This window comes from Polypterus senegalus, chromosome 6 (assembly GCF_016835505.1).
Source record: "Polypterus senegalus isolate Bchr_013 chromosome 6, ASM1683550v1, whole genome shotgun sequence".
NCBI lineage: Eukaryota > Metazoa > Chordata > Cladistia > Polypteriformes > Polypteridae > Polypterus > Polypterus senegalus.
Genome location: NC_053159.1, coordinates 126,098,122 through 126,199,096, shown reverse-complemented (window position 1 = coordinate 126,199,096; position 100,975 = coordinate 126,098,122). Strand labels below are relative to the sequence as shown.

Here is a 100,975-nt window from a genome sequence, read left to right as displayed (position 1 = left end):
TCCCCCAAAAGAAGGCCATAACCTGCCTAGCTGATATAAAGCAGGTCTGGAGGACTAATATGTGGCTATTTATGATTGGCCATTCTGTTCTATTGGTCCAGTCATACCAAAAAAAAAAAAAAAAGACGATTGGAAGATCTAAGTAAGATGTCCACACCCATTGGTCCGGGATTTATGATTGTAATGGTACAAGTTGATTGCTTAGCTCTTCTCTGTCTCTCTCTCACCATCTTGAGAGAAGACCACCTCTCTTTTTTGCTATTCCTCCAACAGCCATATTGAGATAGACAGACTGCCTGGGCCTGTGCAGATGATTAGCTAACTAGGAAGAATCAAATGCAACTATAAGTTATTGAGCCACCTGAAATTACATATCTAGCATTATTAGGCTATATAATATTGGTTTGTAAAGCCACATTCTATCTGATTGTATGACACAAGTAGGCTATAATAAAATGTATTACCTAAAATACATAGTTGGAAGTATAGCTCTTTCTCTTGTCTGTTCCTTTACTCTAATTGCCCGAGGTTATAGATGTTGAGGGGAAGGGGGAAAGAAGTACTAAACTGCTGTGCCTGACAAAGAGCGAAAAGTGTATGGGAGGAGATTTAAGGTATTCTGTTAAAGTTCCCGTAAGAGAGTATAAAAGTGAAAATAGGTTCACATCTCTATACAACCAAAAAATACAACCAAAAAATGTCGAGCCAAAAAGTTTAAAATGAATTTCAAAGAAATTAACACACAAATTACAACACCCTAGTACTAAAGAAATTCAATACATAGAAAAACTATATATACAACACTGTAAACATACACACAGTCTGCAATGTCCTAAAGGAGTCCAAGCTTTTATTACTAGTGCATCCTTCATGCGAGAATTTGCCTAAAATTGACAACAAACTGGTTAGTGCTTTGAATTCTGCAATAATGTTGATCACATTACCTATGGAATGATAACTTCTTAAAGTTAAAGTTTGTAATGCATCAAGATTTCTTGGCGGTCTCCAAGTGGCAGTGACATACAAATCTCCTATGTAAAATGTCTTCCCCCTGCACAGAGAGAACAACTCAAAACCTCTCTGTATAAACCGAGTTTCTTTTATGTGCGAAAGTAACATTACAGACATCAAAAACAGAAATGTTGCACCATTGACAGTGGGAGGGTATACTCATTAACAGCACAAAGACTCACAATTTGTTGCACCAAGAGTAAGCATGTATTACCAATCTAAACAGAAGCAAAATGTTAAGCATTATCTTAAAACATGACATATTATCCAATAAATTACTTGTCAGCATACAGAGGATTCCATTCAAGAATTTGGTCTAATTGTCTGAAAATCCAATTGTGTCAATCACGTTCCTCTCACTTCAAAAAGTCTCTCAGTTTGTATCAGTTTGGTATCAACTGCAAAGTTAATCTGAGACAAAAATAGCAAATGACCATTGTACAATTTCCATGAAACTTACAAAATTACCTTTAACATAAACTGCCCACAACTTATTAATATTAGGCATTTACTATGGCATAGCATGCTTCAAGTACATACCATTTTCTCCTACATGGGGCGCAACATAAATCCCCAAGACATTCTGCTTGCTTTCACATTATGAAATAAAATTGTGTTTTTGTGGATAGGAAGAGTTCAGGGGCAACAGTAAACCAACCCAAAACGAATTTGGCAAATTGTATTCGATTAGCATTGTAGGCTTAGAAATGTCTAAATTTGTATCAAAGCCAGCCATCTTTCAGTGGAGTGGCAGAGGCAAGCAAGCTAAAGCTAGGAAATGGAAACCTGTAGTGCAAGTAGAGAAAACAGAAGCTGAGCCAAGCATGCTACAAAATGGAAGGGAGCTGGAAGGATTAAAAATAGGACAGTGGAGATCAGGTATAAATAAGACAGCTGCTGTTGTAAGAGGTTTACAATCTTGTATTATTGGTAATAAGGAAGAACAGTATGAGGAGGAAAATATCAAAGTGGTTGAAAGTGAAAATGGAATGATGTATTAATGATTAAATTCTGGGAGATGTAACAGTTGGCATTAAAAATGTGAGGTGCTAACATGAATACCCACTGCTAAAGCGGAGAACACAGAAAGCAATGAAAAAAAGGAATGTAAACCTCCCATGTTAAAAGTTAGGGCAGTAGTAACAGGATCTGACTGGAACCCTAAAGCATGGGCGGGTGACTTACCTGAGACGGATTATAGCTCAGATAAAGAGTGGGAATGTGAGTGCGAGCAAAATGAGATGGATGAAAAGAAGGAAAGACAGCAAGGGGGTTTCCTTCCATCATTCTTCAACTCACCGCATTTTCCATGTAATTCTAAGGTCCGTCCTGTATTTAAAGAATATGCTACATGGATAGCTATTTCACCACTCTTAGAAAAGGTACCCAGCGCTGCACTGAAATTTGATTTAGGAAAAAGAAATCAGGCAGAGAAGCTGGTGAGTCTGAATGGCCATTGTTGATTGCAGGGCATGAACTGGATAACGGAATATGGGAACTGAGTGAAGAAAGCGTGGAATTAAAACAAGGGACAGTGGAAATAAAAGAAATTCAAGTACTTGTGTTTGAAAGGTCTGAAAATGCTAGTGCAAGAATGACTGAGCTGGAAAGAAAGTGTACCGTTTAGCAGTCAGTCTGAATGGAACAGAACAAGAGGGGAAAAAGGAAGAAGAAAAGGGGAAGAAAGTTTGACCTGGGCCTCTATGTCAGAGAAACAGCAGCTTGTGAATGCCACTCCAGCTAAAAGGAAGAGAAGTGTGATGACTCCAAACAAAGAAGAAAGGTCTGTTTTACGAAAGATACTGAATTTGGCACTCGGATTTTGGAGACGTTTTAGCCCAATTTTTCAGGTAGCAGTTGTAATAAAAAAAGAAAACAACACAAAGGCTCTGAAGGTGAAGCAGCAGGATGCATGTTGTCTCCCAGCTATTTGCAAAGAGGCACTTGTACTCATTTTGACATTTAGTCAGGGCTGGCTATAGTCTCTGAGTATATGAAGAAATGTGGCTGTGGAAATCAAACAAAAATAATATGTAATACTAATTTGACAGAAAGCGATATTGTGCTTTCATAAATATCTAGCTAACTTAACTCTCCAACTTTAGAAAAGTCAAGTTAAATAACATATCTAACAAATGTTAATGATGATGATGATAAACCTAAATATCTTTCATACTGTACATTAACATTGCAGATACACTACATAACATCACATAAATAAATTAAAAATTTAATATACTGTAGCTGAAATAAGCCAAAAATATTAAAAAGAAATAAAAGATAGGAAAAAGAATTAATTATAATGATATATTTAAAAATAGGACATCTATCCATCCATCCATCCATTACCTAACCCGCTGAATCCAAATAGGGTCACGGGGGTCTGCTGGAGCCAATCCCAGCCAACACAGGGCACAAGGCAGGAACCAATCCTGGGCAGGGTGCCAACCCACCGCAGGACATAGGACATCTAGCCAATGCCAATAATGATGATGATGAACAAAATACACTTGGATTTGTATGCTATATATAATCATACATCTCATTAGTTTATTTTAGTTTAATGGCTCTAAAATTTCTTTAAATATACTGAGCTTTTTATTCTGCAAGTCCGTACCCGATTCCATTGTGCCATTGTTCCATAACGGAAAACGTTTTATAGCTCCTTTTCTTAATCAAACTCGATAAAATGTACATTTGCTCTTCTCCTTCTCTTTCTGCAGATGATGGAAGGCCCGAGGTGTGAAAGGCCAAGTCTACAACCTGCAGCCAGACCCTTCTCAAATCCAATCTCCAATATATTGTGCTCCAGAGACAATGGTATCCTCCCCATCCTAGCTCTTGTTGAAGTCATATGGCCTTGATGATGTTACTACCATTATCAGATACAACTAGTGACACTTTTTTTGAGAGGGGATTCCCCCATGTTACCAATGTATTGTAATGCAACGGGCATTTGGTTCGCTGGTATTAGATGAGGATGCTCCAGTTGATGCTGGTTTAGTAGCGTGCTATGTGGCTTGCCGGTAGGCGGATGATAACCTGCCGATACCTCCATTAATGATGCAGTTAGTCCTCACTTACTCCAGCCAGCCACGCACAGTCTTTATAACCTTGTGGCCTCACTGACAATCTGCTTATGTTTCATCTTTGCCCCAATTAGCCCATCGACTCTGGCAGATCCTGGCCATTTCATGTTTGTAGTGTTCTTAGGAGTTCACTGACCAGAAGTCGTCTTTTGGGTTTGTCATCCATGTGCAGACTGTGCCTTTGGACTGATGTCCTGCTCTGAACTGTTCGGGCTAGGCATAATCTTGTGATTCCTCGCTTTTCTTGAAAGCCTTAGTTAGCTTCATTGCTGGTCAGATACCCTTTCAAATTTGTGGGGTTCTTCCACTTTAGCATTGCCATCAACCCCCACCAAAACACAAATGCTTTAGACTGAATTAGGATTATACTCAAAGAAGATCCAAAATGGTTTCTGATTTTTGCTTCCAATTTGTTTTGCTATTTCATCAGTTTCCTGTCCTTTCACTACATCTGCTTTTTTTTTGCCAACAACACACATCTCCACCTCAAACAGTCCTGCCCGAAACAAACTTACGGCACACAGTATTGTAAAACCGAGTTGCTAGCTTTCAATGTTTACTTTTCACATTGCCATCTCAAGTGCATTTAAATTTTTCAGCAAAAAGGAATCATCTGCAATATGATGAACATTAAAAATCCCCCAATCGGCTAGTCATCATCTGTCAATTTTCCCTTCCCAATTTTCCCTGTCACTAGCGACATTCCCTATTCTGCACGACAGGCTGATCAGCACTCTATGAAAACTGGGTTAAAAAAACAAACAATGACACATAAAGTAAGCATTAAAGCAATACAAATATACAAAAGTCACAATTAGCATAGGGTGCCCTAATTTGAGGTGTTCATAAGAAATGCAATGGTTTACTTCATGAGGTAGAAGTACATAATAAACAAGAATAGTTGTGTCGGGTATTTGAAATATTAAAATGTGTCCCTGTAATTAGGATATAGCGGATTGGATAATGGATGGATGGATGGATGTGATTCAGTTTAAGTGTTTAAAGTCTAAATATTCTCAATCGCAATAGACATTTCTCATTTTTCCCCCTCTGACAAAGCTCAGTTGAGGGCTACACCCCTAGTGAAGGATCAAAAATAAAAAATTCATAATTACTGATCCTGAAATGGTCTAAAATGATGGGGGTGGCTCCTAGAGGGCTAGGACCACTAGAAAAGAATCAAATATAAAAAATGGTAACATACTCATGAAGAGCAACCTTGAAATTGCATAAAACGACACTTCACCTGCTTATATTACCGATCCCTACTTTTTGAAATTCTATAAAAATGAGTTACTTTGAACCCTCATATCCCATTAGGGGGTGAACCTCTGGCATCAGTTGATGTGGTATACAAGTCCTTCTGACCATTTTTGCTCATGATAAGGTGGTTTGCTCTTCATCATAAGGATGTAATATCCTGCACAAATTACGTTCCCAAAATGGTCTAATATGAGTTTTTTTTTTGGCTCAACATCTCACATAGTCAGACATCAAAATGAGTCTAATGGTATATCATATGTGGGGATTTTCTCATCAGGACAAACACAACTGAGACACTTAACTGCAGTCTGAAAGTAGCAGCGTCAGTAGGCTGTAGAGTCAAGCATAGCCGGTATGAATTTTCAATGTCATTTTTACTCTTGATAATTTTTTTTTATCATTGCTCCAGGATTACACACACACACACACACCCTGACATGGCACTAAGGGCAATATTTAAAAATCAAGAAAAGGCCAATACTATGTAGTGAAAAGTGGTTCAGAAATGCACACAGATCGTTTAGATTCTCCCATGTTCACAGTGTGCTGAGGTGTTGGTAACTGCATTATGCACAATTTTTAACTTTTAAGGTGAAAATATATCTTACAATTTTTATAGGTAGTTCTGTACAACAATATGAAATTGGATGGGTGCATAATTATTAAGGTTCACGTTTAACTTTTTACGTATTGAGATTTCATAAATGTTTAAAACAAAAACAAGGTGCATGAATATGCCATCTTTACCAAAGTGCCTCCTCACCTGTGCTGATTGCTTTGTTGCATGAGCCTTTAAGTCCATCTATTGGCAGCGAGGTAAATGATACTGTACATGAGTCAAAGACTCAGGCAGACAGGCAGTCTGGGATAGTGATTAAAACATGGGACCTAAACTCGTCAGTTAGCCTGTGCCACATGGTGTGACCCTGTCCAAGTCACTTGACCTGCCTGTGCACCTACTGGAAAGGATAAGCTGTACACCGCTGATCTTGTAAGTCACTGTGGACAAACACATCAGCCAAAATATACAACCACAAGCATACAAAGCTACTAAGAGATTAGTTGTGTTGAAATTTACAGCTACTGCAGTCCTCAGGAACTGGGACTGAGCAATACTGCTCTTGTCCAATGAGAAAGGCATAGACCACCAAAGAGAAATAATAATGACAGCAAACAAGACTTTGTAAAACTACACTCAACCCTGAAAAGTGGCCAATTGATGTATGAAAAAAATAAAACACAAGGCATTTTATTTTTGTACAGCCCAAAAATCACACAAGGAGTGCCACAATGGGCTTTACCAGGCCCTGTTTTTTGACAGCACCCCAGCCTTGACTGTCTTTGAAGACAAGAAAGCACTCCCAAAAAACTTATAGGGAAAAAAATGGTACAAATCTTGGGAAAGGCAATTCAGAGAGAAACCCCTTTCCAGGTAGGTAGGGTCTGCAAATGGGGTAAATACAATACACATAATAGAACACAACTAATCCTCATTACAGTACAACAGTAATAGTACAAGAACAGAGCAACATGCAAGAGTACATTATATCAAACAAGAGGATTTCGAATTGTTCAGAGTCCTGGACACCTTGGCCATCATGCTGCCTCCGCCCACTGGCCATTCCACAGCTAAGTCAGTGCAGAGCCCACCAACCTGATGACACTTCTACCAGATGATTCCAGTGCTCCTCTGTCACAGATGATTTTTCCATAGGCAGACAAACAACTTTGCATTAGGGCCGTGGCACCAAGTGACACATTTGAGTACTGAGAAGTGAAACAGAGTAGGTGAGGGGTAGTAACAAATTATAATTATCAGATTACTGATGTTTTAGTGCTAATGACTAACAACAGAGGTGTGGTATGCACAGTTAATCATCAGCTCTAGTCAGGATATGCTAAACTGAAGTAGCGAGTCTTCAGCTGGGATTTACAGTGGGTACGGAAAGTATTCAGACCCCCTTCAATTTTTCACTCTTTGTTATATTGCAGCCATTTGCTAAAATCATTTCAATTAATTTTTTCCCTCATTAATGTACACACAGCACCCCATATTGACAGACAAAAAAAAAGAATTTTTGAAATTGTTACAGATTTATTAAAAAAGAAAAGCTGAAATATCACATGGTCCTAAGTATTCAGACCCTTTGCTCAGTATTTAGTAGAAGCACCCTTTTGAGCTAATACAGCCATGAGTCTTCTTGGGAAAGATGCAACAAGTTTTTCACACCTGGATTTGGGGATCCTCTGCCATTCCTCCTTGTAGATCCTCTCCAGTTCTGTCAGGTTGGATGGTAAACGTTGGTGGACATCCATTTTTAGGTCTCTCCAGAGATGCTCAATTGGGTTTAAGTCAGGGCTCGGGCTGGGCCATTCAAGAACACTCACAGAGTTGTTGTGAAGCCACTCCTTCGTTATTTTAGCTGTGTGCTTAGGGTCATTGTCTTGTTGGAAGGTAAACCTTCGGCCCAGTCTGAGGTCCTTAGCACTCTGGAGAAGGTTTTTGTCCAGGATATCCCTGTACTTGGCCGCATTCATCTTTCCCTCGATTGCAACCAGTCGTCCTGTCCCTGCAGCTGAAAAACATCCCCACAGCATGATGCTGCCACCGTCATGCTTCACTGTGGGGACTGTATTGGACAAGTGATGAGCAGTGCCTGGTTGTCTCCACACATACCGCTTAGAATTAAGGCCAAAAAGTTCTATCTTGGTCTCATCAGACCAGAGAATCTTATTTCTCATCATCTCAGAGTCCTTCAGGTGTCTTTTAGCAAACTCCAAGATAGAACTTTTTGAACTTAGGACCATGTGATATTTCAGTTTTTCTTTTTTAATAAATCTGCAACAATTTCAAAAATTATTTTTTTGTCTGTCAATATGGGGTGCTGTGTGTACATTAATAAGGGAAAAAATTAATTGAAATGATTTTAGCAAATGGCTGCAATATAACAAAGAATGAAAAATTGAAGGGGGTCTGAATACTTTCCGTACCCACTGTAAAAACTGAGACTGAAGGGGTATCTCTTATAGTAGCAGGCAGACCATTCCACAGTTTAGGGGCCCTGTAACTAAAGGCTCGACCTCCCACTGTTATTTTATTAAATCATAAGCAGACCGGCATCTTGAGATCTTAATGTGCTCTGTAGTTTGTAAGTAATGATAAGCAAGTACAACCTTGGTCATTTAAAGCATTATTATTTTAAAAGGAGGATTTTGAAATCTGCCCTAAAGTCAGTCAAGAGCCAGTGTAAGGATTTAAGAACTGGAGTTATGTGTTTGTATTTTCTTGTTCTTGTAATAATTCTTGCAGCAGTATTTTGGATTAAAAATCACAAACAGTCCCTCCTTGTGTCAACATCAGTCAGGAAGTGGCATGATATACCTGGAAAGCAGTCCACCAATGCATTTGTATTTTTTATGGAGCCCTTCCTTATTGAACTCCACCCAAGCTACTTTATACAATCAAGTCATTGATTTCCATATTTCCACAATTGGAACACAGGCATGATGAGCCATTAGATCAGGGACGGTTGGGACTAAGGCAGTCTTGTTATGTTTGCTGCATGGACCCACTGACTGTCAGAGCTGCAGCACAGAGACAGAAATAAAGAGATACGTACAGATCTGAAAGGAGAGAAGGTGGGAAGCCTGGTTTTGTGTCACTCATTTGTATAAATAGCACAATATATGAAAAAAGTATTTTTCTGATTTTCTGCATTCTTGTATATTTTAGATAGTCAATGTTATTAAATCCTCAACAAAACAACTAATAGGGAGTAAAAAGGACCCCAACTAACCATTAATTTATCCATCTATTTTTGAACCTGCTTAATCCCTCTGAGGTTTGTGAGGGATGAATCATCTCCCGAGAACAGCAGTTAACACAACGTAAGAACAAGGAATAAAACATGCTTCTTTATTTAAAAAAATTGTGCAATACCCAATCATTAGGCATAAAGGTGGAAGACACATGTATCCTGAAAACTCCAAAAGGAGATGAAAATGTAAAACAAAGAATTGTAATAAACAAAGCCAAAGTGTAAGACAAAAATATTCAAAAATGATCAGAAACCAAAAAAAAATCAACAGCCAAATACCTTAGACAAAGAAACAGAGCAAACAATATGAGCAAGTCAAGTATCAAATGAAGGACAAGTAGTGCCAGTTTTTACGTATCCCAAAACAATGATGCCAACAGTACTGTGCAGCCACCTTTTATAAGCAAGAGAAGCTGATGCCATGCACCATGTGCCCCTCAGGTCACATGTCTGGTAGCAGCCATAGCAATGGTAAAACAATATGCCCACACCTAGGTCAATATTCACAAAATAGTAGCAAAACTAGAGAAATTCAAAATGGCTTCAAGAAAACATGAATCACAACATAGATCGGTGTCTGCATTTATGAAGTGTCTCAGAATTGTTACCAGGAAAAAGTCTGACTAGGATGAGAATTCGTCCTGTTTCAGAGTAGGATATGAGTAGTAGTTATAAAGTGTCCTATGCCTACTCTCAGTGAGGAGTGGGAGTTCACATTTGCAAATGGCTGATGTCATGATTTTGTGGCAATCCAAGCCAGACTGGTACTCATGATGCTTTGTAGGTTCATTGGAAATCATGATGATGTTTTGTAGCTTTCTGATACCAACACCAAGGCTTCACCACAAAGATGATAATGATAATAGCAACAACATCCAAGTAGTAGTAGTAGAAGAAGGAAAACATAATAAGGTAGGATATTGCACTAAGATGAATGTAATTGTTACCACTTCACAACAACATTAAAAATAGCACTGTAACAAGTACCGAGATGGGAAGACCACTACACACATCAAATAAGAGTTAAGCCTAATAATGGCCACATTTATTTAACAATGAATGATCCACAGCCATATTTTCAGACTAATCCTCATCTTGCTCTTATGGCCACGGAAACCACCTTGTAAAGTAACAGTTACTGAAGATAGCCAAGGCGATTCTTGTACTGTTCCTGAACTCACCTTCACTTTCCTACTGATCTTGATCATCTACCAGATTTATGTGCTACGCCTCTCTCCAGGATTCCCCCAGTATCTTCTAGCTTTCTAATACCATGGGAGTCTGCACTTGCCTTTGTGAACCTTCCCAGGCTTGGAAAATGTAATGCAAATGTTCCAGGGGTTCACAGAATGCAGAGTTCAGTGTAGCTAAGTAACATTTCACTGTCAATCACCCATCCAGTCTCGCTTACCTTCATAGTAATATGCTGGCCACTACGGTGCAGTTTGAATCCATGACAACCAATGTGTTGATACTGTGGAATCACTTGAGATTCATATGAGTGCTCATCCACACTTAGAGCATTGATCTATATATGCGTGCCGATTTGCCTGAATGAAGATTCTTTTAACATTAACTGTTAAGTCGTGGGGAAATGTATAAATTTGTGCATTACCTCACACGTTGCAAGGGCATTCAAAGATTTAGGAAATAATTGATTGTGGCAAATCATTGTTATTGCAAAGCTGCATTTTACACGTTCCAACACTTTCTTTTCGGCTGACAGCATATGGCTTCCACTCATAGATGTAGAGATTACGTGACATACAAGATTTGTTGTGAATATTATTCCATCTCCGTCAAATTGATATCTTTTTATGCGTTCAATGTTGCCCAGCATTTTCGAAACATTCAGCTTTTTGTGGGACAAGTGTACCGATTTCTGCCTAAATGCCATCCTCTGGCAGCTCCTAAATAGCTAATAAGCTCTCCTAAATCCTGGTGAAGTTAGGAGTAGTTTCCTAAATTAGGAAAATTGAAAAAATGCTTTTACTCTTCATCCTATGAGAAGAGCCCAACTTGTGTCACTCTGAGATTGTTGAGACAGTTTGGACAGTTTTCCTATTCTGAGATGCTTGACAAATATGGGGAGAGTTACAAACAGAAAAATCGGGAGTGTGCTCCCCTTGACTTTCTCGTATACTGAGATAAAGGAAAAGGTCATCAAAATCACTTATATTTCTTAAATATCATATGTCTTTTGTTTCTTATCATAACTAATTAATAATATCGATACACAATCATTTATCTATATTTATAATCAAACTTTATATTAAATGGATATATTCACTCTTAGGAAGCCCGAAAATAGTGGTTACAGGCAAAGTAAAAAGAGGTATAGTCACCTAAAAACATAGAAAATGTTTCACTGTTATATAATATTTGTTGCTATAAATTGCTATAGGTAAAAAAGGATTTAGCTACATTTAATTATGATAATGATGGCAGAAATATACAAAAAAATTTATTAAATGGATTACCAGAAGGCAAAAAGGAGTTGCTTGAAAGGCAGAGTCCCAATTGAAAATCCAAAAACAGAATCCTTAAACAAATCCAGAGAACCATATGCTGGAAAAATGTATTAACAATACTCATAGCTTCAAATGCTTGGCTGCTGTTTCCTGCTTCTTAATCGAATATAAAGCCAGGAAGAAGACCCAGCAGCTATGACATCAGGGTGGTCCCACCTCCTAGAAAACCACACACAAAGCACAGGGAACACATACAAAAAATACATAATTAACCAATATAAAACAAAAATAACATAAAACAAGGAAAATAATGAATGAAAGTGAACAAAATGTAAAACAAAAATATACATACATTACACAACACCGTCCCCTTCAGCAGTGGGTGAAGATCGCAGTGCCTCTCAGCCCCATTCTGACCAACGGCATGTCTTGAGCATGTTATATTCCTGATATTGACTTTGTCTTTCTTTATTTCAGATGACTGTGGCAACATTTAAGGGAGCAAATGCTGCTGGATGTTTTGTATGTCTTCACTGGCTTGCACCGTATAGCCATGACTGGGAAAAGCTTGAAAAGAAAGTTCAAACATACAATAAAATGATATACTTTATGTATATTATACATTGGGGGGTGGGTCCAAAAACTCCTGCAATCATTAAAAAAAATTAATAAATAAAACCTTTATTATTATTGTTGCAGTCTAAAAAAACTCCACATGAGATAATACAATTATCCCAGCGCTTAGTTCTTCCATTCTTGTACTCGTCTCTTGTTATCATGTCTACAGCCTCCTGCGATTTTTTTTCCTGGACTTCTTTCACAGTAGCAAATCATCTATCCCCTTTGGTCTCAATTTTAAGTTAAGAAACAAAAATAAGTCACAGAGAGGGAGATCTGTCACATTTGGGAGTTGTAAAGCAACAGCCACCTTGTTTTTGGTCAGAGCTTGTGAACTGTTCTAACTTGCTAGGAGCTGCCAGAAGATGGCGTTCAGGTGGAGATCAGGTGCAGCTCGGCACACATACCCCTGGAATGGTTGAATGTTTTGGAAATGCTGGACAGCAATAAAGTTGTAAAAAGATATTGATATGACAAAAATAGAATAATATTCATAACCGATCTTGTATGGATTGATCCATCTACATATAGAAGCCATGCATGGTCAGCCGAAATGAGAAGCATTGGAAAGGTTACATTTCTTAACGGGAAAAATGTAGCTCTGGAACAGTAATAATTTGGGTAGGTTACAACCAAGCATTTCTCAAATTCTGCATGAAAACTTCAATGCCCTTACAATATGCAGATTCATTTATTTCACAATGACTCCACAAGTGGAGGTCTTGGATGCAAACTGTTGTAGTAGCCAGCATATTACCTTGTCAGACAGGCCAGGCTGCAGGGTTGACTGACAATGAAAGGTCACAAAGGAATGATAAGCTCTCCATTCAACAAACCCTAGTAATATTCACGTTACACTTTACAGGCTCAGTAAGGTTTACGAAAGCAGGAAGAGGGCATTGAATAAATACAGTCTCGTAAACAATAAGGAGGAATCATGGAGAGAGGCATGGCATACAAATCTGGAAGACTATCAGGAACAGTGCAAAAGTGAATATGAGTTCAGAAGCAGCTCTACCGATGGATAGTTTCAGTATAATTGTTACCTTATAACATATTTCCCATGGAAATAACAGTGTGAAATTGATTCTTCTGAACTGCTGTTGCTGTGAATCATTAATTTTTGACTAAATGTGCCTTCATTATGGGGCTTTACCATCATTTGGTGTGTGTGTCTCATTTTTTCCATCTTGGTGCTTGTTACAGTGTTATTCTTGATGTTGCTGTGAAGTGGCAACAATTACAAGCAGCTTAGTGCAAAATCCTACCTTATTATGTTTTCCTTTTTCTTCTCCTACTACTTGGATTATTATTATTATCTTTGTGGTGAAGCCACAAGTGTTGGTATCAGAAAATTACTAAACATCATCACAAGTGGCAATTTGCAGCAAGGGGTGCAGCAAAATTGTGATGCCATTCATTCTCAGATGTGGTCTCCTACTCCTTGATAGGACTGGGAGTAGGACAATTCATAAAGACTTCTCGGATCCTACTCTTGGGTAGGACAAATTCTTATCCTTATGAGACTTTAAATTCAGTTTCAAAGAGTAATTATAAATACTGGTCCTAATCTAAAAATGTTAATAATCATCAATATACTATTTAAATGTGTACATCACCTACTGTATATCTTGTGCACCATTAAAGCTACAATCTGGTATTTGGCCAATAACCCATGCCCCACATCTGTTCTTTGAAGACCCTCTCTCTTTTTTGATCTGTCCCACAGTCTAGTTCTCTCAAATCCTTGTAATGTTTCTTTCAGACTGTGTACCTTTCTTTTCCCCCTCTATTCTCACTTCTGTGTACTTAGTGGATGATTAATTAGGAAGCCAAATAACTCCAGCTGAACCAGTGAAACATGAGGCGTAATAAGATGATCTTTTGGGAATTAAGGAGCATTACCTGTGATCAGGCAGACACTTGTAACATCATTACTGAGAGTGTCAAGATCAACAGGAAGGGGGCATCAAACAGACCTCACCCAGCTTGTCAATCACACTACTACAATAAGAGTTTGACATCATTCAAGTTTTCATGCAAGTCATCTTCAACACTGACACTATGCTGTAGAAAGTTAACAGGGTTGATGTAGTTTGAAATTTCCAAAATGCCACTGTCATAGTGTACTCATCAGCTTCCATAATGTGTAAAAAGTGATTATACGCACAGAGAGAAAGCTGGTTACTGCATGTACCACAATAGGCAGCGTGAGGAAGGACTGGCGATAGAACTGGCACCCAAGTTACCCAACCAGACTCATTTCCTGCTGTGCTCACCAAACACTTGACGGGATTCAGGCTGTTTGTAAATGTTACTGCATGTGTAGCAAAGGTATGGTTTTAGAAAATTTCAGACCAATTAAAACATTTTTTTGCAATTTAGTTACTAACTAGTTATGCTCACCTATCAAATACAGGTAATTGAATACATTTTAACAAATTTGATATCTCTTGCCCTACTTGTACCCTCTCAGTATTCCTCCTATGCCTTTCTTTCGCATGCTTGCATGTGTGAACGCGACTTGCTCGGTGCTCCCTCACTCATTCTAATTTCCATAAAGCCTGCTTCTCAGACTTGCTCACCTCCTCTCCACTTTATGAGTACTACCAATGGTAGATGGGCTCCCAAAAAAATCAAGTAATCAATTTATAGAGTTAAATTTGAAAATCTATTTTTGAAAAAGGTCCCATAAGCCCAACATAACACTGCTTAACAGTAGACTATGCAGATCCAAGATGAAAACCAGTTGCCTACTAATACCAAAATGTCAACTTGGAATTATTTTCAAAATTGTAGGACATTAGAAATGATGTGCTGTGCTAGACTGGATTGTTTGAATATTTTTTTTACTGCTACTTCTGATATATAATTATATTCCTGAGAATAGCTGTTAAAGCAGGTTCTTGTCATGCCACAGAAATAATGACACAAAGCCGCACACTCCCAGGTTTGTCTAGTTTATTATATATACAATGAGAGCAGACATAACCCAAGCTGCTCCTTAAAAAGTTTTGAGTAATTTCTATTTTGGATTTTGCCTGCCCAGCACAACATGCAGTTACAAACCAGAGAGGCAGAAACCTAACAGTACAAACATTTTATAAATAATACATATCTCTATTTTTTTGCAAATACCTCACTGTTAAATATACATTACACTTTTGCTCAGTATTTTACACTGTAATAGGAAAACAGGGAAGGGAAGACTGACAAAAAAGGAAACTCCATTGTTTTTTTTAACACTTTATGCCATCAAGCTACAGTAAGATGTGTGCTACATTGGAAGAGTCCGATAGCTCTGAAGTCAACATTTTATGATGTTACTCAGCATTTTACAATAGAGCCATTCAAGTATCTGAATGCAGGAAAACCTTCAAAAAATACAATGCAATGCTATTTACATGCTTGGAAACTATCATTTATAAAACAACCATTACAAATGTACTGACTTTGAAATGATGAGTCAAAAATAAAGCTGCAAAGCCCAAGCATTTAAACGATACAAAAACGGTAAAACAAATATATGAGAATTTCAAATGCCACAGACTCAGTGCATAATGGGTAAATTCAGATACAAATCGACTGCAACAGCAAGCTTATGATGATTTTTTGAGGGAAAATTTAAACACCCTGCAGTTAAGCTAATGAAGTGACGTACAGTATTAATTTCTGGATGATACAAATGATTTTTTTTTTAAACAGATTTTTAAAATGGAGATAAATGAACTCCCATACACTGTGTGCCTTTCCTCAGATAACCTTTTCTGTATAATAAATGAAGAATTACTATTTTTGGGATCTTTTCATTTTGATATACTGCAGCTTACCTTGCTAACCTGTTAATCCAAGATATTTTTTTAGACCTGTGGAGTCCATCCTAGCAATGACAAGCTTAAGGCTGGATTAACCCCTAAGTACTTCCTCTTCTCTGCTTATTGGGTCCCCCTTAGAAAACAACATTGTACACTTGGGATTAGATATGAAAAGTAAAGAATTGGGGAGAAACCCCCCACAAATACAGGTACAGTATGGAGACTACACATGGCATTGGGAGGGAAGCTGTTATGTAAATTTTAGGCCCACGCACTGGGAAGCAAATAATCTCTCACTATGCTGCCAATATACAAAGAAATTAAGAAATATGGAAATTCTGTATAAATGGTTTGAACCTTGTCTCTTAGAAAGCAGTAATATGTTAAAGAAAAAAACTTTAGTTGGCAGGCCTTGACTAACACAAAGGATGCCAAAAAACAGTTGAACTGCTAGCCGTGTAGTTCAAGTCTGCTAAATTGTGAAGTAAACAAGTTGACTTGCTGGTATTTACAGCAAACCTTTAAAGTCTCTCTACTTAATATATATATATATATATATATATATATATATATATATATATATATATATTAGATGTCTAGAAAAGGAAACAATCTTTAAAATATTATTAAATTTCATATACCATATAAGACATTTTTCACATGCCTCCTGATTAGTCATGGAGATGAATCAAAGGAAAGCTTAATATTCCCAGCTAGTGGAAAACTGAAACAAAAATTAGGGCACAAGTAAAAGAATGAAGAATCAGGAAGTAACTCCTCGTTAGGGCCTGCTTTTCACCAGAGAGAACTTTCAATTATCTTTTTTTTTTTAACCTTTTAGTTTATCCCTGGATGTTCATCCTGTCTGCTACTTAGAATGGCATCACCTATAACTGACCATATGTAATTCCCATTACTGCCAGTGAAATCACTTCATCCAAAGTGGCTGGTGTGTATATTACAAAAATAAGAGTATCTATTTGCAGAATGATGGACCCTTATAACTCTTTGACAATGATGATTTTATAAGCCTAAAGAAGTTGGCTTAAGCTGCGTCAAGTGACCATACTGATCATATTAAGACAATTAGGGAACTCTAACAATGGCTTTAATCCTTACCTTTTACACTCTGTTGCAGAGAAAAGTTCAAAGGATTGACAGGAAGTTTATAAATCGAGCTTATAAATTACTTAGAACAAAACACATTTGATTCAAGTGGGTAAAGTTTTCAGATAAAAGCTATTTGGTGCCAACTCTCTTCTAATCTTACTCTTCATAAATCCTCATAAATTTGAAATTAAGAATGTATACAACCCAACAGAATCTTATCTTTTCTATGCTCTAACGGAGCTGAGGTGGACCTTGTGTAGTTAATAAAGCTCTTCTATTGGCAATCTTTATTTAAGTAGAAGTGATAACCGCTCTATTTAATTAAATAATGCACAGAACAATTCACCCAGCGCAGCAGACTACAACTACCTCATTTAGGGAAGCTTTCAGATTTCTCTGTTCTACCAGAAGAATGGAAAGTGCAAAAACACATAGATACAGGTTTTTCACATTCTGAAAATACAGTACAGAGTTCTATTGTAGTGTTGAGCATAAGATTTTTACATTTAAAAAGATTTAGCTGAAGTTTAGAAAAAAACACCTACTGGCTATACCTCATAGGTGAAAAAGACCACAAAGGCCTTCCTGCTATGTGTCATCCAGCCTGTCTATTAAGGAAAGGAGGACTAAACATCTTTACTTACATCACAGGCAGGTGTCTTCTTCTAGGGGAAATTCAGTATTTAAGAGTTTCAACACTGTTAAAGGTCTTCTTTTTGGACGACCTTGCATTTCAATAAAAATATCCCTGTTAGATTTAGAGCTTTGGCAATACTTACTGTAAAAACTTTACAACTAAGTGAAAACTACAGGATCATAAAATGATTACACTGTATTTTATACAGCATGAAAATTACATTATTTACTGTAAAATAGGCTAAATGGTGTATTCCTTTCAGGGAGAAGGTAAATAAGCGTTATTCTTGAACATACAGTATATAAAATGATTATAACGCACAGAAATGTTGCTACCAACCAGTTAAGTACCCATTAATTAAGTATCCATTAATTCATTAGTCAGGGTTTTAAACCCATCTTTCATGGAAATATAATTTTTTTCCAATTGTTTTCTCATAGATTAGTGCTCAACACTGTTAAAATGAATATATGCATAAAACTTTTGACAGTTATACTAAAAATATCAGCCAAATCGAAAAAAAGTGCATTTAGCAAAGCAGTATAGAATGAAATAAACTCTGCAAACAATCAGCATCTTCCATTATATAAAACTGAAGAAAAAACAGATTGTTATGAAACTGACAGATTACAAGAACTATCTACTCTAGTAGTTCCAACAGGTAAGAAATGCACAGAAAGACTTGCTAACACACCCCTCACACGGCAACCACGTATCTGTGCTCCATATCAAGAGGGCTGGGATTTACAGTTTAATTTTGCCATCTTTAATTGGATTTTTATTTTTAATTTGTAATCTCCGTGGCTCAGCGTCATTGTTAATCCAGTAAATCAGGCAATCAGTATTACAGTACAAAGTCTGCACAGGTGGCAGTAGTGCAATCCATAGGAATATGTAGCTGGTTGAAGATTGAGCTGCATGGGGGACACTTTCTCATGGGTGGAAGTGGATGTAGTCATGTTTAGCACCCTGCCAGCAGCTCAGTTCATCATGTGTTAGTTTTTCTTCCATGTGCCATTTTGTCATTTCACAACAGATGGGTTTGAAGGCTAAACATTTAAATGTTAAAGTGCTTTTGTTAAATGAGGAAAAAAAAATGATGAAAGATCAACTACAGTCCAGCTAGCTTTGCTGTTGTCTGTTCCAGAGTACACCTGACAAAGTTAACTTTTCATGATGCTGCTCTTTTTAAGACAGGCAATTAAAAATAAAATTAAAAAAAAAAAAAGCACACGAAAAATTGTGTGCTAGTTACATTTGAAAATTAGATTAGAAACAGTCACTTTATTTCAATGAATAAATTAATAATTAAAAAAAAAAACTTTAAATGTCAAACATTTGTACATATTTTATGTTTTTTTGGTGTCCATAATCATGGTCCTTAAAATTACATGCCTCACATCCATTCAAAAGTTTCTTTTAATGCAGTTCCAGCATTAAGTTCCTTCTCACTGCACTGAGAGAGAGCACTTCTGTACAATTCTTTGGTACCAACTTTAAACCCATCCTCTCTTTTTCTCTCTCTCTCTCACTTTCTCTCCATCCTTTCCAGTCATTGCTGGGATTGCAAAATACAGAGGGATTTACTTTTATTATATATCTTTCAGGTCCATTCTCCGTATAAAAAGTGCTAAACTAGAAAAAAGCAATTTCCTGAATTACTGTTTTTTTTCTTCCCCCTCAGATGGACGTGGTCCCCAGGTTACCGAAAGTGTTGGTCCAGTCATTGGACAGTCTACTCAAACAATGTAACTGCGCACTGGCAAAGGGCGGCAAGCCGGCGCTCCACACTGGCCTTGTCTGCAATGGAAGCACAAATGAGGAAGGAATGAGTGGTCATTTTACTTAATTCACCATTTAGGATCCTATCTAAATCAAGCTCATTCACAAGGAAAATGTGTTCATACTGTATTTTAATCCTTAAAAACAGAAAAAAATATCCAAACTCTTTTGGCCCTGACAAAATGGCAAAGTCACAGCGAGTTAATCCTTGCTTAAGAGAAAAAAAGGACTTCCTCAAAATTTTACTCTTTTTCCTGTCCCTTTTTTGTTCTTTATTTCACCTTATATAACTTCTTGTATTAGGCATTTGTTAGTTATCACATAACCCTTGGGGTATTGACCCTTAACTAAAGGACTAGCCTAACCAGTCAGAAACTGAACATAATGTTCAGAGAAATCACAATTATTTAATGATTCATTGCTTACAACTTGTTTTCCTATTCATAAAAATCAACACTCACCTTTCTGAATTACACAATATTTTTCACTAAACATTTTAGGAGTAATTCCTAAAAAACTGCTTAATAACAATCTATTCTACAATATACAATTGAACTTGTAATAAACTTGTAAAATTGCCCTAAACTTTGACAAATTGCAAAAAAAATATTATTTTTTGCATTTAACACTGCACACTATCAGCATCTTAGCAGCAAACTAGTATTACCAGCCTCATGCCTTCAGAAGGTATACCACTGTGCTAATTACGGTATATACTAAATACACAGAAGGCAATCACCAAAAGAGAAAAATCCTGAATCCGTATTTTATTACACATTAGAAAACTTTGTTCTTGCTTGTATCATGTACAAAAAGCCATGGAAATTTTAATTTGTCCCGCCAGCACATGTACAATGTACCTGCAGCAAAGGTGAAAGTCAATGCATGCTCCCTCTGCTTTTATAATTTTCTATAATAAAAATAAGTATATATATAGGTTTCTGTTTAGTTTACTCAAAACAATACTTTGCAATAAATATGTTATCTGCTATTAATATGGTACCTTTGTTGTACCATTTCTCACTATGATTATTTTCTTTCACTCTCCACAAATGTGCACATGAAAACCTTTCATGATTAACCCTGCATTTTATCATTAGTGCCAAGCTCAATTGTTTGATAGCTTTCCTTTGAAACCCTTTGGATTTCTGATCAAATTTCTTGAGGTAATGATAGTTATGTATAATTTCCCAATGATTTCTTAATTCAATGCCATTTTTTAATTACCAGGATGAGAAAACAGTTACAACAGCCTGAACTATGTCAACATGGAAAAATTCATTCTTAATCACTCTGCATCTGTAAGGCACAACAAATACTGTTTGTATTGTTTTCATCTTTCTTCAATGTAAAGACATTTTTTGTTGCTCCTTGGTATATGGAAAAAATTATTTTACAGAGAAAAAGAAAAAATTACGTACACTTAGTAACATTCTCAATATCAGCTGGGTCCTGCAACACCTTTGCCAACCCTTCCAGTAGCATGGCGGCTTTGTTGTAACGAAAGGCAATGTCCTCCGTCTGCTGGAACATTTCATCCAAGGCAGCAGACTGTACCTGTGAAAAGAAAAGTGAGGTTAAAAACCTAGGCAAAAACAAAAGAGGAAACACTGGAGGCATGTAGAACAGTGAAGGCAGTTTCAGTTTGATTTAATATAGTAAATCTTTAAAGTATATATCTCAGTAGACATATTTATTATTACTTTAGAAAGGTCCCTTTAGGAATCATGTGTCTGCTGGCAAGCAAGTGTTTAACTAATGCAGAATGATCAGACTACTAAATCGAGTCTGCTAACTTTATTCCAGCTTTTAAAAGATTACTAGAACAGCAGTTCCCAAACTGTGGTACGTGGAGCCTTTTCAGGTGGTACACATCGCGGTCCCTGAAATGTAATTTGTCTGTGCAAAACCCTTTATGACAAGCCTGTTGTGAGCAAAAACCAATTAAACTGTTTAAATACAATAATACGTGGATTCCCAAATTTAGTGTGGTGTGAAATTTCGTCATCTGAATAAATAAAACCTATTATTCGAATCAGTATTTAGTTCATTTAACGCTACCATAATTACATTTTGCCGAAGTCAACTTCTACTTCTTCACTGTTTAAGCTTTTGGTCACTAGATGAAAGCAGAACGCCGACACTATTTAGTCTTCGATAACTCTGCCTCACAGAAACCACTCGCGTTTGTTGTTATACGTGCACTGCCACTGTATCGCATCGTAGTCACTAGATTTAAGCACAAAGCCGATACTATTTTGTCTTCGGTAACTGCGTCACATACAAGCCGAAGGCAGGATTTAGTTTCGGGGCGGAATTTATCAATTTATGTACATGCACAAATTTTTTCATTAACTTTATGCATGATTTCTTCCAATTCTTTAACTTTTATTCAGATTTCGGGGCGGTTTAGACTCGAACACCCCCCCTTACAGCTCTCCCATCCTTTCAACAAGGTGCGGGTGGTACGCAACACAACTCACTTAACGTCCAAAAGTTTGGGAACCCCTGTACTAGAAATCAATTAATTTAAAGTCCTGCTGGTAGGATAAGACAAGTCTGGCCTGTCCATAACTGGTGTGAAACTACATTTTCTTCTTCTTCCTTCGGCTGCTCCCGTTAGGGGTGGACACAGCGGATCATCTTCTTCCATATCTTCCTCTCCTCTGCATATTGTTCTGTTATACCCATCACCAGCATGTCCTCTCTCACCACATCCATAAACCTTCTCTTAGGCCTTCCTCTTTTTATATTGCCTGGCAACTCTATCTTTAGCATCCTTCTCCCAATATACTCAGCATATCTCCTCTGCACATGTCCAAACCAACACAATCTCGCCTCTGACTCTGTCTCTCAACTGTCCAACTTGAGCTGACCCTCTAATGTACTCATTTCTAAAGCTATCCATCCTTGTCACACCCAGTGCAAATCTTAGCATCTTTAACTCGGCTACCTCCAAGCTCTGTCTCCTGCTTTCTGGTCAGTGCCACCGTCTCCAACCCATATAACGCAGCTGGTCTCAATACCGTCCTGTAGACCTTTCCTTTCACTTTTGCTGATATCCGTCTGTCACAAATCACTCCTGACACTTCTCCACCCATTCCACCCTGCCTGCACTCTCTTTTTCACCTCTCTTCCACAATCCCCATTACTCTGTACTGTTGATCCCAAGTATTTAAACTCATCCACCTTTGCCAACTCTACTCTTTGCATCCTCACCATTCCACTGACCTCCCTCTCATTTACACACATGTACTCTGTCTTGTTCCTACTGACCTTCATTTCTCTCCTCTCTAGAGCATATCTCCACCTCTCCAGGGTCTCCTCGACCTGCTCCCTACTATTGCGACAGATCACAATGTCATCAGCAAACATCACAGTCCACGGGGACTCCTCTCTAATCTCATCTGTCAACCTGTCTATTACCACTGCAAATAAGAAAGGGCTCAGAGCCGATGATATAATCCCAACACCACCTTGAATGCATCCGTCACTCCTACTGCAGACCTCACCACAGTCACACTTCCCTCGTACATATCCTGTACAACTCTTACATACTTCTCTGCCACTCCCAGCTTCCTCATACAATACCACAATTCCTCTCGAGGCACCCTGTCATATGCTTTCTCCAGGTCCACAAAGACGCAATACAACTCCTTCTGGCCTTCTCTATACTTCTCCATCAACACCGTCAGAACAAACATCGCATCTGTGGTGCTCTTTCTTGGCATAAAACTATACTGCTGCTCACTAATCATCACCTCACTTCTTAACCTAGTTTCCACTACTCTTTCCCATAACTTCATGCTGTGGCTCATGAATTTTATTCCCCTGTAGTTACTACAGTCCTGCACACCTAAGGACTCATTTTTACTTTACACTCAGAACGCGTACGTGCCCGCATCATGGCTGCCACACATTCCCAGCGTTCATTTGATGTGTCCTGTGAGTAGGTCCTCTTATTCTTAAATATAATCGGCACCAGTACACCACTTCTCCACTCCTCAGGCATCCTCTCACTTTCTAAGATTCCATTAAACAATCTGGTTAAAAACTCCACTGCCATCTCTCCTAAACACCTCCAAGCTTCCACAGGTATGTCATCTGGACCAACAGCTTTTCCATTCTTCATCTTCATAGCTGTCCTTACTTCCTCCTTGCTAATCCATTGCACTTCCTGATTCACTATGTCCACATCATCCAACTTCTTCTCTCTCTCATTCTCTTCATTCATAAGCCTCTCAAAGTACTTTTTCCATCTGCTCAACACAGTCTCCATGCTTGTTTGTACATTTCCATCTTTTAAATATCTTTATATATATATTTAAAATATCTTTTATTACCCGAACCTGCTACACATCTTTCCCAGCTCAATCCCTCTGTCTAGCCAGGTCCTTTTCTCCCTCCTTAGTGTCCAACCTCTCATACAACTCATCATACTCCTTTTCTTTAGAATTTGCCACCTCTCTCTTCACCTTGCACCTTATCTCCTTGTACTCTTGTCTAATTTCTGCATCTCTCGGACTATCCCATTTTTTCTTTGCCATCCTCTTCCTCTGTATACTCTCCTGTACTTCTCCATTCCACCACCAGGTTTCCTTCTCCTCCTTCCTCTGTCCAGATGTCTCACCAAGCACCCTTCTTGCTGTCACCCTTACTACATCTGCTGTAGTTTCCCAACTGTCTGGTAATTCTTCACTACCACCCAGTGCCTGTCTCACCTTCTCCCTAAACTCAACCTTGAAGTCATCCTTTTTCAGATTCCACCATTTTATCCTTGGCTCTGCCCTCTCTCTCTTCCTCTTCTTGATCTCCAACGTCATCCTACAGACCACCATCCTATGCTGCTTAACTACACTTTCTCCTGCCACCACTTTGCAGTCTTCAATCTCCTTCAGATTGACTCTTCTGCATAGGATGTAATCTACCTGTGTGCATCTTCCTCCACTCCTGTACGTCACCCTATTTTCCTCCCTCTTCTTAAAATACTTTTTCACTACAGCCATGTCCATCCTTTTGACAAAATCCACTATCCTCTGATCTTCTTCATTCCTCTCCCATCCCCACCTTGTCTCCTCTGTTCCCTTCACCAACACCACTGAAATCCCACTCCAATCACCACTTTCTGTCCCTTGGATACACTGTTCATCACTTCATCCAACTCACTCCAAAAATGTTCTCTCTCATCCATTGCACACCGAACTTGTAGGGCATATGCACTAACAACATTCATCATCACACCTCCAATTTCCAGCTTCATAATCATTACTTTTGTCTGACACTCTTTTCACCTCCAAAACACTCTTGACATACTGTTTCTTCAGAATAACCCCTACTCCATTTCTCCTCCTATCCACACCATAGTAGAACAATTTGAATCCACCTCCGATTCACCTGCCCTTACTCCCCTTCCATTTAGTCTCTTGCATGCACAATATATCAACCTTCCTTCTCTCCATCATATCAGCTAACTCTCTTCTCTTACCAGTCATACTGCCAACATTCAAAGTTCCTACCCTCAGTTCCACTCTCTTTACCTTCCTCCTCTCCTCCTGCCTCCGGACACGTCTCCCCCCTTCTTATCCTTCATCTTCTTCGGCAGCAGTAGCCCAATTTCCGCCAGCACCCTGTTGACTAACAGTATAGGTGGCAGTCGTTGTTAACTATGGGGTCGACTGATCTGGTATGGAAATTTGTACTGTTGTCTGCATATTGACTTGGCAGAATTTTACACCGGATGCCCTTCCTGACGTAACCCTCCCCCCATTTATCTGGGCTTGGGACCGGCACAAAGAAACACACTGGTTTGTGCATCCCCTGTGGCTGGGTTGTGAAATTACATTTTCTTGAACTCTGGAAATGAGTATAGCTGGTTTAACCATGTATAATAATGTTACAGATTAAGCATTAGTGTTAACACTCACCATTTCAACCGCATAGTTATAAATTAGCTTTTCAGCAGTCACACTGTTGATCTCATCCACAAAGCGTTGTTTGTCTGAAAAGAATCTGTTCAGTTTTTCTGTCAAACGTCGACAAAGTGAGATGCAGCTCTTGTAACGTTCATTCAAGCTCTTCACTACTGCTTAAGACAATGGAGAAAGTTATTAATTGCAGACATCCAAAGGTTTCAAAAAAGCCACTTGTTTTAAACTTAACTTTTCAATCTTTTAGACTTCAAGCTCGAATCTTTTGATAAATTAAAAATGAATAACAGAAGCTAGCCATTCATAAGGAAATAAGAGATTACTTGCATGATTATTCAATATGATAAATAACTATATCTCTAAAAAATACGTCAGGTATGATCATCCTTCTGCCAACATGGTTCTTTGAATGGAAAACAAAAAACACAGTGTATAATATTTCACATTCTATATTATTACTATCTCTCTCTCATTCAGGAATGATTCACTAAGTCCTCAGGTAATAACTCTATTGGTATAAGGAACAAGGAACCAGGAACCTTAGGTCTCAGTTTCTCTATATTTCATACCCTTGTTCTCTACCATAAATAAATTTTGTTCAGAAAAACATTTTAACACTGTGCTGATAAATTAAAGATTTACTGTTCTTGTGCTTTAGTCACTTGTTAATATAAACTGTGATCACCTCTCACAAATTTACATACCTTGCTTGACAGCACTGGAGGGATTCAGTTTGCATGACTTGATCTGAGCCTTGGCCAGGTGCAGGGAGCCAGCAAGCAGCTGAGCAGCCTTCATGTAAAGGACCAGCTGTTCAACTTGCCTATAAAAGGAGAAAAGTTTACTTGCTTGATGCACATATTCTGCAAATTATATACTTTAAAAATCTGGACTAAATATGGTGTTTGGGTTTCTTTTTTTACTTACCCCCACTCCTTGCTGAGCTGACTGATCTGATCTACAATCCCGCTGTCTTGTGAGGGGCAAACAGAAGTGGAAGTAGAAGCATCAAGTTCTGTGCTGCATTCCCGCACTGATGCAATTTCTAGTATACAGTCACTGAAGGACAACATCATGCGAAGGTGAAGCAAAGTATCTGTGTGTTCCCGCTGTTAAAAGTCAAGTTAACATGTTGCAAATTTTGAGAGGTAGCATGAATGAAGCATGCATCCCTAATTTTAAACGTTCACGAAGAAATATCAAACTATATAAAGCAAAAGTATCTCATAATGTTACCTTTGAATGCTTTGAGCGAAAAAAGTAACAAAAATAAAATAATTTGGATTTGGTCTGCTGTCAGAGATGGACAAATGGCACAAACACACCATGTTTTACCTGGATACCACACCAAAATAAAATAAAAAGTGAAGCTTAGCTTTAGAATGTGAAACATATGATTACTACCTGCATTGAAAAACTAGAACAAATGGTGACCATTGCCTATACAAAAATAACTTCTTTAGAAACTAAATTTAAAACAATCTGAAAAAGTTGTGGAGTTTAAAAACAGTGGGACTACTGGAAAAACAGGAATCCAGTAAGTCAATTAATTTTGCAGTAGAATTCTTTTCTAAAATCCAGGGTGATGACTTCAAACCAATCACCAAAACTATAAGCGCTCACAGCTAGCTTGGAAAACGGTACCCTTGAAGCTTTATGGTTAAATTTAGTAAACAAAGGGATGAAGAAAATACTTTCAATTTACATTACACCAAAGCTTTGGTTTGAAAACAGTCACATCGATATACTTCTGGATTATTCTGCTATGAGCATGAGAAAGAGAGCTGCATTTTATAGCTTTAAGAAGCATTTGTGTATCAGACATTACCTTTTATTGCTAGCCAAGCTCAAAATATTTATGAAAGGCCATATCAAAAATTCTCCAGACAAAGGTGAAGTTAAAAGGATTAATTCACACAGATTTTAAAACATTACACTTTACTAACGATTGGGGTAAAACTAAGGAATGTGTTGTCTAAAGTCAATATTTACCACTTTTTGTGTGTATACATGTGTAGATATACATACACACACACACACAGCACTCTATATCCTGATTACTTCTGCTGTTTTAATTGACATAGTAGTGAATACATACACACACACTATTAAATATAATGTTTGACCTAAGATCAGCTCTTCCTGCTTTAAATTAGCAAACCCAATCTCAGAAAATTAACCTTACTTCAAAAAGATCACACTACACACAAGGACAAAAGTACCATGGGGTAAACAAAAGTAAACGCAAATCGATCACAACAAAACCACTCCACTTAAACCCAAAGCAAACACAATGCTTGCTCATCTCAGTCAAGATATTAAAACTTTGAATAGTTAAGAAATTATATTTTGGCTGATTATTTGCTGACTTTGAGTGTAAGAAGCTCATGAACTGTTAGGTAAACTTCTGCTTTTAACATGTCTGTAAGTGCCTTGAGCATGGGAAAGGCGCTATATAAATAAAATGTATTATTATTATTATTATTATGTCTTATACACATAAATACATCCATTATCCAACCCGCTATATCCTAACTACAGGGTCACGGGAGTCTGCTGGAGCCAATCCCAGCCAAGGCAGGAAACAAACCCTGGGCAGGGCATCAGCCCACCGCAGGGCACACACACACCAAGACAAATTAGATACATTATAAAAAAATATTATTATTTATTTATTTATTTTTTTTAAATCACATGCATGGGCATAAGACACAGCTAAAAGGCTCTAGTGTCTGTAATTTCTCTGCCACACCATTGGCTGGTGCTGTGTCTTAGCATTTTTCTCTCTCTCTCTCCCTCCCTCCCTCCAAACCTGACGTCCACCTGGACCCGCCTCATCCTGCCAGGAGGAGTGAAAGCTGGAGGATCTTTGGCATTGCATCTTTGGCAGTTCTGTTTGAACTTACATTTGCAAAGAAGTCAAGTCAAGTTGGGGAGTATGCACTGATACAGTGCGTTGCTCCACCCACTACACAATGAAACAACTCGGGATCCCGGTTTGCACCAAAGACAGACATGCGGTGCACTCCCACCATCCAGAAATGAACCTCTATCTGTTGCAGCCACGTGTTACGTGGGCGACCCCTTGGCCTGGTCCAGCTACTCAGGTCCCCAACAATGAGGATCTTACAAGCTGGATCACCCTCGCAGAAACGCGCCACGTGGCCATAATGCTGTAACTGACGCTTCCTCACAATGCAGGTAATGTGCCTCATTCGGGACTCCATAAGCAACCGCTCATTCGACACAAAATCAAACCAACGGTACCCAAGGATTTTCCGGAGAGACACATTACCAAAGGAGTCCAGTCTTCATCTCAGGTTACTGGATAGCGTCCATGTCTCGCAACCATATAGCAAGACAGAATGCACCAGGACTTTAAAGACTTGGACCTTCGTCCTTTTACATAGGTATCGGGAGTGCCACACACCCCTTTCCAACAACCTCACGATCCCACATGCTCTCCCAATCCGTCTACTGACTTCATAGGAAGAGTCACTAGAAACATGAATGTCACTGCCAAGGTAAGTAAACCCTCGACAATGTTGACACTCTCTCCGCAGACAGACACACTGCTAATGGCTGTGCCGAAGAGGTCATTAAAGGCCTGGATCTTGGTTTTTATCCAGGACACTCGCAAGCCCAGACACTCAAACTCCTCATTCAGTCTCTCGAGCGCCCCAATCAGAGCCTCCATTGACTCCGCGCGAAGATCACAGCATCGTCAGAAAAGTCACAATCTATGAATCTTTCTTCACCAACAGATGCCCAATAAATGCATTTTTTTTAAACTATTGGTACCTCAATTCTTTATCATTAAGACGAGGTATGTGGAGGGTTCTATTTAAGAAGTTAACCTATGAGTTATTTAACACAGCTAGAACCACACAGACCAAGTGTATATATTTAGAGTAAGAATCTAGTCCCTGAACCTGAAGATTTTGCAAATCCAATTGGTAAGCAGGACTTTTTTCAGTTAATTCATTGCATCTTAAACTGTTATCTTTAGAATGGTGCTGTACAGCTTTCTGTAGTTAATGTCACTGCATGTAATTGACTGGTCTCCTTCATGTCCCTAAAGTACAGAATTTCCATGCACTTCAGAAGTTTGATTTAATTTGATGTCAGACTGGCATAGTTGCCTCACTTCCTCTATCTGTATCAAACGCTACATAGTATGTTATATTGTATTATGTGTATCAAGAGTGTGTAGAGGATATAAAAATCATTACGGATGAACAAAAGGCCACCAGCCAGACTAGCAGCTCCAGCAGAACAGGTTGCTATGTGTACTGCTAAAATTGCTTCCAACTTGTTAAGGTGAACTTTCGGCCTTAGAATGTAATGTTAAATATGAATGGCTAAGTCGAATGGTTCCTTTCTTCAGTTCTGTTCAGTTCTATTTGTTCTTTTTCAAGTTACTGTAGCAATGTGTGATCTTTATTATAAAAGCATTTGGTAAATGGAAGTATGCAAAGAACTCTCTAATTCAACAAAGTCACATCATAAGATATCCACATTTTTACAATTAGGAAGACTTGTGGGAAAAAAAATGAAGAATTTCATGTTTGCAGACTATTCTTACCTCCATCAGCGTCTCCTCAGGTAGTTCTGGGGCCTCAAATGTGATAAAGCCCTCCAAACTTGGGGGGGAGGTTCCATATGGGACATATCTGAGACTACTTGGCGCTGCCTCAGCAGTTGGAGGGGAGGAACCCATACCACCAGGTGGAGAACCCACATAGACACGACCAGTTGTAGAGCACAAGGAGCCTGCTGAGCTATTTGATCCTACTGTAAACAGGAATGACAGGGGACAATTAGAATTGGGCAGAAAAAAGTAAACCTGTCAAGTAAATCAACTTACAAAAAACTCTCATGCAACATGTATGTCTCTTCATTGAGGCAGTCAGTTTAAAATGTATAGTAAATGTTACTCTTTTAAAACAGGGATATACAATGTATACCCTCATGCACAGAACAGCCACATATTTTCAAAGGTAGAGTTTAGGGTACATTTTCTTCAGTTTCTCACCTGACGTTGTTCTAGGCCTAGCACCCGTGTGGCTGCATGTGGGGGGTGTAATACTGTTGGGAGGTGATCCTACAGTGAACAGTACAGTCCGAGGGCTTGCTCCTGTCAAGTTGGGCATTCCACAGGCACTGGCAGGTGCTGTAAAGAAATAATCAATGCTGTCATTAAGATTACAGTTTTAAATGGTAAACAAACACATTAATCAATGCCTGTATCATATATTATCATAAGTACTGAAGATATAGCTATCCCTTAATTACACATTATATGAAATATTCAATATACAAGTAGCTGGTCATCCTACCTGTATCCATAGGTCTTTCTGTATTTAAGCTGTCTGTGCTGCCTTGGTAAGGCTGTCCTCCTAATGTGATCCTGACTGGCTGCTCAGAAAGCCTTCCTGTACTGACAGATCTGCAGGCAGAGAAACCGAGATCTTCATGGTAATCTGATCACAGCACCGGGTAACAAGGGTGGTGATTGTGGAGTGGTGTAATGGCTACTGAAGGAATTAAGAGAATCTGCGTTGTCAGGTCATGACAGCAAGGCTGTGAAGCCAGGCAAGGCAAGGAAAGCAAACAGTGAAAACAAACACTTCAACTGTTTTCCAAGAAAGCTCAAGAGGAAAGCACAGGCAGAGAGAGAGAGAGAGAGAGAAATGAGAAAAAGAAAGGGCTAACATTTTAGGCTTTGCTAGTTTTGGAATGCACTGGAATAAACCCTTATTCAAAGATGCAGTGCTAAGTGTAACACTAATTAAATTACCAAAAGTCAAAAATATGTACAGGCAGACGGTAAGAAAGTAAAAAGGGTCACGATTATCTAAATGGTTGTATGCAACACACTGACCAATACAATTTACCTGCCAAAGGTGGTCTTGCTGTGCTCAAAGTTCTGCTGTCGTCCTCCAGAATAGGCACTGAAATCCCGAGTTTCCATCAGCACTTTATTTGGAGTTGTACTGTCAACCAGTCCCTGCTGTGCAACCAGGGCAAGCAGATTGCAAGAAGCTTGAGTTTTAGGGATCTTGAAAGGCGCACTTGTCTACACAGCACAAAGGCAACATAGATGACACATTGTCATTGGAACCCAAAACACAGACAACAGCATTACCAAGACAAGGGGAATGAAAATGGACAAACTGCAACAAACATCCAGCTTCTTGATCTACAGTAATGTATTATAACAGAATATAGCAGCACAAAGATACAGCTAATAGGAATCAGTATAATGGACATATAGCATTTGAGATATGCAAATGAAAACCTCTAATCAAAACACTGACAGCAAAAAAGCAAGGACAGATTCCAAGTAACATAAAGAGACACACTTTTATAATGGCACTGATTGGGTGATCTAAACTACAGATTTTGGAAAAATACACTTTGAACTTCACAGTTACATATACTCAAGCTGGCAGTCTTAAGTGGGCATTCTCTAGGGATATACAAGATCACTGAAGAGCAGATGTGTGTGAGTGCGATTTTATGTAATGGCCTCTCTACTAATTTATTTTATAGGTTTTCTAGTGGGTTAAACTATGAAAATGGGTTTTAACTGGGGAAAAATACAGAAATTCATAGATTCAAAGTTCTTTTTTTACCTTTGTTGGTGATCCAATTATGGTGGGCAGGGGAGTTTTCTGCAACCAATCAGATGAGCGGGGAGAGGAGCCAAGATGCTTAGTCGGTGAGGTACCCAAACTGACTGGCCGACACATTTGTGATGCATGACTCCCAGGATACAGAACTGCACTAGGATACACTGGGTCTGAGTGCTGCTTCCGCAATTTCTGTTTGTTCTGGTAGACATCAGTCAGTGTGGGAGCACTCTGGAGTCGAGCACCAAGAAGCTGGGAAGGAGGAATTGGGGAGCCTGATTTAAAAAAAAAAAAAAAAAGTAGATATTTCATACTCAGAAGGTCTCTGACATTAATCTGAGCATCTCTGCTACAAACATCTATTGCAGAGTGTGATTTGCAAGAGCAATTTTTAGCAAACTACTGAAGATAGGCAATATTTATTCAATGGCATCAAAAATGTGGAGTAAGAAGAATTAAACAGTTATGAACTTCAGTTCAGGAAGTTTTTTCTTCTATGTAGTTGGTGAAAACAGCAGCCAAAGTTCTGTTGATTGACTAAAACTACAATAGCGAAGAGCAAAGAATGTTTAAGTTACCACCAGATGAGCTCCTGCTTCGGGATTCATGGCCCTGGGGATGTCCACAGCAGCAGTGGCCAAGTTGTTCTGGAATAGTTCCAACTAAGAAGAGAAGAGTATCTCTCTTAAAATATTGCAATATCCACTACCATTGTTTAAAAGACCCCAAATTTCATTCTTACATACCAAGTGGTGAGGGAGAATAAGGCCTGGAAGAACCTGTTGACAACCTTCGACCCACAGGCTGTGCCACTTCATTAGTGGATGGAGAGGCAGAGGAAGTTTTAGTAAATCCCAGGGGGCTTGTGTTGGATCTGCGAACCATCCCTGCCCTAGGGAGATTAACCAGATGAAGAATTATACCTATTAATAAACAATGTAACTTTTTTTTTTTAATTATTTCTTATTTTTAAAAAAGGGATTTTGTAACTCCCCATCCATCCCAACACTACAGTGGCTGTGCTAGGGGTTCAGGTTATTTAAAACCTGTATTTGAATTATTTTTGTCTTTTATTTATTAATTTTTTCATTTACAAGTACTTCAGTGCGTTGACACTATCTAATCAAAGAAATACTTTGAAATTGGATAAAAAATTCTAAAACGAAGTTAACATATGGCACTGAAAATGAAAACACACTCTTTGGAAAAGAAAAAATAATTATTAATTTTATTAGTGGTGCATCTTTAAAAATTGATTTATTTCTGGTTAAAATAATCTAAATATGTGTTCATCCTGAAACTCAAAGTCAACACAATCCTGTTATGTGAATTCTGGAAACCAATACACATGTACCCCATTTCTCAGTACAGACATGTTTACTCTCCCAAATATAACCAAATACAAAAATAACTAAAGCAGCAGTCTAATTGAGCAAGGAGTTTATTTATAGACATGACTTTGGACAAGCAATAATTAAATGCTACATCTACAGTGACTCTCTATGATATATTTGTCCTCAGCTAACTGAGGAAGAGTCATGACTTCAAAAGTACTGTGAATATTCTACAAAAAGACCATACAATATTATGGAAGGTTAAAAAATATAAACTCTCCAGACAACTGTATGATATGATGTGGTTGTAATTTAACTTTTTAATTCTGAGGAATTGGAGGGCATATAAAATATTTCCCAGAGTCACTATACTATAAACATTCTAATCAATCTAAACCAGAAGCTCAGATAATACCAAATATTCCAAGACTTCTATAGACTATGTTAATATTCCTCTAAAATCCCACTCCAGTCCAGATATGTTTGTTCTGCTTTCCCAGCACACGAATCAATCAATTTACTAAATGACAATTTTGAATTTGCACCTAAGTCTACCCAGTGGTTTATGGACAACAACCACACAAATGTTCTGTTGATGAAATCTATTCCTACGTTTTATTTTAAGCTGTGAAATTAGTTTAATTGCTTATAATCATTAGACAACGTGAAGTTAAGATGGAGTGTAGGAGTGGAAGCCAGATGTGACTATCTCTGTTGCATTGATACAAAGCTTTAACATTCCACCTTCATAGAATTTAATGATTTTTACTGCTTCCTCTCACTTCTGGCACGTGACAGACCTTGTAAACAACCTCATGCATAAAATGGACAGCTATGTTGTATAACCTACCCCGAAACTTGCTACAAACTACTAATGATATTATAACAACAGACCAGAACTATTAAATGGGCTAATGTACCATCCATTTATAAATGAGACAGACTGGCTCAATAGAAATGTATACTTATAAAATACAGTAGAGCTCCTATTATCTCCACCCTGATTAACTGAGGTTCTACATTATCTGTGGGAAACCTATACATGTAATACACTTCTTTTCTAATAATTCATAAAAGCTTTGCTGTGAATATTGTATGTAGCACATAAATACTATACATTTAAACCTCAACTGTACCGAGTGAGCGGTCGAGGACTGCACCCCTCAGTGACCGTCAGTGTGTCACCAGTACTAACTGAGAACACATGCTTTACTGTTTTGTTTACTTTTTATCACTTTATTTTTAACTTCAATGTGAGAATAACCACTTATATTTAAATGTAACTACAACATTATACATTTTTTATTTTTAAAACTATTGTACCTATTAGCTATATAATAACTGATGTATGCAAAATGTTGTATTTATGTAACAGTAAATTCACCAAGTTATTAAAGGAGGTTTAAAAGTTAAACTGTGCCATATAAATTAGCAAAATCTTTTATATTCTTAATTTTTAATCCAAAATGACCACAGCCATTTTACCAGAGTTTTCAGCTGTTAAAGACAACATCAGTCCACATTACTTCCAATAACTGGGGTTCTACTATCAAATTTACTGCAAATGGTTCCCCCAGCGGCTCCAGAGCAAGAGTGAAAAGCAATGCTTGTGTGAGACAGCGAAAACGTTTTTTGGCTTTGTAAAAACCCATGTGCATACATTCTCTTTGAAGAGTGCTATATAAAGACTGACTTTAGCACAGTATTGCCTTTTTTGCATTTAAATTATTGTTCCCTTACCTACATGTAAGCATGCTGCATTTGTGTACAATAATTTGCATTTTCTAAGCTCCTGCCCTGCTTTGAAAATTGTACAGGGAAAAAAAGGAAAGTGCTAAATGCTCGTAAAAAAAATATTAAATACTTTTATGAATTTTACAATAAGGCTTATCACATCATATGACATGTTATACTTCATACATGCAATGTATAGTACTCTATTTTAACATCAGATGTAACTCAATCTGTGTGTTTCTTTCTGTCCCATATCTCTTTATAAACATTTGTCTGCAAATGCTACCAAATGAACGAATAAAATCCAACTGTTTAAACTGTAATGTCATTAATGGCTATTTAATGCAAATGACAATGAGAAGTCAAGCAAAATTACATTTTTTTCCCTTCAGCCAGGAACAGGCCTGAGCTGCCTTCAAATCTTGCATATTGCAGTCTTTTTAGTTAGCCAATTAAAGGTGTCATTTTGCTGGACTTCTCATTGTATCCATAATGCCTAACATGGTACAACACCCTACTAATACAAATGGCAAGACAATTTCCTTGCAATACTTCATTTAAAATTAAGACATTTTTCTTTATAGTAAAAAATATATTCAATATTTGTTTCTTCTTGCTATGATAAAAATGTCCTAAACACAAATTTAAAACTGTCATTCATTAACGTATTGCTCTCATGCCTGAGTACCAGAAATTGGGTAAATGGCTACAAATGGCAGCAGCAACTTGCACCCTAGATATTTCATGACAGAATCCATGTTTGTAGTTCTAATGTAGGCCGCAGTGCCATTAACCAACATATAGATGATGGATAAAGAAAAAGCTATTTTGTGAGAATGGGGAGTTGGGTGGCATTATGTAGGTTTTGGGAAAGGAAACACAGCAAAAACTGAGGCTGTGACACCATTGCTAACACATTTCATTTCAGTCCTTAGGGAGGAGGAGAATTTGGATAAATTGGGATGTCACTGCAGCTGCAACAATTCACGCCTCACCCTTTCCAGCCCTGCCAGCATTTAGGGCCTCATCCACCCAGGTCAGTGTTCGCTATCGTGCCAGCTTCTGTGCAGAATGGAGTACCACCATAAGGTGTTTCTTTTACATGTGGTTACTGTGACCTTATTTCTTGACTGCACATTTTTTTTCCTTTGTCCTTTGGATGCTTACATTAAACAAGGCCTTGTCTGGGACCCCAAACCTCATTCTGACCTTGTCTTATAAATTTTTATTTATAAATAAAATATTTTATAAATATTTACATGATCCATTTATAACTGAACTTGCCTCATCTAGCTCATGGTTGCTTAGGACCAGAACCCCCTTCCAGCAGCATCTGGCACAAGCCAGGAACCAGCCATGAAATGAATGCTATCACAAGGCATATTAATGCACACTCCCAAATCCACTCATACTGAGCCAATTTCCAGAGGTTAACCAACCTTACCTGAACATCCTTTATATAAACTATGAATCACATAGAAATTATTTAAATCGTATTTTATTTTTAGTTAATTGATCTAGGAGCGATTATAATCTCGCAGCATAAACTTTCTCTTAGTGCTGTAATTTTGCAGCATTTCCTGTCAAAGATCTATGTTGATATCACCTCTGAAACAAATGTTCATGAATCATTTGCAAGAAGAGCTGTCTTGGTTTCCAACATCCACGCAAACATCCATACATTCATTTTCCAACCCACTGAATCCGAACACAGGGTCTGCTGGAGCCAATCCCAGCCAACACAGGGCACAAGGCAGGAACCAATCCCGGGCAGGGTGCCAACCCACCGCAGGACACACACACACAAACACACCCACACACCAAGCACACACTAGGGCCAATTTAGAATTGCCAATCCACCTAACCTTTGGACTGTGGGAGGAAACTGGAGTGCCCGGAGGAAACCCATGCAGACAATGGGAGAACATGCAAACCTCCATGCAGGGAGGACGCGGGAAGCGAACCTGAGTCTCCTAACTGCGAGGCAGCAGCGCTACCACTGTGCCACCATGCCGCCCTCCACGCAAACATACTCCAGCTAAAACGCCTGTGGTCAGTATTCTTTTTTTGGTCTCTCTTGTATCTTTGAAACCAATAAGATGTAACTCACTAAATGAAACCAAATAAAATAGATGAAAAACAAAGGCTGAAATAACATTTACCAGGTCAAATTCTACATTTGACCTAGTCTTTCTAAATTTCATAAGATTTGCAAATGATAATTGGGGACAAAAACAATCAAGCAATAAAGTCCTGAAGTGTGTATTTTAGCATTACTTTTACATAAAGCCTAATCTAAACAGTTGCTGTCACAAGTAAACAATCCAACTGTTTAAATTCAGAGTAAAAATGAAATTGCATCCACTTTAGACATTAAAATCTTTTTTACATTTAAATACTAAATGATTTAAAGATTTAATGTAATTTATTTAATGATTTTAACAGTTAGAGTATTTTGATTAAATATTTTCCAATTTCTTATTCTTTGAAGTTTGTACAATAATCCTTAAGAGAAAATAAACAAATGGTACATACCTGGGAGAACCATACTGGAGAGTGTTGGGACTGGAGGACAGATTCTGTTCAATACGTTGGTAGTTCCTGATTTGGGTTGGTACAGGTATTGGAGTGGTCTCGCTACGTGGGGACACCATGGGCAGTGGATTGTGCTGTTGCCTGGTTTAACGGAAAAAATACTAACCATTTCAGGGGTGGAAACAACAAGGTCAGTGCATATATGTTAGCAAATGAAAGATAAGTTTATAGAATTAAAAGAAAAAGGACAAACCTTGGTGTCTAGCAGGCACTACTTTAAAAAAAAAAAGCAGTTAAACATAAATCTATTTTTTTCTAAAATAAAAAGGAACCTTCTTTGTCTAAACTCAGCAAGTACAGTGTTCTTTGTTCTTGTAGGAGGAAACTCAATGTGAACTGAAATTTGATCCACAGTCTACCCAGCAGTTCAGCTGTTGCAGACTTGCCCAAAAGTTAAAGCTAACCAATGGTAACACTGTATCCGCCCCCTTCAAGGTGGAGTTAAATACAAGTAATGGCCCTGTCAGTTCTGAAAAGCTCTGTCTCAGCAAATGGAAAAGCAGATCTACTAGGTTAAAGTGGAGGCAGCACCAGTGTGTATCAGATCCCACCCACTCACGTGGTTGAGCAGCAAAACAAAAACAAAGGCTTTTCTAAGAAAAACTCTTTCTGCCTGGGAACAGCATGTCCAGGGAAGCAGTTAATTACCACACAGAGATTGACATTCGAGTGAGTTGTGTTTAGACGTCTCCATATGCCTGAAAGGGTAGGGAATGGGGTCAACAGTTTGTTTAAAAAAACATACAAACAAAGCAGAATTACACAACTGTCCAAGGAAGGAACAGGGTGACTGAAGACTGGACTGCCTTTGATTCACCTGCGCTTCTTCTATTTTTCTTGTGAGTCATGCAATGTTTTTCAGATTAGGACCATAGTCTAACAATAACAGAACAATATTTTTTTTTACTCTGTGACTTGGCAAACCATAACACAATGACTTTTTACTGAATTTAGAGGTCAGGGCTCCTTTTAAAGCAAATGTCTTTTCTAGCACAAAAAGGTAAGCAAAACATCTTTATCATAACAATCTGTGTGCAAGTTCAAATCAGTCCTATGAAACATAAATCTACTGCCATGACATACATAAAGGTTTTCAGGAAAAGTGTTTCAGTACATAACTTGGCCGTATAATAGCACCTTTGCTGCTAAGCACCACTTCACGTGGGAGAGAAATCAATCTGTATTTTAACAAGAAATTCTGAAAGTTCAAAACAATACAGAGACTCAGTTTAATTCCTGAGCTGAACAATGTCTTCTGTACAGCAACTTAAAAGGGAATATGAGTGGCTTGCATTTTTACCTCTACCACCCAGATCATGTTTTCACTTTTCTTTATTCACAGCCTTACATACTGCCCATTAAAGGATAGTTCCATATCCTGTTATTTGCCTTAATTGTGTTCATTTTAAATACTGCATATTTACCTCTGCACTAAATAACGCATAAAAGTGGGATGTTTCCGCTATATTGTTATTTAGATATAATTAGAAAGATTTAGAGGGAATTTTAATTTGATTGCTAAATGTTTTTTAGTCTTTAAGGGACTTTATATTATATTAACAGGAAATAGTCTTTTTAGCAGTTCCACTGAAACAAACTTAATTTAACAACTGTAACTTACCCGCCACAGAGCAGAAACTCACTTGAAGCTCGTCTTCCTGTCGGTACAATGGGTATGTCATCTATAATATAAACAAAAAAAAAAAAGACTATGTAAAAAAAAAAAAATCTTGACTTTTCAAAAGCAACACCCTGTTTGTATTTAATTTAATTCAGGCACTCAAAAATGTTTCTCACAGGACTGGTCAGAGGTGATATGTGGAACTAGAACAAAATCATCTGTGTCACACGAGGAGTTCTTGCTGCTAGCACTGCCACCTGATTCCTTAGAGAGCTGTAGATAATTAGGAGGTCCAAGTGGAGGAGATGAGAGGCCATCTTCAGGTAGCGTTTGCATATCTGGTAGGGACTGTGGAGGTGAAATGGAAAGTGGTTACTGGTTTGATCGAAGCAAACATTGTTATGAAGAAGTCTTGATATTAATCCAGTAGGAGCTATAAATAATGGTTTAAATGCTGCTTATTGTGAAGAATACCTTGCTTAAATTAGACATTCCCAAGCTCTGTCATTAGGTACAACTAGGTTGGTCAGTATTTGATACAATCAAATGTTTTAATTAAGAGAACAAAACTCATTTCCTGAAGCAGCAATTTCTTACGTTTTGTCCACTAATTTGACAATATAGTGTGTAATTTGCCTTTTTTAGGGGGATTATGATTACTTTTTGCATAAAAATCACTTATTTTCTTTATTTTGATTTTATTCAAAATTATTTTTCTCAACATTGCTAAATTCCAGTATAAACCCAAAGAAAACAGTTTAATTTTTCTTAACAAAACTCAAGTTGAAAGTAAGAAACATATGTAAGAGTTAATGCAGAAAATAAGGTGATTAATAAATTAGGAAGCCATTTAAAAAGAACAGTAGCCAAAGCAGCCCTATGGAAAAATGTATGAGCTTTGAATTTAAACAAAGGCTCCAAATTTTAATAATTATTTATAGCGCAGAATATTTTCATACCTCCTATACAGTTCTCTAAATTTTGTATGTATTCAGTTACGTACATTATTATTCTATTATAGAACAATTACTTCTAAACTACGCATCAACAGCTATGAATAGTAACAAGTGAAATAACTAAAGGCTGTTTAAGTTACAATTAAATATGGAATTGAATTATACCATTCATTGGTTGACCTAAATCCAAGCTGTCCTAAACCAATTTGAGACTGAGCTATCAAATATTAAATAAGAAGATATTGAGAAAAAAGACAAATAAAGAAAAAAAAAATGTAGGTAAAACGATAGCAATTGATCAAGAAATATTAATGAAATATTTTGGATCTTACAGGTGGAGAAGCGAAACGACAAGAAGGTGAGCTCCCGCAGGTGCTGTCATACACTGAACCAGGGTAGTTTGGAGCAGGCATGGGCACTGGTACAGGACAAGCTAGAAGAATATGAAAAAAAATATCAATTTCCAAACCATAGGTTTGCTGACTAGTTGCCTGTCTTAATTGCTACTACTTATTCATTGTGTGCACCCAGGAAAGTCCCCTTAATGAAACAATGTTTTAACTATACAAGCCTATTAGTAATTGCTGTATATACAGCAATCTTTAAGCTACTCAGGATGGCGCAGACTGTAAAAAAAAAAAAAAAGTTACATAAATTAAATAATGTTTGATTTCCATAAAATAAATGACATACAGGAAAAAAGAACTCCAAAAAATTATATTCCTAAAAATAATTTACACACAAATCATCCATATGTTTCCATTTACCTAGGACAGTAACCCACCAAATCAATTTACATAATATTACCATTGTCTAAGAGCAGACAATTTTTTTCATCTATTCTAATTCAGTTCAACAAATTGTGTGTCTTAGGAATGTTTTTGGATTATTTTGAATTAATCGTAAGATGCAACGCATTCCTTCAGTATGGCTATAAAACTGTCCAGGGTTCAATGCCTGCATCAAGATCCATTCTGCATTACTAAAGTACTTACACTTTTTGATGGTTGAAAATGGCTCGAGGAAAGGATGGCTGAAAAATGCATCTGAAAAACATCAAATTTACTAACTCAGAACAAAAAGGTCATTAAACATATAAAACCATTATAAGTGTTAATACTAGAAACATAGACACTGAATGAGTTTAAAGATTAAACATTTCAGAACAAAATTAAAGCATAATAATGCACTAACGAGTATTTTGCCTGGCAAAGGACATTTACAGGACATACATCCAATGTATTAAATTAACTGTTCTGCTTACAGTATTTTTCAGACCATAAGGCACAATTAAAATCCTTTAATTTTATCAAAAATCAACAGTTCGCCTTATAATCCGGTGCGCCTTATATATTAATTCTGGTTGTGCTTACTGACCTTGAACCAATTTTATGTGGTACACGGTGCTCAAAAATCTGTCAAAATATTTTAGAATGACTTTGGTAAGCTACGAAGCCGCACCGCTTGATGGATTGTTGGAGCATTACGGCTACCGTAGTCAGGGGCCTCACAGAGTAATACGTACTGTACTTCAACATAATATTACAGTGTGTTTATTAGGACCCAAAAATGGCACCGGTTAAGAGACATGCTTACGAAGTGGATTTCAAACTCAAGGCTATCAGGCACGTAGTACAACATGGGAATAGAGTAGCTGCGAGAGAATTCAACATTAATGAATCAATGGTGCGGAAGACTTTGCCAAAAGAAAAGTTTCCAGCCGGCGTCATCATTAAAGTTAACCCAAAGGGCTGGATGGATGAGGATAAAGATGAGTGAGTGGCTGAGAGAAGTTTACATCAAGGGAAACCGGAAGGCTTTTTCCACAAATCTCCGTCTCTATTGATCTGCGACTCCATGCGTGCCCATCTCACCGATACTGTCAAAATCCAAGTGAAGCAAACTAATTCGGAGCTTGCCATCATTCCGGGTGGATTAACCAAAGAACTCCAACTGTTAGATATTGGTGTCAACAGGTCGTTCAAAGTTAAATTGTGAGCTGCGTGGGAGCATTGGAGGACGGAAGGCGAACACACATTCACCAAGACAGGAAGGCAACGCCAGGCGAGTTACGCCACTATCTGCCAATGGATCGCGGATGCCTGGGCTAAGGTATGAGTCTCAAGTATCGTTCGAGCTTTCCCGAAGGGCGGAATCATCACTAAACAGCTAAGTAACAGCAATGAGACTGACTCAGATAATGATGAGAGAGATCCGGGCCTGCTTGATGCTGAAATCGGCCAACTGTTTACCTCAGACACGGAGGATGAAGAATTTGATGGATTTGTGGAAGAGGAATGAACTGAAAAAGTGAGTGTATTGTTTTTTATTTTATATTACAACTGAACAATGTTGAGAGTTATTGTGAATGAGTTGAATAAAGTTTGACTTATCTGACTGTTTTGTTTCGCTGAATGCGCTTTATAATCCGATGTGCTTTATGTATGAAAGTAGACCCATTCATTGATATTGCACTTTATAATCCGGTGTGCCTTATGGTTCGAAAAATACTGCAATTAAGCTGCCAATGTTACTGGACCTCTCCTACCAGCCAAATAATTAAAACCAACTGGTGTGGAGGGCATGGGGTGATGAGAACACAATTCAAGAAGAGCAGTAACAATACAAATATTGAATGTGAAATCCATTCTGAATGACTCAAAAATCTTATTGCACATCTTTATTTTAAACTGAAATAATATTTTTCTGTAGCAAATTATGATACAAAATCCCTCCCTATTATATTACACAAATATACACACAAAACATGCAAACACGCCCACTAGTTGGGGTACTGGCACTATGTGGGGTTGTATCACCAACTGAATCTTATATATAAAAACTCCCTGAAAGCTCACTTAAATAAAGTTGACCTTTTGGTCTGTGACCTGCATGCAGATAGTGAGATTTCCAGACCAGAAATTGCTGCTACTGCTCTGCTCGGCCTCTAACAGTCCTCACCATCTTTCCATACTTTTTTTGCCAATTGTCAAGGAGGAAACTAAATTACTGACAGATGGGATGTGACCTTATTAATTTGGTGAAAGTAGAGCTCACAAAACATCACATACCAAAGTCCATGCGGTCCTTCTGATTTCTCTGAAGGAGTCCTGTTAGAAGATCTCCCAGCTGTGGTGATGTCTCCCGTGGGATGCTACTCAAATCAAAGCAACACAGGATTTAAATAAAACTATTAATTATACAAATATAAAAAATACCGATTACATCACTGTTGATTTAAGAAAAATGTTCATGAGAAGTTATTAATATTATAATTGCATTTGCATGTTCAGGGTAATTACGGACCAATAATTCATGTCAAGACTGTTTACGAAAAATAAAGTTGTGGCCAAAGTGCAGAAAAACTTGGATGTCCAGTTCTCTTAGAAGAGGCAGGAAGCTAGAGTGGAGGAGTGGAAGATGCTTCAGTATGTTTCTTCACCCTTGACCTTAAGAATCTTGATAGAAGTAAGACTTTAGCTAAACTTTTTCTTCTGTTTTTCTTTGTCATTGCATTGTTTTTATTAATCAGCTGTCAAGTTCCTGCCTATTTATCAATCATGACTTCCATGCTGTTAACTGGGTGACTAAAATGTTTATGGATAAAACTGGGGAAAAGTTAACAATATCATCATGTACAACAGACTGTCTTCCTCTTTTTGGATGTGTATGGTCTCTTTTACCAATTTTTCTATATAAAATGATGTAAAAGAAATTATCCATTTAGACTCAATTTGTAGAAGGCTTAGTGACCGTCAGTTTACAGCAAACACAAGAACTACAGTGTTAACAAATTGGTGTGAGGGGCCATTTTTGAAGGTATGTTTATTTTTTGAATGACAATTCATTTTTGGAAATAAACTCTCAATCTCTGAATCTTTGGAAATGGTAGATAATTATGTACTTTAGGACTGCTGCAGATTGTAAATTAAACATTCTACAGTAAACAGTGATTCTGTCTTCACATGGAACACTCTATTATTTAAAGAAGCTTAATCACTTTGAGATAGATAATGCTAATATCATGCTTTACTTGGATTTCATTTAATCTATAATAATCTTTACTTTGATTTTTTGGAAATCTGCATCACCAGAGTTAAACCAAACTCTGGCAGTAAAATTAATGTAAAAAAAAAAAAAATGCTTTCAAACATCTATTCAATATGTATTAGCTCTGCCTAACGGCACATTTATAGTTTATCTGGAGGCAAACTTCATCTCTTTGCACAAAGCCATGTTTTCAGGTTAGAAGTCTTAATTGATCACATGTGTGAACAGTTCAGTTCAGTTCTGCTCATGCTGCTGAGTAAAAAAAGTTGTTAGCGTAAAAGTAATTTCCTAAAGCTCTTAAATTACATTAGAATATATTTAAATAAATACTTATTTTAACATTAATATCCAAAACATGAAGCTTTGGCTAATTTGAGAGCCCAAGTGTGAGTGTGTGAATGACAATGTCCTTTAATCTAGCAGCACCTAATTTATAGTGGTTTCCTTCACTGTATCCCAAAACAGCAACTTGGGAAAACTGGGTACAGAAGATGAACGACTTTCAGTGAGGAGACTAATGAAAATAAATAACAAACTAAAAATGAATTATAGCCAACTACTTCAAAATTGAAGGATTTTACTGTGTGCATTAAGCAGCAATTATATATTCTGTAGATGAAATGACTGACTGCTTTGAAATGACTGACTGAATTGTTGAACATACTTTGCTGATTTCCACATTTACAAATTATACTTATTTAAATATAGCTCATAATCGTTCTTACTTATCTAAATGGTTTTTATTTTGTTTCTCTAGGCTATCACCTTTGTTATGCATTTTCCCCATAGTATTTGTTTTTAAACCCACACCACTATGCATATGTAAATATTAAAAAAAAAATGCATTCAGTGGCTATTTTACTAGGTAGGAGCCCTTTTGCCACATGAAAAATTAAAATTCTTCAGGACATGGTTTTAACAAGATGGTGTGAACTCCCAGTACATCTCATTCGAAAAGTGCTGTATTATACCAAGATCTGGGAACTCTTAAGGCCATTTCAGCAAACAGAAGTCATCATCAGTGGAAACGGTTTTAAAATGATTGCTGCATTATTACATGGTGCATTATCCTGCTGCCAAAGCAGATTATGACCATAGAAGAATGTACAAGGTCAGCATGCAACTTTACTTGGGTACACTGTGGCATTAAAATAATGCTAATTTGGTACTAAAAGACCTAAAATTCACAAAAAAAAAATTCCACATAAAATTACACTGCCCCTGCAAGCCTGTACTACTGACAAAAACCAGAGTGAATGGATGGATTCATGTTGTTTACATGAAATTATAATCCAACCATCTGCATGTCACAAAAGAAATTGAAATTCAATGACTGGAGAACATTCTTATAATTTTCTGTTGTTCATTTTTGGTGACCAAATACCTACTGTTCTCGTTCTTAGTTGGAAGTAGTGGAACCAAGAATACTTTTTTGCTGCTTTAGCTCAGCCAATTTAAAGTCAAATCTGTTAGGAATCCAAGGATGCCAGTTTAAAAACTTCTGTTGTAAACAGCATTGTCAGAACATTTGTGGCACTTCTGTTAAACTGAACAAGTATGGGGAATCTTAACAAGCTGTTTTCTCACAAAGAACTGCCAACACACTATGGACATGTTTATCGCACCATTTAGGGACTAATATGTGAAAAATGCTGAAATGATGCTGGAATCACCACATCTGGTACCAACCATCATACCACAGTTATAGTTGCTTCTTTTATGTCTTTCCCATTGCAATGTTTGGTTGAACAACAGCTAAGGCTCTTTGGCCATGTTTGCAAATTACATACTGTATTTTGAGATGTAGTAACCATTTAAGTGAAAATAGTTCTAGACAATAGATCTTAATCACTGTTTACTCTTAAATATCTCCTTTAAAAATCATTCATTAGTGACCAAAGATACCATCTTCAGTGGAAACAAACTAAATAATAACATCATCCAGGTTGACATGTCAGTTTTATAAATTCCACAACTACTATAGCACACAGAGCAGATTTTTGTCCAGAAATGGAAACGAGAGAGAGGTAGTAAAAACTTGACAGTGAATTAAAGGTTCTGAATAATGAGTAATACTTACATAGGCACCAGTGTCCTGTTCTTCTCATAAAAAAGTCTCAAGTCTTGTGGACTATTTGCCTATGGATAAAAATACCCTGAAGTCAGCAATACACTCCTAGAATCTGAGCAAGAACAGAAACTGTACTGGATCCCTTTTGTGATGCCTCTGACCAAGTTTCCATGTGCTTTGTTGTAACTGGTAGTCTCTATAAATCAGCCAACCTGACACTGAATGTCACCCAATAACTAAAGACATCAGTGAAGTGGGAGGGAGATAGACTCACCATAATACAAAACTCATGAGGAGGGAAGATTCTTTGGGTTTCCACATGTTGACAGACAGAGATAACATGCACAACATGAACTTGGTCCCTGTCATTATTCATTGTTGTTGAGCAGTCAGGAGCACATTTCACTTGATACACTGGAGTGACTCTGAAAGTTCACTGGTTTCTTAATAGTGAATCACAACGCTACAGTTCATATCTGGCTGCGCCTGCATCCTAAGCCATACTTCTAATGGTGCTCTGGTAAATAATGTAAAGACTGGCTCATAATTTCTCACAGATCCTTGTGAATAATGTGACAATCTTCACTACCCACAACAACTGCCTGATACTGAACAACTGCTGCGCACAAAGCACATTTTAATTCGTTACTGTCATGACTCTTTTGAAAATGTTTTCTTGGTGAAATTTATGTTGTGGAAGGTATTGTTACATATGGCAATAAAGCAATTAGTCAACTAAAAATGGATCTCTGTTATTCATTCCTTGAACTCAGAAAGGAGCATGCCTTTGGAGTGCAACTCTGTACAATTTGTGTGATCTTATTTTTGTAGTTAAAAAAAAAAAAAAAAGTTAAAAGGCAGTGCGTCAAATTCAATTTTATTCTTGCAATGTATAGTTCAAGTTCTATCTTCCATTATTCATACAATCTATAGTGGAACATTTTTTGATGTTTGTAACAGTCCCCGTCCCCTGCACTCCCCCAATAATTCTTCGCATTTATATAGCACTTTTCTCACTACTCAAAGTGCTCTCTACACAGGGAGAACATAGGAAGTGAACCCACAATCTCCTTACTGCAAAGCAGCAGTGCTATGACAATGTTGTGCCAATGTGAACATATAAATCAATGCAATATTTTTTTATCCCCCCCGATAGTTAGGTATCTCCTAATTCTAATTTGAAATTAGTACAGTATTCTAGTTACATTCTGGTGTATTTTCAGAAAACCCAAGTCAAAAGGAGTAAAATATGTTTAGTTGGGGAAATTCACAAATAGCAAATACATAACTTTGTACTAGGAATGTTACAAAAACAATTATTTCACTACTAATTTGGTACTGAGGTTCAGAGAACATAATAGTACAGTTGAAGTACTGGTAATAATGAGAAAGTCAGTACTGCACTCATGCCTGACTTCAGGTAGACAATCCACTCCAAAAAGCACAATAATACATAAGGAAAGCTTAGTAGAAACTGCATATAAAAATGTCTTGCTGTGGTAATGGTAGATCACTAAATCAACACATGTTAAAAAGAAAAACAGCTGGAAATGCTTTTGTGTCCATGAATGAAAATTTCAGCAGGGAGTGCATGAATCAAACTATATAAAAGATAAAAACACACACGATATCAAGTTATTGCCACTTTTATCCTATTACGGTATTAATTCAGAAACAGATTTGTCCCTGCTTATAAAGAGAAAACCATCCATCAATCAAATCAGGTGTAATTGTTTAACTTGTATTGTCACGTATTTGTAAGAGCAGATGTAAAGATAAGGAGATTAATTACTTTTAAATAGTGTTCTGCACAACCAATACTTTGCATTCATTTTCTCATTATAATAAGCACTTCTACAAATGTCCATCGGTTCAAGCATCTGTCCATTTTCTAACTGGTGTAAACAGTTTAGGGTTGCACTGGAGAGCAACTCGCACACATCCACAGTTACACGCATAGAACTGCGGGATGGTTGCCAGCACTAACAACAGTTATAGCAAGAAACATGAATGCAAGTTTCAAACAAAGTGGCTACTTGGCTTGTCTAGACCATTAATGACATGAGCAGCTCCATCAGTTAATACCAAAAAAATGCATTTAGTATTTCAAGGAGGACAAAGTATATCTCCCTATTAACATGACGAGTACTGTGTTAACAGAGATGCATATTTGGCCAAAACATCATCACTAAATACAAATCTGCAAACACTGAATTTATGTCATTTGTTGTGCTTTTGAAGTCAAACTACTGTTCATTATTATAGCCTGTAACTAAAAGTACACCCCATATATGTGTACGGTGCATTGAAAAATGTAATGCCACAGTTATAAATTGGAATACAGGTAATGACAGCCCAAGAAATTTTAAAATTCTACATTTGTACAAAGGCAAAAGAAATAAAAGTCTGATCACTCACTCAAAAAACCTTGAAAACAGCAAAACAAAAGCTGTTTGACAGGAGTTCTGAAATAAAGGATTAACGTAAAACTGAGGAGTTTGATTTAACATAGGAAGCTTTAAAGTTGGGAAAAATGTAAAAATAAATAAATAAATAAATAAAGGAGAGACCAATTTGGAAAATTAAAACAATGAGTTTCTGACACTAAAATTTTTATTTACTATTTTTATTAATAACTACTTCATTAAATATTACTTTTTAGTAATATTTTTAACCAACTAATTATTCAAATATACATTTTACAATCACAAATATTATATACCTAACTGACTGGTTCACTGACAAACCAGACTTTAAAAACTTGTTACAAAAACAGCTTTAAAGAGTTGGTTTAAACAGAAATATATGGAATCATCTTGGAATTAACTAATTCAACAGTACACATACAATAATGTTTACATTTTAGTATTTACCATAGATTTTAAGCAGCAGCTTTCAATTACTGGACAGAAAATGTCAAAGAATAAATTTATCATGTGCGCATGCGAAGATAAATCAGGTAATTTATGATGATATCATTCTTTATAAACCCTACTGTATATTTAAATCTACCCCTAAGATTATAAACTCCCCATTTGTTGTTACACTGTGGGGATCCCCATCTCTGCTACACATTAAAATTCAAGCCTTCCATTTTGATATTTAGGAATGCCAATACTAGTTTACTTAAGTTATTGTTGAACAACAACTTGATGGATATACCCGTATTTTAAAGCTGTTGCTACAGTTAGTATTTATAAACTGCTCAAAAAAATTAACGGAACATTTTGAAAACACATTAGATATCAATGGGGGAAAAAAAACATGCTGGATAGCTATGCTGATATGGACTGGGTAATGTGTTAGTAACGAAAGGATGCCACATCGTTTGATAGAAATGAAAATTATAACCTACAGATGGCCAAATTCAAAAATCCCCTGAAAATCAAAGTGAAAAAAATGATGCAACAGGTTAATCCATTTTGTCAATATTTCATTGCAGCAACTCAAAATCGTAATCAATAGTTTGTATGGCCCTCCACGTGCTTGTATACATGCCCGACGTTGGGGCATGCTCCTAAATGAGACGACAGGTGGTGTCCTGGGGGATCTCCTCCTAGATTTGGACCTGGGCATTACTGAGCTCCTGGACAGTCTGGGGTGCAACCTGGCGGTGTCGATGGACCGAAACATAACGTCACAGATTTGTTCTATTAGATTTAGGTCAGGCGAGCGTGGAGGCTAGTCAAAGGTATCAATTCCTTCATCCTCCAGAAACTGCCTCTGCAGACTCTCGTCACATGAGGCCGTGCATTGTCATGCACCAGGAGGAACCCAAGACCCACGGCACCAGTATAGGGTCTGACATTGAGTCCAAGGATTTCATCCCGATACCCAATGGCAGTGAGTGCTATTGTCTAGCCTACAGAGGTCTGTGCATCCCTCCATGGATATGCCTCCTCAGACCATCACTGACCCACCACCAAACTGGTCATGCTGAATGATGTTACAGGCAGCATAATGTTCTTCACAGCTCCTCCGGACCCTTTCATGTCTGTCACATGTGCACAAGGTGAACGTGCTCTCATTTGTGAAAAGCACAGGGTGCTAGTGGTGGAGCTGCCAGTTCTAGTATTCTATGGCAAATGCCAATCAAGTTCCACAGTGTCAGGCAGTGAGCACAGGGCCCACTAGAGAATGTCAGGTCCTCAGGCCACCCTCATGAAGTCTGTTTCCGATTGTTTGGTCAGAGACATTCACATCAGTGACCTGCTGGAGGTCATTTTGTAGGGTTCTGGCAGTGTGCATCCTGTTCCTGCTTGCCTAAAGGTGCAGATACTGGTCCTGCTAATGGGTTAAGGACTTTCTATGGCCCTCTCCAGCTCTCCTAAAGTAACTGCCTGTCTCCTGGAATCTCCTCCATGCCCTTCCAACTGTACTGGGAGAAACAGCACACCTTATGGCAATGGCACATATTAATGTGCCATCCTGGAGAAGTTGGACTACCTGTGCAACCTCTGCAGGGTCCAGATATCGCCTTATGCTACCAGTAGTGACACTGACCGTAGCCAAATGCAAAACGAGAAAAAAAAAAAAAACATTTAGAAAAGATGAGAAGGGAAAAATGTCAGTGGCCTCCACCTGTTAAACCATTCATGTTTTGGGGGTTGTCTCATTCTTGCTCCTCTAGTGTACCTGTTGTTAATTTCATTAACACCAGAGCAGCTGAAACTAATTAACAACCCCCTCTGCAATCAACATCTCAGAGGTTTCATTAGCTTGCTGCCATACTCTGATTAAAAAGTGTTCCTTTAATTTTGTTGAGCAGTATAAAATTCATGCTGCTTTACAGAAAAGGCTCAGTACTGTTCACATCAACAAATGGCAGTACTTACATAAAAAGCCATTAAATAGGATTTCTTTATTTGTAGTATCAAAATATATTGAGTATCATAAATATTCACCGGTACTGGTATCATAAACAAAAATTCTGGTATTATGACAACCCTACTTGGAGTAATTGTGGCAGATAGCATAACACTAACCTTTTAAACACACAGTTTTGGTTTGAAATGTTAAAGTAAAAACTGCTTCTTGTAATCAGTTTGAATATGAATGGTGCTTACATGTATAGATTTAAGAAATAATGGAATCTTAAATAAAGTAATCTAAACCAATTACTTGCTAAATAAGACAATGACAAGTGTTCCTAATTTTATTCAACAATTGATTTGCTGAACACAACATTACATAAGCAATCTACATCTGACCAGCCAAGTTTACCTGGAAAGGTGGCTTTCCAACAAGACACTGGTAAATGACTGTCCCAATACTCCACAAGTCAGCTTTGGCATCATAGTTCTGTGACATGATCACCTCTGGAGCCTGTCATAATAAAATGACACATTGAATATTTCTAAAAGAGGCAAGGTCCCAAGAAGACCAGCTGAAATATTTCACATTATAGTGGAAAAAATAAAATAAAGAACTGTGTTCAGTTACTCACCATGTACATGGGAGATCCACATAGGGTAGCTGCCATCATGTTACTCTGTAGATATCGAGCAAAACCAAAGTCCGCTAAAAAAAACCAAAGGTAAAAAAAATTACTGGTGACTCATTATACTCCTGATTACTACTGAACTTTAATAGATCCATCTCTCTTCCTGTACAAAGGCTAAATGTAGTATATCTCAAAAGAAGAACGGGTTTCAACTACCTATTTTGATTCGGATGCCATTGATGCTTGACTTCCTTTTTCCGATATAAGACAGCAGAATGTTTTGAGGCTTGAGGTCACGGTGGATGATGCCCTTACTGTTGAGCACTCTCATGGCTGCGGCAATCTGCTGCAGGAAGATACGAAGTGTGTCCTCACGAAGAGTGCCTTTCGCTGAATAGAAAATCCCAATACATAGTTTTTACAATTGCAGTAATGAATATCCTACCCACCTATAATTACTAAAAATGTAATACTCTGACTTTATTGGTCTATAGTACTTTCCCAATATAAATCTTTAATGTAGTACCCCTCTCCAACAATGTATTATAAATTCTTACTACTGTAATTTTCACTCAAGGGCTAAGTCAGTCATTAATTGTGGTTGATAAACTACTGTCTCACATATAATTGTGATAAACTTTTTTTTTAATTTAACGTGCTGTTATTGTAGTTAAGGTCAAATACACCACACAAATATACATAAGGTAGTTTATTGACAGTTAAATAAATACATTGCAACTACCAGTAATTACATATTAGGGCTTTACAAAATTAACAACAAATAGACTAACCTGAAATTAAAAGTTTACAAAAATCTAAAAATACCAAGTGCAGTAGCTAAAAAAAAAGGCATTGACCTAGATTTTCATAGCAATAAAATTATTTCCTAGCTACATCTTGGATGAGAAAACTGACCAGATCTGGTTTAAAGCAAACTCTCACTGAGATATAAAATTCCCAACTGTAATGAATACTATGAAACAGAGCTGTCTGCACACATTTACAAATAGTTGTATAAAATGATATACACATAGGATGCATAAGCCACCCTTTTCCTCAATGCCAACAAAGATATTTTATTTTTAATTTATGTTGGATTGATCGTTTGTCCTTTTCCTTTTGATATATTATACTTTGGAATTTGACAGTATTGTATATGTCTACCGTTATGTTTTTCACGGTTGCTTATGAATTGTTACCTCATTATTATAAAAAAATGTAAAAAAAGATTTTTAAATGACACAATTATAAAAAAAAAAAAAACTATAAATTAAACAGTTTTCTTGTACTAAGATTTTGTTGATCATATGTGACAAAAAAATAAAATCATGGGGCACCCATAAAAGAATTAATTTAAAAGCTGGTTAGAAATTTTACTTTAACGAATCTATGGATTTTAATTGATTTAAATTAACTCCATTATGGGCACCCCAAATTTAAAATTTTAAGTCATAAATGATGAAAAAATTTGTCTTTAACTGTTTGATCAAAAGTCCAACACGCTAGCCACTTTACCAACTCTTCTTATTTTTCTTATATGTGTAATCGCTAAAAGTATAATATGAGGAAATGAGAAATTTAAATTTGAAGTAATTAACGTACAAATCCCAGGTCAAAATATTGCATTGTCACCAGAGATCAGCATGCACGAAGATTTTGAAAGAAATCAATTTGCTAAAAGTGGGTAAAAACTGATTGCAAAATTTGACCCAGACAAAGTTGAATAAAATTGTGTAATTATGATAAAAAGACATGAAGTGGAAGTACACACAAATGAAGTTACATCATTATTTTTTATTCATTAAGCTGCTTGTTGTCTGCTTCTAGTATTGTTAAGGAAATGGCCATATCAGGATTCATTTAAAAAATTAGGCACATCCAAAAGCACAACTGATTAAAAATCTTTTCTCCACTTGCAAGTTAAGCTTACCTTGTAAATAATCGGCCAAATCTCCCCCATTGCAGTACTGGAGAAAATAAAAAATGAAAAAATAATTTAAAAAATTGTAATTAAAAAAATGTAAATTTCAGGATTTCTCCTATCCTTTTTCCACAACTTTGGCTAAATGTAGCATTATGTTCATGGGTGGGACCCCAACTGAACAGCCTTTAGCGTTAAAAGTAAAAAGATCTAGATATTTTTTTTATAGAAAATTCTCAAGAAAATAGGATGGATAAAAAGTACTATGGCTTTTGAAAACAGTATATATGAACAGTCAACAAGAGACTCAAGGACATTGTGGGCATGTGCTTTGAAATTGAACACTAACAGCTAGTACAAACTGCTAATTTTGCTAATTTTCTCTTTCCATAAATAGGACGAATCTTACCTCCATCACCAAAAAGACAAAGTTTGGAGTTTCCTGAAAAAAAAAAAAGAAGATATTTAAATAAAACGAATGAGCCAAGCCAGGTATATTTCTGCTTCTCCATCTACAACTAAGATTTCTCAGGGGAAAAAACCCATGATGCATAGATAATACTTTACATTGCATATTAGGTTTTACAAGACATTATTTGCTATCACTGCCTGCAAGAAGAAGATAGAAACAACAAATGTCCCTGAGCCCAGCACTTGTACAAAGAGAGCTGAGCATGCGCCTGACCTGCTACTAATGGCTGGATGGCTCAGCTGCTCCAGTTGCTAGGCAACAAAAGTGTGACTGCCTGCTAAGGAGCTTAGCTTGCAAGAAAACTTATTCTAGCAAAGGGAGAGAGGGAGAGAGAGAGAGAGAGAGAGAAGAAAAAATCAATTTCTTCTTTATTAGACAGCAAGACTCTTGAAAGGTTTTCAAGCCATTTCACACCCGTATTCCTTTGATGACTGGTGTGACTGTGGTGAGGTCTGCGGTAGGAGTGATGGATGCATTCAAGGTGGAGGTTGGATTACATCAGGGATCGGCTCCGAGCCCTTTCTTATTTGCAATGGTAATGGACAGATTGACAGACGAGATCAGACAGGAGTCCTTGTGGACTATGATGTTTGCTGAGAACACTGTGATCTGTAGCGATAGTAGGTAGTAGGTAGCAGGTCAAGGAGACCCTGGAGAGGTGGAGATATGCTCTAGAGAGGAGAGAAATGAAGGTCAGTAGGAACAAGACAGAATACATGTGTGTAAATGAGAGGGAGGTCAGTGGAATGGTAAGGATGCAAAGAGTAAGTTGGCAAAGGTGGATGAGTTTAAATACTTGGGATCAACAGTACAGAGTAATGGGGATTGTGAAAGAGAGGTGAAAAAGAGAGTGCAGGCAGGGTGGAATGGGTGGTGAAGTGTGTCAGGAGTGATTTGTGAAAGACGGATATTAGCAAAAGTGAAAGGGAAGGTCTACAGGACAATAGTGAGACCAGCTATGTTATATGGGTTGTAGTGGGTGGCACTGACCAAAAAGCAGGAGACGGAGCTGGAAGTAGCAGAGTTACAGATGCTAAGATTTGCACTGGGTGTGACAAGGATGGATAGGATTAGAAATGAGTACATTAGAGGGTCAGCTAGAGTTGGACAGTTGGGAGACAAAGTCATAGAGGCAAGATTTTGTTGGTCTGGACTATGTGTAGAGGAGATATGCCGAGTATACTGGGAGAAAGATGCTAAGGATAGAGCTCCCAGGGAAGAGGAAAAGAGGAAGGCCTACGAGAAGGTTTATGGATATGGTGAGAGAGGACATGCAGGTGATAGGTGTAACAGAACAAGATGCAGAGGACAGAAAGATATGGAAGAAGATGATCCGCTGTGGTGACCCCTAACGGGAGCAGAAAGAAGAAGATTCCTTTGATAGCTATATTGACAGAGACAACCCAGCTCTTTCTTGTTAAAAAATAAAATTGCCAAAGAAAATACCACCTTTCAGTCCAAAGTCTGAATTGTAAAACAAAGTTCTAGGAATATGAAAGGGAATTAAATACACAGACTGTACAATCTTTGATAATTTCTTGATATACAAACATGTTTATCATTACTCATGTAACAAATCAATGGTTTTGAACAGTAAACCGCAACTGCTATAATGCACTGTAAAGTGTATATGCCGCCAGAAGCATGTTAGGCATCTTATAAAGATGATCTTTGAAATAAGATGTTATAAAATAATATGTATAGAAGGACAGTTTTTCCATTGATTAGGACTTTCAGGATGTTTTGAACATAAGCAAAACAAATTATTGTAATTTTCTTATCTAACCTAAGAGACCAAAACAAATGAGCCATGATTAAAAAGTCACAAGGATGTTCAATAGAGAAACATCTATCAGATGAAATATATTGCACTGACATGATACAATTTACAAGGTATGTTTTCCCAAGGTATAGTCTATCAGTTGAAATGCGCTTCTCAGTATTTGCAAAATATGTTGAATAATCTGGATTCAACTTTTTTATATTCTGGACTCAATAATAACAAATCACCTCTGAGACACAAAGACTTAAAAGGCATTATCATCTCCTAGTAACATATTAGCCTTTATTTTTGGTCTCAAATATCAGCAGTAAGGCAGAATCCTGTATTCTAATCCATAATTTCTTTCTGGATCACAAACACCTATGATGTAAAAGTGATTTCTTTTTAAAGAAGTCAGTGGCAATAAAATCCAGACTGTAGCCTGCATTTTTTTAAATCTAGGTTTATACTGTGAAAGCATACAAGAGGACAGCAAGACTGTTCATTATGCACTGCAAAAAGCAGTATAGGTGCACGTAAAAAGAGAAAATGTTTACATTTTTGCCCAGCTCCCTTGTAAAATCTAAATGCCCAAATTTCACTAAAGAATAATGGATTATGCTTTAGATTTTCCGATTAATCTCCTGCCAAAATCAGAACACACAGAGCCCTTGCACTCAAACTGTTTATAAACAATGGTTAAATAATGCATTTTCCTAGTCTTTCTCTCCAGACAAAAATGTTATTGTCAATACAGATAGTTCAGAATGAGCGTATATCATTAAAATAAATGTAAGGTAAAACTGTTTTAGATTAAACATAGAACATACGCTACTCTAAAGCCCTGAAGCTGAAAAAAATTACAAGAGATGAGTGCTACTCTCCCACTCAGATTGCTAAGCATACATTCTCACTCTTCTCACACACATTTAGAAAATGAAGAAACAATATCACTCTGCACGTACACAATGTTGCATGTGTAATTGCCTCCTACAACATTCCCGATATGTTCTTGGAAAGACACTGGTTTATCCTTTTGAAAATATAATGTTATGATCAAAAGTATACCTAGAAAGAGGTTTTTATTACAACTGTAGAATTTAAGTCTTTTCAAAACTGATTAATACAGTTTGTACTTGTGTCACTTTCTTTCATCATATGAAAGTTAATTTATTCCCCTTCATGGTTAACAACATCCCTATTGGTCACAGGGGCCAGACCCTCGGCACCTGTGCCACACACACAGAGCAATGCTGTCTGGAGATCAGTCAACTAAAATCCACATTACTGCAACTGTTCCAGTTTCTGCAACTGGGCATATGGTTAATCAACAGGATGCATTTTCCCTGCCTTTTATATTTCTGTCTTAACTCAGGAAGATAAGACAACTATATTAACATGAAGGAATAGGAGGGATAAATTAAAAAAGTAGCATACTCTTTTGGTAACTAAAAGTGTACAACATGTCATTCTTTGAATGCCCATGCCTCAGCAAGTCTGCTGTGAACTTGCATTTTACTGCTGCATCTTTTTTCATTAAAAAGGGAAATGACTGAACACAACGCTCAATTGAATTCCAATTAGACAAGGCAAATGAAATATGGGAGCATGCAGTTAATGTAGTGGTTAGGAGAATGGACTTTAAAAAGCAATGTTGACTGTAACTCATTGTGTGCTCATGAGCCAGTCACTATACTCTCCTTTACTATTGGTCACAAATTTCTGATATACTTGACCTTGTCTCTCTGGATGAAGGCATTGCTTAAATATAAAATAAAACTAACTAAAAGGCATTTCAAGTATAAATTGCACTGTATTATATATGTATTTACTAGAGGTGCATCTTTTTACAGTTTTTTTTTTTTTTTTAAATAGATTTACCTCCTCAAATTTCTTGCTGAAGTAGAAGCATATTTAATACCTGATATAAAACACTCAACAGCAAAGTGTTCTGCTTTGAACTTGCCCCAGTTCGACAGTGATGTAAGTAGAAACAAGCACCCCCCAGTGTTATTGGCTTCAAAAACACACTTTATAGGCCCAGGCATTGGCGGCTCAAAGCTGATGGACTTGGCAGTAAGACAATCTGTGCCTCACATGGCCTTCTTTTCCTAGAAGTTCATTTAGAATTCCTGAAAAATTTAGCACAGTGCCCTTCCCCCTCTCCCCACAGTGCTTTACTGCAGCTGACCTGAAGCAAACAAGCTGTTCATTTGTGAGACTCATTGAGAGCACTCACGTTAAAGTAGTCAGTTTTCTATTTCTAGCTGAAGTTCGTTTTGTAAGTTAAACAAGTTTTTAAAATGTTAATGGCACAAGACACCACTTTGAAGGCTGTCCCATAATATGCTATTATTCTGCTTCTAACAATTTCTCACCTACCTCCCCTATGAATTCTTAAAAAAAAATGTAAACTTTATGGAGTTCTTAGAAAAAACTGACATGAATCTATATTCTTAACACTGACAGGAACTGCACAAAAAAATGTAATTAATGTCTGTGGGGCTGTAAGGCAGTAGCCATAATCATTATGCTACTCCTGTATAGGAGCAGATAAGGAACAAAAATGATATAGGTAATCTTGTAAGAATCATATGTTGTAGAGAGGAGATTTGCCTATGCTGCAATTGGTAGCTGTCAGTTAACACTAAGACTGCCTAAAAGTAAGCATCAACGGTCTGCTTGTACTATGATCAATTGCCAGTGTCAAAAGACTGATAGGGCTCCTGAAACAGAAACACCACATCTCCCAACTCTCCAACTCTTAAAGGGTCCAACAAGTTGTACAGTCGTTGTAGAGACTTACTTGCCCAGAAAAGGGCAAACTGTCATTAGCTAAACCATCCCTGTAACCACCTTTATCCCCTCTCACACCATCACTAAAAGACTGCATTAAACTCCTGACACTTTTACAGACAATTGTTTGTATACTTTTTGTTTAGTTAATCTTTAGACAGTGGCTTTAAAAATTAATAAACATCTTACTCAAGTAGAAGTAATGTCAAAGCTGATAAGCTTACAGTGATCTGTTATTTAGCAGTAATAAACTTAATTAAAAAGTTTAACAAACAGACTGATTGTTCCATGGAACATGTGCAAAACATGCTGAAAATCCATTAAAAATGCATGATTTGGTGAAAAACTAAAATGCCATAACTCTGGGTCATTTCTTAATAATTAGGAAAGAAATCACATGACCCAGGCACAAGGTTTATGGAGGTGCATCAGCCATGTCATCTGTGCCCTCCATTACATTGTCAACAGCTGCTAATTCTAATTATAACTCTTGTCTATTCACATGTGATGAACATCTGAGATTGCCGGTTGCATTGCTTACAGATGGATGCTCACAAATAAGTATGGAGGAAGGATACAATTAATTTGAGGGAAAAAAGAAAGAAATTACACAAACAATGATACACAACCAATTCTCACCTGGCTAAACTGTGATAACTATATGGCAGGAATCCAGAAAGGTATGAGATCAACAAAACGTGCATGATTCAGGCAAAGAGACCCACACATCAGTTTAATGACCAGAGTATACTGGCAAACCTACATGAGTAACAAAACTAGATTCAATATACAGTAAGGTGTAAGGTGAAAGTTTGGAGTGAGGTGGAATGTTAGGTGACTTTCTGCAACAAAGAAAGAACAAACAATGGAAGCAGATACAGAAGTGGAAATCAAGACTATAAAACATAAGAAAGGTTTGAGGACATATAGTCTTGTACTAATCTCCTGTTAGCTGCTAACCCAGCAACAGTAACCTTTTTTTAATTATTTGTAAGGATGATGAAAGCATAAAAAAGTCGTAGCATTTAACAGAATAAACAGTAAGTCTGAATATAAATGCATTATATAAACACCTATTTCAGATGAAATATTCTGGAACAGGTGTTTCACAATAAGAACCACCTTAGGAGGAAAAAAAAAAAAAAAACTAAACTGATATTGCAAATGTTCACCCAGGATTAGTTACCATGACATACTGCATGATATGGTTGCCTGCACTACTCACGTCGTAAATTAAATGTCTTTGGTTTACATGATTACATAACCAACAATATTGTAAATAAAGTGTTACTTGTTCACAAATTCTAAATTAATGTTTTGTAATAATTTGATTCAGTATAATACTATAAAAAGTGTGAAAATAACCACCACCAGTGGTGAAATTTAATAATACTGGACAATGACAAGAAGAAACAAGTAAAATATATAATCTGGAAAGAACTAAAAAAAAAAAAAAAAAAAAAAAAAATCATGGTTTTGTCAGTAACTGAAATAAGTATATATATGGTTTATTCAACTAACACAGTAACAATCTTAAATGCCTGCTATTAGACATTTAAACACACCTGATCAAACTTTACTTCAAGTAAATAATTATTCATTTCATACAAAATGCTGGTTAATCCAAGAGGTTTGCTTGTGTTCACTTCTTACTACATTAGGATTATGATATAAGTGAATGACTCAAAATTGTCCATTCAACATCCATTAAATACATGCTAAAGGAGCAAAGCATAAATGCCAAATTTCTTAAAAACTGATTTTGGTACCCTTCATTTTTACACTTTTATCAGAATAATCTAATACATTAAATAAAACTACATACTTGAGAAAAAAATGAAAATGTCACATTAAGTAACAAAGAAAATGTCAACACTGCAAGTACTCTTAATTCAGGGGGATTCATTCTTATGATTCTTCTAGGTGTTTTGATCAAATGGCACAGTGATGTTCTGGCTCTCTGATATCTTTCTAACTGCAAATAATGCTACGCATGTTTTATTTGGCACTGATCTCCAAAATATAATGTAAGGCTGGAAACAAAAAATTTGGGAAAAGTAAATACTGTATATCTCATTCATGGCTATACTGTTATTAATCTGGCAGGCTTGCTCTGCTTACAGTGAGTTGTTGACAACACGTGGGAGGTTGATGCAGCACTCCATTTTCTTCCAATTTCATGTGCTGGAATTAGTCAGCAGGGTATCATTGTGAAACTCTACTTGAATCACAGATCAATAATACAGTGCATCACATGCTGACAGGCAGTAGAAAGAGCTGAATCCAAATGAAAACATATCTGACACAGATCATAGAATACTTCAAAACTTGGCATGCGGATCAATTAAGTCCAAAAATTTCACAAACACTAACAGTTGTTTTCTTTCCCATGGCCTAAAAACGGCTTACTCTGTCCTTGCCCTTTGATCTCTTTGAAACTTCTAAAGAAAATCTGATCCCAAGGTGTACTAAAAGACTATTGGGATATACTGATGGCTGCATTTGAATGCTGTGGTTACAGATTTACTGCCACATGGTTTAGATGTGAAGCAGTATTTAATGTCTTCACACAGACTAACGCTGCATGCTAAAAATTATTGCATGGCATTTTATATTTTACCAGTAACAGAGCACTGCACGAAAACACTTAACTTGAGCATTCCTAGTTTTCACCCTCTTTCTCTGTACGTTTAGCATTCATTTGAGGTTGATGTGCTTCTTTTCTACACCCTTGCAGCCCACTTCTTTTCTTTCATTGGCATCTTTTCGCATTAAAACTGATTAAGTCAGTGTTTATGTTGCAATTAGTGAGTTTCCCTTAATTTTTCACTTAAGCTGGCACTTAAGTCTTTAATAAGCCTCAAGAATGATTTAAGATATGAAGAGGCAGGGGAAATGACAGCAAAGGTGATAGGGATGAGAACGCTGCCCGTACACATGCGTCGCATGGCCACCCTGCTGGCCACTGCAGAGAGTTTATTCTACAATAAAATAAAATAAAAATAAAAAGAGGAATAACCTTGGAGGTCAATCAACACCCTGAAAGCGGATAGTATACATCACATAGTATAAGTGTACCAAATTTCAGGTCAATAGGTCAAACGGTTTGCGAGCTATAGGTGATTTAAAATCCTGGACAAACGGACAGCCATGGTAGCATATTATATATAAAGATTGCTTTTCATGTACTGTATAATGAAATGAGTTGATTTTATTTGCTCACCATTTTTCACCATACTGCTTCATTAATAAGGTTGAATAAAAATATTAGTTTTAATCCATCAAATACAACACCTAGTACAACATATATTAAATAAGAATAATGTAAACAACTGGATACAGAAAAAAAGTTATTTAGCTTTCAGAGCTTTCAGAGTGCTTTTGGATACTATGAGCTCAGGATTTTATTTTGTATCTCCTAATTATTTTTATTTGCTTTGGCCATGATTTCTTGCTTAGGAGAAGAGACTCTTGTTATCTCTATATCTGCCCATCTATGCTTTATCTCTTTTTCTGGTTTGCACATAGGAAATCATCTAGTTTAGCACATACATATTACTTTTAATTAATGAGTACATTATTCATTTAATTTTACCATTCAAATGTTCAAGTACTATAGGCATATCAAAAAACACAGACACACTAAGGCCCAAACCCAAGAATTATCAGGTGACTAAAACTGTCCACTCTGAGGGCCATAATTAACTCTTTGAAAAGGTTTAAACCAACTGTATGGTTCAAGTTGTTGGCTTACAAGTTATGCATGGCTTTTAATGTCACACCAAACTTTTGCTTGACACTGTGGCATTTGTCAAATTCTTTTCTAAGGCACTCATTATTTATGAAAAAAGGTAATGAAAATAATGATAAGTATATACACATAGTGCTATGTGAAAAATAGGAATTATTACTCTAGATGTGTGACTGTGATAAGCAAAGCTATAAATTTACCAGTTGCTAAACAAGGAAAATTAGTTTTAAGAAAATATAAAATGAGCATGGAAGTGCATTGTTGTTTTATTTAAACTAGCACAAACAGATCAGTGTAGAGTTTTACTACTTAATAAAAATTGTATGAAAAAAAAAAGGATGCTCCTAAAATATTTTCTGAAGACTAATTAATGAGCATTACTACACTACTCTTCTGTGTTTAAAGATGGGAGGAGACCATAAACTAGCCAGCTATATTCCCAGTTTTACACAAGCAATCTGTAGGCCCTTCATGCTCTCATATTCCAGGATATTAATAATTTAGTGCAATCTCTCATAATGCAGCATTTGCAGCAGTGCTTCATCAGCAGATAAACTGATGATATTAAAAGGCTTGATAATTTTCTTTACATTGCCCACAGGAAAAAAAAAAAAAACAACTTTCAATAAAACACACATTCTTACAACCTCATCTGAAAGGCATATCTTAAAAAACTGAGGCAAATTTGCTGAAGATCTTCCTGTTTATACTGTCAGGAAATTGAATAAAATAGACAAAAATGTGTATCTTAAATCTGTTTAACACTGGGGTAGCATATAATCTTTTGCAAAATTATTTGCACATTTTTACATTTAATAAGCATTAAAGGTATAAAACAAAAGTCACTTCATCTATGTCTCATAATTATGGTGTATACAAAATGACAGAAACCAATGAAACTGGGGAAACGAGGCACAAAATATAAAAGTTAATGAGATACTGAGAAATCCAAGGACAAACCCAGAAATCTAAAGGTTTTATTGTTTCCAACAGTTTTGTTATAAGTCTTCATATATAACATCATAGATGGTACTATCAAGGAACCCAAGAAATATCTACAATGCATTGTTCCTCAGTTTGACTTCTCTTTAACCACATCATAAGGACTTTGAATCCCAGGTTCTACAACTTCCTCAATAAATACAGAAAACTCAATTTCCTATTGAAAAACATGCCAGAGAAGGAAACTTCCTCTTTTTATCACAACAGTAATCTTGTAGAAACTATACCCTCCGACCTCCCTCTTTCACAGGATGAATAATCACTACTTAGCAAAAGTCTGTCTTTTATTGGCAGTGCCAAAAAAGTTTGACAATCTCCAAGTCCATGTTGACTTTAACCGCTTTTACGATTGGGATTTGTCTCAAAGCACTCCTTGAAGAAGAAACCAGCACTGTGAAAGAAAGTTATCCAGTCTTTGAAACCATCTACTTCATTAATCCCAAACAGAGATTCAGGACCCCAATGGCTGGACATTTTGAACTTGTTGATTATTTTATCAATCAGTGTGCTAACCAAATTCCTAGTAAACTTTCTTGTCTCAACGAATACAGAACAAGCCTTACCAAAGCTCAACTCCAAGCACTATTTCTTCTACATTGAGATGATACTGTCAAATCTGCTGACAGGGTAGTGTTGGTAGTCTGGAGAAGTAGCTCTATATTCCAGAAGTTTCAAAACAACTTCAACAAAGCCATTTGTCATCCCATCAAACAAGACCCAACAGATGATTACCAGCAGGAGTTAAGTTCTACCATTTCTCTTCTCATCAGCAACAAGGAGTTATCTCCCAATGCTAGTTGCCTCATTACTGAAAACCCACAGATATCCTAGTTTGACCTTCTCCCAAAAACCCATAGCCCTACTGTTTCTGCGTTCAACTGTCCCACTACTCGTACTTCAGAAAAAAAAGGGCTTCTTCCTGAACACACTCCTCCAATTCTTCCAGACTTGAAGTTTAAACCGAATTCAGAGAGAGGGCAAAAGAAACTGAACAAAAGATTTGACGCTGAGAGAAAATAAAGATAACTTTGCTGTTAAGTTCAGGAGCTCAGTAGCACAAGATAACTAAAGCTTAATGGTGAGTTTGTACATTTTAATGAGTGCTGTGACAGAAGAGACAGTGCTTCTGTCTGCTATATCTTTCTGTTATTCTGACTATTGCATCACTATATGTCATAACAGTGAAAAGAATGTACATAAGCATTGCAGTCCATGAATATATTATGTATTGAAACACTGCATCTATTCTGACATGCCATGTTTGAATTTCCAATTAGTAATGTTAACTTGTTTTTTCATTCATTCTTTCAGATGTGTTATAAGATGGTGAAGGCTGTGTAGCCTTCTGTGTGTTTCTACTGAAGTTGTTTTGCAAATTTGTTGATTGGGTGTGTTGAGTAGTGAAATCTGCATCTCCTTTGGCTCTTCATTATTAACAAGTCCTTTTCACCTTCTTTTGATAGGGTGTAATATATTGTTTCCATTGGATGCATATTTTACAATTCATATTTTCATGAACACAGCAGTTCAGTAATCAGAAGCTTGCTCTCTGTCAGATAAAATTAAAGACTTATCTTTATCTCCGCACTTTGCAGTTCACAATCACTACCCCTACTTTGACCGTCACCTTCATAAGACATTGAATCGATTTAGAAATGTGATACTCAGTAAGCCGTCAAATTATTTTCACCTAGCTTTAAGTAAAATTCACTCATAGTTGTCTCCAAACATGTCTAACACAGCTTGCATACATGCAGCCTAATAGGACAGATTACGGCATATGAGCATTGCAACTGCATGCAATGTGCTAGTATAGGTGTGCATGGTCACCGTTTAATTTAAGCTAGTTAAAAATGAGTGAATGTACAGTGCAAGGAGACAAATCAGGACAGTATCAGTCTCACAATCTACGGGAGGTATTTTCTGAAAAAAGAAAATGAAAATTATAAAATGAAAATGCAACCTCTCTTTTGCAATTTCATTTTCAAAGTCTGTGCACAAGAATGCTGAAAAACTTAAATCTAAAAAAAAATAAAATTAAATAACCGCATTTGCGATTACATTTTCAAGTGCACACAAGAATGCTGCAAAAAATTAAAAATAAAATGAAATAATCCTGTTTGCCATTTCATTTTCAGTCTGAACAGCAATGAAGCTGCACAACTGAAAAGTAAAACGTATTTCCACTTTGCATTTTCATTTTTAAGTTCTCAACAAGGAAATACTGTAGTACGGGTCAACGAATTTACCCACAATTCTTTGTGTTTCGTAGCTGTAGAGCCAATTTGATCAATAGAAGGTCATTTATTTTCTTCCTACCTATGGTTTGTACCAGACCTGTACAAAATATATATCAATGATTGCATTAGTGCTGCCTCTTGCTCCAGAAACCAGCTACAGAAACACAATGATTTTAATAGTTTCTATATATCTCTCAGGTTTTCTGTTGATGTTTCTACAACAACTCTACCATTTTTAGATATCAGTCTTCTATCAGTTTTCCTGGACTTCAGTTCTGTCAATTACAAGCCAGTTTACTCACAGACATAGCTTCTTTTCAGCCCCTTCCATCTCTAGCATACTAAACTATCTTGTTTTTCAGGCCCTCGGACTCTGCAGTGATGAGGTTAACTTCTGAAATGAAGCACTCAGAATAAGGAATTTCTTCAATGACAGAGGATTATCCTGCTCATATTGAGGACATGGTTATCAATCAATCCAGGAACAGATCTTATAACATTCACTCTAAAAGGAGCCCCAATTATAAAAATCAGCATCCCCACAGAAGAGTAAACAAAATTTCCCATTTTGCAGATATGCATATATTCTCTAAAGGACAGCTTTTTCACACCTACTATAACATTTTCTCCATTCAACTACTCTACCTTTGTTCCCTCCCTCCCCACCTTGCACACCTGATGAAGGCCATACAACCAAAATGTTTGGTCTTTAATCTTCTTTCATGTTCAGTGTGGAAATAACCTTAAGTCTTTTTTTCCCTACTAGTTTTTCATATTATTATGGTGATATTGTCTTTCAAAGTCTGTTCAATTGAAAGGAAGCACAAACAAACCTGAACAGCACATGGTACTATTAAACTAACCGATTATTGTACTAATATACAGTACCAATATAATTTGACATGTTTAGTTTATAATCCTGGTTACATAATCAAAACATTAACAAAATGGTGAAATAGAGAAATATGCCTTGCACACACAAAAAAGTGCAAATGGTTTCCCTTTCAACATTACAAAATAAAACATACCTGCACATCATATAAAGCCACAATATTTTCATGCTGCAGCTCCTAGTGAAAGAGAGAGGGGGGGGATAATGATTAGGCTGGTACCCTAGAAATACTGAAGCAACTTAGCTGTGAGAAGTTAAGTAGGAATGGAATTGCAATTTTAGTTTACTTTTTGCTTTGTCCATAGGCAGTAATATCATTGCTACACTTAATGGTGAGGGTGCCAAACTCATCGCCAAGAGGGCCATAGTGACTGCAGATTTTCATTTTAGCCACTTTCTTCATTAGTAATCAATTAATAACTCTAATGGAACACATTTTTACTATAGTTTTAATTAACTTGCTTTGTTGGAACCCCTGATTCTTTTCTCTTTAAGGAACAGACAAACAATGAGATGCACAGTAAAAAGATGGTGAAATAACTCAAGGTTCTGAAACTTAGTTCATGAAGGGCCTCCATTGTCACTACAGATAACTTCTCAAATTCATGACTAATTATTGCGGTTAAGGAAGTACATTAGGTATAACTTCTTAGTGCTCTCATTCCACCACACTAGGCACCTCCAAAACTGAGAGTACCGTCAAGATGTTGTGGGGAACAGACCAAACTAAAATTTCTCAGACTTTTAGTTTTTTGTTTTCAAATTCTTTTTGAAACATATACAGTATGACAGACACACAGGGATCAAAGTAACTGGTCACCTATTGGATCATTTTGCATCTCATTATTGTTTGTTCTGTTGGAGATAACTGTAGCTATTCAAGATCTGAGTTTGACACCCCTGACTTAGATAATGTTCTACAAAAGGATGATGTTGTTCCATTTTATGACAGAAGCAATTTAACTCAATTAACAAAAAGTCTTGAAAACACCTACAAGCAGGGATTGGGAACATTTGATTCCAGGCCTACAAAGCTGCACTTTGACATAAAGCACAGATCTCTTTAAAAGCATGACACACATTTACATTAATGTATGGTATTAACATGTGCAGAATATTACTTAACTCATCACATGAATGAGGCTGCACAAAAACATTACACTTGCAGCAAAAAGTGTTGTGCTTCAGAAAAACTCAAATTTGTGTTTGGCAAAGACAAAGATGCTACAGTATATAGATATCAGTGTAGGTGTTATCAGAAGGAAGAAAGAAAACAAACAATTATACTATTTTTTAATCAAAATAAATATAAGAAAACTTACATTTGTAAAATAACCTAATATATACCCCTCCCATTCAAATGCATCTCAAGAGTATTCTTGTCTTTTGTGCAATTTAGCATAAAGCCTGCATTACCAAAGTGTGCTGTATGAGTAAGTAAACATCTGTGATGATTAACCAGATGGTGTTGACCTCACAGCATGGAAATCTTTTAAACACTTCAGATCATGAAGTACATTAGCACCACAAACTTAACCATTAAATACTTATCAGGTTGTTTTTGTTAAAATTCCAATCATTTTACCAATTTCTGCAGCAAGGCTTCTAGATCATTAATGTAGAAAAAGAAAGCACAGAAAGTCACATCCATAAATTGGCTTTAATAACATCATTAACAGTAATTCTAGGACTGGGATACTATCCACTCATCTACCACTTGTTCTGCATTGTTTGCATGCTATTTCCTCTATGTGTATAGTTCAAAGATCAGTAGAAGTTAAGTATATTTACTATCAATCAATGATGCTAGAGAATGTTTAGCTTGGAATTTCACACTAGAAAGTGTCAATTAATTAAGCTAAGTAACACTGACAAGAGAATGAATACTTCACTCATCATGGCAGTGCATGGAACCAGAGTCCATTCATTGTCTGTCAGGAGTTTGCTCACCACCTCTATATCCATGTGTGTTTTCTTTCACCCCCAACTACCCACACTAAATCCCCGAAGATGTACAGGTTACAGTAAATGGCAATTCTAAAATGACCCATTGTGAGTTTGAGTATGGTTAGGTGGTGGTAGGTCCTGTGATGGACTGATGCTCCATTCATGGAAGTTTCCAGTTTCATTCCCATGGCATATTACAAAAGCTTCATGACCCCCCAACTGTGACAATGAACTGATTTTGGTGGCTTGGAGAATGTAATGTTACGTAAATTAAGTTTTTAAATTATCCTTTGAAAGTAAAGGGATTAGGATTTATTGTGCAAATGTGACTGATACATATGACTGTCTCAATGCTATATTTATTTATCAAACCAGAAGTCCTCTGAATGAGTATTTCTTTAAAAAAAAATCCATTCTTCTTACTGCTTGACTCACAGAATTTTTAATTTTACTATGCTTCTAAGGTAATGCTGAAGTTTTAAATGACTGAATAAATTAGTTATGTAGCCCTACGTCAAAAGACAGCTTAGATTTTCCAGTTGAAGCACAAATAGAAGGATTAAACCAGACTGATCAGTCTAATACTTACCTTCAAAATTTTAATTTCTTTGCCCAAAAGAATCTGTGACTTTGATAGATTTTTCTTGTTGATGCTTTTGATTGCCACTTCCCAATCAGTTTTCTGAAAGGTTAAAACGGTATACTTCTTAAAAGATAACATTTAATCTCTTAACAAAAGTGTCACCTCTTCAGGGATCAAAGCAGATACCATAATAATGTAAATAATATCAAAAATGCAGTCTTCTGGTCATTAACATAATACAAACAACTAACAGTTAATTTAAAGATTGTAAAATAGCCAAATCTTCAAGATTATCACTGTCAGTATGCAAAACAGGAAAAAGAATCCGATTTTTTTTCTATTGTTTCATGCTATGCAAGACAAGAAAATATTTACAGTACATCACCATGAACTATGATCCTAGCATCAAATGCACTCAGATTTCTGAAATGAATAACATAACATTCAGCAATAGATATGAGCCCAGATGTACAAAAACACTGTAAATGCTACATGAAGAGAAAAAAAAATAAATCTGAATGCCAAGCACTTACTACTTTCACCAACACCTTTAGTTTTAGGACCGTTTGCTCTTGTATTATCAATTTCAGGGCCATGGGATGGATGTAACTCTCTTAGTTTGTACTAAATAAAGTTTAGATTATTGAGTGTAAATGTGTGTCATGGCCTTTTTAAAAAGTATTTGTAGAGAAAACATATCCATAAACAGCAGACTAAGCAGGTATAAATATCTATTGTCACATGATAGATATTTCTGAGTCATATGGTGCCGTCACATATCTATCAGCACTGTAGCTCAAGTTGGAAACAGATACCAGTCACAAGTGATTTCCCAACTCCTTACACTAGTAATGGAGAAATCTCAAAATGATCATGCAGAAAGGATACAAAAATATATACAAAACAACATTTTTTACCTCTGACTGTCTCACAAGATCATTCCACTTACTGTACAGCAAAGACTTGCAGCTTTCATTTTAACAGTACATCTGCCACCTGCCTGCAAGAATCACACTTCCCAGGCACAGACTTTGGATACAAATTCAAGATGCAATCACATACTGTTCCTGCTAAATTGCCCCAGCAAGTGGACAGAACACAGAAGGCAGCAGTCTAGTCAAAATACTTAATCAAAATCACTAATGTGCATATAAGCAAGAGTATCAACACAAATACAAAACCAGAAGCACAGCCAACCAGGTCACTTAGACTGTCTTAAAACCTAGTCAAATCAGTAGCCTCCTTAGTGGTATAGCATGACAACATTCACTTTGTTTTTATATGAAACTGGAAGAAGAGGCAAGATGAGACCAAGAGGATTAAGTGAATTATGAGGTGAGGAGGCAGCATAGCCAGGATTTAATAAATGAAAAAATAACTCATGAACTTTCAGGAACACACATTAAAAACCAACATATACAGCAGATGACTTTTTGGAATTTATTTCAGAAATTTAATTTGAATATGACTAATTGATAATGTAAAGAAAGTACTGATTAAGAGGACAATAAGCAATCTGGGAGAAAGTCAGAGGTGTTGTCCTAGAATCTACAAAATCAGTTATAAACATTCTCATATACCCAAGACCAAAGCTATTCAAAGGGCCAAAAATGGATACTATAAAAAAAATAAGTTGAATATAAAGTAAATAGGAGAATTACCATACTCAAACTCTATACAGCACAACTGAGACTGCACTTAAACTTTTGTCTCTAGCTTTGGTGAGCTTACTCCAAAATAAACACTGTATCACCAAAATGTAAAAAATACAAGAATAACTAAGGGGCATCAAATGAATTATTATGATGGGCTTGTTTCAAATTCAGGACTGATTCCTTCTTTATGCTGCAGTGTCAAAATCATCTCCACTCTTACATGGCCATGAAATGGATTAAAGCAAGGAGACAATGTTATCTCTAGCATTATAACAATGACCTACTTGGAAGGACTAAAAGGAACTGAACCCATTCATCCTTGAACAGAACAGGCTACACAGCAACCAATTCAGTTACAAATTTTTAAGTCATCAAATTAGTTCAGAACGACAATTCTGCGGTAACTGTTATCCACACAATTTCAAATATTAAATAAGCATTGCTAAAATTTGTAAAATTACTATTGAATTGAACAAAAACCTCATGCATATAAACTAGAAACACAATTTACCTCAACAAATTAGAAATAAAAATATTTACCTTTCTGTGTCTCCCTTTGAACACCACTGCAAAAGCTCCATGGCCCACAAGATCTTTTCTACTATATTCAAAATCTCCAACAATCTCCATTTTTTTCAAAATGATTAGATGTTCACTGAAGGCTCTTGCAAAGTGTGAAAAACGATATTATCCACGGATTTAGTTCAATTAAACAGAGCTTGCTTTCAAAAAGTAAGAAAAATAATTAAAAAACAGGATGTCTAAAAACAAAAATTACAAAAAAAGCTGTCAAAGACAGATTTCCTTCTTTTGTTTCCATGTAAGCTCTTCCACTGCTCATTAAGTGCAATATGAATGAAATAACTGGTCAGACTAAAATGGGAACTGAATTGTAAAATGCTAAGTCTTTATACATACTTTAAATGTATTTCATGTTAAGAAAAGTGTATAAACTTTAAATGTCACCAACAACTTCTTTCTTCATAAAAATGTAAAAGTAACAACTTTGTGATACCTGTTTTACATTTTATTTTTGACTTTTTGAATAACGTTAATCACATTCCACAATTAAAGGTTCCTCAAAAATTATGGCTGAGAAACAAACTTGCCCATTACAAGCATGTTCTGAGGAAAAATTTGCTATTGAACTGTACTGTAAATATCAGATGACAATGATAAGAACCTGGGTGGTGAAATCGGTTATCACGAAGTTAATCACCATTTATGAAAAGCTTGTATTTTTTTCCTTTGGACAAATGTGCTTTTAAACCTTAAAATACGAAAACCTTGTGTAAATTCACTGACAGTCTTTTCACATACAGCAAAGTAATGAATCAAAAGAAGTTCGCCCTTTTGGAATTCAAATTAAAAATAATGTGCCTTTTGACGATAGTTATTAATTAACTAAAATGCAACTTGTGTTAACAGTACATCGTTCATCTAACAGACTGAATGAAATTTGGCAAGTTATTCAATTTATTCGCAATGTCGACTTTGGATAATTAATGCAGCATCATCTTAATAGTGGATAGTATTCAGGAAGAAGTAAATCCTTCTTTGCATATTCAATATCTGGGGGAGAATCCAACAATCCTGCTAAAAAGTCGGGTAATGTCCGATTTTTATTCCTGTAGATGAAACATGAAAGTGCACCAGTAGCTCCATCATCTTTCCATGTGTTCACTTTTTATTAGAAAAATAAATAATTAATCTGCAAACGTCTTCTGCAAAAACACCAATTAAAGATCTATGCTTGTCATTCACAATGAACAAGGATAATCCAAGGTGAAATATCTTGGAATATAAACTGAGGATCCCAATGCAGGTTACGAAGATTTTTGTAAATACAAAAGTAGTGACGTGCAGGACTCTGCCTTAGACGGTGTCTTCATTTACATGTATTATAGACTATATTTTGTTAAAATGACCAGTCTTGCATAAGACCGAAATTACATAATTTTTAGAAAGTCACTTTACTGAAATGTTTGACGCGATGCACCTTTTACAAAACCGAACACAAAATTAAATGCATTAAACACAGTCATTGTCGTTCCTGATTTGATGTCCACTGCTGAAACACCAGAAGGCAAGAACATCACGAGTGAAATGTAAACTGGAAAAAAACGCAGAATACCTCTAATGTAGGTATGACAACGTCCTTGTTCTCCTCACATGGTTAAGCTATACTTGTATAAAAACGCCTGTCATCCTCAGTAAACAAATCTGTCTCCATAGGGAAAAAAGACAAGTTTTAATTTTCGCTTGTAAATAAAATGATGCTGTATTTTGTTTTAAATCCACAGCTACCGGTAAGACAGTAGCGGATGCACGTGTCCTCTTCAGTGTGTGACTCTCCTGCGAAGTGCTCCTTGCCCTCTTCTCACCCACTCTCCTTGTTGATGGGTTGTTTAGAGCACGTGTGGAAACCCCCGCCCCTACTGGGCGCACGTGACCTCGCGCCCCAAATCCCTCAAGTACCGGGACGAAGGCTTCAGCAGGTATAATGGTGTTCAGATGTAAACAATGCGCACAAGGTGTTGGCGTGGATTCCTGGAGCGTGGGTGGCTCAGCGAACTCCCCTCGACATGCTTCAAGTCCGTTAGGCTTGTACAGTCAGGCGGCCGCGTTCAGGGGAGGCCTCGGTGCCAGTAAAGCCGTCCGTAGCTGGTGCTTCCCTCCCGATTATATCCGCAGCCCCAGTGGCTGGTTGCACCCATCCCCGGGCGACAGCCGTAAACATCACACAGTTTACTCCACTGCAGGCCGTCCCCTCGGCAGCTTTTCTCTTCCTGCTACTTGTCACCGACTGCTGAGATGCCTCGAAAAGCCGCAGGCGAGATTTACGCCTGGTGTCCACTAGCAAGTTCAAGCAACTGCTGTTTCTTTTCTAAATCCTATCACTGAGAGGCTGGTACTCCCTTTTTTGACATTACGAGGAAGTCAGTCCTTCGCGAGCGACAAAAACAAACCAGCACGGGAATGGGATAAATCATCCAACCTAAAAAATATAAAAATAAATTTAAAACATCTTTAGTTCCTCAGCATAGTAAAGAAACTTGGCAATAACGTTGCTATGGTTATTAAGTTTATGTTCCTTTCACATTTTTTCATTAAAACCACGTCTCTTTCAAAAACCCAACATATCTGTCACATTCACAAAGCACTGACAGCGCAGTCGCCACTGTGCTTATTTTATAGTGCGGCAGCACAGCCGCCATAACCTTCCGCCTTGCCAAATAGTTCCTCATCTTTGTTTTCATTGAATTATTTTCTTCGATAGAAGACGGTAAATACATTTTAGTTATGCACAGGGTCGTAAATAGTAAGCATGTGTGCTTAGCACACATAATTGGCAGAAACATACCTCTATAATAAACGTAACGTGGTGAACAAAGCATGACGTTATGTTTGAAATGTAACGCGCAATGAAGAAGAAAATTACTGAATCATTTTTTGGTGTAAAGGAACAACAAATAAACGAACCCGAAGCGGTCAGTAGCACAGCCGCTTGCAGAAGGCATCTTAGCAAAGAGATGTGAAGGTCAGGGTTTGCATCTGAAAGAAATCTTATCCAGTGCCTTATAACAACAGCACTTACCTTCTGGCCACTAGTCTCGTTCCATTGACAACCACGGGGAGGGGTGAGAGGGAGAGTTTTCATCGTAGCCAATGTCCTCCTTTGAGTATAGTTTCATTTTATTCTTTCAGGATGGTATCACGGAAAGTATGTCAGGATCCAGCCTTGCATAAGGTATGTACCAGGACAGGCCAGCACAATACACACTATAAACAAATTAAATCACACTGGTGAATTTGCAGGCACCATTCAGCTTTTCCTGCATGTTTTTAAATTTGGAAAATTGAGCACCTCCACATGTGAACAAAGGGAAAACAAACAATCAGAAGGCAAATTTAAAGTATACTGTATGTCTTATTAAAGTAGTTTAGACCGAAGATTCTTATTGAGCTCGTATTGTGGGCTTTTTTTCCCTACACCTTTACATAAACCCCTGATTTATATGTTTTCTCTTTTATTTGCCTATACTGTATCCTCATGGTCTTAGCCGTTTTCTAACAAGCCAGCAAAAAAGGTGCATATTTATTAGTAATCAATCCTGAGTTTGTTTGTTGTGTTTTGCCTTTGGATTAATTAAAGAATAATCACAAAATTCTATTGTACCCTATAGGGAGTTTCAACCAAATAATCAGAAAATTAATGCACAGCTTTGCAACAGATAGAATGTCACTTTACATTTTTAAATTTTACTCTTCACAATTGTCCCACAATTGCTGTGTTTGCTAACTCTGATTATTTCTAAATTTGTGTATTGTGTGTGGAAAGAGAGAATTAAAAAGTCAAACTATGAACTTCAATCAAGAATTAGCCTCATATTTAAAGACTGCAGGCTAAAATGAAATCCTGAATTTGCTGTTGCCCACCGTGAACCTAAAATGAGTGGCCCTGGTTTAATACGTAAGGGACTTAAAATGAGTCATTTAGCTAAGGGTTCGATAATTGCTAAATTAGTGCTGTATAATGAATTTTAGGATGTGTGCCTATATTTATATATCTATACTTTTATACAGTGTATATATATATATATATAACAGAGGTTGGGAGCATGCACTGATACAGAGTGTTGCCCCACCCACCAATTGACAAACCACCTCAAGATCCCAAATTAGGACCCGAGTGCAGCCATGCAATGAGTGACACCTCAGTACTACAGTAGTTCAGATGAAATGGAACAGTATGAGTTTTTTTTTTTACAGTGGCTGGAGTGGCAATTCTGCCACTAACCTCCAAGATTCCCTGCAAGTTGGAGGATCTGCTTGTAGGACAGGATACAGGTTAACATCATACCCCGGATCCAGCAGCATCCCTCTGGGAAAGGTAGCAATAACCAACCCAGCTAGGGTGCATATCCATCGACATACTTACATAATGTAATCCCATCCAACCAAGGAAACGCCATCCATATATAGATGCACACACACATATAGTTCATGGCAACAACAACAACATTTATTTATATAGCAGGTTTTCATATAAAAGATGTAGCACAAAGTGGTTTACAAGAAGAAGAAAGAAAAAAGAACAAGTGTAAAAATTAGGCAGTACTAATTAACAAAGAATAAAGTAAGGTTTGATGGCCAGGGAGGAGAGAAAACACAAAAAAAACTCCAGAGGGCTGGAGAAAAAACAAAATCTTCAGGGGTTCCAAGACCATGAGACTGCCTAGCCCCCTAGGCATTCTACCTAATATAAATAATCTAAATCAGTCCTCATGGTTTTCAGGCTTCAAGTGGAAGAATTAGACAATGATGGTCATGTGGACCTCTGTCCTTCAATCCATCAATGTAGGGACTGCATGGTGCTTTGATCAGGTGGTGGTGGAGCAGAGTGCCACCCCAGAAAACCAGAAAAAGAACAGTAGAGATAGTAGGGGTTAGTATGGATTTCCAAGCCATGAAAAAAGTGATAATTAAATGCATATACAGCATATCAGGGTTACACTAAAATGAAACTATGAAAAAGCCATGTTAAAGTAATGGGTTTTGAGCAGTTTTTTGAAGTGCTCCACTGTATTAGCCTGGCGAATTTCTATCGGTAAAATATTCCAGATTTGAGGTGCATAACAGCAGAAGGCTGCCTCACCACTTCTTTTAAGTTTAGCTCTTGGAATTATAAGCAGGCACTCATTTGAAGATCTAAGGTTACGATTTGGAGTGTAAGGTGAAAGGCATTCCAAGATATAGGATGGAGAGAGATTATTTAAGGCTTTGTAAACCATAAGCACTAAGCAACATATTGCTGGAGTAGTTAGAGTTCCTTAGATCTACTGATGGCTGAATTTGACTTCTAGCAGTGTGGAGTCTGCATGTTCTCCTTCAGTGTAAGTGGGTTTTTCTTCCCAAATCACAAATGTGGAGATATACTTTATTTAATCACTTTAAAATTAGTCTCCTGTGAGTGAGTATGTGGGTAAGTGAGTGTGGTTCCCCCATCATGATTTAGTTCAGGCCTTGCTCTCATTGATGCTTGACTAGTTTTCTGGCAAAAGGTAAATACTTCATGAGTGTCTTAGCACTTAAACTACCATGGGATTTCAGATCCTTTCCATGATCCAATTTTTCATCATGCCTGCATAATTCTCAGAAAATAGCTTTTTTGTGGAAGAAATTAAGGTAGAGAGAATGTGTCCTTCTTGTTAATAATGAAAGATCAAAAAGAGAAATCCGACAGGCAGGGATTCTCTAGAGAGCAAGAAACAAAGCCAAGCCAAGATGTTATAAAAAATAATCATTCAAATACTGTAGATTATAAACCAACATGCAAAATAAACTGATTAATAATGAGCCTTAACTTTGGAAGAGCAAGCAAAAAGTAATGGAAAATGATCCATCAGCCAACCTTATATAATATGACCACAGTGACAGCCATGCCCTTAGGACACATGGCACCCCCTTGACAGGTACAAAAAATTATGCAGAGATGACATTGCCAACAAGATAGTAAAAAAAAAAAACATAAAACAAAATGACTTGCACTGCGACATCCTCAGAGTGGCTTTGCACTTAACAGGTGTTAGAGCACATCGCCTCAGGGCATGACAATGCTTCACTTATCATTGTATCTCAGCGTGACTTAGTTCTCCACAAGCATGCTACCATATACTCGTAGAACTGCAATTTTCCATAACACGTTCAAACTAAAACACAGCACTGTTGTTTAACACTCATAAAACTTAATAGTCTTCATCAAGACCTTGGCTTTGGTTATGTCTGCATTCTTTATTCTTTTAATACCAGAATCATCTATACTTAGCAATGCAGATGGTAATATGAAATTATTCACCTTGCTCAGGGGTCTCTTAGTTTTGTGTGCTACCACCATCATAGCAACTCTGTCATACAGCAGGTGTACATGCTCTTTGCCCTGCAATTAGATGGTGAAAGGATCCTTGGAAACAAAATCATTTAGACTCATAAGGTTTTGCTTAGAAGAACATATTTCTGTAAACCAAGTGAAAATACCATATTTTTATATGCTGGATATGAAGCATTCTTTAATTTTACATAATTATAAATAATAGTACAAATCTGCTGAGTGAATGAAAAACTAAGAAATTAGCCCCTTCCTGTTCTTTTACCTACTTATTAGCTTTTATCTCAATAGTGATCCTGCATAACATAAGAGCTGTGGTGAAATGTTCTGGTCCAAATAATTTTCCACAATACACAAACAAAGGTTTGGGGACCGTCCCCATATATTGTCGTCCAGACAATAAAGAATAAATGATGCAAAGTCTTAAATCAAAACAATGAACAGTTTAGTTCCAACAAAATGGCGAATTTATAGGGAAAAGGATTATGGGACAGGAAATGGTTGGCATGAAAACAGGAACCGGAATTAACATCATAATGATGAGACGGAAGTGAGGTGCTTTGATGGAGCCGGACGTGACGTCATCATGGTTGGCCGGAAGTGATGTCATTGCGGCCATTTTGGAAGCCTGAAGTGGAGGAACTTATTTTTCTTCAGATTTTCTGTTGAGCAAAAGAGATTTAGGTAAGTACCACGTGACAACCCTCTATCTCGCGATGTTTCACTCACCTTTAGGCTCTTTGACTGCCTCCTAATCGCACATGTGTGACATGACCCCCCCCTCAGCCCAGACCCATCGGGTCGGGCGACCTGCACCGAGAGGTCGTGTACACGAGAGAGCATCTGCGTTGGCCTGTAAGGAACCCTTACGATAAATGACACTGAAACGATAAGGCTGAAGATCTAAAAACCACCTAGTGATGCGAGGGTTAGACTCCCGATGAAGGGACATCCACTGTAAAGCAGCATGATCCGTCACCAGAGTAAACTCACGCCCCAATAGGTAGTACCTTAAAGACGTGACAGCCCACTTAATCGCCAAGGCTTCTCGCTCCACCGCAGCATACTTGGTCTCCCGGTCCAGCAGTTTCCGGCTAAGGTACATAATGGGGTGTTCAGCACCATCAATGCACTGGCTCAGCTCATCCTGTGGCCGATGCGTCGGTCTGGAGGATGAAAGGAACAGAAAAATCAGGAGATCTTAAAACAGGTGCTGACGTAAGGGCCAACTTTAAGTCACTGAATGCTTTATCCACTGCATCATCCCATACCACTTTTAAAGGTGCTCGTTTCCTTGTTAAATTGGATAAGGGCGTAGCAATTTCTGAGAAATGCGGTACAAAACGGCGATACTAACCTGCCAATCCCAAAAATGCTTGTACCTGCCGCTTATTTATCGGACGGGGCCAATTCAAAATGGCATCAATTTTAGAACATTGTGGTTTAACAACCCCCCCTCCCACTAGGTAGCCTAAATATTTGGCTTCCTTCAACCCAAAGAAACATTTCTTTGGATTAATACGAAGACCTGCTGACGCTAGCTTGGAGAGTATTGTTTTAACCTGCCATACATGATCCTTCCATGTGCTGGAATAAATGACAACATCATCTAGGTAGGCAGCACTATATGAATTGTGGGGCCGTAGCAGTGTGTCTACCAGACGTTGGAAGGTAGCTGGCGCCCCGTGCAAGCCAAAAGGAAGGACCTTGTATTGCCAATGTCCACTGGGTGTACTAAAAGCGGTTTTTTCTTTGGCGGAGTCCGCTAAGGGAATTTGCCAATACCCTTTTGTCATGTCAAGAGTAGTTAGGAATTGAGCGTTCCCTAACCGATCAAGTAAATCATCCACTCGCGGCATGGGATACGCATCAAATTTAGAGACCTAATTAAGTCGCCGAAAGTCATTACAGAACCTCCATGACCCATCAGGTTTAGAAACTAAGACAATTGGACTAGACCAAGGGCTATAGCTCTCCTCAATAACCCCCAGTTCTAGCATTCGTCTAATTTCCAACTCTACTTCCGCTTTCTTTGCCTCCGGAGCCTATAAGGTCTTTCTCTGACAATCACTCCAGGGTTAGTAATAATGTCGTGAACAATCAACGCAGTACGTCCAGGTATCTCGTCCACAACTTTGGGGACAGACAAGATAGCCGCCTCGAGATCTTGTCGCTGTTCAGATGTTAATTCAGGGCCAAAATTAAGGTGGGCACATGACATAAAGAGAGAACGAGGCTGACTGGACGAGGGATCAGGCTCCCTGTCCTTCCATGGTTTCAGCAAATTAATATGATACACTCGTTCACTCGGTCGACGATTCGGTTGTTTAACCAAATAATCAACGAGTCCTTTTCTCTCCTTAATTTCATACGGGCCTTGCCAATGAGCTAACAATTTTGAATGAGAAGTTGGGACGAGTACCATCACACGATCACCCGGGACAAATTCCCGGATGGTGGTGTTCGGTTATAATAACGGGACTGCGCTGCTTGTGCTTTTTCCAAATTTTCTTTTAGAATCGGCCTGATTTTCTCTAGTCTATCGCGTAATTGCGATATATTCAAGAATATTTGAAGTAGGGAGGACCTCCTCTTCCCATCCTTCTTTTAGCATGTCCAAAAGTCCTCTGGGTTGTCTAACATATAATAATTCAAAAGGAGAAAAACCAGTAGAGGTCTGAGGGACTTCCCGATAAGCAAACAAAACGAGAGGAAGCAACTGATCCCAGTTTTTTCCATCCTCGTTAACTACCTTACGTAACATCTGTTTTAAAGTTTGATTGAAACGTTCCACCAACCCGTCAGTTTGGGGATGATAGACAGACGTTTTCAGATGTTTTATTCGAGTAATTTGGCTACTTCCTGAACGTCTCCGAAGTGAAAGGAGTCCCTTGGTCCGTTAAAACCTCTTTGGGGATCCCAACACGAGCGAATATCCCTACTAATTCCCGTGCGATGTTCTTCGTATTAGCTGAGCGCAACGGAACAGCTTCCGGAAAGCGAGTGGCATAATCTACTAGTACCAAAATATATTTAAAGCCTTTTAACGAGGGTTCTAGTGGTCCTACGAGATCGACTCCGACTCGTTCAAAAGGAATATCAATAAGGGGAATAGGAACAGAGGAGCTCGAGTCCTTCTTGGAATCTGGCGAAGTTGACACTCTGGGCAGGAAGCGCAAAATCGCCGGACCTCCTCATTAATTCCCGGCCAATAGAATCGGAGTTTTATTCTCTCCAACGTTTTTTCGGAGCCTAAGTGGGCTCCTAGAAGGTGAGCATGTGCTAATTCACACACCTTTCGCCGAAAAGTGCGTGGAATTAACAACAATGATCGCACTTCTCCCTCGTGTTCTGCCACTCTATATAATAATTCATTTTTAAGTACAAAGAACGGCATCGGTGGCATGGGATCCAGGGTTGTATAACCCTCAGTGGATACTACTGCATTTCTAATAAATTTTAAGGAATCATCGTTCCATTGTTCTCTTTTAAAAGGGCGGGGTTAATAGGAATTGGGCAGTTAATTCTTGTATTGGGTCCTGTGCGACCTTAAAAGGTGGGTTTTCTGTCGCCACGCCCTCCACGTTAACTGTACTAGTTCCCGCAGAGGTCGATGGGACATCGATTCCTTCACATTGGGTACCCGTATGGGTCCGTGCTACTGTGGGACATGGCGTGGAGGCAGTCGGAGCAGTATTCTCCATTACTAAGCCTAAATGTTTTTTAGGTACAGTTACGTTAATACCGCTAGTAATTTTATTCCAGTCCCTACCTAGTATAACTGGAAAGGGGGGATCCGGTAATACAGCCATGGCCATGCTCGTTAGGTTATTGTTCACCGATATCACACATCTGGCAGTTTTATAATACCGGACATCCCCATGAATACATTTAAGACTAGTTTTTAACTTAGTCCACTGTTGCGGTAAAACGAAACGGGCAGCAACAATGGAAATGTTACTCCCGGAATCAAACATTGCTCTTACCTTCCTGCCATTTATGATAACTGCACCTGTATAGGGCAGAGATAAAGGATTAGACACTGTGGCACAATACCTTTCTCCCTTTACTAATGAGCAATCCATAGGCTCGATGTGACAGTTGGGGGACAGATGTCCAATCTCCCCACACTTGAAACAGCGGGGAAGACTAGCACATCTGTCCCGTTACGGACGGCAGGCTCGGGAGTTTGTCGGGGGGGCTCAGGAGCTGCCCCACGTGCCTGTTGGGTTCGGCGAGAACCGTTCTGACCGCCCTGATTTACAAGCCGCCCAGTGACGCTCCGTGATTTGTATCAAGGTGTCCATATCTTGGAAATTATGTTTCTGGACTTGCTGGGCGATGTTTTCAGGGAGGGCATGCACAAAAGTCTCGCACGCTAAAAGCTCGGCCACCTTGTGCGAATTATTGATATCGGGCCGTAGCCAGCGACATACTTTTCCCCAGGCTTCAAAGCCCTGGGTTCTTATTGGTTTTTCCGGATCGAATTGCCACTCCCTCCATTCCCTCGCCTGCTGTTCCGGGGATACGCCGTAGCGCTTGAACACCTCCGTTTTTAGAGCGTCATAATCAGCGGCCTGCTCCTCAGTTAGATCATAATAGGCCCTCTGCGCCGTTCCCTTCAGGTAGGGAGCCAGTTGGTACGCCCATTCCGACCTCGCCACGCATTCCGCTTAGCGGTACGCTCAAAAATCAAAAAATACGTTTCAATGTCATCTGTCTCCGTCAATGTAGTCAATGCAATCGGTGGTGACCGAGCGACCTCCGTCCGTATCCCTGCAGCAGCACGAGCGTTGGCTTCCGCTACTTGGGTCCTCGTCTCGCCCATCTGTAGTTTTAAAGTCTGGAGATCGCTCATGATGGTGTTTAGGACGGTGTTCAGGTCCTGTTCCTCTGACATCTTGAAAACAGACGAAAAACAGTCCTGCCGACTACGCCAATTGTGGTGAAATGTTCTGGTCCAAATAATTTTCCACAATACACAAACAAAGGTTTGGGGACCGTCCCCATATATTGTCGTCCAGACAATAAAGAATAAATGATTCAAAGTCTTAAATCAAAACAATGAACAGTTTAGTTCCAACAAAATGGCGAATTTATAGGGAAAAGGATTATGGGACAGGAAATGGTTGGCATGAAAACAGGAACCGGAATTAACATCATAATGATGAGACGGAAGTGAGGTGCTTTGATGGAGCCGGACGTGACGTCATCATGGTTGGCCGGAAGTGATGTCATTGCGGCCATTTTGGAAGCCTGAAGTGGAGGAACTTATTTTTCTTCAGATTTTCTGTTGAGCAAAAGAGATTTAGGTAAGTACCACGTGACAACCCTCTATCTCGCGATGTTTCACTCACCTTTAGGCTCTTTGACTGCCTCCTAATCGCACATGTGTGACAGAGCATAAAGAAAATTAACAAATGGTTTACAATGCTTCCACCTTAGTTTAGTTTGCACTTTATTGCCAAAACTGAAGTATATACACACTGATCTTTGATACATTTTCTTTTTCTGAATTTTGCCTTTCATGATCTCCTGCCAAGTGACTTCCAGATTATTCTTAGTAACATTTTTAGATGCAAGTTGCAGAGTATTCCTCCTCTGGGATTGGAGTTTAAAAGCTTTGTTTCAGTGGCCATTCCTACAGAACTGAAAAAATTAGGTGAGTTAATGGAGCATTCCTTTAGCCTTAACCTCTATTAGTGCTTCTAACTGCAAGCGTATTTCACTTATTATGTTGTGTGTTTGCGTTTGGGTGTTTGGGTAATCCAGATTTCTTTCTATAGTTCTATGACATGCCCTTTAGTGGATTGTCAACACTAATCTGACCCAGAGTGTGTGGTCAAGCGTCTTGAAGTACTAAAGTTTTCCTAGTCCTACACTCTTATACTTACTCTTTGACAGACATTATTATAAGGAATTGGTTAACATAACAGATAGAATGTCACTTTACATTTTTAAATTTTACTCTTCACAATTGTCCCATAACAAAAACAAATGAGACTGCACTGAGGTTCTTATTCTCCAATTACAATGCCCCTTGGCTCTATATTCTTTAAGTTACAAGAAGTTACAATGTCTTGGCTCAGTGGCACCATACCTGATTGTGGAATCTGAACTACAAACTTCCTGATATTAAATCCTTTACTTCTTGGCACGCACATCCTGCTTGGATGAGAAGGAATAAATGAGAGAAGTGGCGCAATTTACGGTCTAAGGGAAGCCAGAGCAACTTGCATTGATATTAACATTTAAAAAAAATGTTTTAGGTAAACACTTATGGGGTCCACTAATATAAACAAAAACAGTATAAGCCTTTGTGTTATTTGTATTGTTAGCATACAATGTTGTTTGACTAGAAAAAGGAACAACAAGAATAAAGCGGGTACTACCTGTGTGTAAAGCAGACAAAAGAGAGTGGAACAGTGCTTAGCACTACTGTCTCATAGCTTTTTCAGTTTAATCCTAAGCATTTCACTTAATTTGCCAGTGTTCTAATTATAAAGAAAAAAACACATCTAAACAATTGTTTATATATCTGTATTTGTAATGCATATTGTGATTGCATTCATTATAGAAAATATGCTGTCTGATATGTAAAGTGAAAAGTTTTTGTGTTTGTTTGTTTGAAATGTAAATTCACAATATTGAACTTATCTTTGTCAAAAAATTGCAGATTCCTTGTTTGTGCAGCAAACTGTAGGCTATGGTTCATTCTAAAGTTTAATGGGTGCCCCCATCCCAGGCAATGCCAGGTACTTTTTTTAGAATAAAATAAAGGTTGCATGTTTAGTAGTTCAAAACAAATGAATGGATGTGATTTTGACTCAATTTATTTCCAGATTTCTTTCACTGTCATTACACATTTAAGAAGTTATTGTTTACACGGGTAAAACCAGAATAACATTTTCATTTTATATAAGAAGTCTTGCAAATGTTGAAAACCAGAGACAGAGGCTCCTCTGTACATGTAGATCATGCAGCATTTGCTGAGCAAAGACAAAATGGAACGTCCTGTTAAAGATTAAGAGGGCACCTGTGCTTTTTATTCCATGCCAATTAGATCTGTAATACACACAACACACACACAGAAACCTGGGAGCACTGCAGACACTGTCAGAAAAGGGACTAAGAACTTACTATGTCTCTAAGTCTGTTTGTCTGTCTTTTCAGGAGAAGCCAGAAGTATGTTACAAAAGACACACCCTAGAAAGGCAACTGGAGGTGCATGGGAGGCAGCTCATCCCTGGAAGGTCAGAAAAGGAGGTGGAACCGAGGTAAGATTTATCAGATTCCTCTAGAGACAAGAATTAAGCCTGAGAGTTTGTTCTAGGCATCCCAGAAGGACAAGAAAATTCCTTTAAACACTTATTTCTAGACGAGTCTCAATCTCTTAACTAAGTAAAGAAGAATACATAGCACGAGCACGCCGGATTTTACAAATGTATTCCATTGTCTTTGTTTGAGACGGAGTGCTCTTTTGTATACATATTTTTGTGTTTATTATTGAAGTCTATGAAGTGTCCTTTATGTACTAGGATAGCACTAAGTGGGGAGCAAATCGCTCAATGGAATGTGTACCACATGGTAACTTTCCATTATCCTAACAATTATCTATATAAGCATCTATCCATCCTTTATCCAGTCTACTTAATCAAGTTTTGGTCACAGGAGTCCAGCACCAAGCACAAGGCTGCAATCACCTTTGGACCATGGACAAGCCAATCCATAACACTGAATACTCCCATAAACACACCTACATGAACTTAAACTGCATGAGTATTATTCCCAAATTGGAAAACAGTAAATCCAGGGAAATAAAAATGGGTTTAAAAACTTGCAAATGATGCCATTATGTAGAGAAAAACCAAAAAGGAGTGTATCTACACCAAAAGCCTGAAATTCAAGCATCAAATTCAAAACAAAAGGCAAGTATCATAACCAAGGTATATGCTCAAAGGTCTAAATCTGTCTACTTTCCTTTCTCTTGCTAACAGAATTTTATTTTGGCAGATTCCAAGCAAGTATACAAGGTGTGGCATGTTATTGTTATGGACACTATAAGGAAGAAAAATGCCTAAGAAAAAATACTGAGACTTATGAATAGGCAAAAAGATGTGTTCTCTGGATAGGCAAATGTCAGAAATTCCAGGATGAAACTAAAGAACTGACCATCCAAAAAAAAAAACAACCATAAAACTAAAGTAAAAAAAATATGTTTCAGAAAGATCTTAATAATAACTAGAAATATTTACCCTTAACTACAATAAATCAGAAGAGAATTTAAATAATTAGGAGTTTAAGCCAAAGCTTGGATTTACCTTAAATAGGGAAGGTGCCAAAAGATAAAGCCATGTCCTCTTGATTGTCAGCGAACATAGTTGTCTTAGAAAATATAGTATCATGAGAAATGAGCATGAAATAGTAGCAGTCTTGGGAAACAACAGCTGCATGATTGGGTTGAAATTATGACATTTTCATAACAAAATATTTCAGCAAGTGAAAACACAAACTACACTGAAAATGGCAAAAAAATTACATTCAGAGGTTTAAAACAGTGGATTCAGGACAGCAGCCATCTTTGATAGGGGTGGCCCGATAACATCAAGGGTAACTTACCTCGTGACTAGTTTAAGTCTCCTAAAGGATATACTTGCACCCTGTTTGGGATAAGCGTCGATTCCTGGCCCAGACTGGAGGCCATAATGGATTGACACTTTACATGGAGGCATAATCTGGCCAGGAAGGTTCTCGTTTATTATCGCAGTTAAGGTGGAAGATTAATGGATGGACTGGGGGAGGCTGTCTGTCAAGAACAGTCCCAGTATGACAGATGGCAGTACTACTCTGGCTTAGTCCCAGCATGGACACACACCCAGGAATCCATTGGATTTGTAGACCTGTAGGACAACCCTTTCATGATTTTTGGGTACCACCAGAGGGTGCTGCCGGAACTAGAGGTCCTTGTTTTGAGAGCCTTCTGCATGATCTGGAAGTGCTTCCATCCAATAGTGCTATGACACTGGAAGTACTCCTATGTCCAACATAAAACAAGCCACTCAACCTCATGGAAGATGGAAGGGGACAATGCTTGTCTGGAAGAGTGTAGATGGAGATTACTGAGTTTATGCTAGAGATCATTTTGCACTTTGAAAGAACCTGCAAAAGGTACTATTATATAATAAAAGTCACTTGATTTGAATCCTTGATTGTGTACACACACTTCTTTCTGGGGCCTAGGGTCTGGGGTTCCCCCTTTTGATCACACTAGCAACAGGGTCATTGATGTAAATGATATAGCAACACCATTAAAAAATACAGAACACAACGGCAACATGGTAATGTCAAAAAATAAAAATAAACAAGAATAAAAATAACAACAGAAATGAGGAAAATAAACATTAACTAGTTTTGGAAGTTTAAAACACATCCATGACAAGTTTGAGTGTGGATTTATGTGTGAATGAAACCTGATGTCCTCTCCAGGACTGGATGGGAAGGCTCACTATGTACTGCGATTTGGGGAACAAAGCAAGATGGAAAGTTTAGCATGCTAGCTTTGAGTAATGAACTTTCTAGGCTACACAGCGACTCTGCTCTATAACTGTAAGGGCTTTGTACTTGGCAGTATATTCATATGAATTATAATCTAAACAATACACTTAATGAACTTTTCAGTTTTAGGAGAGTCTGACAATAGTTGTCAATGGCCACATCTGTGAAGGAATGGGGGGTGTTTTCCTTATTACTTTTGTTAAAAAAGGATAATACAATCCAGTAAATAATGGGTAAGCTTGCATTTGGCCGTAACTAATTTATGCAATGTTTTGCAAAATAAAAATAATAAAAACATGAAATATTAGGAATTAAAATGTGGTTGCCAAAGAAATGTTTCAGTTAAGATAGTGGGGGAGAGGATCAGGTCAATTAATTCACTATATAACAAGAAAAGGATGCTTTCTGGACCCTGGCTAACAAACATGAAAGAGGTTGGGAGCATATGTTGATCGCATGTTGTCACACCCACCACAAACCGCCTGGATTGGTATCTGAGGGCAGCGGGTGACACCTCGGAACAACACTAGGAACAGTATGAGGTTTTTTTATGGTGAATAGAGTTCTAATCTTGCCACTGATCCCCAAGTTTTCCATGTAAATTGAAGGACCAGTTTGCAGGGCTGGATGCAGATTAACATCATACCCTGGATGATGCCATTGCTGGTTAAAGGGCCTTGCTCAAGGGGCCAATTGAACAAAGTCACTTCTGGCATGTACAGGATTCGAACCAGCAACCTTCCAATTGATGCTGCAAATCCCTATCCTTACAGCCCCCATTCCACCCAAACATGAAAGGGTGGTCACATTTTGAAGACAATGGTTGTGCATTGCTAAGCTCGCTGATCTCACAACTGGTTAATGTGATCAACGAACATCCTAATAAGATCATGAGAGCTATGTACAGGAGTACTTCACCTCAAATAAAAAGTGTCCTTGGAGATTTTCTAGCTTCCGGGTCAATAAACACAGAAGTGCTCTGGTAGTCCCAAGAAGGACTAAAGGAAACATTCATGCATTAGGAGACCTTAATGCTTCTAGCTCGACGTCTTTACTGACCAAAAAATACCAAAACTGATACTTTAAACAATATGTTGTATAGCACACATCTATTCATGTTCTATCCTTTTTCCAAATTGATTATCTAAATTAAGGGTGTGAGGACCTGATGCCTATTCTGATAGCAGCAGGTGGAATGCAGTAAGCAAAGCTGGATGGGGTTTCATTCCATTGCGGGCCACACTGATTCACACTAAGCTAGACACACTAGACACTGCAAAAATGCCAGTTAAACTAACTTGTATGTCTATGGGATGTACATTTGGAATAGTGTAATCCAGGGCAGCACCATGTATAGCCCTCAGTCATCACAGTTTATGAAACTCCTATGGAATACATGCATTCATTTAACTACTTACATAATATACTCAGAAGCCCACCTTCCTCAAAGTCTATGATGAATTTATAACTAGCATTTTATGATTGTGTTTTTTCAACTTGAGCAGTTTAATAAGAACTTTTCATGTGGATTGAGGTGCACCCACAAATGATGCAGCTACCATGTAACTTGTTTTAGGTTTTCGGATCTGATTACTGTCTTACAGTTTGATCATATTACTCACTTTAACTTTCATTTTTAACAATTTCTCCCATTCTTGCATCTCTGAATACAGCCATAATATTTGTGGTCATCTGCTCTCACCTTTTCAGCCAAATCATCAATCAATCAATCAATCAACATTTATTTATATAGCACAAATTCATACAAAAAAATGTAGCTCAAAGTACTTTACAAAATGAATAGAAAAATAGAAGACACAATAAAAAATAAACATAAGTCAACATTAATTAACATAGAATAAGTAAGGTCCGATGGCCAGGGTGGACAGAAAAAAAAAAAAAAAACTCCAAAAGCTGGAGAAAAAAAATAAAATCTGCAGGGATTCCAGACCACGAGACCGCCCAGTCCCCTCTGGGCAATCTACCTAACATAAGTCAAACAGTCCTCTTTGTATTTAGGGTTTTCAAGGAAGGACCTGATGATGATGGTCACATAGACTTCTGAATTTCAGTCCATCAATGTTGGAGCATCATGATGCTTTGAGTAGGTGGTGGTAGCACAGGCCGCCACCACAAAGAAACCGGAAAAAGAAACAGAAGAGAGAGTTGGGGTCGGTACGGATTTTAGAGCCACTGTGAATAGTTATTGTGATGAATTGAACATACAGAGTATCAGTATTAAGTTAAAGTGAAGTTATGAAAAGGCCATGTTAAAGTAATGTGTTTTCAGCAGTGTTTTAAAGTGCTCCACTGTATTTGCCTGGCAAATTCCTATTGGCAGGCTATTCCAGATTTTAGGTGCATAACAGCAGAAGGCCGCTCATTTGAAGATCTAAGGTTACGATTTGGAATATAAGGTGTCAGACATTCCGATATATAAGATGGAGCAAGATTATTTAAGGCTTTATAAACCATAAGCAGTATTTTAAAGTCAATCCTGAATGACACAGGCAACCAGTGTAGTGACATCAAAACTGGAGAAATGTGTTCGGATTTTCTTTTCCCAGTTAGGATTCTAGCAGCTGCATTCTGCACTCGTTGCAAGTGATTGATGTCTTTTTTGGGTAGTCCTGAGAGGAGTGCGTTACAGTAATCTAGTATACTGAAAACAAAAGCATGAATTAATATCTCAGCATCTTTCAATGATATAAGAGGTCTAACTTTTGCTATGTTTCTTAAGTGAAAAAATGCTGTCCTAGTGGTCTGATGTATATGCGATTTAAGTCATCAACGTTTATCAATGGTGATACTATAATATTTTGTTTAGCAGTGAGAGCAGAGGTAAAAATAGATGGGGTAGAGTCAGCAATGTCTTGTCAGTGGCCTGGCCAGGATCCTCTCCAACATCACAATCCTAACATTATGATAAATAATTTGAATATCTTTCTTTCCAAATTTTATTTTTGTCCCAGATGATTAAAATATTAACATGGAACAGAAAAGAAGGAAAGTGTACACATCAATAAGAAATTTGTAACTGTTATCTAAAATGGAAAGTCAACACTAACCCATTATACACCCCTCCAGTTTTGATGTCACTACACTGGTTACCTGTGTCATTCAGGATTGACTTTAAAATTCTGCTTATGGTTTATAAAGCCTTAAATAATCTCGCTCCATCTTATATATCGGAATGTCTGACACCTTATATTCCAAATTGTAACCTTAGTGAGTGTCTCCTTAGAATTCCAAAAGCTAAACTTAAAAGAAGTGGTGAGTCGGCCTTCTGCTGCTATGCACCTAAAATCTGGAATAGCCTGCCAATAGGAATTCGCCAGGCTAATACAGTGGAGCACTTTAAAACACTGCTGAAAACATATTACTTTAACATGGCCTTCTCATAACTTCACTTTAACTTAATACTGAAACTCTCTCTTCTGTTTCTTTTTCGGGTTTCTCAAAGCATCATGATGCTCCAACATTGATGGACTGAAAGCCAGAAGTCTACATGACCATCATCATCAAGTCCTTCCATGAGAACCCTAAATACAAAGAGGACTGTTTGACTTATGTTAGGTAGATTGCCCAGAGGGGACTGGGCGGTCTCGTGGTCTGGAATCCCTGCAGATTTTATTTTTTTTCTCCAGCTGTCTGGAGTTTTTTTTTCTGTCAACCCTGGCCATCAGACCTTACTTATTCTATGTTAATTAATGTTGACTTATTTTTATTTTTTATTGTCTTCTATTTCTCTATTCTTCATTTTGTAAAGCACTTTGAACTACATTTTTTTGTATGAAAATGTGCTATATAAATAAATGTTGTTGTTGTTGTTGTTGTTGATTCTTAAGACTGGAAAGATAACAGAATACACCATTTTGGAGTGATACAATATAAGAAATGACAAAGATCTTTACTGTGTCATTTTTGCTTTCAGGTTTAGGAAATTTGACTAAAAAGATACATGGCTAGACCTTTGGCTTTTACAGCACTTATATTGTGCTGATCAGGCACTTCAGAATAAACAAATATGGTAAAAGCAGAAAGTTTAAGCCTGAGTGGTGTCTTTTAAAAAACAGGAAAGAGTCTATATGCATACAAATGTGACATACTAACATCACCTTAATAAATCATTCAGTTTTAAGGCTTAGGGGCAAGAGGCCCAAGGACGCTACATTATCTTTCATTATCATTATCAATGACACTGAACAAGGTCTAATACTCTCTAGAAATAATTTAGGTGGCCAACCAATACTTAATAAATGCATGGTAGAAAAGTAAAAATTCAAATTGATTTTTGTATACCTTCTGAATTGCAAGCATTATTTAATAGGTTATGCTCACTCAATAAAAATAGTAATTACTTTACTTTACTGTTGACAGTAATTTGAACTCCATTTCATTCTGATACTAAACATAAATTATATCGTGGTAACTTAATCAAGATAGTTGGGTCACTTGATTTCTCTCCACCTTCATTTGAAATAGGGTGTCTAAGTTCCCGTCCACTTAACATATCTGCCCAAGTTCATGGCTCATTACCTGCCCACTGAGGTGCAGGTCTGTGGTGCAGAAACCCTCACTTAGAGTGAGGATTATTTCATTTGAAAAAACACAGTCTTACAATCAAAACAATCTCTGTATACAGGCTTTGGGTCCATGATATAACAGCATTTTTAAATTAATATTGCCAACAAATAATGAGATAAAACTATCTGGAACAACTAAAATGTCAGAAATGTTGCCAATTTAAAAACTTATATTCCTACTTACATTTAGTAAGTGTATGTTACAAAAGGGGGTGGCACAGTAGAGAGACTGTAACACTCTTGCCTATCAAAAGCAAGACCAGGGTTCATGTTCTGGGTGGGCCCTTGATGGACTTTTCATGTTCCCCTGATGTCCGTGTGAATTTTCTCTCACAATCCAATGTGGTTTAAGTGAATTAGAATTGCTAAATTGGCTTGTGTGTGTGTGTGTGTGTTCACCCTGTGATAGGTTGGCATCCTGTTCAGGCTTGTTGCTCACCTTTTGCCCAGTGCTGCTGGAATATGCTCCAGCCCAGTACAACCCTAAATTGTATTATGCAGATCTGAGAATATATGTATGTATGTATGTATGTATGTATGTATGTATGTATGTATGTATGTATGTATGTATGTATGTATGTTTCAGCAGCTTCAAAGGAAAACAGTATGGTCTTACATTATGGTCTTATTACAGACAAGACAACTTACAGCAAGCAGAAAATGTCGCTTCGTGGCAGCACTCAAAATACTGAAAATACATAACCTACAAATTAAATGAAAAATATTAGAATCAAGAAGGAGAGAACCTTGTTGTTTCCTGCTGGAGTGGATACCAACCCTCTGTTTAGTGTTAGATAAGTACAAATAATGAAAATTCTACATATCATGAAATAGTTTAGGTGTTCTTATTAACACAATAGCCTAATCCTCTCAGGAAAGGCAATTAACAATCCTGAAAAATATTAGGTAATATCCTAAAATTGTCCTAAAAAGGTAAATTGCAGGGTGTCATGGTAAATCTTTACAGCATAGTGAAATGGAATTTGTCTGAAAGTCTAGTCACTATGCAGTACTAGAATCCGAAAAACAAACCTCTGAATGGCAGTAGTTTGAAACAAATTGCGAGGTTGTTTAAGTAGTAGATGCTAGGGCTGCTGCTCCATTGATTAGAGGACCTTGGTTTAATCTCCAGTCTAGTCACTAATTTAATGGAGTTTGCACTTTCTCCCAGCATCTGTGTGCTATCTTAACACATCCCAAAGTTAGATTGGGTTAGGTGAATGTTGTCAGTGTATCCAGCAAGAGTATGTGCTGCTTTATTATCCAACAATTTTTAGCTATTATGCTTTTACAAGTTTAAGTAATACTGTATTGCTGACAACAATTAAACATTATTGTTTCATTCTAAACACTTTCACAGCTAGGAATTATCAATAAAGTATTTGGTTTTAAGATTATTTGAAATTATTCAAATTTCTGCCTCTTTTTTCTGTAATAGAACTTGATAGTGTTATATAATTAACAGTTGTGGCCTGGTATGCCGACCCACTTGTGGCCAAAATCATGAAATTTTATTAATATGTAAAAGAAAAATGAATTATTATTTAACGGAGTAAAAATCATGAAATGAGAATAAAATATTTACTCTCTTACCGATTGGAGTATTCCCATTAAACTGAGGTCCTCTATGCTCAATGAGTATAGAGACAAAATAAACAATCCATTCGTTTTAACTGACATTCTTATAGATAAAAAAAACTTGTTTTAAAAAATGACTCACTTAAATAACAGGAAAAATCACGTGAAAACTAAAGTGTTATGTAATGGGTCATAGTAACTCAACCTTCACCTAAATACCAACATTGGTGTTATGAATAGATTTTTTTTTTTAATAGTTTGTTTCTGCATGTGAAAGAAAGTTTACTCGATCAAAAATAATGTAATTTATTGAATTAAATTATTAAAATTAAATACTGAAATAATAATGAATTATTGAAATTAAAAACCACAACTTTCTTGATATTTTAGTTTATAATTTAAAAACAGAATAAGAATCTGAAAATCAAACAACATCACATTAAAGTTCGATAAATCCTAAAAAGAATGATACCAACCATATACACAGTATGTAGGTTTTAAAGTAAGCCCGATTTAAAGCGTGACAAAAAAGTGACTTAAAAATGTCACATAAAATCGTTGCACCATTAGGCTTAGGATTTTATATACAGAGAGTAGATGTCACAACAATATGAATTCAAAAATAAAACAACATCATAAACTTCTCATCATATCATAACATTAAATCCTGGTAATCCGTTTCATGCTTTATTCTGTCCATCCCAGCAGCACTTGGTGCAAGGCAAGTGGCAGCTCCGGAGAGGGTGCCAGGCCTTCAGAGGGCATACTCATTCACACAACAGCACTCACGTCTATATAGGGGCAATTTGGAATCACCACCTAACCGGAGCTGCACATCTTTGGGGATGGGGAATCAAAACTAGACTACGTTAAAGAAAATCCATTGACACAACAACTGTGCGCAGCAGCACTAACCATGCTACAATATTCTAAATCTCTTGTATTTAATTCTTACTGCATGTAGTATTTAATACTTTAGTGGTTAGCTCTGCTGCTTTAGAACCGTGCGGACCTGCGTTTATTTCTCTGCCTTGTCACTGCTATTGTCTCTATCAATTGTGTGTTTGCACATTGTATTTATGTACCTTTTAGCTAATAAGCAGAACCCGGTGGTCGAGCTGCCCCTCTTTTCTTCTAAGGCAATACAAAAAATTCTTTCAAGAACTTTTAACTAAAATAACGTGAAATAAGTTTTTTATTTAAGCAAATAACAACAACCGCTGCAAATATTCATAGTAATAACGTCTTTAAACGATACTGTTTTTGAAAAATTATTAAGCAAAGGCAAAAGCTGTGCAGTCCTAAACTGGCGTGGAGTAAGTGAATGAGGGTACAAGTGTGCCCTACAATGGACTGGAGTCCTGTCCGAGACTGGTACTGGTCCCTGCAGCCTTTTACTAGATAAGCACGTTAGAAAATGAAAGAGCGAATAAATAAATAGAATTCCAGAATTCGCTATTTTCTTTGTGCACGTTCTGGTTGATTTTCTTACCAGTACATCGAGTTGATCTTTTTCTGTGAACAGTTGGCGTTTGTTCTTGTTCACTGCCAAAGTGTATACTTTGCACTTCGACTCGCTAACAGTGCCCATTAGATACCACTTTGTCCTCATAAGTGTCCGTTTGAAGTCTTAATCTGTGTTAATGGCGTTGATTTAGTAGGACGAACGTGTCCCTTTGAAGCACAAAAACCGCAGTGTATGTATAAAAAGTGCAGAATTTCTCGAAGTTGTTAAATTCTATCGTTTTATTAAAGATGACGTAGTGATGATACTGCAGTCCACATCTTCGGCGATTCGGTGACTGTGATAACTATATGTCTGAGTCTTCTCTTTGTCTTGTGAAGTGAGAGGAGCCAGACGCAAATGGTGTTCAGTCCGCTTAGTCAATCATCAAGACGTCAGGGCTCGTGTCATGACTTGCAAAGTGCTCGACTTGTCACATTAAGGTGAGTCAGAAACAAAGCTGAGCCTAAAATGGCCCGCCTTTGACCTCCTCTAACTCACCCACTGCATTTGAAATGCAGGAATGATTGATGAATTGTGTTAAACGCCTCTGAATGGATTAGACATTACTGACATTAGCAATCAAGGTGCACTTCGTTATTAAACCGATTGTGAGAACAGCAAGCACTTCAAAGAGCTCGATGGACATTTAGCACCCAAACTGCGCTGCAATGAACAAGGGGGAGGCACTCATTGGAGGTTAACTATCACTATAAAAGTCCAAGTCAAAGTTACATTTGGAGCAAAAGCAAAAGCGACAAAGGACTTTACGAGCAGGCGATGGCCTTTCAGTGGAATTCTGTGTGCTTTAACGCGGAAAGAAAGTGGGAAGCGCAAACCGGACAGCCGCATTCAGGTATGGTGATATTCGAAAACTCTATATACTGTATACATAATTAAGTAAGGTCATGTTTTGTAGTAAGGAAACAACCCGCGACAGACTATTGTTCTGTCTAAGGTTGGCACATGCCATTTTCTGCAAAGTTGTAATGTTAACAATGGGCTTCAGGAAGTAAAACATCGACTGTGAAAAATGTTAACTATATGAACTGTTCAGTTGTTTCAAATCAGAAGGAAATTTAATTTTTAAACTGCAAAAACGAATACATAGTCTAAAACACTGAGTAGGCTAAACATCTTTATTTCGTGGACAGAGTAGTACTTATAGGCTGCGGCCACACTGCTCTAGAGACTTGCAAATTCACATCGTGTCTAAATGCGTTTTTGTCTGGGCACTCCTCTTTTCCTTCTGCATCCCAATTCCAGAAGGCTGGAATAAACGATCCTTTGTGAGTGAAATGGCCCTACAAATAAACTGGCAAACTATCCAGGGTTGACTCCATCCTTGAGCCTACTGTACCCGGTAGACTCTGGTCACCGTGACTAACTTAAGTTTAAGATAGATGGATGTGTATTTTGCAGATCATGTACCTTGTGTGCAGGTGTTTTCTTAACAAAAATCCGTGTACCATTAATTTGTTTTTTTTTAAATATTTTGAAATTATTTTATACACTAAATATAATGCATTACATTTGAATGATTAGCAGCTTTTAATTGATATTACATCACATAATGATCCCAATAACAGACTTTAACAATTCTGAAGAAAAAGCAAGTTTCTTTCCTAATTTTCTTTTCAACCATTACTGTTTTTTCATTTGCAGATATACACTGACACAGGACTTCACTAACTCCCCTTTATTGCATATAAATTGCTCTGTAGATTCACATCAAATACTCACTCATGCATGCACTTCTTGAAACTGTTTTGTTTTTATAGGGTTGCTGAAGCTGGAGTCTATCCCGGTAGGATGGGACACAATACTGGAGCCATCCCTGGGCAGGCACCAGTGAGCTTGAATAATGTATTTTATTGTCTCATGTGGTATGTGGACTAACTAAATTTTAAACACTGTACTGTAATAGAAACCTCTTACTGTTACAGTGTTTTGAGTTATGATAATGCAGTGTGATTTCAATTATTTTAATCATGGCCAGAATGTTGGGTTCAAATCCCAGCCAGTGGAGGGTTTGGGTAGAGTTTATTCCAGTTACCTCTCACATCCCACATTTATGCAGGATAGGTTTAACTGTATATTGTTTCAGTGTAGGTCTGTCCTGTCCAGGGGCAATTCTGACTGGGAATAACTCGATTTGGAAAATGAAAGAATTAGCAAAATGTAGCATGGCACAATGGCAAGAATTTCCCTGTGGCACCATGGCCCTGGGTTTGAATTTCACCATACAGACTACCTATCTGCATGAGGGTATTCTGGTGTCTTACATGGCACTTCACAATTAAGTGTGGTAGGTCCTGTAGACTCTGTGATGGAATGAGGGGATCAACAACCAAGGTTGGTTTTGTCCCATACTACTAAATACTCTCAATGCCTTTTTCACCCAAATGGGGTAAGCAAGAGGTCAGGCAATGGATGGCTAGGTCATTTAATCAATATTTTTAATATTGTTTAAATTTGGTTTTCAATTAATAAATCAATTTATTTTTTATAGCATCTTCTGAAGTGAGAAAAATCACGGAGTGCTTTGAACAGCAGTTAACATTTTACTATGGACTGAACTGTAAAATACTAAAGATTAAATAGAGGTCATTTGGTAGCTTTTAACTGACCCTATGTGGGTGAATAAGTGTGTGTGTGAGTGAGAGAGAGAGAGTAGCATCCAATCTGGGGTAGGTTCCTGTCCTACACCCATTGTTTCCAGAACAGGCTACTCTGAATTGTAATTAAGAGGGTTTGAAAATTGGAAGTTCACTTACCCATAGAAATCTACCAAAAAGACAAGAAGGAGACCGAGGCAGAAAATAACTGATGACAAAAGTAGGAGGAGAGTATCATTGTATAGAAAAGTAGTCTTTGGAATGTGTCTGAAATTTGACCTAGAAATAAAGCTGAATGATACTTACCAAGAGGTCACAATAATATCTGGAAAAAGAGACCCCAGAGGTGGGAATATTGCATTCAATTATTTTGTTATTGAGTTTTTTTCCCTAGTGTTGATAATTTTATTTGCTATATTTAATACTGGATTAAAATATGTATATATGCATTACCAAACCTGGTTCATTTTATTTGAGGTCATGGGATGTTAAGGACTACTCTAGCAGCAATAGGTTCAAGGCAAGACCAGTCCGCTCCGACCCACTACCACTCACACAGGGTCAATTTGGAATTGTCAATGAACCACATCTTCATGAATTTGGGAATGTGGGAGGAAAACATGATTACTCTGAGAAAGAAACAGACAGACATGGAATGTACATGCAAACTCTACACAGAGCCATGAGCCAGGAGTGCTAACTACTACATTCAATTGTAATGTGACAAAATGATTAGGAATCTATGTTAAAATAATGAAAATTTGTAAAATTAAATCCATAGGTCAACAGAGGAAGCTGAAGGCTGAGAAACTGCGCCATGGCCCGCTCAGGAGGAAGCGCACAGTATTCAGTAAAGAACAACTGTCCCTACTGGAGAAGGCTTTTACTGTAAATGCATATCCTGATATCAGTGCCAAAGAGGAACTGGCCACAATTACAGGTCTCCCAGAGTCTAGGATACAGGTGAATCTCTAAATAATATAATTCCTTGGGGTCTGTCATTCACACAGTAGAGAAAAAAAAATTGGAAAGATGCTACCTGATTAAAACAAGTGCATTAAAGATAATAAGTAAGAAAAACCCGCAGTAGCAACTTGAATGTTGTTTTTATAATGCTCATTTTAGGATCCATTAAATCTAGTTAAAACTTGCAAGGCCTGGTGTCCATCTGGGTAGCTTTGGGGCAGCAGGTACCAGACATGGACAGAATGTCAGTCCACTGCCAGGCACACTCACGCAAACACCCCAACTCATTATAACTGAACTAAATAACCCAACATATGCAAAATGTGAGTTAAAATACATAAGGTCTTTGGCAAATTGTGTATGGCTGTTTTTAAAGCTGTGTTAATATTTTAAATTTTTGTATTAATGTATGATATTTCTCTTTTCTCTTGAACAGATTTGGTTCCAAAATAGGCGTTCTAAGTACTTTAAAAGTAAAAAGCATGTGGCTGCTAAGTTTCACAATCCAGCATCACTGTCGGACACAATGTCTGATGTTCTTCCTGGTGGTAGTACAGTTTCTAACTCCATGTGGCCACAGAAGAATTTAGCTAAAACACAGGAACAAACCACATCATATTTCAAAAGTACTAATGGCCATGACATCCTGCGATCCTGGGTTAAAGAATGCAATACTCCAGTGCCACAACGAAACAAGAATTATGCACAAAGCACTCGTTCATGGATCTATGCTGAGAAGAGGCAATCTGTCACTAACTTTCAGACCCATCAGTTGGAAAACTATATTCAATGTGGAAGTCTGAAAAATAATACTTCATGCTACCATATTGAGAACAACACACAGAATTGCCATTGCTCAAGGTTTATGTACAACACTCAGTCAGTAAGCTCTACTCAGAGTCCACGACTGGAGAGCAATGTTAAGACTGGACAGTTTGGGAGTGATGGATATTACAGCTCCCCAGATCATTATGCTAAATTCAGACACAGAAGCTATGATAAGGCCGTACTTCCAGAGGGCTTTGGTCAATGTGATCCACTGATTAGCCCAACTCAGCCAGACCAGTGTGGGAACTATGCATTCACCAGACAATCAGAGAGTCCTTCATTGAGCAGCCCATCTGGAAGCTCCTGCACAGCTGACCAGACTGCATCTGAGCAACTAGAGCATCTAATATTCTGGAGCGACCTGGAGCAGGATGACCTCTTGAGCTACCCAACCAATTATTTCTTTGACATCTGTACTGACTTCTCTCTGAATGATTATGATTTTTAGAGGCCGATATTGATAATTGTTCCTTTTCTTGCTCCTCCAGGACTGTAATTCAATGTAACATATAACCCACAGGACAGCTTTGCCTAAAAAGAATCACTCTTCTGAATTCTTCACCTTTTTTACAGAATGAAAGCAGATATCTTGTGCTGTAATATAGCAGCAGAAGTACAGAATACTTGAAACTTTATTTATGAAAGATCAAAGAAAATTAATTTGTGTGTAATAATCTATTTTGGAGATGGGGAACTTGTTAAATGTTTCCATTAACCATTTAATTTGTTAAAAAGTTAAACATTATACTTGTAAGTACTAAAATACCTTGTTCATTATTTATTTTATTTAATGTTTGGATTGTGCTAGCAGAGAAAATAAATGATTGTTACTTATGTAAGTAGTCCTCCCATTTCCCTGAAACAAGAAAGAAATGGGGCTTTGAAGATAATGATCTATATGAATCTTAAATATAATGTGAAATGTAAAGGGTTAAGTGTGTACATGCATATTCTGGTTTGGGAGGTCAATACTGAGGTTACTGCATGTAGTTCTGCAGAGATTACATTCAACTTATTTGTTTCTTATATTCTTCTCAGAAGGTAGGCTTAAAGCATAAGCATGGATGTAGAATAAATTTCAAAGACCTTTCAATGTTTGGGGGGCAAAAGTCGGTTTACAGTTCTAAGTATAAGCAATTTGAGCACTTACGAGATTGTACCTAACTTCACTGTCCTGTTGTGACATTCTTTTGAATTTATAAAATTAATAATGCTATTGTAATAATCATAACCTGCATGTCTTTTTCCAATCAAACAATGGTAAACCTACTTTTGCTCACCCCTGTTTATATGTATAGGCACCATTATTATTCCTCCCCACTCTGGGAAGTAGAGAACATAAAGTCAGCTCAGATTAGGCCAGTTAACAACAAGCAAGTGAAGCCAAATTTTGGTAGACAAAGATTCTGGATATAAATAATCTTCTGTGGGACTCAGAATCATTTGGAAA

The 100,975-nt window shown here is 37.4% G+C and overlaps 2 protein-coding genes across 3 annotated transcripts; one reads left to right on the top strand and one right to left on the bottom strand.

The window, feature by feature from the left end:
• Positions 1 to 15,959: 15,959 nt before the first annotated feature.
• On the bottom strand, positions 15,960 to 74,165 carry ulk2 (unc-51 like autophagy activating kinase 2). Its single transcript, XM_039757086.1, has 27 exons — positions 71,542 to 74,165; positions 69,353 to 69,445; positions 66,953 to 66,994; positions 54,311 to 54,343; positions 53,911 to 53,947; positions 52,197 to 52,370; positions 51,984 to 52,057; positions 51,761 to 51,862; positions 46,547 to 46,605; positions 43,488 to 43,570; positions 41,412 to 41,462; positions 40,749 to 40,849; positions 39,637 to 39,808; positions 39,461 to 39,521; positions 37,780 to 37,920; positions 32,923 to 33,068; positions 32,755 to 32,838; positions 32,180 to 32,451; positions 31,439 to 31,620; positions 30,881 to 30,990; positions 30,577 to 30,714; positions 30,127 to 30,335; positions 26,469 to 26,650; positions 26,246 to 26,364; positions 25,539 to 25,696; positions 21,036 to 21,171; positions 15,960 to 19,632 (listed from the first exon to the last, which is right to left on the bottom strand). Exons 1-27 carry the CDS (start codon positions 71,629 to 71,631, stop codon positions 19,568 to 19,570), a joined length of 3,114 nt encoding a protein of 1,037 aa, XP_039613020.1. The 5' UTR covers positions 71,632 to 74,165; the 3' UTR covers positions 15,960 to 19,567.
• A 21,397-nt stretch (positions 74,166 to 95,562) lies between these two features.
• On the top strand, positions 95,563 to 100,621 carry LOC120531567 (homeobox protein unc-30-like). Of its 2 annotated transcripts, XM_039757085.1 has the most exons (4): positions 95,905 to 95,969; positions 96,895 to 96,999; positions 98,513 to 98,694; positions 99,134 to 100,621. In XM_039757085.1, the coding sequence occupies exons 2-4, from the start codon at positions 96,978 to 96,980 to the stop codon at positions 99,971 to 99,973; spliced, it is 1,044 nt and encodes a 347-aa protein (XP_039613019.1). In that variant the 5' UTR covers positions 95,905 to 95,969; positions 96,895 to 96,977; the 3' UTR covers positions 99,974 to 100,621. The 2 variants fall into 2 exon arrangements, with proteins under 2 accessions (XP_039613018.1, XP_039613019.1); XM_039757084.1 differs by lacking the exon at positions 96,895 to 96,999 and having other exon boundaries at positions 95,563 to 95,969.
• Positions 100,622 to 100,975: the final 354 nt, after the last annotated feature.

Coding starts and splice junctions, on each gene's coding strand:
- LOC120531567 (XM_039757084.1), top strand. CDS start 95,894: ATGGCCTTTCAGTGGAATTCTGTGTGCTTTAACGCGGAAAGAAAGTGG. Junction 95,970..98,512: donor AACCGGACAGCCGCATTCAG/GTATGGTGATAT, acceptor TTAAATCCATAG/GTCAACAGAGGAAGCTGAAG. Junction 98,695..99,133: donor TCCCAGAGTCTAGGATACAG/GTGAATCTCTAA, acceptor TCTCTTGAACAG/ATTTGGTTCCAAAATAGGCG.
- ulk2 (XM_039757086.1), bottom strand. CDS start 71,631: ATGGAGATTGTTGGAGATTTTGAATATAGTAGAAAAGATCTTGTGGGC. Junction 66,995..69,352: donor AAGAAATTAAAATTTTGAAG/GTAAGTATTAGA, acceptor CTCTTTCACTAG/GAGCTGCAGCATGAAAATAT. Junction 52,058..52,196: donor TGGCATCCGAATCAAAATAG/GTAGTTGAAACC, acceptor GGTTTTTTTTAG/CGGACTTTGGTTTTGCTCGA.